This window comes from Vulpes vulpes, chromosome 1 (assembly GCF_048418805.1).
Source record: "Vulpes vulpes isolate BD-2025 chromosome 1, VulVul3, whole genome shotgun sequence".
Classification (NCBI taxonomy): Eukaryota; Metazoa; Chordata; class Mammalia; order Carnivora; family Canidae; genus Vulpes; species Vulpes vulpes.
This window is the reverse complement of record NC_132780.1, coordinates 178,824,720-178,968,898: the sequence shown is the minus strand read 5'-3', so window position 1 is coordinate 178,968,898 and position 144,179 is coordinate 178,824,720.

Here is a 144,179-nt window from a genome sequence, read left to right as displayed (position 1 = left end):
GGAATTTATACAAATACCCACATACCCTTCTTTGCAGTTGAAGTTACCCTGCTCATGCTAGGACTAGTCACATTTACAAATCTGACAACAAATGCAATATGTGCTTGACTTGAGTTTCTTATAGTTCTATTTCAATAATTCTCTCACTCATCTATTTGTTCTATTTCAATAATTCTCTCACTCATCTATTTGTACATTGTTTGCATAGCACAATACTCTGAACTAGGACTAATATGTCTGAAAATATCTTCATTCTACTTTCACAGTTAAATAATCCTGCTGGGTGTATTAGTTATTTATTACTCTGAAACAATATTACCACCAGTTTAGCAGCTTAAAACAACACACAGCTTCTGTAGGTCACAAATCTGGGCACAACCTAATTGGGTCCTCCTGAAGCTGTAATCCAGGTATCGACTGGGGCTGCAGTTTCATCTGAGGCTCAATTAGGGAAGGACTGGCTTCCAAGCTCACATAGGTTATTGGTAGAATTTGGTTTCTTACAGTTATAAGACTGACAGCTTTGGTGCCTTGCTGGCTTTTAACAAGAGACCACCCTTACTTAGCCCCAAAAACTTCTTTGTCAAGTGGGGTTTCCCCATGTGGTTGCTTGGTTTCTCAAAACTAGCAAAAAAGAAAGAGACCCCAATAAGATGGCCTTTACAATTGTGTATTACATAATCAAGCAATCATGTACACCCTGTCACTTTTATCATATTCTGTTGGTTAGAAGCAGGTCCCAGGCCCTACCCATTCTGAAGGGAAAGAGGCATCATACAAAGATCAGGAATCAGGGCAATAATGGTCACACTGAGTGTCTGTTTACTATATTATGTATAAAACTCTAGGTTAGAAATAATTTTTACTTAAAACTTTTTAGGCATTGTTCCACTCTTTAAATCTTCACTGTTGGGATGCCTGGGTGGCTCAGTGGTTGAGCATCTGCCTTTGCTTTGGTCATAATCCCAGGGTCCTGGGATTGAGTTCCACACTGAGCTCCCTGCAGGGAGCCTGCTTTTCCCCCTGCCTATGTTTCTGCCTCTCTCTCTGTGTCTCTCATGAATAAATAAATAAAATATTAAAAATAAATAAATAAATATTCAGTATTACTATTGCAATTCTGATTTCCATTTTCATGTATATGTACTGTTTCAAGACTCCCCCCTCCCCCCCCTTGAGAAAGTCCTAGGATCATCTTTTGAACCCTGCTATTTTGAAATGTTATGCTGTTTCTAGATTTGTTTTTTTTTAATTTATTATTCACTATGCTGGGCATTTGGGGAGCTCTTTTAATCCAAAGACTCCTGTCCTGTCCCTGTCATCTAGAATATATCAATGTTTTGTTCCTTTAATAATTTCTATGATTTTTTTCTATTTTTAAGTGTTCTTTTTGTCTCATGATACATTATTTTCTTTTTGAGATTAATGATATTTTTTAAGTTGTGTTTTATTTTCTGATCTCTCTATTCCTTTTCTTTCTTCTGTGCTCAATTCTTTTGTTAGTTTTGGTCTCTATGTCTTATGTTGGAGCCTGTTCTCAAATATATTTTTGGCTATCTGTTCATAATCAAGAGTAGCACACTAAAAACAAGGCTGTAAGCTCTGTGTGAACAGAGCATGTTAACTTTAGAATTTTGGGTAGGGTTCATTGGCAGGACACTTCATTCTGCCTGGTGTCACTGGGACCAGAGACTCAACACAGGATGAGGATCAGAAAGTCTGTTTTCAGCCATTCAACTGTCATGAGGTAGACTCATACACCTGCCATCATACCAGAGGTCATGGAGTCCTATGCTTTTCTGGAGTTCTGCAGGACTCTTCACCTCATTCCTCATCCTCACCATCTTCTGTAGGCACTTATGATTTAGTTTCTTCTAAGTCAGTTACCATTCCTCCCTTCATTGCCTTCCAAAATTGTGTTTCCTCTCTTATCTACTGTTTCTTCATTTGTTTGTCCTTGTGGATTGTATCTTTTGTTTTTGTTTCAATATCTGTAATTTTAGGAGTGGAACAGAGATAAATGCATATGTTCAATTAGCCATATCTTTGGTGCCTCACCTGGGAAATTATAGTAGAGACTTATTTAGTCAATTCAGACTCTCAGTATGATATTGTTAAACAAGTATGTGCTCCTGAGTGTGCACTAGAATACTCTTATTTGTGTTTGCTTTCTTACAAACACCAGCATATGAAATGTTTATCAAAAAACTATAACACCCTATTTATCACTCTGATCTGAATGATGCTCAGATTATTATAACACTCCTTGGTTCTGAGTACTTGCCAAATTATCATCTAATATGCCCAAAATTGGCACATATTGGAGCATATATGACAGGATTGCTCCACTGTCTTTTCCTGCTTCAGGACCCCTTACTTAAATAACCATGCTCTATCTGTGGTTGCTAAATAGGTTAACAACCCACCCACATCATAGAGTCTTAAACCTCCTTACTAAGTATAAGTGGTAGAAAGTTAACAAGGCAACAACATTTTGAATTTAATATTTGCAAAAAAATAACACTTATTTTATACTTGGTACAGTAGACAGAATAATGATCCCCAAAGATGCCCACATCCTAATCACCAGGACCTGTGAATATGTTATCTTATATGACAAAGGGAATTAAGGTTGCTAATCATCTGACTTTAAAATAAGGATTATCTGGATTACCTGAGTGAGCCCAATGTAATCACAAGGTTCCTTAAATGGGGGCAGAAGAAGCAGAGCCAGAGAGATGGTATCATGAGAAAGATTTGACTAGCTATTGCTGGGTTTGAAAAAGGAAGGAGACCATGAGCCAAAGAATACTGACAGCTTCTAGAACCAAAAAGGGAAGGTAAGGCCCCTACAAAGCTTCCAGATGGGAACATAGTCCTGCTGACACAATGACTTTAGCCCAGTGAGACCCATTTCAAACTTCTGACCTTTAGAACTGTAAGATAATATATTTTTATTGTTTTAAGCCACTAAGCTTGTGGTAATTTAATGCAGCAGCAATAAAAACTAATATACTTGATAAATGGGCAGGGAGCTTAAATATAAATAACATGAGAATACAAGGAAGGACAACAACTTTTCTGCCATAACAACTTAATAGTCATAACAACATTTACCACAATTCTACTCTTTTCCACATCAGAATCTCACTTACTCCTTTGCTTCTATGAATCCCTCAGCAACTGTTGCTTTAGTGTTTGCTGATTATTTCTCTTCATGTCTCATATTTATACCCACTAAGAAAAGAGCTTCCCATTAGACTGACCATGCACCACCTCAGCTTAGGCTTGTCATCTCATCCTGCAGCTTATTAACAAAGGCCTGTTGTGTCCCTTTACAGTGTTCCTGCTGGGCACTCATTCAGTATAAGTATGAACCCACTGCCTTCTGAAGGCACACAGCCATTCTTGAATAATTCTGACTACAAGAAAGTGTCTATGTGGAGTCAAAAAATGTGCAACCTAGCTATGTCTATACATTAGATCAAGTCTTACCCATTGTGACACATATGTAATCACTCTTCTAAATGTCATTCCTTCAAATGTTCAGACTGTAGTCATTTTTTAAGTAATCTTCCTGTATCCCAGTTAAAGGCTTCCAATTCTTTCCATATTTTTAAATTAGAAGGATTTGAATGTCCTTCACTATCATGTTGTTTGCTATGAACTTACTCTTTTGAGATAAATCTCTTAAAATCCATTCCTCAAAATATATATAACTGTAGTTGTCTGAGTAGAATAGAGTAATCCCATATATTCCCTCTACAAAACTCTATATTTCAAATTTTCCTGGGTGAGTCCATCTTAATATTTTACTTAATCACTCTCATGAAGTAATGCTAACAGATTCTCTATGACTCCACTCTGTAATTTTATCAAGGACAAAATTGAGGTCAAACCTTTAGAAAAAAAGGAGAAATTCTAAGAAATCAATTTTGAAGAATATAATATTGTGTGTTGTAGTAATATATTCTTGGGAAAAAGCAATCTAGAAAACTTAGAGATAATTCCATTAACAAATTTAGGAAATAATGGATATTGTATTTAATCTTTGGAAATTTACAAAGTTTATCGCATACTAAGTGCTTAGAGCAAACCTTTTTAACTCTTAAAACTCATTTAAGCCACTCACCTAGGTGGCTCAGTTGGTTAAGTGGCCAACTCTTGATTTCAGCTCAGGTCACAGTCTCAGGTTCATGGGATGGAGTCCACATTGGGCTCTGTGCTCAGTGGGGAGTCTACTTGGGATTCTCTCTTGCCCTTTCCCTCCGCCCTTCCCCCACCTCACTCTCAAATAAATAAATAAATCTTTTAAAAATAATAAAATAAAACTAATTTAATAGTTAGATCCTTTAGAGGTACTTAAAACCAATTAATATCTCAGAAATTCTGTTTCATAGAAAACTGCACAATAGTAGCGCACTCAATATCTGCATAATATATAGAGAGTAAACAGGTATTCTAAACTTTGTGTCCACCCATTTGCTGCCTCTGTTAAGATCCTACCACTTAAGCAGACACATGTCCACTGGTCACTGAAAATTATCTAATCCGGATTTTTCTTGCTTGTCAGGAGGATACTTTCTACAGCACAGTTCAGAAGGAGTACCAGAGATTTTATATACCACATCAACTATTCCTTCCTTACTCATTTACAGAAGAAAACTAAAATTTTCTAACCTAAACTCTGACCTTTACATATTTATTTTGTATTATCACTGTATGTTATGTTGTGTGGGGCTGTTAAATGAATGTGTGGAAATTATGATTTTTATAAACTCATTTTAAAGTCCGGTTCTCATATTTTCTGACAAAGAAAAGAAAAACAGAGAGAGAAGTTAACTTTTGTTTCAAATGGATGAATTTGAATTCCTTTTAAATCAAACATGTCACAACAGAAAGGGAAGACTAATTCACAGAATCCTGGAGGATTACACATAAATATTGAATGTAAGCCCGCTTTCTACACCCCTGAAATCTGAAAGTTTATTACATTCCCATCACATTCCTTTCATATATAGAAAGTATATGTTTCCTTACCTCTCAAATCCTGAGAGCCAGGATAATCTATGCACACAATATCCCTGTATATTTACGATACTGAACAGGTTAGGATGAAAAACACTGCACCCTTTACACTGTGGATGGCTGATCTTTGATCTTTACCCTCTAAGAGAGTTCTTCTGCAAATTCCTCCGAAAGTATTTCCATGACCTGCTCAGCTCCCATATCACTCTATTTTTAAACACTTTGCTGAACTCCTTCATTTTTAATAAAATGTCACTGTTTCCACTTTGGACCATTGAAGGGCCAAAAGTTCTTCCTCGGTTCTTCCTGTTCTCACAACTGATGTCACATAAAAGTAAGACAAGTTAAATGGATGAGAGCAGTAAAATTCCATGGTACTCAGAGGAATAATGCCTCAGGCAAATTGAACTCAGAGGACAGGGTTGGACATACGGTGTTTGCTAATCAGAATTGTTTGGATCAAATCATCAGGTTGTGGACCTACGGATGAGACTCTACATTTGTTAAGAAAGGAGCTTCATTTCTCTCATTCTTTTATCTCCACCACCTCATCTCTAGTCTTGAGCAGAACAGACACTTGGTAAATGTTTGTGGAACAGAATTGCCTGTGTCGTAAAAGTAATTACAGTGCTGAATGATAGAAACGTGCTGAGGATGTGACTGAGGAGTGTCAGAGATGCCTTCAGTTGAAAATCACAAAAGATACCTGATCTCTTTTTGGAAATAATAGTCACATCATCATACTAAAAATAGATTTATCACTTATTCAACAGTGTCTTAAAAGCATTTTATACAGAGTTCTAAAAATGTTTTACACATAGTTTACATTCAATCCTCCTAAAGACTCTAAAAGGTAAGTAGTATCGTTCTTGTTATCAGTTGAAAATGGTGAAATTCAAGTTAACCACACTGCACACACGGTCACAGTCCTAGAGTCGTGGAGTCAAGATGAGGTCGAGCTCTCATTGGCTCCCAAGCTGAGAACCTCCCCACAGCCCTGGGCCCATTCAGTGTTTTCTTGTAGCATCACATGTCATTTCTCTTATCCAGAATTCAGGCTGTTTCCAATAGGGCAGCACTTTTCAAATTATACTCTAAATCTTTCCATCCAACTGTATAAATGAATGTATTAAAAATGCTGGGATGGTTGTTCTGAATTACCGCTATGGAGAACTTCAGCTATTTAATAGAACTGAATACTCAGAAATGGTTCAGCAGCCCTCATGTGAGAAACGGGGTGGAGAGTTGCCTCAGAAATGAGGAAATATGCAATTTCTAGCTCAGAAAGTGCCTGTTTACCATGTGGGAATGCATGTCCTTTGCCTTCCTCACTGTATAGGTGTTAGTTGGGGATAAGAATCCCTCCCTTGGGATCCCTGGGTGGCGCAGCGGTTTGGCGCCTGCCTTTGGCCCAGGGCGCGATCCTGGAGACCCGGGATCGAATCCCACGTCGGGCTTCCGGTGCATGGAGCCTGCTTCTCCCTCTGCCTGTCTCTCTCTCTCTGACTATCATAAATAAATAAAAATTAAAAAAATTAAAAAAAAGAATCCCTTCCTCCAGTCTAGCCATTTCTATTAAGATACTGATATGCCTTTTTCCTCTAAGTAAACTATTTTATTTCATAAACCAACTTCATAAATCAGTTCCATTTAATGCCTCCATGATTCTGTAAGAACAACAAGAAAAAAGGGAGCTATTTATTTGTAAACATGTATATATTTTGTTCTAAAAGTAATCACCATATTTACATATTCATTAGAATTGCCACTCTAAATGAAATGGGGACAGTAGCTAATGGCATAATTTTAACTTTGTGGATGACCAGTTTTGCATAAGCAAAATGAGATTATTAACACAGTCTGTACAGCAAATCTAAGGAGGAAAAATAAAACAGGCATATTTCCTTAAAAAGTTTCTTTAAGAAAACAGATGAGTCATATCAAAAAGTAAATATTCAAAAAATGTAAATCAAAGCGAATATTCTAATTTGAATCCTGGTTAAAACAGCTGGTTCTTAAGGAGAAAAAAAATAGTCAAATTTCTAGAAAAATCTAGTTAATAAAAGAATAGAAATAACAATTAAACTACTAAGGGGATACAGTATATAGAGAGAATTATAAATCATGAGAGACTACTATGTCCAAAAGTTTAAAAATTGGATTACACTTAAATGTCTAGAAATAGATGTAACCAATAATTCAGGAAAAAGGAGAAACTCTGAAGAGACAAAAGAAATCAAGACTTTAGCTTTTAGAGCAGTTTTAGGTTTACAAAACTGAGAGGAAGGTACAAAGACTCCCCATAAACCCTGATGCCCCCCTCCCCGCGCACACACACACACACACACACACACACACACACACACACAGCCTGCTTCATTGTCAGGATCTCTCACCACTGTTAACTGTTGCCAAGGATGAACCTACACTGACACATCATAACCACCCAACTCCATAGCTTAGCCTAGGGCTCAGTCTTGCTATTGTACATTCTGTGGGCTTGAACAAAAGTAGAATTCATTATTAGAATATCATACAGAGTATTTTCACTGACCTAAAAATCCTCTGTGGGCTGCTTATTCATTTCTCTACTTTATAACCTTTGGAAAGCACTAATCTTTTTATTGTCTCCATAGTTTTGTCATATAGTTGAAATCCTAGCTTTTCAGACTGGCTTCCTTTACTTCATAATATAAATTTAATGTTCCTCCACGTGACGTTTTCATGGCTTGATAGCTCATTTCTTTTAGAATTGAATAAGATTTTACCATCTGGCTATACCACAGTTTATGCATTTACCTACTGAAGTACATCTTGGTTGTTTCCAAGTTTTTGGCAATTATGAATAAATCTGCTATATCCATATATCCCTACGTAAGTTTTTGTGTGGACGTACGATTTCAGCTCACCGGGGATAACATCAAGGACAGTGATTAACTAGATTGTATGGTAAAAATGTCTTTAGGTTTTTTAAGAACCTTCCAAACTGTCTTCCAAAATGGCTGCACTACTTTGCGTTCCCACCAGCAATGTAGGAAAATACCTGTTGCTCCACATCCTTGCCAGGATTTGATATTGTCAATGTTCTGGATTTGAAGCCATTCTAAAAGGTGTGAAATGTTATCTCATGGTTGTTTTAATTTGCATTTCTCTGCGAGGAAATAATGTGAAGTATCTTTGCATAAGCTTATTTGCCATCTGTACATATTCTTTAGGCATCTATTAAAGATCTTTGACCCATATTTTTTTTTAACTGTGTTGTTTGTTTTCTTAAAATTGAGTTTTAAGAATTCTTTATGTATTTTGGATAATAATCCTTTATTAGATATAACTTTTGCAAATATTTTCTCCCAGTCTGTGGCTTGTCTTCTAATTTTCTTGATATTGTATTTCACTGAGAAGAACTTTTTAATTTTAATTAAACAGAGCCTATCAATATTTCTTTCATGGATCATGTCTTTGGTATTGTAGATAAAAGGGCATCACCATACCCATGATCACCTAGGGTTTCCTGTTATCTTCTAGGACTTTTATAGTTTTGCCTTCTAAATTTAGGTCTATGATCTATGAAGGGTAGAAATCTATATCTAGATTCTTTTTTTTTCCATGTGAATGTCCAGCTATTTCAGCACTTTTTGTTTAAAAGACTATCTTCTGTCCATTTTATTGCCGTTTCTCCTTTGTCAAAAATCAGTTGACTACATTTGCTGGAATCTACATTTGGTCTCTCTATTCTGTTCGATTGATCCATTTATCTATTCTTTCACCAATATGACATTATCTTGATTAGTAGCTTGATAGTAAGTCTTGAAGTTAGGCAGTATCAGTCCTCCAATTATTGTATTTCCACTCAATACAGTGTTAGTTATTCTGGGTCTTCTGCCTCCCCATATAAACTTTAGAATTAGTTTGTGGTTGTCCATCAAAGAATTTGCTGGGGATCTTGATTGGGATTGCATTGAATCTATAGATCAACTTGGGAAGAACTGACATCTTGAAAATATTACATCTTTTTAGTTCTTTAATTTCATTTATCAGAGTTTTATAGTTTTCCTTATATAGATCGTGAACAAACTTTATTAGATTTATACCTAAGTATTTCAATTTTGAGGTGCTAATGTAAATGGTATTGTGTTTTTAAGTTCGATTTCCACTTGTTCCTTTTTGGTTATAGAAAAACAATTGACTTATGTATTAACCTTGTATCCTTGAAGTTTTCTATAATTGTTTACTAGTTCCAGGAGTTTTGGGGCATTCCTTTGGATTTTCCACATTAACGATCGTGTCATCTGTGAACAAAGGCGGTTTTATGTCTTCATTCTCAATCTATATACCTTTTATTTCCTTTTCTTGACTTGTTGTGCTGGAAAGGATTTCAAGTTCAGTGTTGAAAAGAAGTATTTAGAATCCTTGTTTTGTACCTGATCTTAGTAGGAAAGTTTGAAGTTTCTCATCACTAACTATGATGTTAGCTCTAGATTTTTTTGTAGATAAAGATGTTACCTCATTTTTATCAAGTTGAGAAAGTTCCCCTCTGTACCTACTTTACTGAGTTTTTATTCCTGGTGTTTATCATGAATGGATGCTGGATTTTGTCAAAAGCTTTTTCTGTGTTTATTTATATGAGCATTTGATTCTTCTTTTTTAATCTCTTGACCTAATGGATTACATTGATTTTTAAATGTTTCAGCAGCCTCTCATACTTGGGATAAATCCTATTTTGTTGTGATGTATAATTCTTTCTATGCTTTTTGGAATTTGATTTGCTAATATTTCGCTCAGGATTTTTTACATCTATGTTCATGACAGATATTGGTTTGTATGGTCTGTAGTTCTCTTGTAATATTTTTGTCTAGTTTTGGTATTTGGCTATTGTTGGCCTCATAGAATGAGTTAGGAAATATTCCCTCTACTTCTGCCATCTGAGAGTAGTTGTAGGCCACTGATGTAATTTCCTAAAAATAAAATATCTGGTAGAATTCACCAATGAATCCATTTGGGTTGGTTGCTTTCTGTTTGGGAAGGTTATTAATTATTGACCCAATTTTTTAAATAGATACAGGCCTATTCAGATTGTCTATTTCTTCTTCTGTGAGTTTTGGCAGACTGTGTCTCTTGAGGAACTGGTTCATTTTATTTAGGCTATCAAATTTCCATTTTCTCTCTTTTCCTGGCATATCAGTTACACTTTTTTTTTTTTACATTTTTAGTGATTGCCTTTGAGTTTCCAATATACATTTACAACTAGTGAAAGTTCATTTCACATAACAACATACCACTTGACATGTAGTTTGAGTACTTTATAAAAAAATAATTCTAATCCCTTCCTCCTATCCCTTGTATCCTTGATGTCAATTATTTCACTTATATACAAGTATATATGAGCATATATATATTGTTTGTGTGTGTGTATATATATATATATACTTAAATACAGTTAAGCATATATATCTGAAAACATTATTGCTATTTATTACTTTGAATAAATTGTTATCTGTTACATAAATTAAGATGAAGAAAAATATAAGTTTCTATTTTATTTTCACTTATTCCTATTCTAATGGTCTTCCTTTCTCTATGTAGAGTTGAGTTTCTGACCTATATTCTTTTCTTTCTTTCTAAAGAATTTAACATGTTTTGCAGGTCATGTCTGTTGGTGACAAGCTCCCACAATTTTTTAAAGATTTTATTTATTCATGAGAGACACAAAGACTGAGACAGAGACATCGACAGAGGGAGAAGCAGGCTTCTCACAGGGAGCCCGTTGCAGGACTTGATCCCATTCCCGGGATCACACTCTGAGCCAAAGGCAGACACTCAACCACTGAGCCACCCAGATGTCCCAAGTTCCCACAAAATTTTTTTGTGTATGTGTCTGATAAAATCTACTGCTCCTTCACTTTTGAAGGACCATTTCACAGGGTACAGAATCCTAGGTTGGTGGGGGGTTTTCTCTCAACACTTTAAGTATTTCACTCCATTCTCTTTTTGCTTGCTTGATTTCAGAGACAAGTTAGATGTAATTCTTATCTTTGTTCCTCTATAGGTAAAGTGGTTTTTCCTCTGGATCCTAGTAGGCTTTTTTCTCTGTATTTGAAAATGATATTCCTAGGTGTAATTTGGGGGGGCATATATCCTGCTTGGCATTGCCTTTGCTTCCTGGATCTGCAGTTTGTTGTTTGACACTAATTTGGGAAAATTCTCAGTCATTATTGTTTCAAATATGTCTTCTGGTCTTTTCTCTCTTTTTTTCTCCTTCTTGTATTTCCACTACGTATATATTACACTTTTTATACTTGTCACACAGTCCTTGGATATTTTTTTCAGTCTTTGTTCTGTTTTTCTGTTTTTGAAGATTTTACTGATATATGTTCTTCTGGCTCAGAGATTCTTTCCTCAGCTGTGTCCAGTCTACTAATAAACCCATCGAAAGTATTCTTCATTTCTGTAACAGTGTTTTTGACTTGTAGTACCTTTTTTTTGGGGGGGGGGGGGTTCTTCCTTGGGATTTCCTTCTCTCTGCTTACATTGCCCATCTGTTCTTCATGATGTCTTTGTCCATTAGAGCCCTTAGCATATTCATCATAGCTGTTTTAAATTTCTGGTCTGGTATTCCAACATCTCAGGTTTGTCTGGTTCTGAAGCCTTCCCTGTCTCTTCCAATTGTGTTTTTTGCCTTTTGTAGGCCTTGTAATTTTCTTTTTCTTCTTGTTAGCTGGACAAGAAACTGCTGTAAATAGTTCTCTAGTAATGTGGTGGATTATGGGATGGGGGAAGCATTCTATTGTCCTATGACTAGGTCTCAGTCTTTTATTGGGCCTATGGTTCTTTTTTAAAAAAAAAAAAAAAGATTTTATTTGTATATTCGGGCAGCCCTGCTGGTTCAGTGGTTTAAGCGCCACCTTCAGCCCAGGGTGTGATCCTGGAGACCCCAATCGAGTCCCATGTCAGGCTCCCTGCGTGGAGCTTGCTTCTCCCTCTGCCTGTGTCTCTGCCTCTCTCTCTCTCTCGCTGTGTCTCTCATGAATAAATAAATAAATAAATAAAATCATGAGAGAACAGCGAGAAAGAGAGAGAGGAGAGAGAGAGAGAGAGAGAGAGAGGCAGAGACACAGGCAGAGGGAGAAGCAGGCTCCACGCAGGGAGCCCAATATGGGACTCAATCCCAGGTCTCCAGGATCAGGTCCTCTGCCAAAGGCAGGCACTAAACCGCTGAGCCACCCAGGTGTCCCAGGGCCTATGGTTCTAGACTATGCACTTCACAAGTGTTTCTTGATTCTTTCTTCTTCCTCAAGTGGGACAGGATGGCCAGAGTAGGCTGGACTCGGCTATTTCCCTTCTCCAACATGGACAGTTAGAGTGGACTAGGATTGGATATTGCCCTTCCCTAAGTAAGTTTGGCTTTGACAGTATCCCAGTGGGTTAAGCTCTGGTTAACTAGTTTACAATGAAGGCAGGCCTTGTTTAAGAACAGAGTTAAGTACTCTGGCATATTTCAAGTGGTTCTTTTTCCCTCCCCCTGCCAGAAACCTCAGGGGATTTCTCCAATATTTACTCTGAGTATCTGATTGAGCTCCTGGAGGTAAAGCTCACAATATTGTGGGGGCCTCCCTATGAGGGGGTCCCCCTGGAGTTTTTAACTCAGAATTTTCTGCACTGAACTTTCAGAAATTTGTCAGGTTTTTCTTCCTTGGCACTGGTTCCTCAACAGTTTCTGCTCATGTGTCTTTGCTCTAGTAGGCCATGACTCCCATTATTCCTCTATCCGTATCTCTAGGCGTGGCGGCAGTAGTTCCTTGTGTCCCTCTCTTTGTATGAAGCCAAAGAGTTGTTGATTTTTTAAAAAAGATTTTATTTATTTATTCACGAGAGACACACACAGAGAGAGGCAAAGACATAGGCAGAGAGAGAAGCAGGTTCCATGCAGAGATCCCAATGTGGGACTCGATCCCGGGATTCCAGAATAACGCCCTGGGCCGAAGGCAGGCACTCAACTGCTGAGCCACCTAGGGATCCCTATTGATTTTTTTTTTTTTTTAAGATTTTATTTATTTAATCATGAGAGATACAGAAGGAGAGGCAGAAACATAGGCAGAGGGAGACACAGGGAGCCTTATATGAGACTCGATCCCAGGACCATGACCTGAGCCAAAGGTAGATGCTCAACCATTGAGTCACCCAGGGGCATGAGTTTTTTATTTTTTATTTTTTTAGTCTGTTCAGCTTTTGACTTCTTCTTAGGACAGAGTGAGGACATCTAAGCTCCTTATGTGCAGAACTAGAAATTGGAAGTAAGAAAACAATTTTGTCTTAAGAGAGACTAATTATAAATATTAATTTTACTGGTAAGTTCCCTCAAAGTTTAAACTAACATTTAATCTCATCACCATACAAAATTTGGCATAGTATATGAAAAAAATGGAATGCTACCAAGGTCATTTTATAAAGCCAGCATAATGTTATAACAGCCTAACAGGAATATTACAAAAAAAGATAATTATAGACCCACTTTGTGTATGGATAGATCTGAAAATTCTAAATAAATACTAGCCATAAAATTTAAACAAATGTTGATAAAACATCAAGCTCTAAAGGAAAAAAAATACTTTATCTTATGAGTGTAAGGATTATTTGATATCAGGAAAATCTATTAACATTACATTCAAATCAATCAACCAAATAAGAAAAGTCATCATCCTAATAATAAGAAAAAAAACAATAGATAATATGTAAAATTCATTCCTCTATTTTTCTTTTAAAAAAGACTCCTTAAAATTAAAATTTATGACTAGAAGGACTTTTAGTTATTTCCTAAATATCATGGCCTCACTACAAAAAATTAGCAATGGAGAAATCTACATATTAATAAGTCAAAGTTACCATCCCTGACCACACCTGCATCTCCCATTTTTCACCTCCCAAGACATGAGCTCTAGCAACAGGTTGGTGTGTATCCTTCCAGAACTCTTTAATGAAAAAATAAATGGGCTAGTATGTAAATATACATAATTATGCCTATAATATGATTCCTTTTTGTATATAAAACTTTAAATAGACAGTTCCAGAGAGACAGAAAATTATCAGATCACACACGAAATACATTATAAATAATGCCACAGCCTAAAAATGTCCTTGCGCGCTAATAGAATAAGGAGAATTGGTGACTTGAAAGGTAAACATATGTTAGATATTAAATGTTTCTATTACCAAATCTCCTTACGAAAAGTTTGTGTAAATTTAAATTCCCATGGGCAGTATATGATAAATTCCTTTGTCCTCGAAATTTACCATTCCTGGTTAGCCCCAGTCTTAGGAGCAAGAAATTACAGTATTTCAGAGTACAGCTGTACAGAGACTGCCTGGATTGGCATCCAGTCTCCACTACTTTTGAGCTGTGTGTGAACTTGAACATGTCACTTAACCTCTCTGTACCCCAGTTCCTAATATGTTATGATTATTAATGATTAAGAAATCATTCCTAAAAAGTCATAAAACTTCTTGTCATTGTGCTTTAAATATAATTTGTGGGAGAGTTTCATATACATAGAATGTTAACCCTTTGGTACACGATGTATTCTCATTTTTAAAATTCCTATCTGTAACTTGCCACATATCTTTGTTTTAGGTCCTTTACCAAGTAGCAATTTTAACATTTTTTTTATAAAGCTCTGCTTTTTTCTACATTGTTTCTAGACTTTAAGTCTTCTTAAAAAAACTTTAGCCTATCCTACATTATATGTATATAAGGCACTCATGTTTATTCTAATTCTTTTATATTTTAGTTTATCTTTAAGTCTTAAATCCATTTTGTATTATATGTGTATGATATGACATAGAAATGCCTATTTCATGATAAATTTATAGTGAATTATTTTAATATGGTTTATTCATTGATTTGGAAAGCCAACATATATATGTATACATATGAATTTTTATAAACACACACATATATTTCTAGGCTTTTTTCAGTAACACTAATATATTTGCTTTTCTTGCACCAGTGTACACTTTCAAAATTATTATAGTATTATATACACTGGATCTTCACAGGGCGAGCAAACCCTTTGAAGTGTCTCAACTATAAAGTACAATGAAGCACTTACTCTGACAAATGAGCTACAGAATCACCTTATCAGTTTATGTAAAAGACCTGGGGTTTTTATTTACAATGCATTGAATTTATATATTAAGTTATGAGGAATTGATTATCTTTGCAACTTTGAGTTCTTTCAACTAGGAATTAATATGTCTTATCACTAATTTAACTTCTTTTTTAATGGCTTGCACTAAAGTTTTGTGTCCTCTTCATAAATATCATTCATGTTTCTTATTAAGTTTATTTCTAGTTAATATATTTTTTTGCTGTCATTAATGGAATCTATTTTCCATTTTCTAAGTGGTCACTATTGGAAGATTTTAAAAACATTGATTTATGTATGCAGATAAATTCTAACCCATATCTACCTCAAATCAGTGAATATCTATCTCAAGTCAGCATAATTGGTATCAAAATACTAGATACAGTCTTAATAATATTAAAGAAAGAAAGATACCAAAGATACCAAAATGCTATCACCATTACTATTAAATTTTGTCCCTCAAGTTCCAATCAAAGCAATAAAACATGGAATGGGGGAAAAAGCAAAATTCAAATGAAAGAGTCTGGGTGAGAACCCCTCCTACATGTGAATAGGTTGATTCCTATTAGGGCTCCAAGACAAAGGTGAAGAGTGCCTGAAATATAGCCATTGTTCTGCTCAGTGCACTATATACTCTGGCGTGGGGTTGCATATGCCTTGAAAAAGAAGTGCTTTATCCATACACTAAACCAGCAATCTATGTAGAGATATCACCTAGATAAGGCCCTTATTATTTTATTTTTGCATAAAGGTTACTTATGACTAGACTAGTACAGTCCTGAAAATGAGAAAACAAATTGTCACTATTTTTGGATGATATAGAGTACCTAGAAAATCTAAGAGAATTAATTGAAAAACCATTCATTAATACAATGAGTTTAAAAATCATTGGAAACAAGATATATAGCTATTTACATTTGTATAGAGATCTATATTATAGTCAGCAAAATGTTCAAATGTATTATTTTAAAAAATAATTCACAATAGCAACCCAAAGCACAGAATTCCCAGGAATATATTTAATAAAGAACATGAGGAACTTAAGTAAATCAAATTGTATAAGGCTACTGAAAATATGAAAGAGGATGTGAGTTAATTAAAAAATAATAGCTTTCCTATATTTCTGGAAAAAAAACTGTTTGAAAAATTTAATGGGAAATGAGAGTAAAAGTAAAACAAACATAAAGGGCATTTTTGAGAGCCCAAGGCCAAATGCTGCTTTGCAGACAACTATCCATCTTCTTCTGTCCTTCTCTCCCAGTGTCTCCTGACACCCACAGTTACACATTGGAGCTGGGAAGGGTCAGGAGTTTCAGGTTTGAACAGGGCCAGGCAAAGAAAAATGTTGATGAAGATAACGGTTTCTCAGCTGGCCCCTTGAACTCAATTTGAACTCTTACATTTAGAGAAATGAGAACCAAAACTGTTTTTTATGACCAATTTCATGAACATCTGAGCAATAAATGATGGTCAGAAGTTAATCACTTTGAGACTCTGGCACAAACACAGCTGCCTATGGATCATGGTGACCATACATAGAGCACAGAGGTGGTGAGGAGACACTTTGCATTGTCTTTCTTTGCACAGGTGCCTGCTTAGCACTGGCCATCTGGAAATGCCGACAGGAATGGAAATGGCACCCTTGACAAGACCTGCTATTTCTATATCGAGTAGCTCCAGAAATGTAGGACACTTTATAACCAGAAAAGCATGACTGAAAGAAGACAGATCAAAAAAGGAAAACAATAGATTAGGGTTTCTGACCCCAGCACCATTGACATTTGGGGCTGGTAGGGGAGCAGCAGGGATTGTCTTCTGCACTGTCAAAAATTTAACAATACCAGTGGCTTCTGCACATTAGATGCCAGTAGCATGTCCACCCTCCACCCCAGCAGTGACAGCCAAAGATGTCTCAAGACATTGTCAAGTGTCCCTAGGTGAGTGAGGGTGGGTGTGATCAGAACCAACCCAGCGAAGAACCACTGATGAAGACTGATTGATTAGGAATCAGACTGAAACACTGGGATGGCTGTGTATCCCTTTGGGGATTCTCAGAAATAAATGGTGGTGGCAGTGGAAGGGGGGGGCTTGATAAATACTAACTTTGATGTATACGCATTTATGCATAGATCTACAGGCAAGCATATGGGCCTTCCAAGAATGTTCATGATGTTGTCTGGTAGGTAAGGATAAATGGATGATTTTTATTATCTTAGACATTCCTTTATATTGTTTTTTACATATTTCTACATGTTTCAGTTTTCAAAAATGAACATGCACTACATATATTCATTTAACTATGTTTTTTTAGTGCCTCCTATGTGCCAGGTAGACTAGTGAGGGTAGAGATTGGGGTTGGCAATTCCAGGCAGAGGGCGAAGTGGTAGACGGACCATAAACAATAAGCAGAGTAAATAATCAACTATGTAAGTTAGAAAGTGGTAAATTCCATTTAAGAAATGAGTTGAGGGGATCCCTGGGTGGCGCAGCAGTTTGGTGCCTGCCTTTGGCCCAGGGCGCGATCCTGGAGACCCGGGATCGAATCCCACGTCAGGCTCCCGGTGCATGGAGCCTGCTTCTCCTCTGCCTGTGTCTCTGCCTCTCTCTCTCTCTCTCTCTCTCTCTGTATGACTATCATAAATAAATAATAATAATTAAAAAAAATTAAAAAAAAAAAAAGAAATGAGTTGAGAGGCAATGTCATTAAATAAAATTCATTCTTAAAAATATAGAGTGCAGGACGCATTTGGAAGCATTCTGTCGTCTTTCACAACCACTCTGTCTTCTATTCTCCATTCCTGAGTGCCACTGACCTTTCAAACAAAATGACCTTTCTGTGGATTCAGGCAGTTGTGCTTTTTTGGCTGAGCCTCTGAGGGCTTCATGTGTTGAACGGGGCTCCTCAGTCTATGATAACAATCAGTCTCAAACAGCTCTATCAATAGCCCTTCCAGTCATTAGAACAGACACTGACATCTATTTTCTGAAACTCTTATAGTTCTCACGGCCATTTCATTACCTGAGGCCCAGATTTGCTGGAAACTCCTGCCATGAGAGCTGGAGCAAAGCTGCACAGTGCCCTTCAGGAGGTTGTGGAGCGTGGGGTCCAATCCTGGTTGGAATGGTTAACAACCCCGTGAGTTGTGGCCGCCAGCTGGTTGCAACTTAACTTGCTGTGAACCGGGGTTATTAAATGACTCATTTAAACCTGAGCCAAATACCAAATAAGTGGATAATGTATTCAAATGGTCTGGAGGAGAGGAATGGATGTTATGTTTGTTTCTATCTCGGTAATTAGGTAGATCAGGTCTTAGGTAAATAAAAGAGCTGTAGGTGCACAGGCTTCAGGAAACAACACACCCTTCTTTGCAGCACGCGTAAGAGGAAAGGCTGTAAATGCTTCATTTAACTAAAGCCTATCACACAGAATTTGATACTCTTTTCCAAGACAGCAGCAAAACACATAGGTTTAGGAAAACTTGGGTTAAACAAATTGTTTCACGATCATACTTTCACTGAGAACTGACAGAAAGGCCTCTTCAGGATCTGCCCAAAGAACATCCAACCAAAAATATTTTTAAACATTTTCTATTGATGCCAAATGAAAACCTAAAAAAATACAATAAAATAAAATTGAGGCTTAACTTCATTGTTGTCCTTGCTGAAACCATTTTTTTTTCAAGTGGTTTCAAGTGCGTTTGTAAACCTCAGAGAGGCCACGTCCAGGCTGTCAGTCTTTGAAAGTTTTGCAGTAGACAGCAAGGTCCTCACAAGCATGAAGATGTCTTGTTTCTGGTAAACTCTATTTTGGGGGGGAAAAAAAGGCCCACTGAATTTACTTTGAAGACTTTGCATCAGTCTCTGGAGGCAAACAGGGCAGCAGTCCAGAATTTTCTTGGCCGTCAGCACAAAGGAGGCTGCACATCAGTAACAAGGAGAAACGGCAAACTTCAGCAAAAACAAAGACCTGTCCCGGTTTTAAAAGAAAGACAGAAAGAAAGAAAAACAGGACATATGATCACCTTAGTCAGCTGCCAAGTATATGAAGTAGCTCCAAAAAGAGTATTCTGTTCCATTGTAAATGCGAAACTACAATTACACCTAGAAGATCTGGGGACAGAAATCCCATGGAACCGCCGAATGCTAACTGCAGATGGGCAGTGGGGTAGAGGCCTTCAGTGAAGATAGGCCTGGACTTGCAGCCAGTGGGCCGTCCTGTCATTGTCCTTCTTGAAACCAAACCATCTTCCCGTGAGCTCTGTAAGACGGGATACCACATAGCACTGAAATGAAATCCAGGGCTTCCCACATGAAAGCAGGAGGAGAGCCTCGGTGACTGTCAGATGTCTCTAAAAGGGATTTTTCAGTTTGATTTTCCTCTAATGATTTGTGTTGGCTTTAAGAAAGATCGAATGGCTGCTCCCAGCTTGCACTGGCACCTATCACAATAGGGCAGCGAGCCTGCCCCTGGGGAAAACTGCTCCCGAAACTTGTTTTGTAGCTGCGGAAAATCCATATGTTCTGGACCAGAATCAGGTTATACATAAACTCCCTAAACATATTATCCAGTCTGACAAGTAGACAATGGAAAGTCACTCTGCATTTCACATTTTTTTGTTGCAATTTCATCCTTTCCATTTTCTTGCTTTTGTTCTCAGAATGAAATTAATTTCAGTAGAGGGTAGGGTTGGGAACCAGTGGCTTACCTCAAGACTTGCTTGTTGGTTCTGCTGTAAAAAAAAAAAAAAAAAAAAAAAGGTTGCCCAGCAAGTTGGGAAGGATGCCATTATCATTTCACAACTTTGGGTAAGATGAGGCTTCTGAGAGCCATCCTTACAACCTCTGTTTATTCTTACAGACCATTTATTCATGTAAGAATGTAAATCACAGGCACATTTTCCTCTTCACAAAAGATCATTGGTGTCACTGGATATTTGATATACCCTCGAGCCTCATCTTGATTTATTCTGTGGAGAAAGCTAAAAAGGGAACCCTACCATGAGACCTATTTCTTTTTTGCATTTGTGCAACAAGAAAACCTACATATAGTGTTCTGATTATTATTACTATCACATATTATGGGACTATTATGTGAGTTAGGCAATTTCAATTTATTTTCCTAATGGAACCAAACTTTTTAGATTTATTTACACCTAAGTATCCCCATCTTATCCTATACAAAACAATCTCAAAGGGGAATTTGGCAATCTCTTGAGCACTTAAAATATCTAAAATCTGAAGTCATGACTCAGAAAAAAACAAACAAACAGGTGAGTCCATCCTTTAAAATGGGCAAGTCTAAGCAGTGTTGGAAATAACTGATCATCTTTAGTGTAATAATATAAGAAATCATTGGTAGAACTGTTGATGCAATTAAGAATGAGCATGATTAAATCACAGGAGTCTGGCTTTGCAGCAGACAGGCCGGGGGGGGCGGGGGGAATCTTAACAGAGACCTGTCACTTGCATTCTCAAGAAGGTTGCTTGGTATCCAAAGTCAAAGCCGGTCAAAAAATAGGTACCTGGCAGAGATACTGCCATTCTTCCACTCATAAAATTTTAGTACTAATGGAATGTGATATAGAAGAAGGAAAAGGGGAGCAAAAATCAGTAAAAATCTATATAATTTACCATTGTCATTCCATAATCACAATTCTTAAATTGCCCAACATAAGATATGCTTGGTCAATAAGAAGACAACTATTTTTATCCTGTAGATACTTTGTAAAGACCATTTGCATCTCTGCTCAAAGCAGTTGTGTTCACACCAACATGTACAAACTGAAGTGACTGTGCACCGGGGCCATGCTAGAAATCAGTGTCCTCTCTGTGGCATCTCACGGAGATGCGTGGCAGGTTCCTCCTAGTGGTCTGGAACAGGCCTCTCAGAACACATCTGCCTTAGCTTTTAAGCTTTTAGCTGGGCACCCAGTATGGGGTTATTATCAACTACAATAGGGACTAGAAGAGAAGGAGCACAGTTAAGAGAGGAGATATGCTTGATCTGGGGTTGCCACTGAGACATCCACAGGGACATGTCCAGTAGGCAGTTGGCACTGCAAAAGGTTGAACCATCCTGATTCTCCTTATATCACTAGAATTTCTCCTTCTGAGGCCCTCTCTCTCTGGCTCTTCGCTCATGACCCATCCCTGAAACGTACAATTCTATAGCATTAATTTTGAGCATTCCATGTACCCTATACTTCAAGTCACACCATTTACAACATAGCCTATAATTGCTGACAATCCATCTCCTTTTTTTTCATATGATTCCATTTAAACATTATTTGTATTATATTACTGCAAAGTTACTCTTTAAAAAGATTCTTCATATGAAATATTTGTCAACCACTGGAAAAACCAACAGTTAAATCATGAATCACCAGCAGAAAGGTCCTATTGTATTCAAAATGACTATTTTTTGACATTAGAGGAGCTCAGTTCTTTTGCTTTCTCTTTTTTAGCTCCCCTTCTCTTTCTTATCTATATGTCTATTTATCTATGGATAACTGATGACATGCAAATTTATTTTCACAAATACTATTATTCTATGAAATCCATCATGTGCTTTATGTTTTATTGTTAAATTGTTAAAATACTAAGTTGGGAAGACAGATACAGTTTCTTTTAGAGTGGATCCTCTTAAAATGATAAGTCAATTTAGATAGTAATGCTAGGAAATTGAAGGCAGCAAATTTGTATTAAGGTTGAATTGAAATTTTTCTTGGTTAAAACTATTTTCATTGTATAACCAAGTTTCTTATTGGGTTCCATGAATGATCTGTAATTTCAGTTCCTGGATGAGAATAGCTCAGCTTTTAAAATTAATATACAAAAAATGCAGCATAAAGCACTCTTTCTATATAATATAAGTAAATTTGAACTATAACAAAGGCTTCGTTATGTAGGCTGATTTTAGAGGATTTTTAGCTCCAGGGGACATCAGAGATTTTGACTACATTTAAGCTATGTGGCATCACTGTCCTCAAATTTAATTTACCAAGAATCATAGACCTAAAAGGAATTCATTAATTCACTTTTTCTAATTAGAGTTGGACTCTACTCCTTTGTTGTAGACATTTATATTTAATCATATGAATAGTTGATAAATACACCATTTCAAAACACTGCAGAATGAATCATTTGCTTCTTGCTTGCTCTCCCAGAATCTTACCTAATCACAGCATCATTTTCCAAATACCAAACTCCATTTAGTGTTGTATCACTGTGATATTCTCCAAGTTGCAAAAGCCCCTCTACCAAACCACACTCATGAATATTTTTCTTTGTGTCTTAGGAAACTCCAGTGCAACTGTACAAAACAGAGAAACAAGATAAAAGCCTGAAAGCTCTGCTAGTACATACCGTCAAGGTGCAAGATTCCCTTACCACTTCGTCAAGACTGGGTCCAGACCCTTTGTAAATTGTCCAGCCATTGAAACTTCTATCTGTTCCCTTGGGTCTCTACCTCTGGCTCTGTTATGTAGTTTAACACACTTTACTCTTCAAAAATTTCCCCTGACATTCAGCCCAAATGTTCTTTAGTCTCACTCACAATTAATACTCCCCAGGACTGACCTTTGTTGAAAGTACAATAAACCATCCCTTTTTCTCCTGAGTGCTAACACTCTTTACACCCTGTGATCCCTCCCCTAACTCTTAGATGTCAGTGAAAATATTAAAGTGGAATCAAGATACACATTTCAGTACAGCTCAGCTCTTTGATGATAACTGTTCTTAACCTTCAGAAACCAATTCGATCATTGATCCATTTGTTCAACAAATATTTTTTGAGCACCTACTGTGTACTCAGCATTGTGCTTAGCACTGAACCTAAGGGACATAGGCCTGTCATCTATCCTAATTTACACTCTTCAAAATACACTATTGTTATATTCCACATCACTTGAAGTAATAAGCTCAGCATGAATATGATTTTTTCCTTTGCTGACAACTTGATAATGTCTTCATATAGCAAGTATTACATCTCAAATTGAATATCTCAATGAAAACCAATTTTCATTATTTGGTACAAGACTAAGACCTTTTGACTACTTTATTCCAGAGGTTAGAAATACCTTTTGTTCTCTTGTCCAACTATAAACTGCTGCATTCTTTACTCCTAACATTTAAAGACTAATTACTGAACATAGTTTTCATTATGAGAAAACAGAAAGTCAGAGGAATTCTTTGTAAATCACCATCTTAATTTCTTTGACTGCTTTTATAATGGATGTAATTAAAGCCTTTAAAATGTGTTCTTTAAACTGAATTTCTCCAAGTGATATTAAAACACACACACACACACACACACACACACACACACACACAAAACAGTCCCCAAAACATAGAAAATGAATCCGAATAAGAGGACACAGTCCAGGCATCCTTATCAATGTATTATTTTCTCTGCTACCTTCAGATCCTTCATTTCATTAGTTGTAAATTCACCTGAGAAAAGGAGACTTTGATAACTCGCATCTGTATGCAAGAAGACCCCTTCAAAAGGAACTCCTTCAGTTTTTCTCTTGACCCCAAAGTTCCTTGTCTTCTGTGACCTGACCCTTCTCCTGTCGTTCTAGCATCACTAAAAAGGTGAGAAATCATCATTTTATTGAAACCAATTTTATTATCCCCTGCTTTCTTTTTTTTTTAAGATTTATTATTTGTTTATTTATGAAAGAGAGTGAGCGAGAGAGAAAGAGGGAGCACAAGCAGAGGGGAAAGGCAGAGGGAGACTGAGAAGCAGATACCGGCTGAACAGGGAGCCCAACTAGAGTCTCTATCCCAAGACGCTGAGATCATGACCTGAACCAAAGGCAGGCGCTTAACTGACTGAGCCACCCAGGTGCCCCTAACCCCTGCTTCCTTAAACTCTTGCCCCCTTATGATCCCTTTGGTTTGGTGGCAGTCCCCACCCACCAGCAAACCCCTTTAAAGTTTCTGCATTATCCTTACCTATTTCCCTTCCTTATTTCATCATTATCAATTTTTACAGATTTAACAGTCACTTCTCTTAATTAGGGCCACCATTCAAGTTGAGGATGTAATTATACAGGTGTGGTTCAAATATTAAGAAGGCTTGTATACAAGCAAGGAGTTTTAGCTGTCATGTGAACAAGGGAGACACAGAAGAGATTTAGACATGGAAGTGAATTTACTGCAGCTCACATTTCCTGAATTCAATGCTGAGTGTATAGATCAGGTTTTTCATAACTGGGTTCCAGTTATCCCTCCAAATATTCATAACTGTTTCTTGATGAAAGTGTTTCAAGATCAAATAAACTAGGAAATGCTAGGCTAAAAACAGATTTCTTTCTTTTTCTTATTGTGGTAAAATAAACATAACATAAAATTTACCATCTTAATCACTTTAAGTTCCAGTTCAGTGGCACTAAGTACATTCATATTGCTGTCACTGATCTTTACCAACCATTTCCATCACTTTTTCATCTTCCCAAACTGCAACTCTGTACCCATTAAATAATTATTCCCACTTCTCCCTCCTCCTAGCCTTGGCAGCCACCATTATTTTTCTGTGTCTATGAATCTGACAATTCTAAGTACCTCACATAAACAGAATTGTATGGTATTTGTTCTTTTGTGACTGGCTTATTTAAGGTCTTTAGGTTTGATTCATTTTATGGCATGGATCAGGATTTCCTTCCTTTTTAAGGCTGAATAATATTCCCTTGTATGTATTTGCCACATTTTACTTATCCGTCCATCTGTTGATGGACACTAGGTTGCTTCCACCTTTTGGCTATTATAAATAAGACTGCTATAAAGATTGGTGTGTAAATATCTGCATGAGTCTTTACTTTCTTTCTTTTTTTTTTTTTTGTTTTTTTGTATTTACCCAGAAGTGAAATTGTTGGATCTTATGATAATTCTGTTTAATTTTTTGAGGTACCACCATACTATAAACAGGTTTTTTTGATTGTAGGATCTTTCAATAAGCAAACATATATTATGGTTTTCCAGGAGGGAAGCTTACTAGGAGCACTATTTAGCCAACTTTATTTGACTATTAAGTCTTTTCAACTTGCATGTAAAAGTGCATAGAGAAATGCAGTTGGAAAAAGAAAAAAAAACACAATCTTACCAAAATATAAAGTATGTACATATAATAGTGTGTATCTTGCCATCCAGATACCCCACAAAACTTCATACCATCCTTACACAGAGATACCTTTTCATTGCTTGAAGTTTATATGCACCCAAGAGAAATCTATGTGCTGTTTGAATTTACCTAATGATGAGAGAAAGACTTTTGTTCAGAATTTGGTAATACATAAATGCAACTGAACAGAGAGATTAAAAGAGACAAATGGACACATAAGAGAAAGAAGGAAAAGAAAAGAGTAAATATTTGTAAAACACTCAGAATGTTCTGGTCACATAGTACTATATTCATGTTTATCAAATAAGTAAAGCAAAGAAAAACTGTTTGAGTTAAAAGGCCTTTTTTTTTATTTATTTTTATGTTAAAGAGAGAGGGAAGGGGAGAGCTAGAGGAAGGGCAGAGGAATAGAAAGAGAGAGAATCTTCAAGCAGACTTCCCAGTGAGCATGGAGCCTGATATGGGACTTGATCCCAGGACTCTGAGATCATGACCTGAACTGAAATCAAGAGTGACATTTAACTCACTGAGCTACCCAGGAGACCCAAGTAAAAGTATTTTTAAAGCCATAGAAATGGGAAACACATATTTTACGTTCCCAAATTGCAGGGCAGAGCAGGGCAGGGCAGAACTAGTAGCTTTACAATTCTCAAAAGGCTGCAGAAAAATGAGTAGAGTTGAGGACTGCTCCTTGCACCTCTCACTACTCAGTAGCATCGAAGCTGTTTTTGATAAATATCCACAGTGTCTGGAAAGCTAAAATATTTCATTCATGGTTCTGTAGATTTTTGCTAGTCTGCAGGAAGATTAAAATGGGGGAAGGAAATGTTGGAATTTTAATTAGGTACTTCATCCCCCTCAATATGGAAGGAATTAATGTTGCATCAGTAACAAGATTATGTATTTCTATTATAACTTGTACTGACCTAAAAGCAACCATCTGAGTTATAATTCTTTCTGTCTTCTATACACAAATTCACTTGTTTTGGTTCATTAATCAAAACCACCTGGTAATATAAAACAAATTGGACAATTAAAGAAATGCTACAAACTCGTATGCATTAAGACCAGAGCACATGCAACCTAAAGATGGTCCATCTCCTCTGCCTATGTGTTGGGGGAATCTGCTAGTGAGAATCAAATGCCATGTTCCTTATTAGCATCCATCTTGATAACACCTAATCATACAAGTAGTGTTCAATTTCTATAGCAAGATAAAGGAAATAGTGCCCAGTATCAACCTCAGAAACTGGTATATCCTAACAAAAGTGACTGTTAACATTATTTGCATTTTTCTATATACATATGCATTACCAATTTCAGAACACATATATGTCCCTGATGACTAATTATCAATAAAAGAGTCGTTTCTTTAGAAGGAACATTTGGCTACTCACTACCGAGACACACAGAAGATTCATATAATGTTATGTATAACTTCCCACATATGTTATCAATTATTTGAAGTATACTTAACAGAAAACATACTGCAAATAAAATGCCATGAATGCAAACATGTTTCTGAATAGCTACATTTGTTTTTACAAATGATGAATCCCCTTAAAATCTAGCCAAATGATGCTAAATTATCAAATGGACTGAATGGAAAGATTGACATTGTTTTCACAAAAGCAATATTCTAGGAGAGAACAAATGAATACTGTAAATTGAGTTGGTATAAATCCATGTGCAGTAGCAGGAAGACAGGCAAAGCCTGGGATCAGAGGAATCAAGATGACTAGATCTGGGACATAAATGAGAAATTGATATTGTTCCTCTAACGTTAAATCTTATTTTTCATAAAAGCCATGACATTAGGTTGTTGACTCTTAGGCTGCCATACCAACTGAGGTTACTTTTGTTTCAAGCCTCCATATCAAAATTCTTGTCCTTTGAGAAGTAGCAGAAGAACTTGTTTCTATAAGGGTCTTTTAGGTTCTATCTACAAAGATAGAGTCTTCCATTTCAAATCAGAGACCTACCTAGTCATACATGGAACATATTATATGTCCCCCTATTGAAATGGGCAAAATGACCAAATTTTCTGGTTCTTTAAGACATAGTGTTTACAAAGGTCAAGACACACTTATTGTGCTAGTAACTCTAAGCTATTTTTAATAACATATTTCAAACAATTTATTTCATTTATTTATTCATGAAATATTCATGAAGCACTTACTATGTGCCAGACACTAATCTAGGTGCTGATGTTACAGCATTGGGGGGAAAAAAAGGAAAAATCACCGTAGTCAGATTTTGGGAGAGTTGGGAGCAACACCAGACAATATACAAGATGAACTGCATGGATAAAATGTGAAATGGTGACAATAGTGAAATAAATATAATGAAATAATGAAAACTAAGTGGAAAATGACCCCCCAAAATGTGGAAAGAGTTGTAATGTTTAATAGGACAGCCAGGGAAACAGCAAGTGTTTACTCCTTGAGGTCAGAGCATGTTGGTGTGTTCAGGGACCAGCAAGAAAGTCCCAAGTGGCTGTTGCTGAAGAGAGGAACAGGTAAAGAAGCCAGAAATGTTGAGGTATAAGGAGCAAATATTCTGAAGCTATAGAAGTCTCTGCATTGTTACTCCAGCCTCCTACACATTTGTGCTTCCCAGGACCACTCATATGCAATTCAACATGAATTATGACTCTAGACTTTAGAAACCTGTGGTTCTGCTAGCCATTGGGAGAACTTCATGTTTGTGCATTTTCCAGTTGATGCAAATAAAGTTATCGTGTTTCTGTATGACTGTAGAGGCACTATGAAGAGTGTAAAATGTAAATAGAATATCACTTCTTAATCAGAAAGGTTCACAATTTACATCCTAACCTGAAATTGCCCTTATCAAGCACAGTACCTCATCCTTAGGTCATATAAAGGCTACCTTGAAGTAGCAGTTTCAATCATCTGTGCTTTCATTTAAGTCTTAATGTGATTATCAAAGTTAAATCCTTTCATTGTTATTTTACCTACATATCAATACAACCAGTTTAAATTCCCAAGTATCTTCTCTTGAAATTGGAAAATGGCTATTTCATGTGGAACACCATCAACAGGTGATTAGATTGGCCAATTTGGTCGATGGAGATAAGCAATTGAAGTTGAGACTTTCATCTAGCACAGCTGTGGAAATATCCTGTGTAAACAAGGTCACACAAGACCCATACTCTTCTGCCAATACGCATGGCCACAGTAAATTGGTCTAAGAGCCATCTCACTCTGGCCCTTTTCCAACTCAGTGATGAATCCGTTTATCAAAATCACTGGCAGGTAAATGTTGTAAGACCTTGACCAGGGTATTCCTTAAACTTTAAGAGATGGAACACTTTGTAATGTGTTTTCAAATTGAAAGTCACTTATCCTCTTAGCATCCCAAGAAGGTTTATGAACCAAATGCATGCTAAGAAATATTTTGAAAAGAACCAGTTAGGACTTAGATGGAAAGCTTCAGTGTAGTGGATTGTGGTATACTCCCAATTCTATCTAAAATAGGTTTTCAGAATTAAAAGTTAGGGTCCTATTTACTCAGGGAAAAAGAAAAGTGAAGCTAAAGTACTGGAAATGGGATGCAGTAAAACTCTAGGATTTCATCCAACTATTGCTTGGAAATGAAAATTCCCTAATGGGAATAGGCCTTTGAAATGGGACATCTGGGTTTTACTAAGTGGGTAATTAAAAGTTTGAAATCTTGCCTGGAATATGGGACAAAAGCTCAAATTACCAAGATAGGTGAGACATTCCCCACTGCCTTTATCATAGGAATGGCAGGGGTCCAGGCTCTAACAAAGCAAGGCAGAGAATGTGTGGAGCCTTAAACCACCCAAGGATAAAGGGAACTTTGGAATCTGATTTCTAGGGGATATTTGTCAGAAAACATGCTATACTTCCCGCAGCTAATGAAATATCCTGTGTTCCAAGTCCAGCATGGAATGACTAATGCTCAGCCAGGTAAATCGTCATCCTAAAACACTTTCCTGACTCATGATCAAGACTACTCTTCCCTGAATCATGGTCAAGATTTGGGCTTTCCAGGGGAACGGCCATGTACTAACTCAGAATGAATGTCATCATCTATTAGTCCATCTGGGTCACCAACTAAAGAATATAGATGAACCCTGGGTGCTCAAATTCAAGTAGAAGCATTCTGGTTGTGCTTTATTCTGACAGTAAATAAGATTATTGGGTAAAATACTGAACCTAAATGAGAATTCAATTAAATATAGACTTTGGGTTATCTTCCTAAACTAGCTTATAAAAGACTTCTCCCCATAGCACACATAAGGTTCTTAATTTTTTCTGAGATATTTTTGTTTAAACAATATTGCATAGGGCATCTATCTGGGTTGAAAGATTAGAAATAATAGACATAGAAGAATGCTCAGGAAAAATTGTTACTGTATTGTCATGTTTTAGGATGTGCTTCATAGTAATGACATTCTACACAGCAGGTTATGCCATCCAACGGGACAGCTTATAATACCATCTGACAGTTAACATTAGTATCTTTAGGGTCTCTGCATCACAATCCTCCAGGAGGCCATGAAGAATCATGGTTCAAAGCCTAAAATATTTTACTCTACACATGATTTTGTAAAATAGTGGGAAAAGTGTAATTTTATGAAATAGTAGGAAAAGTATAATATTATGGTAGAAATGTAACCATTGTACCATGCTAAGAAAATGTTTAGTCAGTAAGTGTAAATTAGGTTAATTTGGTGCCCAAAGTAAGAATTTCCTGAGGCTAAGCACTAATGCACAACATTAGTGCTTCACAATTAGAATTCAGAAAAATTCAGCATTTGTCCTAATGTTGCATATCTTCTAGGAAAAAAATATTTTAGACAATCAAGTCTATTTCAATCTTATAGTAAATTCTGACAATAGCTTATTCTTTTTTCCATATACTAAAAGGAATATATGCAGCCTAAAAGAATAGATTAGAAAACAAGGCAAGAAGGATTTCTAAATTTGATCTTGTCCATTATACTGTTTGTGTCATTGAGCAACATGATGAACCTCTCCGGATTTTAGTTCCTTTTTGTACAAGAATAATGATGCGGCTCTCTCTCTCTCTCTCTCTCTCTCTCTTTCCATTAATCTTGATTAAAAGTTGTTTAATGTTTTATAAAAAGCAATTAAATGAACAAACCGTATCACTAGGCCAAGGCCACAATAACTTCTTCAACCATCTGCATATCTTTGCCTGATGGCCTAATCCCATTTTTTTAGGCCAGGAGATCCTGGGTGTAGTTAAGTAAGACTGAACACCTCTTTCCTTGCTTTCAGATTTACTAGAAAACTCTCAACATCTCACCAGCCAGGATATGTCAATTCGGTTGGCACCTTATTGAACCATCTTTGAATTTAGGCCCTGACCAGGAGGATTTCAGTGGAGAACAAAACAATAGAAAGGTGACCTACCACCTACTTTCCAAATACTCATGCCAACTGTGGGTATATAGAGCTGAGGAAGAACATCTGGTGACTGCTGGGCCCCCTGCTCTGACAGAGGAGGAAATTGCCCAAAACTATCACCTCATCATCAATCCCAGCAGGCTTTGGTATCCTCAGCCCCTATGTCCATTATCCTGCCTCTATCACTACCAACCACTAATCTCATCACTCCATATCATTCTAGTCTTCTCTTTAGAGTCTAGTGAATCACAAAGCTTCAGGACAAGAGCAGAGAGTCTGGTAACCTTTGACTTAGAGGTGTCAGCTGGACCAAGGTGATATTCATTTTGTGTCCTCTCTGCACTAATTTTCATTCACTTACACCTACACCCACAATTGGTCTTAAACACAGAACACAGAGCAGAAAAATGAGGGAATAGGGAGCAGAAAATGAGAACCTATACTTTTGAATTTTGGTGTCATATCCTAGACACCACTTCAGATGGATATTAAGAATAAAACTTTATTGGGAACCTAGAACGAATGCTGTAAACCATCAAAGAAATCCATTTCTGGGGCACCTGGGTGCTTTCTGCCTTTGGCTCAGGGTGTGATCCTGGGGTCCTGGGATCGAGTCTCACATTAGGCTCCCCGCTAGGATCCTGCTTCCCCCTCTGCCTATGTCTCTGCCTCTCTCTGTGTGTCTTTCATAAATAAATAAATAAATAAATAAATAAATAAATAAATAAATAAAATTTCTTTAAAAAAAATTCATTCCTTTGCTTACTCTGACTTTTTGCATGAATAAATCGACATGTGGTGTTTGAATCCAGTTGTACAATTCTTGCATAATCTCTCAGATACTGGATTTCTTCAAATCCTTAATATTAAAATGGTCAATTTTGTAATAGCATAAAAATGGTGCTTTTTCTCCATTGATGGCATCAAAGATAAAAAAGAAGTTTTGTTTTTAAGAAAAGTCATTGAAACATAACTTCTTAAGATTTTACTTATTGAATCATGAGTGACACAGAGAGAGAGGCAGAGACACAGGCAGAAGGACAAGCAGGCTCCCTGCAGGGAGCCTGATGCAGAACTTGATCCCAGGACCCTGGGATCATAACCTGGCCCAAAGGCAGACTCTCAACCACTGAGCTACCCAGGTGCCTCAAAACACCCCCTTAACAGATGCTAAAACTAAACCTAACTAGACTCTGAACATGACATCTTGAAATAAATAAAGCAATATGATACATTAATAAACTTAGAAAACTCTGTAGACATAAAAATACTTTGCCCCATAAAGCTCAATGCTGAGGTCTGGACATCTTTTCACAGTTTAAAAGACTCCAGAATTGAATCACGGTATAAAATGCAAGGCAAGTACAAATAAACCTTTTAAGTGTTCTGTTTTGTTTTAAATATGAGTGATACAATCACTAAATGAAATAATCATGATTTGTCAAAGCATGAAATACAGTTCCAACACGCTTCAATAATGTAAATGAAAGTAGGATCTCTGAGATCCCCTGATCTCACTATGGAAATCCCAGTGAATCGTGGCTGCAATTACCCCTCGCCCCAATTCTGAACACAATAGAAATGCTTCCTAGGTTTACCTCATAATTTAAAGCCCTTGAGGAGATTCAGAAGAAAGGCTAGAACCCCATTCTTCCTAACTCACAAATCGGTGGATTTTGCTTTTTGTCTGCTTTTAGTCAGGAGAAATTGCAAGAGGCACGGATGCTGCTTGCAGACTGTGGAGCCAGAGAACTCTGATGCCTCTGAGACCCCTTGGGAGTACTGTCCCAGGGTTTGCCTAAGGTCAATTATTCTCTCTCATATTTCCATAAATACCAGGAAGAGGTAAACACGAAGAAAGAAAGAAAGAAAAAAAGAAAGTCACCAGCATAGGAAAAGTATGCTAATGAGGAAAAATAGATTGGAATTAGGAAAAGAAAAGTTTTAGTCTAAATATCAAGGGGGAAAAAATGACTTACTGATAATAAACCCACAGGATTAGAGTACTGAGTGATTTCTAAAAGACATAATAATCTCAAAACCATTTAAAACTAAATGTTTATGAAAAAGTACAGATACTTTTTTTTTTCTTTTAAAGATTTTATTTATTTATTCATGAGAGATACAGAGAGAGAGAGAGGCAGAGACACAGGAAGAGGGAGAAGCAGGCTCCATGCAGGGAGCCCAACACAGGACTCGATCCCAAGTCTCCAGGATCACACTCTGGACTGAAGGTGGCGCTAAACCGCTGAGCCACCTGGGGCCTGCCCAAGCACGGATGGATACTTTTAAAAGGGCCAAGGCTCCAGTAGCTCCTAGCGGAGAATGTAGCTCTTAATTATACACATAGTTTTATGACTTAGCATTTTCTGGGATCTTCTTTGACACTAAGAATCCCTAATATTTGCACAATTCTTACAATTTGCCAGTCAGTGCTCTAAGCACTTGAGATACATTAACTTATATTTTCCTCACAGTAATTACTATTATTTTGTTCATTTTTACAAATGAGAAACTGAGGTACCGAGAAGCTAAGTAATTTGCCAAAAGTCACACCAGCAACTGAACAGTGGAAGCATTCAAACTGGAATATGGCATGTGTACTCTTGTGTGGAGATGTGCAAAATCAATATCTTGGTTTAAAATATCAAGTTATATTATACAGCCAAATTCATCCTTTGGCAATTGTTATCCTTTTGCATGACCAAATGAGGCAAAATTATGAAACACTTAAAATTTATCTACTCTGCACCTTTTGCTGTTCATCTTTTGAGACCAGTCTCTCCTTAGAAAGCTCCTCCCACACTCCTTGCCAACTAGAATCTTCATTTTTTTTTAACTTTCTTCATAACAAAACCTATTAGGTGTAAAAATAATTTAATAAACAATGAAGGAAAAGTGATCATGACTTTCTAGTGTCTAGTTGGTGTTTAATGATGGTAGGCAATAATAATAGTAAGGCAGTTCTTCTTCCCGAAATATTTTATTGACTTTTGAGCATCAGAAGTTCTAAAATTCGGTGTAGATGGGCTTAAAACCTTCACAGGGCACCTGGGTGGCTCAGTGGGTTCGGCAGCTAACTCTTGATTTTAGCTGAGGTCGTGATCTCTGGGTCGTGAGATGGAGCCCCATGGCAGGCTCACACTCAGCACAGAGTTTGTTTTGGTTTCTCTCTTCCTCTCCCACCCTTCAAAAAATAAATAAAATCTTAAAAAAAAATTTACATTGGTCCTTGCAAAACTGAAAAAATAACTTTACTGTTATGTAGTACAGTTTGCAAAGCTAATCTCACTTGCCTGTGCTCAAGTCAGTTGTAATGAGAGACAGAGATGGGAAAAAGACATGGATAGTATTGAAGAAGATTAAAACAAAGGCTAATGTACCTTTTGAATGGGAGTGGGGAAGTTGAGGCAATTTCTGGGGCAGGGGGTGGAAAGAGTGAGGAAAGACATTCTACACAATGGAATTTCAACACCACAGCATTCCATGAAACCCAAGAGCCAGCTCAGCAGGGAACATCTGCCAGTTGCTTCCAAATGAAGGAGAATCATTCTTCCAATGAGAAAACAGTGATGAAGGATCATCTTGGCCTGGGAATAAAATTGAATTTTTACAGTGCCAACATTAGGCTTATTTTTAAAACATCCCCTCAACATTTGTATGTGCGGCGAGAGAATGAGGAGCAGGAAGGCAGTTCCTCAGAATTAAAAGCATATTGTAAAAATAGTTCCATTAAGCAACTAACTTAAAATACAGAAGTTTTATTTGGTTGAGCCATATAATACTGCCATTTTTGTAAACCAGGAAAAAAAAGGTCAAATAGAGGCAATTTCAACCTAAAAGAATGTCATACTAATCAATATACAGCTATAAATCTTATTACCTAATATTTGAAGTTGTGCTTGTTATAAAGTGACTTTCTAATGGTCATACAACTGGCAAATGGAAAGTTTTCTGACTAGTAAACTCTCCTTTTAATAAATCATAAGCGCTTTCCCTACAGTGTTTATTCATTCAGCAAATAGACAATATTTGAACATTTACCGTGTGCCATGCCTGGTGCTGAAGCGCATTGTTTCATATGGAAGAATCACTTGCTATTTTTTTATCCAACTGTTGACCCCCAAGAACAATCAATTGGAAAGACCTGAGTTTGTCCAGTGGGAATCAGATCAAACTTGTAGGGGGGACAAATGCTGATAAGAAATGACAAAGAGGTCGTGCAGACCTCATAATGAGATTTGTCCATTTTTTTTTCAAGAAAACACGTGATTTTCAGGGTGCCTGGGTGGCTCAGTCGTTAAGGGTCTGCCTTCAGCTCAGGTCATGATCCCAGGGTCCTGGGATTGAGCCCCACATCGGGCTCCCTGCTTAGCTGGGAGCCTGCTTCTCCCTCTCCCTGTGCCCCTCCCCCTGCTCATGCTCTCTCTCACTCTCACTCTTTTTCAAATAAATAAAATCTAAAGCAAACCAACAAAACAAAACAAAAAAGCCCAAAACACTTGTGCATTTTAGATGTCATAAGGAGCAGAGAAAGGCAGGCCAGTCTGGGCAGGCACAGCTTTCAAGAAGACCATCCAGTCCTGCCTTATAGTCACAGCATACCCTGCCTGAAGAAAACCTGTCATGGGATGGGCCAGTAAAGCTGGAGATGGAAACAATCCCCTCTAGGGTAGTGGGATGTAGGCTTTGGACCAGCAGCATCAGCATCAACCTGGGTATTCTTTTAGAAATGCACATCCTCAGGCCCAACCCCAAACCTGCTGAATTAGAAACTCTTGGGGTGCAGCCCAGCAATCTGAGTTTTCCAAGCCCCTCAAGAGATTTGCTGGCACAACAGGTTGAGGAGCACTATTTTAGGGAAAAGGAGAAATCCTGCTGGGGATTAAGAAACGTTAGAGGAGTACTGGAACCCTAAGTGTGTGTGTGGCGGGCGGGGAGGGGGGGGTGGCAAAAGAATGCTCCAGTCAGAGATACAAATCCTATTAAATTCCCCATTTGTAATATGAAAATATGAGCTTTTATTGGGCACCGGCTGAAATAGAAATGCAAATAATAGAAAAATAGAAATACAAATAACAGAACTACAGAAATACAAATAAGAAGGGAAAAATAGAAATACAAATCACAACTAACACTTCTGAGCGCTTGCTTTGTCCCCAGGGAATGGCTAAGTACTTCACACAGGTTCATTTACTCCACAAGACAACCTAATAGAGCAGTTGCTTAACAGATAAAGAAACTGGGGAGAACTAAAATAACTGAGAAGTTAAATAACTTCCCATTGTCCATGCATCGAACAGGTCATGGAACTAAATCAAAGTGAGGCAGTCTGAGTCCTCTTGGCCATCTCCCTGTAGTTCACAAGACACCCCCAATGCCTCAAGAGCTCTCATTCCCAGTATGAAAACATGCCCATTCCCCATACATTGTTCAATGAAAAGACCGTAGCTCCTACAACAAGGTGAGAGAAAGGAAGGATGTACACCCTCTCTGCTGAGCTCCCACACAAACCAAGCACTTTAACGGTTTAATTTAGGGAACAGCATCCATCAGAGAACAAAGGACGTAGCTCCACCTAGTGGGTAAATGTCTCCATTTATTTAGAAAGGCCTTTCAGTCGTGCAAAGAGCACAGTAATGAAAATAGAAGCTACTCCTGACAAATCACTACAAAGCTAGCCAGCCCAGCTAGGAGCGGAGAGTTGGTTCAAGAAGCGAGCTCAGCTGTGTTCCTCTTGGGTCATGACCCTGCTCTGTGAGCTGCCTGTGCAACAGCCCAGTTTGGAGGAACACAAGGAAGGACACGCCCAGCTAGGAATCCTGTTATCCCCCCAAACTCTCTGTAAATGCAGAGAATGCCATCCGACTTTTTCTGTGGGTCTCACTGTAAGGATAGTAAAGAAGGATTATGCGTGTAAACAGAAAATGCTAATTCTGCCGAGCTACAACAAACCCCAGTTAGGCTTCACCGAAGAGGACACCTTTCATCCTCTGCACACTCTGCTAAGAAAAGTAGAAGAATGCAGATAAAGACATGCAACGCAGGACAGTGAAGCAATTTGCCTTAGTCCGTTTTGTGACAGGAAAATTAAAGTGACAGATTTTACCAGGTTTAATCTGACTACAGATCCAGAGCTTACCAGGAAAGGGAGCCAATTGCCTCTGGCGTATGCTCCAGAAGTTGTTCAGATTCTGCAGGTAAAACTGCAACTTCCTGTTATCCCATCATCTGCCCCCAATAGATAAAATTCCAATCCGCTTTTCCAAGCCACCCACGGCAGCAGCGCTTTCCAAAGTAAAGAAACTATTTGCTGTATGGTAGTGGGGTTCTATGTTTCCTCAAGCTTAGGAGAGGCACTGGATTTAAGAACACAAGGCCAGTCGACTGAATCCAGAACTGGCCATTGAGGTGAAGAATCTCCAAAGGAAGGGTCTGCTCCACTCTGTTTGCTCAGGTATTTGGCCATGGATCATTTCATTCTTTTTTTTTGCCAGAGTACCTAGAACTGGCAATCGGTGGAACACGCAACAGGAAACCTTAACCTGGAGCAAGTGCTGTGCTTCTCACAAACCCTTCTCTCTTAATTCACGTCCTAAGCTAACGAACCCAAAGCAGGCTGTTTGGGTCAGTGTGGCAACTTCAGTAACCAGTAGTTAAGATATCCAAAATAACATGTCTCTGAGGAGAGCCAAATAGCCATTGTAATTTTCTAGTATAATTGGAGACAGTTCCTTCTTATTGGCCAGCTTCACCAGTCCAGGGAAATGAGGTCTCTTTTAGGCCTTTATAGACAAAAAAAGAACCGTCTTTTTCCGTCTCCTCCTTGGCACACATGTCTGGGTATAGTGCCCCTCCCTAGTTCTAGAGGTCCCCTCCCGTCTCTCTGAGGTCTGATACTTCTCTTCAGCAATCAGGGATACCTTTGGTGGCCAGGCGGACAGAGGCTCTGGGAGTTCAAGGAGACCTACGACTTGGTCTCTGCTCCCGAGGAGCCTAAATTTTTACCTCTGGGATTGTTCTTACCTGCTCAGCTGCTGGCTTGTCTGGCTCTGAGGACTGCGGATCATTAGTGGGGTTCCTCTGCCTCTTCTCCCGCCCCTCTGCCCCCCTCCACCACCGCAAGGGGCCCTACGGCAGCTCCGCCCTGGATTTTCCCATGGTTTCCCAGCACACTCCCAACTATCACCTCTGCCCTTGCTTTTATGCTGAGCTGAGCCAGGGCCACTGTGGGATCTTCGCTGGTGATTTTTCTTATTTGCTGTTGCATCCCCATGGCATTGGCTGCTCTCTCCTTGGTAATGGGAAAGACTGCTTCTACTTTTGTACTATTTTGCAGAAACAGGTGCCAGATGGGGGGGCAGGGACCAGTCACTGGCAAGTGTTGGTTTTCTCTTCAGTTCTGGAAAGTCAGGACACTAAGGAGCTGTCGCCGAGTCCCCCTGTTCCACGAGGGGCCCCTGCCCAGACTCAGAGAGCAGCTGCAGTGCCATCCTGACCGCAGCCCAAGGAGGCAGTATCCTCACAGCCCTGCCACCCCCACCACAGCCAGCAGCCAGCACCCAGCACCTAGCTCCTACTCCGGACACCCTTTTCAATCACAGAGTTTATGCTTAGCCTTGCACTTGCAGCTCTCCTCCCCACCTAGACAGGATTTTCTTTATCACTCTAATTTGACAAAGATGTGCCTCTTTCAAGGTCAAACCTGGGAGGGAGAGAAGGAAGAAAATTTCATTTTTCCTCTCCTCCCTTCTGAGCTACACAGTGTGTTTCTCCTGGACTCAGAAGACAGGTTGTTAATGTAATTGCAGGCTTGCCCAGGAACCAAATGGCCATTTATTTATTAATTAAAGATGTATTTATTTGACAGAGAGAATCTCAAGCAGACTTCCTGCTTACTATGGAGCCTGACATGGGGCTCAGTTCCATGACCCTAAGATCATGATATGAGCCGAAATCAAGAGTCAGCCAGCCATTCCCAGAACTGCCATTTATAACCCCACTCCTTAGGAGGAATGGCAATGCCTAGAACACGGATTCAGGCACCCGGAGAAAGTACACCTATTAGTGATTAAAGGGATAACCGCAAGGGTCACGCTGCCTTCTGATGTATAAACTTTCAAAATCAAAGTGTATGAGTTGGGGACTTCTTTTATTTAGGCACTGATTGAATGATCCTCTACACCCAGTGAAAATAAAAGATTAAAGACAGCCTGAAAGGAAACTTTGTTATAGAGGACTTCAAATGTGAGATGGGAGAAGGAGAGGCAAACTGCAGTTCCCAGGCCATAGGCAGCAGACAGCCCCATACCGGAGGTACAGAAGTTGACCTCTGACATCCCAGGTAACTACAATCTTGCCCTGTACAAGATTTGGTCCTTCCTCTGTACATCAGGATAATAGCAATTGCCAGCTTCATACCTTGCTTTAAAAGGATGCTGACTGCCTTAGATCATCGGGGGGGAAAAGCTCTAGTCTAAATTCCAAAAGAAAATTAGATACTTAAACCTTAATCTTTTTCTCTCCTACCGTAGTATGTATTATGTGGACACAGACAAAATATCTTTCAATGAATTTCAAAGTTCATTGTCCTTTGGAATAAACATCAAATTCTTTAACATGGACTTCAGGGCCCTATAGGACCCTGTACATATTACTGGCTTCTCAATCCTTGTGTTATATCCTCTTTCAGACCCTCCCAGGCACCATGTTACTTCCTGCCCCAGGGTCTTTGCACAGCCGTTCCCTCTGCCTAAAATTCACTTACTCTCTACAACTGTCCACAGCCGTCTTTCACCCAATGAAGGGTTACTCACTCATCAGTGCCCAGCTCAAATGTCACCTCCTCAAGGACTCCTTCTCCAACCCCTGACATTGATTGGACCCCACTTCCTGCCACCATATACTTTCATAGCCCCCCTTGCCTTCTAGTGCTTTTCATAAGGAAAAGTAAGTAATTAATTAGATAATGGACTGATTTGTGCCTGCCTCCCCCCTCCATGCCAGCAGAAACAATTGCAAATAAAGACAGCCAAATTCTGAAATGAAAGAAGAAAGAAACATCGGAGCCCTAAAACAAATGTGAAAGAAACCTCCCTCAGGCCACACCTTCTACAGAGAGATGATACTTCATAGAATCAAAAACACAAATTCTGGAGTCAGACTGCCTGGACTGTCATCTCAGCTCTGCCATGTAACAATTGTGTGATTTGGAGAAATTCGCACAGCCTGTCATTTTTCAGACTCCTTCTTTGTAAAAATGAACTATCTGCACCATGTAACCTCTAAGCTCTGCTATTTGTTTTTGGTTTGGGCTTTGTTTTGTTTTGTGTTTGAACTTCAGCCAGATGGTAGGCTACCTGAAGACATGACGTGCTTGGGATAAGCTTGTATGTCTTGCTGGGCCTCACAGAGTTCTCTGTCCATGGTTTAGAGTTGTGGAGCTTATTTCAGTCCTTTGAAATGTCAGTATGAATTCAATGCTCTGTATGAAGCTGATGTCTATGGGGATCTTTGAAACTGTTTTGGGGGACACCTGGGTGGCTCAGTGGTTGGGTTGCTTGCTGCCTTTGGCACAGATTGTGATCCGGGATCGGCATCGAGTCTCACATCAGGCTCCTGCAAAGAGCCCACTTCTCCCTCTGCCTATGTCTCTGCCTCTCTCTCTCTCTCTTATGAATAAATAAATAAATCCTTTTGGAAAAAATAAACTGTTTTGGCATATAACTATTACTTTTATTTTCAAAGCAGTGACTACAATATGATCTTGATACTATGGAGATAACGGATTTATTTTTGCAGAAATTATTTTTGCATCTATTATCTTTGCCTTCCCTAATGTTCCTTTTCTCTTCAAACTCAAAAATGGGAACATAGATTATCATTCTGAATAGAATATTTTCCAAAATGTTCATGGGGTATGATATAGATACAGATATATAAATATCTGTGTGTGCATACACACACGTATACCTATATCTGAAAACGTACATACACACACACACACGTGTGCATAATCTCACCTTATTTTGCCCTGACAACTTTATTTACCAGAAAGCACTATCAATCTGTTGAGAGCACCACTCAACATAATTACAATCAGAAGGATCCAAATTCTGACACTGCAATCACTCAAACTTTGGATTTCTTCCTAAGTCCTAATATTCAAGTGTCTTCATGACCAGCCACATCTACCCAAAATACACAACGTGAAGTGAAAGAAGACAGACAGTGTGAGTGCAGCTCAGATCATTATATTTCATAATTGGCTGTTCCCTGCACAATCCAGTATAGGAGGGCAGCTCAGCAACGCTGAATGTCGTTCCCACCACATATTACTGGTCTTTCCTGCTCTTAAAAGCATATAGATATGCATAAATATTTAGAATGAAATGCAAGAGCCTGCATAATTAGATCAGTGGAAAAGCAGGGAAACAGAATTGAGGTTGCTGCTCAGTACCAGGCCCAGCTGTTTCAAATTGGTGGCCATAGGACCAGTTAGGGAATGACACCATCTGATCTTCCCCATGGCTGCAAGGGGTAAATCGACCACATGACAATCCAGGATAACCTAGGGTCTCAAACATCCTCGGTCCATAAATTCTACTAGCCTGCTTGCCTCCACACTCGATGCACATCTCTCTAGATGCTTGTGGTAGTTCAAATATAAAGGCAGGAACAAAGACCGGGTAGAGATTTGCTAATGACAATTTACTTAAGTCCAGGTTTGGCACCTGACTCATTTGTCCCCTTCAATGAATGATTCCACCTGATATTTCTGCAACATAACGTTTGCTTTTATTTGTTTCAATTTAACTACCAGAGATTTTAAATGATTTTGCTTACATTTTATCCCCCAGTTCATGAGATAATTTATTACCTGATATCTACAAAGTGACTCCACTTACTATTATTATAACCATGTCATTCTTCCAAAGCTTCACCCTGGAATATTATGACAAAATACCAAGAACATAATTTTAACACACATAAAAATTATTACCATGCAGCTGTGCAAGTATTTCTTTCCTGTCCTGAGGTCCACAATCAATTCTATTTGTGCATGCTACGCAAAGAGAGTAATAATTTAACACTCCTTGATTTTTTTTTCTTTCTCCTGAAATCTATTCAGGAGGTAGTAAAAGGCCGCAAAAACCTAAGCTTTGTGCCAAATATCTGCAACAGTCTTTCTGCAAAAACTCAAATGAAATAATTAAGAAGCTGCTTAAGCAACCATTTGCCACAAACCAGATTGAGGGATTTGAAATATGTACAAATATTTTTAAATAACCCCCCAAAGGGGAAATTCGTACTAATAAGTGAGGACTACAGCAGCTCCGGCTGCCGCTCTGCATCCTGGGAGTACATATGAGTAAATACAAACACATTCCAACATTTTTCTTCTTCCCTAAGGTATCTGAAAGAAAAACTCTGATGTTAACTGCTACAGATCTGGGGCAGAGCCTTTTCTAATAAGATTTCATAATCTTCACAGCACAATACTCTCTATGTTAGAGCAATCCCACGACTCATAATTCCCCAGCAGTTAGTGTGCTAGGGTGAACTTCTGAGTCTCAGATAACATTACGGCTGTGGTTTATGCCCTGATTGATAACATAGTCAATGGAGGCAACCTGTCCCAGAGAAAGGATCCAAAAAGCTTTGCATAGTGTTTACGATACAGATAACCTCCTGGCTGACATCTGTGGAGGAAAACCTTTGATGGATGAAAGAGGCTATAAGATCCTGTGCACCCAGATAGCTCTGGTGAATTTCTCGTATATCACTCTTTAGACAATTATAGCACTTTCGTCATTTTATTTGGTCACAAAGGCTTAACTGATTTTTGTAGCAATATGTTTTGCAGAGAGTATTTGATAAATATAATGAAGTCATTTTATGCTAGATCCCAGGGGACAGGTCAGGGAAACGCTGTTAAAAAACAGTGTTTCTTTGTTATACATCATATTAGGCCCTGCACTGTTCCTGGAGCCTGAGCCTAACTGGAATGTTTAAGAGCTTCCCTGACAGATGTATCCTCTAATTCCTTGCTACTCAAAGTGTGCCCCCCGCTCCCCGACCCCAGCATCAGCATCAGCATCAGCATCAGCAGGGAATCTGTTAGAAATGCAGACTCTCGGGTCCTACCCAGATTTACTGGAGCAGAAGCTGAATGGTAACCAGATCCCCGGATGTTCCTATAGGTACTAAACTTGAGAAGCACTCCTCTATTGCATCTTAGAGCAAGTTGCAGGCACTCACTGAAGTCAGTGAGCAACAGGAGAGAAAGGGATGGGGCCACCCAGTAACCAGTTTCTTTTACCTCTCTTCCCTCTAGCATCCTTTCCATGCTATTTTGACATTGGCTAGCAGGCTAAGACCTAGATTTGAAATGGTTCGACTGGGTCACAAATTATTTGCCAGCCAGTAAATACACAGTGAGGTCATGAAAAAAAGGAAGAGAAGGCACTTTTAGAGAACCCGGTCAAAGAATATTAGGCCGAAAATCCTTAAATTCACTTACAGCTGTTTAGTGAGGGTGGTGTGGGCAGAGCAGAACTCCACATACTCCAAAGTCTGCCAGCCTTTCAAATATACCTCTAATACTCAAGCTTTAATCTACCATGATTCAATCCACTCTTAAAAGGCTTCTCCAGCCTCTTAGAGAATATCCCGACTAAAAGAATGAGTTTTTACATACAAAAGGCTAGTGTGATATATTTAAAGCAAAGAGAAACCAAAAAAAGAATAAACTATTATTTAGATTCTGAATTCGGATGCATTTATAAGTTGTAGAGAATGCAAGATCCAATAGCATGTGTGTCCTCTTTAGAGATTAATTATGACTTTGAAAGCCGCTTAACTGACTGAACGTGGAGTTTTTGAGCTGTCAAAAGAACTTCTTTAGACAATTTTAAAAGATCAATAACCAGTATAAATAGCATGCTGCCTATCAGCCTCCCCTAAAAACCAAGCGGAGTGTCACGTGCACAACGCTGGAGATCAAATTGGTCAGCCCCATGCAGGGAGTTGTTTCTGGAAAGCCCACTCACACAAAAGATAGAACCCTTTGCTGAAGAAGGAATCTTTAATCTCTAAGTAGCAGGCTTCTGGAATAGAAACTACTGAATTGTTCTATCGTTGGTAAAGGGACTATTCAACTTGACTGTTCCCTTACAATAGCAAGAAAGCCCAAAACTTACCAGGTCACGTTTTGTAGGAAATGAAAAATAACAGAATTTTATTTTATTTTACTTTATTTTATAATTTTTTATTTGATTTGATTGTTGAAGTCCTTGGGTCAATCAAGAACAGCTCAAGGGTCCTATCACTATTATGCATTCTATCAGGCCAGCTGGCGGCCAAGCTGGATACAAGCACAGTGCTTCCGTAAATGGATAGAAACGTCTAACATGAATGATAGGGCTCAAATCTTTTCAAAGCTATTATATTAACATGCAAAAGATCATTCAGCCAAGCTGTCATAGGACCACAACCAAAGATCTAAAAAAAAAAAAATGTTGTTTATTGTGTTTTTTTTCTTTCCCTCTAGCATTATCGCACTTGATGAAATTGAATAACATCTAAGATATATCTTTATAGTGTTTACACTTTACAAAAGCACAGTCACCTACTATTTTAGTTAATGCTCAGAGTATCTCTGTGATAAATGTATTAATATCCCTGTGTTATAGATGAAGAAACTCAATTCCCAGAGCTCTGCCCAACATCTCAGGGGTAACAAGTGAAAGAGATACTGTGGTTCCTTCACAGAGGGAGGTCAATGCTATGCTTAATTAAGAAGGAGATATGTTAACGGTATCTCCCTAATCCCACCAGAGGAAATTCAAATTTTGCAGGAAAATGTACAGAGGTGAATAGTAAATAAAGAATTCAAGAATTCATGCAGTGTCATTTTCCAGAGTATTATGGCTGTGAAGAGTTTTATTCTCTAATCTTAAAATGCAACGTCTCTCTCTCTCTCAAGTCATATTCATCACTCAGAATCCAATGTAAGTCCCTCCTCCTCCTTAAGCCTTGTCTGCACACCAGTCAGAAGTGAATATTCTTTCCCTCAAATTTAGATGGCAGGAATATTGGCCATACATGATCATGATATCATGCCTTGTGTGATTATTAGTCATGTCAGCCATGGGGCTTGCCTGCCTATCTTGGTTGGTCTTTTTTTTAAATATTTTATTTATTCATTCATGAGAAACACAGAGAGAGTTACCTGCCTATTTTGAGTGTAACCTTTCAAGTGCAGGAGCTATATCCTATGGGTGCAACAACGTATCCTCTTCGTGGACTCTGAAGTCAACCATATTCTAGATTCAAATCCTAGTATCTCCCCTTCACAGCCATGGAAACTTCCTTGCACTTCTCTGACACTGCTTAATATCCAAATGTCTATAATTTTCATTAAAGACCTCAGGTTATCAGAATGCCAAATAGTTTAAGTTCTAATTCAAAGCAGGGGCAGCTAACTTGCTGTCAAAAATGTATAGTCCAAGTGTGGTCCATTCCCATTCTAACCCAAAGGGCCACACTCTAGAAGTAGCCCCTGCATGTCCTTCTCTTATTGATATCTTTATCCATGACAGATCTTTCACTGGTTTACATACTAATCCTGTGCCATTATCCACCAAAAGAACCTAAGTATTCAGCATATACACATAGACTTAGGCCAGTTTGTCATGTTTTCTTATCTTTAGACAATGATAAAAATATTTGTCTTTCAGAGACACTGTGTAGATACAACTGAGATAAGTTTAAACAATTAGCCACTCATTCCATAGAGTTTACTCTCTTTCTATGAGATGACTATGTTACACCTTCCCATCTGTTCCCCAATATCCAACATCTTTTTCTCTCCTTACTCTTAGCAGATGAACTTGCTTCCCTGTTCACTAAGAAAGTAGGAGTAGCACAAAACAACTTCTGCCCACAAAACCACTACGTCTACTGCTCTAGTTGCATCTAAACACCTAGCATCTGGCTACCATCTTGTTACTCTGGTGATAGGTCTATGCTCTGATCTAATGCCAGCCCCTCCACATGATCTCCAGATCCCAATCATCTCTCACCTACACAAGCACATCACTGCAATCACCACCCCTTCCTTAATCATCAGTTTCTTCCCTCCCTATCAATTACATAAATTTGCCAAAAATTTTCCAAGTTGTAGCTTTGATTCCAGTGAATAATATTAATAAACCGTCATTGGATTCCACACCCAGCTCCATTTTTCTGCTCTCATTTACAAGAAAAATACTCAAAAGCATTATCTATACTCCTGCCTCTAACGCTTTACCTCCTCATCTTGAGGCCATTTGCTCAGCCTTTTTTACCCCAGCACTCTGAAAGATAGCTCTCTCCAAACTCTTCTGTGGTCCTCAATGCTAAATAGTTAATTCTCATTCTAATTCTCAGATATTAGAATTACCAAGAACACTTGATATAGTTGATCACTTGTCATTTCTTTTTTTTTTTCTCCCAACTTCACTGAGGTATAATTTGTAAATAAAAATTGTATATATTGAAGGTATACAATGTGATGTTTTGATGTGCATATACTTTGTGAAATGATTACCAAAATCAAGCTATTCAATGTGCCTATCATTTCACATAGTTACCTTTTTTGATGAGAACAATTAAGAGTTACTCTCTTGACTCCTAACTCTGGGAAACAAACAAGGGGTAGGGTAGTAGAAGGGGAGGTGGGGAGGATGGGGTGACTGAGTGACAGGCACTGAAGGGGGCACTTGATGAGATGAGCACTGGGTGCTATACTATATGTTGGCAAATCGAACTCCAATATACAAAAAAAAAAAAAAAAAGATATACCCTCTAGGCGTATTTCTAGTACACAATTTCAGTATCAATAATACTCACCATACTGTACAGTAGATATCCAGACTTATTTATCCTACAGAGCTGAAACTTTATATCCTTTAACCAATATTTCCCCACTTCCCACATGCCCCCATTCCTGGTAAATACCATCTCACTTTCTCCTTCTAAGGGCTCAACTTTCACTTTTCCTTTCTTGAGATGCTTCATCCACTTGGCTTCAGGGTCACCACACATTTAAGACTGTCCTTTCTACCTGACTGGCCAGTCCTTCTCCAGATCCTTGGCTGATTTTTTTCCTCTTTCCTCTGTGTTACATGTTAGGGCAGCAGGGTTCAGACCTCACAGCTCCCCTCTACCTTCATTCACTGTCCAGGTGATCTTATCATCATATCACCTCTCTTTAAGTAGACACTGATATGCTGATAAGCTCTCCTAATTAACATCTCCAGCTGGATCTACTGCCTTGAATCCAGGCTCATTTCTTCCATCTGCCTTGACATCTTCTTTTAGATGGCTAGAAAGTATCTCAAATTTAGCATGCATAAAAGTCAAACTTCTCATCATCTTTACTATCCTTATGTCAGTATACAGCAACTCTATTTTTCCAGCTGCATGGGCCAAAAGACCTTGGAGTCATCCTTGACTTGACATTTCTCTTTCTCCCACACCTCATGTCCAATTTATCAGCAAGTCCTGTTGGCTTTTACTTCAGAATCCTGCTTCTCCTGAGCTTGATCTTTCTCATCCTATCATCAATTCTATCTTAGGTTGTTGTAAAGCCTTCTGACTGGTTTCTCTGCTTCTCCCTGGCCTCCATAGAATCATTTCTCTACACAGGAAGCAAGATGATCCTATTAAAAGCTAAATATGACCTTGTCAAAGCTCTGTTCAAACAGCCTAAAATCCTATCAGTGATCCATGAGGCCCTATAATCTGACCCCATAACCCCTTTGCCCAGTTTCTCTAACCTCATGTCCCCTTATTCACCTTTCTCCAATTGCACTGGCCCTCCTGCCATTCTGGCAAGCCCAGAATATTCTTCCCTTGGCACTTTGTGCTCCCTCTTCTCTCTGCCTGAAAATGTCTTCTCTCAAATTTCTTCATGGTTTTCTTTTTCACTTTATCAACAATAGCCATTTTATTTACCTCATAACCAGGGAGGTCTCTGCTAATTCTCCCATATGAAAAACACCCCTCCACATTCTGCATCACCCTTTCCTTGTTCCCTTTATTTTATCTGACATAGGATATACTTAACACATTCATGGTTTCTGTATCTCCTCATTAAAATGTTTATCGAATGAATGAATGAATGAATGAATAGCAGGTATTCTGTAACTTTCATTCTTGCCATCATCACCCTTGTCCTTCAAAACCACACCCCAGGGCCTTGCCCAGGAGATGTACATGATGGTTCATTATTGATGGCATACATGTCATGAATGCATGGTGATAAACATAAATTTCTGCTTCCTTCTAATTGTTCCTAGATTTGTAATCCCATGGTTGATACAGAAGTCAGTGCAGAGTAAATTTCATAGCAATAAAAGACCCCCTCCCCACTTAACAGTTATAGAGGAGGAGGAGGATTATGAAGATTTTTTAAAGCAAAGAAGCACAATAGTACTCATTGAACAGCAAATGGAAATGTTTTTTTCTTCCTTTAGATAATCTATAGTAGTTACTCTGGCCTAAAAATAGTGAAACTAACCATTTGGTCCTAATAAAATTTTCTAATATGATGGCATCTTTTTAATATGGTCCTTAACAAAAATTACAGTGCACATAAAAAATAGTTAATATCTTCTCTGTTGTGCCTCCTGTTCGAACACTTCCTGCCATACAAACCCAATGTGAGAGACAATGCAAACTTTTTACCATTAATTAATAATTATTTTATTCATGATTTACTGGACCACAACCCTTTTCTAGTTGTATTATGTCATCCTCCAGATTTGCTTCATTTTCATAAAGCCCTATTAATAAATTCTTCATGATCCCAAATAACCATAACGATTAAGCACATAATAATTGTAAATTGAAAATCTATGTATGGGATTAGCTCAATTACTCATTTTGTGAATAATTCAAGTCCCCAAAGAAACTTACATTCCATTGCTGTGTTATTTATTCTGGAATTGTAAATATAGTAACACTTCATTCATGTGAGTTCCACCAAACTGGAATTTGAAGAAATGCAGACAAGGTAAAAGCTGAAGGTTATTTTTTATTATGATGCTCTTCTTAACTGGTTGAATAATTTTGTAACCAAACATAAAAGAAACAAAAATACTTGAGAATACACAGTTTTGCAGAACTCCCAGAAATATTAGGAATAAGATTTTGTTTTGTTTTTAAGGCAAAAAGCACTTAAATGTCTATTCAGTTACTTTAGCATCATTTAATAAAGTATCCAAACTAATAGCAAGATCCTTTCAACTCTGAATGAATGGTAACCTCAACTCTTTGATTTTATTATTTTAGTCTATAAGTACTTGCACTAACCACTAGGCACTAACACTGTAGCCTGTGCTACACTGTAGTTTAAAAGTAATTACCTGGGGGCCACTGGATGGCTCAGTCAGTTAAGCACTGACTGGATTTCAGCTCAGGTCATGATCTCAGGGTTGTGAAATTGAGCCTCCTTAGGCTCTGTGGTGGGCATGGAGCCTGCTCAAGATTCTCTCTCTCCCTCTTATTCTGCCCCTATCCCCCCAAATTCACCCCCCTGTAACTCTCTAGGGAAAAAAAAAAGAGAGAAAAGCAGTAATTAACTGAATTTCTATTAAAATAAATCCCATAATTCAACATGCTTGATATTTTAGACTAGCTCTTCCTCATCTAATCTGAGTAATGTTTTAGTACATAAGAATGCTGTTGTGCCCAAGAAACATTTTAAGGATTGCTAACATTTTTTTGAAAAATACATTCAGTTGCATTTACTCTTGATGAAATCTTGTTTTCGATTTAAAGCAAGCACATTTTAGTGAATTTGCTTTGGTGCATTGGAGACATCTATTTGTTTACTTAGTTAACTTTGTTAATACAAAATTAATAATATTCTATATATTCTATTATATTGTAAATATTCTATATTTCCCTGCAAGAAACATTAGCATTACATGTAATGTTAATACTTAGTGTGAGTTCAATGAGGACAGACTTTCAAAGCTGATAACTAACTTGGAAGACATTGCTTTAACCTTCCTGCGTTAAAAAAAGATGCAAAATATTCCTCCTTATTGACACTGAATATTTATTAATTCACTATTTATTGGCTTGTTTGTTCTTTTCATTATTTGAAATGCCTCAAGGAGCCATCATATCCACAGATCAAATAATTTAGGCACAAATCGTATGAATTAAAACTATCTCAGCAGACACAATGTTGGTATGTAGGAAAAAATTATATTTTGCACCTGATGGTCAACAAACTAGCAGTTTGCTTTTCCAGAAGGGAAGGGAGTTTCAGTGACAAGGGTCTTCTGAAACCTTCTGCGTCTGCTTCCCTGAGATTCAAAAATGGCCTTGTATGTTCTCTCAGAGCCTCAAGGCTTGAAAGTCATCCAAAAGCCAGGGACCAATCTAAAGTAGATTGGCTTATACCCAAATTTAATGAAACTTCCTTAGAGGAAACTGATTTCCCTCATTATCCTTTATGTAGATAATATGTGGAATTAATTCTCCTTCACTAAGTTATCATTACATCAAGCAGACAAACAGATATAATGTTATTAAAAGTAATGGAACGAGTTCATTCACTGTTAACTTTAATGGTTTGTATCCTCTCAGGTGTCCCAGAGAAATGCCTCTGTCTCACCACTTTAGCAGATTTAAGGTCAGGGCTAAGGTTACCAAATTTCATGCTCACTAGAGAAGGCTCTGCTCTCTCTCAGTCCTTACTCCCTTGGAACTCTGAATGAAGCCAGGAGGAGCAGACATAACTATTCTAAAGACTTCTTTCCAACTGTGATGGTAACAGACACAGGTATGTGTTTCTACATACTTATTTTGCAAAGTAATTGCAAAATATTTTATTCTTACAAAGAAATTATACAGAGACATAGGTGAGATATTTAACTTTAACATTTAATATAAATTTTTCCTTTCTGGGCCTTGGAAACGGTATTTCTTTTGAAATATTCAGCAATCATACTTGCATACTTATTAATATTCAGAGTGAGTAAAGGCTGGACACCTTTACATTTTAAGCATCAATCTTGTTGTTCATTTTGCTGAAATAAAACCTAATCAACCTTTCTTTGCTGCAAAAAAGCTTTTACTAAGTATCTCTTGCTGTATTAAAAAAAGAGAATTATAGAACTATAAGTGCAATGCAAGATATCACTTGCACACTGATATATATTCATACATACACACTTGCATATATTACATAAAATACATACATTGTATGTATATGTATGTATATACAATATGTAACAGGCCATCACAGAAGCATGTAGAATATGTTACAGACCACCACAGAAACATGTACCTCTAGTTCAGTTTTATTCATTCAACAAACATTTATAGAACCCCTACTATGCATTAGGCACTATATTAGCAAACAATAAGGATGTTGTGTCCTTACGAAGTTAATGATTGAAGAGAGAAGGCAAATTTATTTTATTTTTTTAAGATTTTATTGATTTATTCATGATAGACACAGAGAGAGAGAGAAAGGCAGAGACACAGGCAGAAGGAGAAGCAGGCTCCATGCAGGGAGCTGGATGTGGGATTGGATCCCAGGTCTCCAGAATCATGCCCTTGGCCAAAGGTGGCGCTAAACCCCTGAGCCACCCAGGCTGCCTGAGAAGGCAAATTTAAATATCTATAACTATAATTTAGTTAGATAACTACTCTACAAAAAAGAAATTGTTGGCCTCAAAAAAAAATAGGGAGAAAAACAAGATTTTTCAACAAAATGTAGTAACAGGGACCAAATGTATCCTCCTGTTTGAAAGAACTAAATACCACACAAAATATGTAAAACTATGGTTGTCAATTCACTGGAAGCGAAGGGAAGAGATCTCCAAGAAACATAAAATGAGGGGAGCCCTATCACTGCCCCAACTTACTTTCTGAAGAAAATTTCTAGGACATGAGGAAATCCTGGCTGAGCCCAATGAACATCCTGAATTGAGAAAACAGAGTTAGTTCAGGGAAGTCAAGATACCTGGTGTTTATAGGGCAGAATACTGAAGGAGAGAGATTCACAGAAAGAGAACTCCAAAGATCTGCAGATGGTCCCTCCTGAGTATTCAGTTAAGTAGAAAGCAGTGCATTCATGGGAGGAAACTACCTGAGGCCAGGGAAAGAACTATCCAAAAGGATTAAAGGTGACAGTACCTAGGGATCACACAGAGTCAGGACTAATGCCTACCCCTAATAACCAAAATGGAAAATCTCATGAGCTAACTAAAGAGTGGGAACAAATAAATACTGCTCTAGTCCTACATAACAAAGCTTAAAGGACAACTCAAAGGATTAAACCATCACTAAGTACTTCAACCACATTCAAGTATAAAGTTCAAGAACATTTTTTAGAAATGCAACACCCAGCAATCACAATGCCTGGCATCCATTAAAAAATTACCAACTATGCAGAGAAGAAGGAAAATACAACCTATACTGAGAAGAAAAAATGTCAACCAATCAAAACTAACCCAGATATGACATAGATGACATTTAAAAAGTTATTATAACTGAATTCTGTGTATTCAAGAGGCTAGAGGAATGATTGAACATTTAAATGGGAGATATAAAAAAGACCTAATTTGAATTTCTAGAAGTGAAAATTACAATGTCTGCTTTGTAGAATACACAGGCTGGAAATACGAGAGATGACATTTTCTCAGAAGAAAAGATAGTAAACTTGAAGACATAGTAATCAAAACCACAAAGTCAAACACACAGAGAAAAAAGACTAAAAAAAAAAAAAAAAGAAAAAGGACAGAAACTCAGGGAAATATAAGACAATTATAAATGGGACCAAGTACATTAGCAATTGGAGTTCCTGAAGAAAAGTGACAGAAAAAATATTTTTTAAAAATGTTAGCTGAAAATTTTCCAAATTTCATGAAAACTATGAACACATATATCAAAGAAGCTTAACAAAATCTAAGCACAGAATATATATAAAGAAAACTCTACATGATACATGTAAGCCAACTACTTAAAATCAATAAGGAAATATTAAAGCTGCTAGAGAAAAACATATGCAGAAGCACAAATGTATGAATGACAGCAGATTTGTTGAAAGCAATGAAAGCAAGAAGACAATAGAGAAACATCTCAATATTTTCAAAAAGTGAACCTAAAATTTTCTATTTACAAACTATTTTTCAAAAGCAAAAATAAATTAAGGATCTTTTTGAAAATTAAGACTTTATTTTTTAGAGCAGTTTTATATTTATAGTATCAAATTTTGTGCTAAAATAGTGCTTAGAAGGGAATTTGTAGAACTTAATTCTACTTTAAAGTTCTATATTCAGAAATCAGAAAACAAATAAGGGAAATTACATTCTAAGTAAAGAGAATAAAAGAAATAATAAAAAGACCAGAAATCAATGAAATGGAAAACAGAAAACTAACAGAAAAAATGAATAAAACAAAAGCTTGCTTTTTTTAGATCAATAAAATTTATAAACTTCTAGGAATAATAATAATAATAATTCTTTTTATCAAAGAAGAGGACAAAATTTACCAATATCAAAAATGAGAAAAGTACAATCAATACTGATTCTACACTTATTGAAAATATAGTAAAAGAATGTTATAAACAACCTTATGACAATAAATTTGACCTATTAGATAAAATGAATGTGTTCCTTGAAAAATACAACTACCAAAGTTCACTCAAGAATAAATAGATAAGGTAAATAGCCCAACATCTATTAGAGAAATTGGAATTGTCATTAAAAATATTCCCACAGAGAAAACTCCAGGTACACATGGCATCACTGGTGAATTATGCCAAACACTTAAAAAAATACCAATTATACGGACTCTTAAAAAAACTGAAGAGGAAGAACTATTCCACCTCACTCTATCTGACATTAATCTGAAACCAAAACCAAAGATATTACAAGAAAAAGAAAACTGCATATTTCTATACATAGATGAAAAAATTCTTTATAAAATTTAAGCAAATCAATCCAAGAACATATAAAGAAAACAATATAAAATGGTCATGTGGGCTTATCCCAGTAATGCAAATTTAGTTTTCCATTTGAAAATTGATAAATGTCATTCACCGTGTTGACAAACTAAAAAGGAGAAAAAATATAATCATCTCTATAGATTGCAAAAAGGTTCTGACAATATCCAAAATCCAACATCTATTCCTGATTTTAAATAAAATGAAATCTCTTATGAAATTGAGAAAATAAATTTCCTCAGCCCAATAAAAGGTATCTGTGAAAAACCTACAGCTAATTGCATTTTTAATTGTGAATGCTTTCCCTTTAAGATCAGGAATAAGACAATAATGTCTTTTATCACCATTTCTATTCAACATTGTAAGGAAGATCAAATCACTAGGCAAGAAAAAGAAAATATAAGCTTTCCACATTGGAAAGAAAGAATAAAACTGCCTTTATTCACAGATGACATGACATTTACCAGGAAAATCTTATGGAATCTACAAAAAAAAGCGACAGAACTAAAAAATGACTTTAACAGGTTGTAGACTACGAGACCAACATACAAAAATCAATGTCTTTCTATATACTGCTAACAACAAATGGGAGATATTAAAAAGACAACACCATGTATAATAGAAAAAAAATTGAAACGCTGACAGACAGACCTGACAAAGGATATACAGCATGTGTACACTGAAAACTATAAAATGTTGCTGAGATAAATTAAAGACTTAAATAAATGAAGCAATACACCATATCCATAACAGACAAAAGGATTTAAAGTTCATATAGAAATGTGAAGGAACTAGAATAGACAAACCAATGTGGAAAAGAAGAACATAGCTGGAGGACTGCACTACCTGACTTTAAGACATTACAAAGCTAGAGCAATCAAGATAGCACAGTACTGGCATTGAGATAGACAAATAGGTCAATGGAACAGAAATAGAGAGTACAGAAATAGATCTACACATACACCGTCAATTGATTTTCATTAAAGGGGCAAAGACAATTCAGGGGAGAAGGACGAACTATTCAACAAATGATGCCAGAACAATCAGATATCCATATATAAAAGGTGAACATTGATCCATACTCTATATTACAGACCTTAGTTTAAAATTTAAAACACACATACACACATACACAAATTTACAACACAACTTCTTAAAGACTGCATAGAAGAAAATTTTGCAACCTTGAGTTAGATTTTTTTTTAGATAAAATACAAAAAACAAAAACCTTCCATTAGAAAAGAAAAGTGATAAATTGTACTTTATTTAAATAAAAAACTTTTGCTTTTCAAAATAATGATAAGGGAATGAAACTACAAGCCACAGCAGACTGGAAATAATATTTACAAATCATAAATCTGACAAAAGACTTATATCCAGAATACACAAGCCCTCAAAACTCAATAACAACAAAAATAGCCCATTAAAAAAAAGTCTGCAAAAATATTTTAAAAAATACCTCACCAAAGAAGATATATGGATGACAAGCACATAAAAAGTGTTAAAAAGAATGTAAAGCAACTGGAACTTCTCATACACTGCCAGTGGGAATACAAAATTGGACAGCCACTATGGAAAATGACTTGGTAGTTTCTTTAAAGAGTTATACATACACTTACCACACAACTCAGCCATTTCACTTCTAAGTACCTACCAAAAGGAATAAAAACAAATGTCTCCATAAAGGCTTGTATGCAACTGTTTACAGCTGCTTTACTTGTAATTTCCAAAAATTGCAAACAATCCAAATGTCTATTACCAGGTAAATGTATTTTTAAAAATTGTGATGTATCCATAAAATGGAATACTACTCAAACATAAAAGGTAATGAACTATTAACACACACAACAATATGAACCAATCTCAAAATAATTAAGCTGAATAAAAGAAGCCAGACCAAAAAAAGAATACATACTGCATATGCATGAAATTATATAGAATTCTGGAAAATGCAAAGTAACTATGGTGACATAAAGCAGATCATTGATTGCCTAAGGATGAAGATGGGCCAGGGAAAAAGGTGGAAGAGGGTAAGGAAATTTCTGGGGATTGATATGTTCATTATCTAATTGTGGTCATAGTTTCACAAGTCTATAAATGGCCAACTTAACAAACTGTATACATAAAGCATGTGTAGTTTATTGTATATCAATTACACTTCCATGAAGCTATTTAAAAGAGAGAAAAGGGCTTTCAAAAAAGTAAGTTCAACAGTTAGGGTAAAATCTAGATCAGAAATGAATCCCAAGTTTAGACAGGAGAAATCCATTTCTGACCTTCTCCAGGACACCAAAAGAAAAAAGAAATTCAAGAAAGGACATAGTTTTCAAAATACTGAAAGAATGGATGCTATAGTACATCTAATATATACTATCAGAGCACTTTGATAAGGGATGAAAGGAATGAGATTCCAGAACAGGGAGTCAAGGACACTAAGGGGGAATGGAGCCTCAGGCAGTGTCTTCTGGGATACTCCAGTACATTTAAGGCTGAGAAGGAGCCTATAGAGAGGCAAACTGGAATCCTTGACAAAAGAAGGAAGCAACAAATGAAACAAAGTTCTAAGTTGACAGATTAGTATGGAATTTATAGTAAAAGTGGGTCAGGACACTTCAGGACAAAGAAAACACTTGTCTTCCATTGAGAAGAGAAAGAAGACTAATAGAAATCTTGGAAGTGTGTTAGGGAAGAATTTGTAAAGATACATGTCCATATAATGACAGTTCCTATCTTCTTGGTGAAAAAGAAGGTCAAGATAATTAGCTAAGTTGTATTAAAAGCTTTAGAATGGGCCTAGAAATTTAGAATAGTTGCTGTAGAAACACCTAAAGGCAAGACATTGGCAGGTCATACTGAAGGCTCAAGCAAGTCTACAAAACACAAATTACTATAAAGTTAATAAACAAAGAGATATGATTTTGTTTATTCAGAGAAAACACATGGTTAGTTTGACCAAGATTTGGAGGTTAGCCAGTGAGTACAGCCAAAGGTCAAGAAGGAACAGGACGTGGTTGCTTCTTAAAGTGTATTTGAAGTGGCTTCCTCAGTTCTGACAAATCCATCCATTCATTGAAAAAAAAAAAATGTTTACTTAGGATCCGATAGACCTGTGTTGTGGAGCATGCAAGAACAATTATCTTCAATGAAGGTTAACAGTATATAATCAGTAGGAGAATAAATACATTTATTGATTCCTATTCTTTGCTGTGGACATTAGCCTGCAATTGAATCACAGCATCTTAAAGCCAGAAGAGATTTTAAGGGTTATAAAGTTCAACACTATCACTTTATTGATGAGGAAAGAGATATAGAAAAGTCTGGGGATTTATGGAGAGGTAATCAGAGATAGAACAAAATCCTGTGGTTTCCCATTAAGTATCTTAGCTACTCACCAAGCTTATTTTTCAAACTTCTTAATCAACATTAAGGCAATATATTATACATTATACCTGGAAACCCCAAGACATATGCATTGTTTGGGGGAATGGCTTTCATTAGGGGAACTCTGCTCTAACTATGAGTTTAAAAATACGCACTAGCACTGGCCACATCACTTATCTTCAGGGAACGGAAGTAAATTTTAGACTCAAGATAACAAATTAGACATTATTTACCATGGCACACTTATTCCAGCTCTAATACTTTTCTTTTTACATTGATAACTGAAAATTCATAATTATTTTTAGATAATGCTATTTTATTAGATTTTTCCAATTTCTAACTAATTCCTAATTATAAGGTAAATGCTGTATTCAGGAGTTGGTTTGGTCTAGACATTCCGGGACTACAGCAACAAAAGAGCAGAAAGCAATTCTCAAATGGGAAATGAGATTATATATTCCTTGAATTCAAGAACCATGCCTGCTTTGTATTACTTAGCACTTAGAACAGTATCAACCACACAATAAGTACTCAAAAATATTGAATGAATTCACAAAGTGAGACAGGTGGAGACAGTTTATCCTCCGAGGAGATATGCTTGGTGTTCAAAATAAAGGCAAGGCCCACCTTGGTTCATCTAGGCACTGAGTCCTGCCGGAAGGTTTAATCTAGCAGGTATAAATACAAAGAAAAAGAAACTTCAATATCTGGTACAGTAAACAGAGCCAAAGCATCCAAGAGCAAGCGAGGTAAGAGTTTATTCTATGACTCAGTGGTTTCACTGGGTCATGAGAACTTATCCATGGCACACAGAATATCCTGTGTGTGACACAAGAAGCAAGGATAAACTAAGGAGAAAAAAAAAAAAACTGGAACAACAGGAAAAGCACTGGATTTGGAGTTAGAAACATTCGGTTTGAGTTATAACCTTGTTATTAACCAACAGGGTGGACTAAGCAATTTCTTGACCCACTGCTATTTTATACCTACTACATATTAATGTCACAAGTAACCCCAACTCCCAAAAGCAGTGAACACTTTTCACACTTTGTATAGTTCACATTCTTGCTGTCCTGCCATTTGTACACTTATTCCTCTAAGCTCTCTGCTGCTTCTCTGTTACTATTTCCTCCCTGGACACTGTTTTTCAGTTTTGGTGGTAGTAGAAAGGGGGAGGATTCTTCTCCTGGCCACCCTCCAAACATAGGCATCCTTAAGGATTCTGTACTCCACTCCCTTTCTCATTCCGTAAAATCTCCCAAATTTCAACCACATTGTTTTACATACTTTATTTCTAATTTTAGCTTAGACATCTCCCTTAAACTCAGACCCGTATGTCCAACCTCCTACTAAATATCTCCATGTACATCTCTCTCAGTCGCTTGAATCTGAGAAACAACATGGCCAGAACCAAATTTATTACTTTTGTCTTTGTTCCCTCCCTACTTGTTTTAGTTCATTCAGGCTGCTATAACAAAAATACTATGGTTGGGCAGTTGAAACAACAAACACGTACTTCTCCTAGTTCTGGAAGCTGGGAATCCCAAGATCAAAGCTCTGACAGATTCAGTTTCCAGTGAGGGTTCACTTCCTGATTCATTGTCACCTTCTTGTTGTGTCCTCAAATGACAAATGAGGAGAGATATTTCTCTGAGGAGAACAAACGTAGAGAGGGAGTCTCTTGTAAAGGCACTAATCTCATTCATAAGGGCTCCATCCTCATGACATAATCACTTCCAAAGGCCTGACCATCACATTAGGGATTTTGTTTCAACATATGGCTTTAAGGGAGCATAAAAATTCTGTCTATAATTTCATTCCAATTTCCATTCCTTCTCCTCTCTTTTCCATGCTGTCTAGTAGCACTATCTAGTTATCCAAACAGGATTGGTCCTATCCTCCTCACCCTTACATATTCAAGCTATTGTTTCATCTTTCATTTTCCATTTGTTAAATATTGTTCACATCTTTTCTTCTTTCTCCTATGTGTACTGCTACTCAGGTTAGACCAGCCTCTTGTTCTAGTGCTTTCTATAAGTACGACTTCCATCCATTCTCGACTCAGCTTCCAGGTTGATCTTTTTCAAATGCAAGTCTAATTTCAACACGTTCCTGATTAAAATTCTTTTATTCCTTATGGCTAGCTTACTATGGGTTATACTAGTTCTGGTATAATTAGCAATAATACTTCCTTTTGCTATGTATCACATATAAATCACATGTATAATATATAACCATTCTACCTTTACCTTAAAGGATAAAGTCTAAGCATATGATAATAATATACAAAATGCCTTTCATAATCTGAAACTCCTTGCCCTTTTAGATTCATATCTAGTCATCTTCCTTCTGTTCCAGTCATCTTGAATGACTCGTCAATTCTGCATATGTCTACATCTTTTGTGTTTTTGTGGAAAAAATCATGTCCACTGGAGTCACTGAATAATCTCTATTTATTCTTTAAGATTCAAAAGAAGTTTTTCTGTGATATCTTGCCTGAGCTCCATGATATCTCTAGGAAGAATAGACCACATCTTCTTTTGTGTATTTATCTATCTATCTATCTAATAAAAAAATATATGTTTTATTGAAGTTTGATTTGCTAACATATAGTATAACACCCAGTGCTCATCCCATCAAGTGCTCATCCCCTCAGTGCCCATCACCCAGTCACTCCCCTTGTTCACTTCCCAGAGTTAGGAGTCTCTCATGTTTTGTCACCCTCTTTAATTTTTCCCACTGATTTTCTCTCCCTTCCCCTATAACCCCTTTCACTATTTCTTATATTCCTCATATGAGTGAAACCATACAATGATTGTCCTTCTCCCATTGACTTATTTCACTCAGCATAATACCCTCCAGTTCCATCCACATCAAAGCAAATGGTGGGTATTCGTCACTTCTAATGGCTGAGTAATATTCCATTGTATATATATACCACTCTTCTTTATCCATTCATCTGTTGATGGACACTGAGGTTCCTTCCACAGTGTGGCTATAAACATCGGGGTGCAGGTGTCCCGGCGTTTCACTGCATCTGTATCTTTGGGGTAAATCCCCAGCACTGCAATTGCTGGGTCATAAAGTAGTCCTATTTTTCATTCTTTGAGGAACCTCCACAGTTTTCCAGAGTGGCTGCACCAGTTCACATTCCCACTAACAGTGCAACAGGGTTCCTGTTTCTCCACATCCTCTCCAACATTTGTTGCTTCCTGCCTTGTTAATTTTCACCATTCTCACTGGTGTGAGGTGGTATCTCATTGTGGTTTTGATTTGTATTTCCCTGATGGCCAGTGATGCAGAGCATTTTCTCATGTGCTTGTTGGCCATGTCTATGTCTTCTTCGGAGAAATTTCTGTTCATGTCTTCTGCCCATTTCATCACTGGATTGTTTCTTTCTTGGATGTTGAGTTTAATAAGTTCTTTATAGATCTTGGATACTAGCCCTTTATCTACTATGTCATTTGCAAATATCTTCTCCCATTCTGCAGGTTGTCTTTTAGTTTTGTTGACTGTTTCTTTTGCTGTGCAGAAGTTTCTTCTTCTTCTTTTTTTTTTTTTTAAAGATTTTATTTATTTATTCATGATAGAGAGAGAGAGGCAGAGAAACAGGCAGAGGGAGAAGCAGGCTCCATGCGGGGAGCCTGATGCCGGACTTGATCCCGGGACTCCAGGATCACGCCCTGGGCCAAAGGCAGGAGCTAAACTGCTGAGCCACCCAGGGATCCCCTGTGTAGAAGCTTCTTATCTTGATTAAGCCCCAATAGTTCATTTCTGCTTTTGTTTCCCTTGCCTTCATAGATGTATCTTGCAAGATACATAGATGTATCTTGGCCACTTGCTGTGGCCAAGTTCAAAAAGGGTGTTGCCTGTGTTCTCCTCTAGGATTTTGATGGATTCTTGTCTCACATTTAGTTCTTTCATCCATTTTGAGTTTATCTTTGTGTATGGTGGAAGAGAATGGTCTAGTTTCATTCTTCTGCACGTGGCTGTCCAATTTTCCCAGCACCATTTATTGAAGAGACTGTCCTTTTTCCAGTATATATTCTTTCCTGCTTTGTCAAATATGAGTTGACCACAGAGTTGAGTGCCCATTTCTGGGTTCTCTATGTGTCTGTTTTTGTGCCAGTACCACACTGTCTTGATGATCACAGCTTTGTAGTAGAACTTTAAATCTAGTATTATGATGCCCCCCGGCTTTGGTTTCCTTTTTCAATATTCCTCTGGTTATTCGGGGTCTTTTCTGATTCCACACAAATCTTAAGATTTTTTGTTCCAACTCTCTGAAGAAAGCCCATGGTATTTTGATAGGGATTTCACTGAATGTGCAAATTGCCTTGGGTAGCATACACATCTTCACAATATTAATTCTTCCAATCCATGAGCATGGAGTATTTTTGCCTTCCTCAGTTTCTTTCAGAAGTGTTCTGTAGTTTTTAGGGTATAGATCTTTTACCTCTTTGGTTAGGTTTATTCCTAGGTATCTTATGGCTTTGGGTGCAATTGTAAATGGCATTGATTCTTTAATTTCTCTTTCTTCAGTCTCATTGTTATTGTATAGAAATGCCACTGATTTCTGGGCATTGATTTTGTATCCTGCCACACTGCTGAATTGCTGTATGAGTTCTAACAAACTTGGGGTGCAGTCTTTTGGGTTTTCTCTGAAAAGTATCATGTCATCTGTAAAGAGGGAGAGTTTGACTTCTTATTTGCCAATTTGAATGTCTTTTTAATTCTTTTTGTTGTCTGATTACTGAGGCTAGAACTTCTAGTACTATGTTGAATAACAGTGGTGAAAGTGGACATCCCTGTCATGTTCCTGATCTTAGGGGAAAGGCTCCCAGTGTTTCCCCATTGAAGATGATATTTGCTGTGGGCTTTTTGTAGATGGCTTTTAAGATGCTGAGTAATGTCCCGTCTATCCCTACACTCTGAAGAGTTTTGATCAGGGATGGATGCTGTATCTTGTCAAATGCTTTCTTTGCATCTATTGAGAGGATTATATGGTTCTTGTTTTTTCTCTTGTTGATATGATCTATCACATTGATTATTTTACGAGTGTTGAACCAACCTTGCATCCTGGGCGTAAATTCCACTTTGTCATGGTGAATAATCTTCTTAATGTATTGTTGGATCCTATTGGCTAGTATCTTGTTGAGAATTTTTACATCTGTGTTCATCAGGGATATTGGTGTATAATTCTCCTTTTGGGTGGGGTCTTTTGTGTATTTAAAAAAAGACCTAATATATTTCTTTCTTTCTTTTAACCACATTAATCTTTATCAAATTGTGATCCCTAAGAGGTCAGGAGCTATTCTTACCTTTAGCTTCTCGACACATAGCACAGTGCCTGGCACGCAGTGCCTGGCACACAAACAGAAAGTGTTTAATAAATGTTAAAAGAACAGATTTTTGGATTAATGAACATGTCAGAAGGTTCTTGTGGATGAGAGAATGGAAATGAGCAGAATTTTAAGGGCAAGGCAGTGAGTCAATGGCAACCTATGTAGCTTTATTCCACCCCCTGTGTCTAAGCTTTAATCTCCCAATTCTAATTCCATTATGTATGGAAGTCTTTGGCTTTGAAATATTACCACCAGTAAAGCTGCCCTCTGGCACTACTGGATCGCACAACAGGAGAGCAGGGAACCAGCTGCCTGTAGGATTTTTTTTCAAATTCAATTTTCAATTAAAACAGTAGGAAATTTCCATTTAAATAATTTTTCTTTGTTAGAAGCCTGAAACCTGGAATGAGTCAATCTCAAAAACAAATAAATACCATCAATAATTTAAATTAGGCAGCTTCACTCCCACCCACATAAAGCTGCTTATTCCTCTAGGAGTTCATGGGTTCCTTTCCCAGTGGTTTACTTCATTATTTCAAAGTTCTATAGGCCTTATTCCAGGAAGACCTTTGGCTCCTTAAAAACACATCAGAGACTTTTGAAAGCTAGATTGGTCTTTGGAGATCCCTAGACCTACCCCTTCATTTTTATAGATGAAGAAGCTAAAATCTAGAAAATGTAAGTACCCCAAATCACACTTACTGTGAAGCCAGGTCTTTCATTTCTCAGCTAGTCCCCTTCAACGTCCTCACCATTTTTAGAGTCAAATAAAACCAATTCAAATGAGGCAGTATAAGTATCACACCCTAAACACTACCTAACTCCAGCATTGCTGGAAATCTTGCATTACCAGAAATGCTCTCAATGCTTCACCAGTCATTTTTCAAAAGCTAGTTTGAGAAAAAGTCACATCCTTTACCATGTATTTCTAACAAGCATCTTTGTCCTCCTCTTCTGTGCAATCCTCTCTAAAAAGAGGAACAATTTCTGTTTCTTTCCATTTACAAACAAAACTGACAACCAAGAAATGACTCAAAGAACCTTACAGTCCTTTGGCCTGTAAGGCACTGCTTTATATGAAATAATCACCATCATTCTTTTAACTTCACCACTCTGGAATCTCCCATCCTTCTCCCTCTTTAAGGTGATAATTATAGTAATGACCTCACCATCAGGTATTTCTTGGGAATTAATGATCAACTGAGGTTAATGGCCCACAGACTAGCCATGGTCCATCAGCTGCACCCAAGCTGTCATTAATCCCCAGGAAATATCCTGCTTCCCAATTGTTATTGCTTAATTTAGACTCTTTTCACTCTCATCAAGCTTTACAATATTGCTACATCTACCAAGAAGCTTTGTGTTTTATTTTATTAGTCTGTGTCCTAATGGTTCAGCAAGAGTGGCTTCCCTAACTGGTGATCAAATAAAACTAGAATGTACCTTATTAAAAGTTACCTTAAAAGCCATTAAACATCTCTAGACATTTTAATATTTATACTTCTTATATACAACTTTTAAATCAACAAAAGGGATAGGGTTCTGTGTCCTTAGGAGTACAATCCCAATTCTCCCTCCAATTTTCCCTTAGCCCTCTATTTCCTTCACCTTACAGAATAAATCCAATCACTTTATTTATTTTACAAGTTACTCTCCCTGGTTGAAAGTGGTTTTAAACTCTAAATGGTGTCATAAGTTGTCTACAACACAAAATGTTACATATCCCTTACAAGCAGTTCCCAGACAGTATACAGCCTACAGCACTGCCACTTCTTTTACTTGCTATACCTGAAATGCTTCGTTTCATTCAGAGATGCACAAAGCTTCCCTGGCCCTTTTTTTGGTTTATTTCCTTCTTCAGTTTGATTAATGGAGCTACAGCAAGGCTAAGGGAGGTAGGAGTATAAGGCATGGAGAGAGGTCTAGGGGTAGCATATAACAACCCAGAGCTCTTTCAGCACCTAAAACAATTTTAGAAAGCCAACCAGATCCCTATTGTGAGAAAAAAAAAAAAGTATTGTAAGCAAATGGTATTTAATAAAAATGATCTGTATATTGTCACATTCTCCTTTGAGTACAAAGCATAACAAAGAAAAGCTGGGGTGGGGGAGGGTATCAATGATTCTTGTTAATTCTATAATAATTCTTTTAGTGCAAGGGGAACACAATGACAAATATTAAGGATTCAAAAACAAGTATAGTAAGACATACTCATTTTCAAAAACACCCAGGAAATACAAGATTTAATCTTAAGTCTGCTAGTCATTAGTTATATGACCTTTGACAAGTTATTTCTTCTTCTGAATCTCAGCTTCCTCATCTAGAAAGTAAGGTATTAAACTAGGCAACTTCATTTCTTTTTAACAATAACATTTTATGATTCTTCGAATCCATAATCAACTGTTAGAATAATCAACTGTCGTAATAGAATTAAATTATATATGACCTGGATCTTTTCCAAAATAATTACTTTCTCCTACTCCAAGCTTATACACTTTTTATATGTTTACTCACTTATTGAATATTAGAACACATATTGTGAGGTCAGCAGTGTATGATAGAGAAGAAATACAGTGGTGTAAAGAAACAAAAACAAAGAAAAACAAAAACAAAAAAATGGTACATGGAAGTCAGTATGCAATTACTGCTCCTATAACAAGTGATTTACAGTCTAGTAACAGAAATAGAAAGTGATATTAGCAATGACAGATAGAGGTAAGTAGGAAATGAGGAGGGTGAAAAAAAAAGAATGAAATGGACTTGGAGAAGGAGGTAGTTGATAAGACTAGAAGAAGAAACTGGTCATGTATTTAAGCTTAGAGTAGCTGGCTAGTCACTGAGAGAAGGAGGGGAGGTTGGAAAGGTCAGCAAGTCTATGTCAATTTGGACCTCAGAGTTCATAGTAAGGAGTCTGAATTAAATTTTAGTGGAATGGGGAGCTATTCAAAACTTTTAATAAATGACTATTAACCAGAAAATTAATTTTTGGCCTTCACAAGGAGAATAGAAAAATAGTTTTATTCAACTGGAACACTGGGAAGAGAAAACATTTCAATTTACTGAAGTTTGAATGCAACATTTTAAAACTACACATTTAAACCTATATCTGTTAGGTAAATGGCAATGATAATTAGTTGAATTAGATCTTCTATGTCAAATTCACACTTCTACAAAGAAACTTAAATGTTTTTACCCCTAAAATGTGAAATAATTTTCACTATGTTATATTTCACAATTATTTGGAAAGGGTTCAGAATTCAGTACAAGTAGAATGGGTTTACTATGGAAAAAAGGACTTAGACTGTACAAATATTCAGCCTACAGAATGTTCAAAGACAAGAGCAAGACCCCAGAGTCATTGAGGACATTACTGAAAAAAGGAGGGGACTGTGTTTGAGCAGCCAAATCTCACCAGTGACAGCAATAAACAAGCTTACCCTGGGTTTTAGAACTGTTTGGTATGCTCCAATCTACTATGTGAGATACAATCTTCAAAGAGAATTGATAAAAAGCCTCAGCATTTGGGACTTTTAAACTCAGACCGAAGAACATATTAGGAAGGATTTTCAAGAAATCATTTCTGCACTGGGAAGAAACTGAACTCCATGACATATTTCATCCTTACACTTTTCTACTGTTCAATAAAACTTTAAAGAATGGGGGAGGGGTGTTATTCATAATTCTTTTTATCTTCACATATACAGAACTCTTTTTTCTCTCAAGAATAACTATACTAGTACAACTAATAAAAGTGAAAATATAACTTGTATTATAGCATTGGAATTTTAGATGTGCAGTGGGTAAGACAACTTCAAAGAAATAGATGCATCTTTCAATTGACTGGATCTTAAGGAATCATGAGTTTTTACTGAGACTTGAGGCAAATTATTTAGCCTTTTTGTGGTTCCGATATTTCAACTGTAAAAATGGGAGTACTAGGGGAAGTTTCTAAAAAGCATGTTTACACATTAATCAAGCTCTGATCTATGTTTATAACACATTTATAAACTTATAACATGATTATAACATAAATAAGTGATAAATGCATGCATTAATAAATACATATATGCATACTGTTCAGTCAAAACTCTTTACATAGCAAACTGGAACAAGTTTAAGTGAAAAGGGGAATGCATTCTCTTGTAATTGAAAAATGTAGAGAGTAAATTCAGGCACAGTTGGGTCTAGAAGCTCAAATGATGTTTCCTTAAGAAAACTCTGCATCGATATAGGGATTAGGGTGGAAGTGAGGTAGTGCTGACAAAGGGGGAAGACATAAATACATAATGGCCAAGAAAAAAAACAACTAAATCAACTGTACATTTAAACATAAATGCTTTAATATGGATTAAGTTCAGCTGCTAGTAACAGGGATCCAAATAAGATAGAAATTGATTTCTCTTTTGCTAAGCAATACAGATGTAAGCAATCCTAATCTGTCTTGGAAACTTCTCCGTCATTGGGTGGGAGGGGATGGTGTCAAGATACTTCCAGATTTCTGCTCTGTCATCCTTATAGTGTGGCCTTTTCCTCATTTTCCAGGATGGAGTCCTAGCCAATATACCCAAGTTCCAAGCAGCAGGAAGGAGGAAGGAAGAATGGTGGCAGTGGGACTCAACAGTTACTTTTGACAGAAATTTCTTGGAAGCAGTCACAGTAGACTAGACTTCCACTTCCTCTCTGAGCCATATTCAACTGCAAGGCATGCTGGGCTTGCAGTTTTTATTCTAGGAAGCTATGTATCACCCAAAAGTTGAAAGTCCTAAGAGGGAAAGTAGGCATATGGGAGGAGAAACTAAATCTTTGATATAGCATTTGCATATACACTAACAGTAAAACATAAGTGCCATGAGATCAGGAATTTTTGTCTGTGTTGTTTACCTAAATCCAGATTGTGAAACAGTTCTTGAAATATAGTAAGCACTCAATAAATATTTGTTTAAAGAATGAGCACATGCATACATACGTAGAAAAGCATGTAAAATGTTAGTGGTAGCACAAGTTCACCAAAACTCTTTTATACATCGCAAAAGCATAAAAACAGTTTAAAAGCAGTGTCTTCATCTTCCACCTTTCATGAAATGAATGAAAAAAAAAAAAAGAACCATGAGCTATAACATCACACAAATCTGAATTGATATCACAGGTTCCCCACTTGTTAAATTTGTGGCCTTGGGAGATTGATCTGATCTTGCTGACCTTTAAGATGTAAAATTGGGTATTTTCTAAACTTGCAAAGAATTTAATTGAGTTAAAGCTTGTGAAAACACAGATTATAGTATCTGAACACATAATAAATTATCAATAATGGTCACTTTTCTTCTGTTTTCAATTAAATTCTGTATTGCCATAGAAAATTTGGCCAATTACCCAGTTGTCTCCAAGATAACTTTTGAAAGAATCTGCGCTTCTGAATGTTCTCCTTGGATAGGGTTGTTTGATGCCCATAGTATGTAAAAGAAGGCACTAGAAATCTGAGGTCTACAAATTTTTAGGCCAAATCTCACTTTGGTAGATTGTTATGTGCAAATGTATTAACATTAAAGTCATCAAAAGGAGCCCAAATAATGAACAAAGCCCTTAAAAAAGAATGTTAAATACTGGTCTCTGTCAATCATAGGCATATTTTTGTTTTTACATATGTATATATGTGTACATATATATACATGTTTTTACATATATATATGTAAAAACAAAAATAAACATAAAATAAAGCATTTATTTGATTATGTTTTCTAGCTTGTAATAGTTTGGTAGTCTAGTACAAAAATCTAAGCTGAAGACCTGAAAATAACAGAGCTATGGAGGTCACATAATACATATATGATACAATGTGACCTGGTTCCTTAAAAATACAAACACAGAATAAAACATGAACAAAAAAAGCTGACCTAACTTTCAAAAATCATTACATTTTTGTTTGCTTTAATTGATATAATTCTAAAAAGAAAAAAAGAGATAACTGAGTATAGTAAATGAAGCCTGTAAAGATACATTTTATCTTTAAGGAATTGTCTCAAGGAGGATTCATGACTAAAGATAACCACAAAAGGTTGAATTTACTGGAAAAAAAAAAAAAGAATTTTGAATTAGGTCAAGCATTCCTTCAAAGCAGTAGATACACTTAAAAATATCCAACCTGTCAACTGAAAATCAAGTAACAGTGTTTTCACTGTCACCATGAAGTGTACTAAAAAGAGCCAAGAAAAAAGTGCCATGAAAACTATAAATTGCTTTTAGGATTTATATTTTCCTATCCTTCTAAAAGTAGCATTTAATAAAATAATCTGGTTCTTACTCCAATTCAATCATAATAAAACAGAGACTTTCTGGCCCAATTTGCTATTATTCTTCACTGAGTTTTAAGCACCTTTCATGCTGAGAACCAGGGACTTATTATCAGAGAAGATACTGACACATAAGCCCAGCAAGTATTATGAATTTTTGAGGGAAAGCAGCAATGACCTCTCTCTTAAGCCACTTGTGTGGACAGCATTTGAAATGTTATCATTCCCTGGGAATTTGCTTGGTCTGAGTTTGTAAAGCTTTCGTTGTGGTTTTGTTTCTGGATCAAGAAGAGCAGAGAGGAAGCTGGCACTTGCCGAGCGCTTACTCCTCTACACACTTTACAAACATTATAACATTTGATCCTGGCACGCCTGGCGACATATAACACGCCCTGGCAACCTGGGCAGACTGGTGTTAGTGTTCCCATTTTATATTTGGGAAGTTGATATCCCAAAGGCAATACGACTTGTTAAAGATAATCCATCTAAGAGTGGAAGAACCTGACTCAAGCAGAGTTTGAGTCTGTTGGCTCCACAGCCCTGTCTTTTCAATAAAGTGGCTAAACAAGGCAACTTCCCCAGTGTAGAAAGCTAAGGACAGCTAGGAAAAAGATATACTCTGCCAGAAAGAACTGAAAGGCCCTTTTGTCGGGTACGTAATTATTTTAGTGAGTAGCCCAATGCAGTGAGCAAGGCGAAGCAAAGGATTTGCAAAAAGTTTAACTTAACTAGTGAGGCAAAATTTCAGTCTGTCACAAATTCTCTCATGTATCCACAGCCACCACAGATACCAAACCCAAACTGATTCCAGTGATATTTCATTGATCAGATATTTACAGTTTACTTCAAATATGCAACTAAAGCAATGACAAGGATTTGATTTCATTTGAACAGGTGCCTTCTTTTCTGCAGTCAGAATCGTAGTAAACACAGTGCTAACAGTAATATCTTCCACTTGTTGAGAGCTTCCTAGGCATTATGCTAAGGGCATTTTCAACATCATATTAATTAATCTTCAACAAACTTTTCAAACGAGAAGTGTTATTTCTCCCTCTAAAAGGCATCGGCAATATGGTCTAAGAGTTTAAACAAACCAGCAGAGGCCCCACAGCTGGTGACTGGCAGTGAGGAGACTGGAAATCCTGTCTGCCCAAATTCATGCGCATTGATGCTCTGTGTGTCCATCACTGTTGGATCCCCTCTGTGCCTTCTCACCACCCACCCCCCCCCTTTTCCCAAGGATGAGCTTACTCAAGCTTCAGACTGGGCACCACAGAAATTATGGCCTGGAAATCTTCTCTAATTTGTACTCTATTTTCTAGAAGTTACACCAAAAATATTTTTTTTCTTCTTTCAACATCTCTTTTTATTAAAATCAGTTTTTCTCCTTTTACCACTTTTCTGGGCCCTACATAATCTAAAAAATGTTCTTGAGATTTTAAAAGGTTTGCTAAGGGGGATCCCTGGATGGCTCAGCGGTTTGGCGCCTCCCTTTGGCCCAGGGCACGATCCTGGGGTCCCGGGATCGAGTCCCGCATTGGGCTCCCGGCATGGAGCCTGCTTCTCCCTCTGCCTGTGTCTTTGCCTCTCTCTCTCTCTCTCTCTCTGTCTATCATGAATAAATAAATAAAATCTTTAAGAAAATAAAATAAAATAAAAGGTTTGCTAAACCCAACGGTAGGAAGCTTCATTCCCAGTCTCTCTTTAAGCAATCTGTTTCAGAAACAAAATTGTGAGGAGAGACAAAAATCTTTTCCTATTTGCTTTCTTCATTTATCTCCTTAGGAATATTTTCCAATTCCTTTGTTAGAGGAGTGTCTTAGTACCTTTCCTCTTTTATTACATTAGCAGTTTCTCATTTATTTTCAGCCTTTTCTTGTTATCAGCATTTTTTTCCTATCTTAAAAGCAGAGTTATGAATTTTCTGTCCCTTTAGACTTTGTAGGAGATAGTAAAAATGTAACTCCATGGAGACTTTCACCTCACTCAATTTTTCACTCAGCTTGCATGTGTGAATCAAATCATTCCAGTGTTAATTGATTGGAAATACTGGTTTACCAGTTCACAACTAGAAATAAAATTTGGTGTTTTTGACCTTGTCCCTCAAGACACATATCACCAAATCCTTGCTGTGAATTCTATTTCTTAGAGAAGGTAAAAATGGAAGCAGCCATATGAATGAATTTTGTGGGTGTGTCACTTCAATGGATGGGTGCCCAAAATGTGGGATGCATTTGTCTTTTTTTCACAGAAGCTCTGGACACTCTTGTCCTGTGATATGAATCTCTAAATTAATGAAAGAAGCTGGCTTCTAAATGTTCCACTAGGTGATCTCCTTCTCACTTTCATAGTATCTCTATTTAGACATCAGCGGGAGTATCTGCTAATGTCCCACAACACTTTAAAATCAGAATATTGTGTGACTTTGAAAATCAACTGACAAATTTTAAAGCACATCGTTGGGTAGAGAAAATATAATCTCTGATGTTGATGGAAAATTTCCCTGCTTATCCTGCCAGTCATCCTGAGGACTTGAATCACTCACAGGAAGATTTCCTTTTAACTGCTGAGAATATCCTAATTTGGGTTTAAAGGGGTTTCTAAATTACTTGTATTTCCTATTCACATGTGGAGAGTAAATACTCTATAGAAACTTGAGATTTGCTTGTAAAATTAAAATGAAGAAAGCACTGTTTCAATGGTATGACTTCCTTAATTATTTTTTTTAACCAAGTGAAATAGAAGCTCATCGGTTATATCTCAGGCTCTCCTGTGAGACTAAAAACACTTAGCAGCCAAAGTAAAAAACTGTCTTAGGTGGGAGGTTTCCAGTCACATCTTTGAGATAAATCAACCAGAAAGCCTCAAGAAACAAGACTGGGGTATTAGCTTATTGGTTTGGAATCATCTGGCCGCAGGTCTTAATATATAGCTTCTAGAAAGTCAAATACGGACAGCAGGTAGTTTCAGTTGTGGCAGATCCCAGCTGGAAAAGAAGGAAGCTTCTGTTGTTGTCACGGATAAACTGAAATTTCTGTCACCCTTGCCAGCTTCAAAATCCACATCAAATCCTTGCTATATAGAACATTCGTGTGTTTAGGATTACTGTAGGAAGATCAGAGCCCTAAATATTCACTAAGTGGATTCCAATAGATGATCTGATATTATGACTTCAGAGTGCCAAAACAGAGGGGAAAAAAATCAAATCTATCTGCTTTTTTCTCCCCTGAAGAGCCTCCATTTTTCAGGACCTGAGACAGTAATAACAGGAGTAACAAGTGCTTTAAAAAATAAAAATAAAAGGGCAATTAGCAGACCTTAAAACTCATTTACAGGGCTCTGGGGGATTTTTTGCTTATCCATGTGTCCCCACATTTTCTAGTCTTTAAGGAGTACATTTTCCCCAAATGTAATATTCCCAAGTAATTGTTCAAAATCCCTTCCTGTATGACTTCAAAGTCTAATATTTTTGCCAAATCCTCCTCTCCACTGACATGTGGATATATGTCTTACATATCAATAAACAATTAGTGAAATAGAAAGGCATAGTGCTCTGTACATAGGAATGGATACAACAAACACTTCTGCAAAAAATAATTAAAAGCAGAGTTTAAAACCTATGTCATTCTCACTGTGTTGCTAAAATCGCTCTCCACATCACCCTTAAGTGGGATGACTTGTTCCTCCATGCTTCTAGGAGGCAGTGTCCAGTTCTGTTACATACAGTACTTACAACAGTAAAGTATGGGGGTTTAAGCTTATGTCTTTCTCCCTTCCTATAAGACCCTACAAAGCACACACTAGGCTTCATAGCCTTGACACCTAGCACAATTCCTGACATATCAACAATGCTCAATAAAATTTATTATTTATTTACTATAAATTTATTTTACATATATTTTATTTATTTACTATAAAATTTACTATAAAATTTACTATTTTATATTTATATTATAAATTTATTTTACATATGTTTTATATTTGAAGGGAAATACTAAGAAGTTAAACTTCTAACAACTGACATAACAACTATAAAGTCTTTATTTATGATAGACAAGTCATCTCAAATTTGATTTGCTGATAGACTAAAATATAAATCTCTCCCCCTTAATAGATTCTTAGAGGATAAGTTTGTGTCAGTGACTCTGGTTTTTCACATTCATGGGGGGTGTCAGAACAACATGAATGATTACACATATTGATCACTTATTACATACTAAGTAAAAAAGAATGAAAGAAAGATACTCATCTAAGCCATTTATCAACTGTGCAAGGTAAATGTTAAATATGAGAGAAAATAAACTGGAAAAAATAAAAGGATTTACTGTACAAATTAGACATTTTCATTTAACTGAGATTCTTAGTAATATATTTTAAAAAACAAAAATTATCACATTATTTGTTGTTATTTATCTCCATCCATTTTACATTCTTCATTTTAGATTTTTTTAAAGACAGAAGCAAAATGTTTATTCACAAAATTACATTAAATATCCTGCCTCATCTCCTATATAGTCACAAATTAGTTCACGTCCTGTCTCTCTCCACCTGAACATAAATCCTTGAAGGTCATTGTTCTTCAAATGTCTTAGATAGAGCCTCAAAACCTTTACTTCAGACCAAATCTTACCATAATCATTAAAAACAAAAAACTGGGGCAGCCTGGGTGGCTGTTTAGCACCTCCTTCAGCTCAAGATGTGATCCTGGAGACCCAGGATCAAGTCCCACGTCGGGCTCGCTGCGTGTAGCCTGCTTCTCCCTCTGCCTGTGTCTCTGCCTCTCTCTCTCTCTCTCTCTCTCTTTCTATGTGTGTGTCTTCCATAAATAAATAAAAATAAAATCTTAAAAAAAATTGCTCACATCTCCACTTCCCAGGGCTGCTGCTAGGGCTCATTGTGGAGTTGAGAGCTGTTGCCCTAAAGACCAAATTGATTCCTAATAAGAAATGAAGCTTTCAGGATATCTTCCAGTAAATAAACATCAAGCCCAGTGTCATAGACATTTATACCTAAAGCAAACAACCAGGAAAAGTTTATTCACTCTAATTAGTTTATTTAAATAACTCCTATACTTCCATGATGATGAAAATAGACATTGCTTCCCCTGTGTCTATAAAAGGTAAAAATGAGAAAATTAAGCAGTGATTGAAAATTAATGTGTTCAATTATTCTTCTAATTTTGACTCTTCTAATTTTGTTTGGTTCCCTGGGATTGTCACTGAAATATAGTCACACTGCGCCAAAAGTACACAAAAACTCAATGTCAAGATACATAAATAGTAACTCTATAGCAAGTAATAATGTATGATTTGTATTTCACTTTATAGCTTACAAATTTATTTCACCTGATATTTAATCCTTTACCAATCCTTAGCAGCAAGCATCCCTATTTTGCAGAAAAAGAAACTAAGACTCTTCAGCGTGGCTGACATAAAACAGCCAGTTACAGGAGACTCAGGATGAAATTTTTTATTCCCAGAAAGACAAGTGCTTTTCTACTATATATGTCAAAGAATAGTTTTCAAAAGGGTAAAATCATGACCCTCCAGCAAATAGGAAACAAACATATGTCAAAGGTTTAATATACTTCATTAATTCATGAAGTCAACAGTAAGATGCTAAAACCAGTCCAAAGATCATTGTTGTGCCCAAGATTGCGAATCCAAGAAACCATCAAGGAGCCAACGCCGATGCAAGCACACAAGGGTTTATTAGCAAGCTTGAGCTTGGGTCCAAGCATACCTGACATAGCGGAGCAGGGACTTGGACCCCGAGGTGGGTTCCAGCTGGGTTTTTATGGGCTGGTCTAGAGGACCTCCAGAAGGGGTGGGGGAATTTCTCAAGCTCTTAGTTCCTCATTCCGATATGGAACTTTCCATTAAGGGGGTGCTCTGCAGTTTTTCTTGGAACTGACTAGGGCTAGAGGCTGCAGTTGTTACTTATCTAGGGGCCAGGGGTGGGGGACATTTTCTGAATTTCTTGGGTGCCACATCATTTAAGAAGCTAGGTATATAGAGGCTATTTAACAAATTTCCAAGTTAGATACAAAACTGGCTAATGTCTGACATGGTCAAAACTCAAAATTTGTGGGGTTATCTTTTTCATCACAACAAAGACATTTACATCTCTTCCAGACAAAAATCTACAAGTTAACTATTGCTGAAATATGCTTTTAAAATAGCCCCCAAAATAAAAGGTCATGCTCACCTCTGTTCAGAAAGAACACCCTATATTTTCTTTTGCTTATTCTACATTTCAAATAACTTTTCTGACATTATTTTATAGCTGCTTTACCGTAGACAGAAGAAAACTTAAAGACACATTACTGTGAATTTTCAAATAATGGGAAATTGGCTATGAAATGTTGAGAAATTATAGTACAGAGCAAACTTGGCCTGAAGGCATTAGGAATAGTAGCTATTAATTTTCAGTGAGGGAATCAAGAGTGTCTGCCTAAAAGGAAGAATTGCAAATAATGCTAGGCTTGGAAAATAACAGCTACAGCCATAAACCAAAAGTTTGTCTTTATGAATCCATTTTCATTTACTATTTCCCAGGTTTCCTGCTTTGTGCTGAGCAAAGACAGTGCTCAGATAAAATTTAAAAAAAAAAAAGTTTTAAAAGAGAAAGTTCTTGCCTTCCCCCAGGTGCTCCCTGTACAGAGGGGAAGCTCATTCTTCAGCAATAACCAGGTTGTAAGAGGCAAGCCCCCGTGCAAGCACAGGTGGAGGACTCCATTTGGGAAAAGAGATGAAGAGGTGAGAAAAGCCTTCCTGGTGCAAGTGACCAGCCCTTGAGAGGTGGTTTGAAGGAAATACAAAAGTTCTCCGGGAGAAGGAAGGGGAGTCCTCTGGGGACTAACCCTAACCCTAACCCTAACCCTAACCCTAACCCCTAACCCTAACCCTAACCCTAACTCCTAACCCTAACCCCTAACCCTAACCCTAAACCTAACCCTAACCCTAACCCCTAACCCCTAACCCTAACCCTAACCCCTAACCCCTAACCCCTAACCCTAGCCCTAACCTCAGACTGTTCCGTGTCAGAAAGCAAGAAGCAAGGGTGAAGTAGCAATAAGAAATGAAGTTGGGGAGCCAGCAGGAGGGAGATAAGTTAGGGGTTTCTCTACTCTGCTGAGAAGATTCCTTCATTTTGTAGGCAAAGGAGGCTATTGTAGGATTTTAAGTTGAGGAATAGAATGGTTTGCCTGAGTCTCTGGGGGTAGGATGAAGAATGGATTTAAATGGGAAGGGAGCAGATATAGGGAGACCGGTTAGGAGACTCATGTGGTCATAAGATAAACGGGTGATGACGGAGGTCAGAAAAGTGGTCAAGACTGTGATAACACATTGGGGAGAGATGTCGTTTCCTGAGGACGCTCTCCCCTGACCAGCTCCCTTGCAGCTCACTGTTTTCCTCCTTGACAACAGAGGGCAGGGTTTATCAGCTGCCTGGGATGGCTTAGCTGGAGGAGAACTGTCACCAAGTCCCCTGGGACCAAAGGAAGGAAGCAGCAGGGCTTCCTCCATCTCCCTGGACAGCCTCTAACGGCCCTGCCAGCCAGCCAGGCCGCACCTGCTTCCCTGCCACTCCTCTCCTCCTGTCCCACTCCCTGCCCGGAAGCCACATAGGTCTATTTCTTTTCATCATTTCCTAGTTTTCACACTCTGAGCTCCATCAGTGACTTTGGAAAAGAAGCATTTGTTCATAAAGAGCCACATATTTGAAGACAATTCAGCGATTTCCTCACAATTACCCATTCCTTTCTCAGGGCCAAAAAAAAAAGTGTAATTGGCTTTGAAACCCCAATGAAACTCCCAAGAACTTGCCAGGTACTTCATTTGTAAAGTGAGGGAGGCAGAGAGAAGTACTGCTTTAGACTCCTAAGAAAAGAAATGGAAATCTCTTATCTCCGCCCAACTCCATCAGCTCTCTCTGCTTTAGTTCTTCTCTGAAGTTTTTGTCTTGACACCCCCAAGATAAAGGGAAATAAATGTTAGCCTGATTGTTGTTTGTTCTTTTTTCTTTTCTTTTATTTTCTTTCTTTCTTTTTTTTTTTTTTTTTTTTTTGTCTTTTCAAGGTACTTATCCAACTCAACAATATACTCACTTGTCTCTTGACACTTGGAGTTGAGGTGTAGGGAAATGAAAGCACACAAGACTCAGTTGAAATACAGAAACATCCCATGGGTGCTGAGAACCTCAAAGATGCTTTCTAATTTTGTATCCTTCAAGTCTTGAGACCTTTAATTAAGAAAGGATATAAATATAACAAATGTAGAAGAATTCCCTGAAGCTTAAGATAGGGACCCCAAGATTATGCCAGGGATAAAATCTGTGCCTTGAAAATTCTTGATTGACTCCACTAATGAGAGCCTGAGATTTCTTCCTCATAACCCCATGCTTGTCTCCCGATTAATTTCCTTCCAGTACTTAATCTTCAGTGCATGACACTTTAACCACTAAGCTTATTATTCTAAAAATAGTATCCTAGCTACACCATCTTAGCAAATATATACATGAAGATCACATTTCTACAAGATTTCCTTAGGTGTTTAAATGTTAATCAGGCTTGTACAAAATGTAATAAACAACCATGCTAACAGAGATAAGTAGTTTTTCATCCAGCCAACTCCTGTGTGTGAAAGGACGTTCACATATTTTCCTACTCTGGACCTTCACTGGAATTGATAGATGTTCTTTTATGGGAACAAAGAGAAAAGTCACTGTTTCCATCTGAGAGCAATAGTGTATCTCTATCTACACAAACAGATCAAGGTAGCTTATTCTACACCACCTTGGGCTGTGCCTTGTCAGTGAATTTTTATGACAACTTCTAAGATAAAAATAAATTATGGAGGATTTTATCGAGACTCTAGGTTAAGAAATTCATTATGCCAAGGGAACAAGGCAAGAGCCAGGCATTGAGACAAAATCAGAAGGAACAATTTAGGTTTGGTAATAAGGTGAGATTTATGTTTCAATCCTTTTCTCTCTCTTGGCAGTGTTAGGTGAATGGATACACAGGAAGACATTTCAGTTCACATAAAACCTTTACTAGGAGAATGAGACGTCATAACACCTCACTGTAGTCTATTGAAAGCACAGTACTTGAAGAGGTGAATGTGGTTGCCTCTGTATCAGAGTCTCCTAAAACTATAATGTGATGCCTGCTATTACCACCTGCTGGAAATACTGCCCTGCTTCCCCAGGCACACTGCTCCCTCCTTCACAAGCCTAAGATACAAGTGGCTGGAATTTAAAATGAGCTTGGCTCCTTGCCAGAATGCCCAGGCATATGTAATCAATAGGAAAAACACGCCGACCTTGGATGTTTCCTTCAGCAGTCTTCTAAGTGGAGGTTCTTTTTTTTTTTTAATTTTTATTTATTTATGATAGTCACAGAGAGATAGAGAGAGAGGCAGAGACACAGGCAGAGGGAGAAGCAGGCTCCATGCACCGGGAGCCCGACGTGGGATTCGATCCCGGGCCTCCAGGATCACACCCTGGGCCAAAGGCAGGCGCCAAACCGCTGCGCCACCCAGGGATCCCCTAAGTGGAGGTTCTTACCTCACTCTCTTCACCCTAAAACCTCATAAGTTACACATATAATTTTTGAGGCAGCATTGTTAAATAAATTTCTCAAAAAAAAAAAAAATCAAATCTCAGTGGCTTCTTACAACATACCCTAAAACTTTTTCTCTTCCTCAACATTGTCGCTTTTTAACCCCAGTGGTTCAAGTATGAAACAGAAATCATTTGGTAGTCACTTCAGAAGTCTGGGAAAGTAAACACAGGTGAGTGATACTGTGCTGTCAATATTTTTAAATGCCCATTCTAAATAGGTTCCAGAGTAAGCTATTTACACTCTCTTGTGTACTGTGCAAGGACCCTTGAAATTGCAATGCTTAATTATGTGAAAGCTATTTTAAGATGGTCAGAAAATATCACAGTCCTCTGCTTTTAGCCTCTAACTATTATAAAATAGAGCAAAAAGATGGAACATGTGTAAATTGAAAACTTGGTTGTATATCGCGTAACACAATACGTTTGTTTTTATGTATCAGTAATGCAAAAAGTTCATCATGTCATCTCTGGACCTCTAGGTCACTCTTCATCCATTCGAGTCTCTGTTCCCAACTCTGAGTTTTACTCTCTCTCTTTCTCCAACTCCAGCATTATTTTATAAGCAAGATCAAATAAGCACATGATAGCTCATTCAGTAACTTGGCTTCTTGCTTGCTTGTCATCTCAACCTCCAAGGACATTCTTTTTCACTTGCATGCAGCCATCCACTTTATGCCCATGTTATAGACACTGACTCCTCCACTTCTGGAGTGATAGTTTTAGACGTCCTACTCTCTTACCACAACTTTGCAACTTTCCAGAATTCTTAAGCATCATACAAATAAACTGTTCTCCAGGATCTCCAAACAGCAGGTCAATCTTCTCTCTGCCTTTAATAATCCCCTAAAGGTTTCATTTTCCTATCCAGGTTACTTTGCCACCCCAAAAGGCTGTAGACCATATCATCAATTTCCTTTTCCTAATGCCTTTCTGTATGCCCACCTGGCAAAATCCAGAAAATCCAGTGTCTGCCAAACTGTGCAGGTTGTTGCCAACATTGAATAATAGTCACTAATCTCCCTATGGTTCAGATATTACACTATATTTCTCTGGTTGGCACTCTCTCCAATTCTCCACCATACTTATTTCAAACATTCTGAAACTGAGCAGACAGCACTTGCTTGAGATACAGATATGGGGGTGATTGGCATATAGATGGTAAGTGAAGCCATGAGAGTGGATGCAACTGGCAGAGAGAATGTGAGGAGAGAAGAAAACAGGCCTAGAAAAGAATCCTGAGTAACTAACACTAGTAATGTGGCAGATGTTCCAAAAAAGGGAAAAGTTATTTTCAAAAGAGACTAACAAGGAATGGCCAAAAACGGAGGCAGGAAAAAAAGAAGCATGGTGAATCTCTTCACCAAGTGAAGAGATTATTTCAAGAAGGAGGGTCAGTAAAAATGTCAAATATTACTGATTGGGCAAATAAATACTAAGGACTTGCCCTCAAGGCTTAAACAGAGATGTTACTGATGACTGTGGAGAAGGAAGTTTTAGTGGGAAAATGGGTGCAGATGCCAGATTTCATCAGGTTTAAGTGTAAAAAGGAGGTTAGGAATTAGGGAAGAGTGTAATCATTTCAGACAAGAAGTTTGGCCAGGAAGGTAGTGGGAGGAAAAAACGGGCTTGAGACAGATGCTGGATAGTATTAAAAACCTACTTTTTAAGTATTTAAGAGTGACTGGAAAGTCTACAAAAACTGTCTGAGATTTCATCCAAAGACAGAGGAAGAAATAGTCCACACAGCTGAAGTGGAGAGTGTAATGGTGAGAAAGATGTAATTGTTTCCTGCATGTGTCAATAAAGTTCCGCGTGTTCAAAAAGGCTTTACACTTTAAATCCTTCAGTCATGTCATTTCTTTTGCTGTTAGCATTTGCTCAAATTCTTTACTGTGGATTTAAGCCCCTTGCCAACCTGATGCCTTCCTGGCTCTCCCCTAGGAAGTCACCACGCTTCCCCCCACCCAACTCCTTGCTCCAGCCACACAGAACACCTTTTAGTTCTCTGAATGTTTGTCCTGCTTTCTCTCACCCCCATGGCTTTGGTGTGATATGAAGTTTCTTCCATCTGCCAGAAACTGTATCTCCATCATTGCCTGGCCAACACACAAACTGCCTCTCGTTTTACAATTGCTTCCTTGAAGGAAGCTTTTCCTGTTCTGCAAACAACATCAAGGGTCCTGCCTCTGTACTCCCAGAGCATCCTGCACTTCCTTATCAAAGCTTCTTTCACATAGTCCCCTACAGCTATGTCTGTCTCTTTCACTGTACATTTAAACTCCATGAGAACAGAGATCATATCTGTCTTATAGCCATCCTACCTCCAGAAAGGGGTGCACTGCCTGACATGTAGTTGCTCAATAAAAACATGTTCCTAAATAACAAATTGTCATTTTAAGGAAAAGCCCAATGAAAACATTCATTTAATCACACAAGAACTTTATTCAATACTATTTGAGATTCTTGAAGAGTACTTTATCTATTGGTACTGTGGTTTAAAACATTTTCAATGACTTCTAATCCTTCTTACATTAATCTTTTTAGAACACATTTCATATTCTAAAATATGGATAATTTATTTGTTCATCGTGCTTGCTATCAGAACTCCTTCTCTAGAATGTAAGCTCTATGAAGGCAGAGACCTTTTTCTGTTCACTCATTGATCCTTGCCATATAACTATGTGCTGTAACATAAATAAATAAAGGAGTGAATGAAGTATATGAGTAGTGTCTCTACATGTTCTTTTCAGTAATTAGGAATTTTATATTATTTTTACCCCATACACATCTGAAAAATGTGTAAAATAACTGATATATTCAAGCATACTGCAACCTAACTCATTTACATTTCAAATGAATAGAGTCCACCCAAAAGTAGCAGAGCTAATTAATTCCTCCAGTAATTATATTTGAGGATATTACAATTTTTGGACAATAGATTAAGCATTAATTTTTTCAGTAGGTAAAGTGGGCACCCATATATTACATTGTTTTTATTTCTCTAACAACAAAAAAGAACTTTCATCTGCAGAGTCAAAACTGTTCTTGCAACTGTTCTCATGTAGGAATTTATGGCAACACACCTCGTATAAAGTACATGGAGTCTTACAATGGATAATATCAAAACATTACATTTTTTTTTACCAAGGGCATAAATAAAATGGGCTAGAGGACAGGTCTCACGTCAACAGAAGGCATTCCATTTTTTCACAACTCAGCAAAGGCATTTTTGTAAACGTCTGATAAAATCGAGTCCAGACACTCTGCTTTAGATAGTCTAACAATGCAGAGAAAGATGATCTTTGTTGATTTAAATAAGAATAAAGGCAAATTAACATTCTATTGGAGAAGTTTAAGAGACACATTTAAACACGTAGGTGCCTTACACTTCTTAAAAATAATTTTATCATATTGTTCAAACTTTGGAAATAAAATAATATACACACAAATCACCTGAAATCCTGCCACTCCAAGAGGACTTCTTGTGGTAACACACTTCCACATCAACTCAATAGACACACACACACACACACACACACACACACACACACACACACAGAGTCAGCTACATGTAAAATGAAATTATACCTCTCCTTCAAGATTATTATTTACCATATATTTATTTCATTACATGTATTATATATTTTCACTGAAACAAGATTATAACATGCACATATATAGTGTGTATATATACAAGTGTATAACATGCAGATATAAAGTGTCGTATCTGCTTTTCTCCCTAATTATAAACAAATGGTGACCACCATCTACTTTAGGCCAGAGAACATGTGCTTTTAGGCAGAGAATACATATATATAGTTTTTCACATTTCCTTACTAGTAATTCATTGTGACCTCAAAATTTGACACTATACAGTATAGAACAATATAATCTGACCCTGAAGATATTTTAGATTCATTTAATCCACCTATCCCCTCCCTTCAAAGGCATAGAGGAACATCAGTGAGTCTTTGCTCTTACTTGTGTTTTCAGCACAGTATACCACTGGGCCATCCAAAATATACCCCTAACTAAATAAGTTAATCTGTTAACTAAGGGACACTGGGTGGCTCAGTGGTTGAGCTTCTGCCTTTGGCTCAGGTCGTCATTCCCAGGTCCTGAGATTGAATCTTACATCAGTCTCCCTGTGGGGAGCCTGCTTCTGCGTCTGCTATGTCTCTACCTCTCTGTGTCTCTCATGAATAAATAAATAAAATCTTTTTTAAAAAAATGCCTAACTTTAAAAAGTAAAATATGCCCTCAGAGAATACTAATCTTAGGGAATTTCCTTGAGATAATTATGCAGTTTTACCTACCCAATATCCTTTATATATTCAGTTTCTTTTTGTTCCTATGCTAGCAAAGTGTGGTGGAAATTTTGAAAACATAGCTCTAACTTGGTACAAAAACATTATGTGAGTTTACAATCATTTTTAAATTTCAAAATCATTATCCAAGAGCATATAGTAAGTAGACCCAGTTCTCTGAATTGTTTACCCTTTATCTCAAAAAAAAAAAAAAAAAAAAAAGAAAGTCTTAAAAGTACAGAAAAGTACAGCAGTAGAGGTGCCTGGGTGGCTTGTCAGTTAAGCATCTGCCTTTGGCTCAGGTCATGATCCCTGGGTCCTGGGATTGAGCCCCACATCAGTCTCTCTGCTCAGTGGGGAACCTGCTTCTCCCTCTCCTTCTGCCTGCCACCCCTCCTGCTTGTGCTCTCTCTATGTATCAAAGGAGTAACTAATCTTAAAAAAAAAAATAAAGCATGGCAGTAAGATGCTACCTGCTTGATATAATTTGGAATCATGTCTTCTGAACCATATCTGCCTGTTTTGATTTTAGCAGTAGTATTTGGGGACATATTTAGAAATACACATATACCATATATATAAGTAATATATAATAAAATATATAGAGAGAAATATATATGTATTATACAATATAATATTAAACTTTTCAAGTTCTATAATCTGGCCACATAGATGACTTTTATCTGTCTTATCAATGGATAACGATTTGATGAGCACTGAAACATCCTTAAGCTAGTCTGATAATTTTATCAATAAAATGGCTCAGGAAACATTCGTGGTCAATGTAACCATTTTTTATATAGAAGATTTTTTTGAGAAACCCAGCCTGGCAATTTAGGCTATTGAGGGAAACAGGTAGCATATATTCCTAAACAATGTTTAATAAAACGATTGGTCTATCTATCAGAGATAGTAAAGTATAGTTTTATAAATGAGATTGACTATGATTTATATGAAATTTGAAGAAATTAATTTGAGTCAATGGGAGGAGTGAAGATCAGTGCTTGTGTTAGCTTGGGTGCCTATCATAACAAAATACCATAGACTGGGTGGTTTAAATAACAGAAATTTATTGTCTCACAGTTTTAGAAGCAAAAATGTAAGATCAGGGTGCCAGCCTCATCAGTTTCTGGTGTGATCTCTCTCTTCCTGGCTTATAGAAGGGTGCCTTCTTGCTGTGTCTCCACATGCCTTTCCTTAGTGCACTCAATTTTTCTTAAGATTGAAAACACATAGAGAAATGAACTTGATAAAGCTCTGGAGTAGAACGTGAATTCTGTGCATATAGATATCATCAAGGGCCAAAGCAATGTGAGGAAACACAACTTATTGCTTGAGAACAGAAGCAATTTTGTTTACCTCCAAAGAGAGGAGAAAAGAAAGAGGGAATGGCAGGAATGGCTGGAGACTATAGGGGAGTGGGGAGTCAGAAAATTCCCATGATTTAAGAGAGTGGCTATCGTGGGCAGAATAATGTGTGTGCCACCCTTTCAACCACTGAGATATAGATACAGATATCCATTCCCCCTCACCTTCAAATTTGGATTGGCCTGCAGTTATCTGATAGATAGACTATGACAAAAATGACACAACAGTTGTAGCCTTAGATTTCAGGAAAGGTTGTTGGCTTCCACCTGGTTCTATTGAAATTTTCTCTCTTGGAAGACTCCCTCTTAGAACCTCATCATCAATGCTGTGAAAAGCTCAAGCAACATGACAGCCACTTATAGATGGTCCAGTTGACAGCCTGGGTTAAAATCCTAGCCAACAGCCCAGCATTAACTGTCTGCCATGTGAGTGACCCACCTTGGATGTCCAGTCCACATGGAACTTTAGAGAACTGCACCTCAGCTGACTCTACTTGCAACCACATGCAAGTAGACCATGCAAGACCCTCCTAGCTGACCCCAGTCAACCCACGGAACCGAGAAATAATAATAAATCTTGTCAGCCACTAAGTTTTGAGGTGATCAATAGGAAGAGGTGCTTAGTGTTCACTTTTTTAAAATATAGATTTATTTATTTTAGAGAGAGAGTGTGTGTGTGAGCAGGGTCGGGGACAGAGGGAAAGAATCTTAAGCAGACTTCTCACTGAGCATGGAGTCAGACACGAGGCTTGATCCCAGGACCCTGAAATCACAACCTAAGCCACAGTCAAGAATTGGATACTTAGCTACTGAAACACTCAGGTGCCCTGATTAGGGTTCACTTTGAGGTTGTTGATATTGCTACAATGAAACTCTCACCTGTTTCCCCACAAATAAATGTTTAGGAATATCTTCTATCTGTATGTGCGTGTGTGCTCGTGTGTGTGTTTGGCATGAGGAAGATGGTTAATGAAAACATGGAAATTATGGAAGGGGCTGAATTTCACATCCAGGATAAAAGTAAACATAAAAACATACATGGAAATAGAGAGTAGTGGTAATCATGAAAACAAACTCACTGGGGAATTTTCTGAAAACATGCAGTTATTTAACTTCTGGAGGCTGTAGTACTGGGGGGCCTCGACCATTCTTAAACATCAGGGAAATATCAGCTGACATAAGATTCATCCATTTCTTTCAATAAGGGACAATCAAAACTAAATTTCATCTCTCTACAATTCTATCTTACTCATCTATGTATCTTCAGGGCCTAAAACCATGCCATCACATAATAGGTGCCCATAAATGTTTATTGATTGTTTGGCACAGAGATAAGAAAGAAGATAACATAAATGACTTCATTCCTTATGTCTTAATAAACTGACAATAAAATTTGAGGTACTCCCACTCAATCTTTTCCTTCATATGCAAGAACATCACCTCTTTAAGAACGAGACTATACGATAGAATAACAGCAGGAAATGTGATTTACTAACAATCTGTCATAAAGATAAAGAATAGGGAGACTTATGATTAGATAGTCAATATATTGGCACCACAGTTCAAAGTATTCACCTATATCTGTTTTCTTCTAAATTTATTCATAAAACTGCCATTTGTCCTAAAAGAATGCAGTGATAAAGCAATTTGAGAGGGTGTTCTAATATTTGGTTGAAACAAATACCCTACAGAAATAGTATATTCAGAATGATTTTAGATTAGGAATTAATAGAATCACACTGATATTAAAAGTGCCCAGAATTAGCAGCATAGAAACTAATTGTTATTTCTGTGGACATACACATGCACACATATGTATTACTTATCCTTTTCTCTGTCCAAAACAGATTTGGGACATTGACAGCATCATTTCATCAGTAATAAAATATAAGACAAAAAAATAAGAAGAATCAAATATACTACCTATCAAATAATGAGCATATTTTGGGCCTTAACCTCATATTTGCTCCAGTTTCCTGACCTAACAGTCAAGAGAAGATGATATAGATCTCATTATCAGAAAGGGCTTTGAGGATATACTCAAAGTCTCACAAATTGATTCCAAATAGCTAAGGGATTGTTGCATAATGTATTTGATGCAATCTATATATTATGGATTTGTAAGAAGGTGAATCTATACTGAAATGAATAGGTTCACAGTGAATGGTTCATTCAACACAGAGACTTTAGTGTAGACTCAAGATAAATAGACATGAGAAATGCTCTTCATATGGCAAATCTGAATTAGCAAAATATTTGACACAGAGATATGTGTTAAGAATTTTGGCACACTGGTGAGTCTAATAACAAGAGGCTCCATACTCAATTGAACAAGCTTTGTTAAGGACATTGATAATCTGCTTATAAAATTTAAAAATCATATAAAATCAGAATATTAGTTACTGTGTTAGATAAAATAATCAAGATTAATAAGAAAAAATATTTTAGCATATTGTGCTAATGGGCTATTTTTGTTTGAAGAACTTACTGATGGCCATAGAAGTGTCCCCTACTCAAATGCAGAGGCCAAAAGAAGAATAAGGAGAATTGGGATCCACATGGGACCATCTGCTCCTCCAACCAACATAAAGTAAGAATTCACTAGGTCCCAAGAATGTATCTGACTCAACAAATATACCTAAATGCAATTAGACAGAAGAAAGAAAAGATATAGAGGAAGATACAAAGGAGGAGTCTACCTGGATAGGAAAAACAAAACAAAACAGAAACAAAAACAGTTCAAGAGAGAAGGTAAAATCTGGATTTGTGCTTTAAAAAGCACAAAGACTACATCTACTAATAACTGCAAGCTAAATGATGTCTTACTGCTGAACAAGCAGAACAAAAATTATCCCCTCCAATGAAAGGAGGCCTAAAGAGGATGATCAGAGGTGGCCCTAGAGGAGTGACAAGGGCATTCCTCTTCCTATAGTATCTCTTATTTTTCTTTCTTGGCCCCTTAACATGGTAAATAAGTCTATGATTTTAAAAAATATATATAGATAATCATTTCCAGGAAGGACTCCATCAGTGTGTCTGGGGACAATGGGTCTTACTTACTGAAGCCATTTCTCAACATCTACATTGTTCTTTCATCCTCCAGTGGATGGCAAAATGGGTAGTCTGGCTGTGGTGATGGATCAAATGTCAACAGAGACAAATTTTTAAAGGATTAACATAAATCAAAAAAAAAAGGATTAACATAAATCCAAGAGAGAATGAACAGAGTACTGAAAGGTCACAAGCACATTTTACCTGAACAATATTTGAGGCAACTAAAGATGTTAAGCCTATGGAAAAAAAGGTACACAGAGACCAAAAAATCGTACAATATTTGGTAAATTGTCAGGTGGAAGGCAGAATAGATGTGTTCTATAAGAGGGTCAAACTAGGTCTTCCAGATAAAGCTTATAAGAAAATAAATTTTGACTTTGTGTAATATAACGATGTTGTAGTGATTTAATCATTCACTCATAAGATACACCATAGTTTCTGGCATTATAGGAACTGCTGGGATATAACAATACTGAAGACAAAACTGCCCTAACATTCTAATGGGAGAAACAAACAAATTTATAAACAAATATAAGCACTTATTATTATTATAAAGAATGTGATCAAGGGGCAAATGAGTGGTGCAGTCAGTTAAGTGCCTGACTCCTGATTTTGGCTCAGATGGTGATCTCAGTGTCATGAGATCAAGCCCTGCTTTGGGTTCTGCACTCAGCTTGGAGTCTTCCTGAGATTCTCTCTCCTTCTCCCTCTGCCTCTCCCGCTCATGCTTGCTCTCTCTCTCTCTCAAATAAATAAATAAATCTTAAAAAAAAAAAAAAAAGATAAAAGAATGTGATCAAGTTGTTGTGTGAATCTGTAATGAAAAAGGCCTTTCTTCATTAGGAGGGCCAGCGAGGTTTTCACTAAGAAGAGGATAGAATCAGTCAGCCATGTAGAGAGTTAAGAGAAGACTGACAAAAGGCCAGAAGCATAAATAGCTTGGCTTATCCAAGGCACAGAGAGAAGGCCCATGTAGCTCAAGTGGAGTGCCCTGGGTGAGAATGGTAAGATACGGTCAGAGAGGAAGGCAGGAGCCAGATCCTGCAGAACCTTGTGGGCTATGATGAGGAGTTTGGATTTTATCCCAAGAGCATTGGGATTGGCTCTGATGAGATTCAAGCAGAGGGCTGAAATAATCGGAATGTGTAACATTCCGAAAAGAATAACAAGACCAGCAGGAGAATTGGAGAACATAAATAATTGTAAATGACTTTCTTGTCTAAACATAAAAGGAAAAGAATGAATGAAGATAAGAGTCAGTAGGAAACAGTAGAGAAATATGGCAGCTATCCTCAAAAATAATTGAGCTAATTCCTACCTGGTGGAATTTATAGGGGCTCTGTGATATGGAGACAAAAGAAAGAACCAGGGAAAGCAATAAGTGATCATTGCAGGGCACATGAAGGAGGGTCAAGAAACAGGAAATTTTCTGGGGCAAATAAGAAAATATTTTCTTTCAGGTCTATCATTGAGGTATGTTGGTATGAGAGGCTCAGCTTTGGGGAAAGAGCAAACTTCTGTTCATCTCAAAGAAGAAACAGCCAACACGGCTTGGGAAGGGATAGCTCTCCATATGGTTAGCAAAGGAAACATTGGGAGTCTGAGCAGTGAACCAGAATATCCTAATGATTCATGCCTGTCCAAATAAGAAATAAAACAGTGAGTGTTGCTGCCTCTGAGGCCAAGTTGATTGTAGGAGGTGGGAGTGGTATGTTATGGACTTTGTGTCTCCCCTAAATTCACATGTTAAAGCCCTAACTCCCAAAGTGATGCCATTTTGAGATGAGGACTTTGTGAGGGAATTAGGTTAGAGAAGTTCTTAAGAGTAGGGCCCTCATGATGGGATAGTGCTCTTATAAGAAGAGACACCAGAGAGCTTGCTCTCTTGCTCTCTCCCTCCAGGGTCACACAAAGAAGCTATGTAAGTTGTGAAAAGGCAGCCATATGCAACCCAAGGGCAGAGCTCTCACCAGAAATCAACCCTGCCAACATCCTAATATCAGACTATCAGGCTCCAGAAGTGTGGGAAAATAAATTTCTGTTGTTTAAACCATTCAGTTTATGGTATTTTGTTATGGCCACTCGAACAGATTAATAGAGGGTATTTGTTCCAAAAAAAGGATTGCAATGCATTAAAACTTGTCTTTTGCAGCAGAGTACATGAAAATTGGGTGCCCATTCAATCAGCTTCTAAAAGAAAATCCTAAAGCAAAAAATCAGGCTAATGATAAGTTGATTACGCTAATTTGCAAAATATTAGCTGCCTCTTTTTGCAGAAGGCTTATGCTCTCTCACCTATTTAATGTCAGACTTGGCCTTGTGACAAATTCTGGCAAATAAAACATGATCAGAAATTATATGTATCATTTTTAGGTAGAAATTTTAAGATTGTGGGCATGTTCATCTTTCAATCTCTGTCATAAGACCAGCAGAATTCCAGAGAGCTGTAGACAACCTACAATGGACATGCAGTTGAACAGGAAATAAACCTTTGCTGATGTCAAGTCACTGAGATTCGGGATCATTTATTACTATAGGATAAATTATAATATTGTGACTTATACACCATTCATCTGGGTAATAAATCTGAAAAGGTGAGAGATGTACTTATACATAGAGATAGGGCATCATTGCTTCTCTCAGGGCCATCATTTGGTCCTCACAGTCTTTGATTTCTTTGTGCAATTGATGGATAATTATAACTTATTTTGGAAGCAGAATGTGGTTTCTGAAGCATATTATTTTACCAGAAGTCTCAATATTGATGTTGGTCACAGTGTTGATAAAAGTTAAGAATAAATATTTTTCCTGAACAGAGTAATCTAGGCTAGCAGAGTAGAGATAAAATGAACTGGATGGAATTTGTTGCAGTAGAAACATCAATGAAAAAGCATAAAGGGGGCAAGCTATCCTCAGAAAACAATAGGGTTCACATATTGTAGCCTCAAAGAATTCCAAGAAATACTCCTTAAATTTCTAGTATGGGCAAAGGGTGATAAGAGGAGAGCCCAAAATACTTTGATTTCATGTGTCTTCCTGTAGGACTTATGCAAATGAGCATAATTCTTGTATAACTCCTGATGATCCAGAAGGTAGACTAAGAGTCAATATGAGTGGCCTGAAGCCTCCTCCATACTGATGATGTTAGAATATCAACACACCAGAGTAGGTATGAGAAGTAGAAACTACTAATGATGATATCCTACCTGTGAGTTATAGTGAATTTATACATATAAATTATTTTGTAGCATGTTAGAGTAATGGATCATATTAGCAGCAGTACCTCTCATCTATCTGGTTGATGTGCTCTGTTTTAGGCATCAGTCTGTAAAGTGACAGGCTGAGGATAAGGATATGTAACCTAAGGATCTGGATAGTTACCTCCCCCATGTGAGAACTGCAATTGCCTCAGTATCCCCTGCTCCATTCTGTACAAGCGTATACACTGAGGTAGGTTGAGTTATTGTCTCCATTTTACAGATGAGGGGACTGATAACCTCTTAAGCTTATCTTCTACCTTAGGCTAGCTGCCTCTGGTCTATAACAACTTTTGAAGGGATTCTCAGGAGTGAAACCCTCTCATGTAACTTGTACTCTGGATGCTTACAGAAGATATCTGTACTTTGGGAACCCTTACAGTGATAAGTCCCAGAAAACCAGAGTTCCAGAGAATGATACCCAATGACCCTTAAAGAAAAGCAAGCATCCAGGCTGCTAAACTCAAGTTGGGCTGTGGTAATGAAACAAGATAGGAAAAGACTTACTTCCTAGTTGTATGATAAATAAAACTAAGGAAGATGATCAAGGAGGTGATATCCACAGACAATTTTTTTTTAAAAGAGGGGCAAAGATTTTACTTGGTAAAACACAAATGTCAAAGTAAAATCACCTTTATGACTCTCTCTAAATAAATTCCTGCTGGAAATTCTAACCTTGGCTTTTGTCTTTCCTCCGAATCAGCTTTTCGGGGAGTGGAAGTAGGGAAGATCATCCTTCAATAACATACTGAAATGATCTCTTAGGGAAGGTGAAACCCAGTGGGAACTTCTTGTGTAGAAATTCTCTACAAAATTTTAAAGGTTCTTTCACTATGATTTCCTAAGGGCTATGTTCCATAAAAAACAAAACTTTGTTTTGTTTTGTTTTGCTGTATCTTTCTAAATTTTATCTGCTAATAAATATTTGTCAAATGAAAATTAATTCACTAATGTTGAAGAGTGAGATTATTTCAGTGAAGAAGCAGACTATTTCTTTATTTTGGGGGTAAGAGAGGAGGCCTAGATTACTTTATTCAGGTCTCTTGGAAAGATGAGTTTTTATTTCCTCAGCAAGACACTGCTTACCCTGGGTAATAGATCAAAGGATTGTCAGCGAGCTTCTCAAAATCCCTCCCCTACAGACACATACATCGGAGATTCACTCTTATCAGCCATTTCTCCCTATTCTTAACATCATGATCTCAAGGCTTTGGGAGGAAAAATTAAAGTATCACTCTCTTCTATAAGTTCCTTTCAAAATGCTTAGGGACCAGTGACAGAAGAAAACATCTCTGATAATAGTTCCCTTGGAACTTCTTTCTGACCTAAGTTGCTCTCTTAATAGAGAGCATACCACCAATAAGTATCTGCATCCCGTATCTCCCATCTTTAAGATAGTCTATGGAGGCCCATCAACCACCTTAGGTAGCAGGTTAGGTCTTGATGGAGTCTCCAGGGAGCCACCTGGAAAGAAAAATAAATCTAGCGTGCCCTGTATGGGACTAAAAAATTATTGAACACAATGAAATTGGTTAAGATATGTGACACAATACTCTGGGGTATATACATCTTTAGAAAACCATGTAAGAAATAAAATGAACTAAGGATTATATTATTAATAGCTACTGTAAAACAATAAATTAATGGACTGGAAACCCAGTATCTCAAATTAATTAAAAAAATGTGCCAGTAAGGGTATACTAGGAAAACACATAAAATGTAGACAGTACTATCTTTATATGAATGAATCATAAAGCAAAGAGCACCGCTGAGCTTTCTAGTTTACTTATATTAATTTCAGATATTAGCAATTACAACTTGTGCTTTCAAATTCCATAAAAATGCAAAGCTACCATGAAATAGAATTAAGAGGGAGCTTTAGAAATTCATTAAACTGAACTTCAGTAGCAGCATCATTTTTTTGGCTAATACAGGAATATATGTCTGTGCATACACTATTTATGATACCATTTGAGACTTACATAAAATATAAGTTGAGAGAATGCGTTGCCTTCAATAATTTACAAAGGTAGAAAATAACAGCAAAGGGAATTGAGAACAAACCTCGCCTTTTCTAGTACTGTAATATACAGATATTGCATCTGTGGCTTCCAATTCAGATTCTTAATTTGAGCCCAGACAAGCTTTGCACTGTGAAGAGATTAAAGGGATATCTGAGAGAAGCATAGATGCCATTTCTGTTTTGCAATCATGTTTGCAAACATGTTAATCAAATCTGGGTGCTTGCTAACTTGATAATTAAATTTACAAATGATTGGAAATATTTGCTACAGAAAGATTTAAAGTCATTCTTGAAATCCTAATGACAGCTCTAGCAATATGTGTATGCCTCTTGAGGGCCCACTGAGGATAGATAGTATTAAAAATATAATTGGTTTTAAAGCACATTAGATTAAATTTTTTTCCTATGATTCATTCTCCCTTCTTTGTATTCACCTTTCAGGTCATTTCCTGCTTTCTGAATAAGGTATCCATAATTCAAATGAACTACCATATGAATTTGCTTATTTTCGTTAAATCCAGCTAGTTCTAAAATGTCCCATTTCCATTTAAAATGTTGTGTTTTAAAATGAAAAGATTAAACTTTCAAATTAAGTAATACTTAGAAAAAGCCGTCAACAGTATTTGAAATCTGACAAAGGCACATTGTTAAAAAAACAGAGCAGAAAGCAATTGGGAAGTTAGTTGATGTCACTATAAACTAAAAAAAAAAAAAGAAGAAGAAGAAGAAGAAAGAAAAGAAAGAAAAACTTAATTTACTAGGTCCACTTTTAGCTCTTCCATACAGTTTCTTACCAGATCTGACATATTACATTTACATGACGAATAAAAGCATTCTGGTTGAATCAGAATTTTTTAAATGATACATGAACTTTAAGCTGCATTAAATGAGTTTCTAACAGAATTTCCAGCACCCTGTTGTTGGAAAAAAATGCCAACTTCCCAATTTTTGGTGGCTGCAACTAGCAACACCACATGGAGTATTCTTCCGAATGCACACATTAAAATGGGGTCAAGGGTCTTAGGAATAAATTGGTTGGCAAACAATATCAATGGTGCCCCAGTCTGACCTTGTATAAAACTGTTTGCATAACAGAGTTGAAGAACAGCAACATGGTTAATCTGTGCGTGTTTATTTCTAGCCATCCAGAGACCTTAAGGGTCAATATGATTTACTAACATTCACTAAAGGTTATTAAAATTGTTGTACAAAGTTGATGGAAGAGTGTTATTGCTTTTGTAATAAAAAATGACTTTCATGGAACAGTTTACACATAATTTTTTATTAGATTTTACTTCCCGTCCTCCTCCTCACCCCTTCAGAGTTTCACGGTTGATAACAGTTGATTATTTGTGCTGTCTAGTGGCATTCTTTATTTTTTTATTTGTATGATACCATGGATGTGAATGGTATTTTCTAGGACTTAAATTATAAATGAGGTAGCTCTCTGCCTCAGATAGCTCCAAGGCTCCTGCCTTCACAAAGGATACCAGGAGGAAAGCAGTTGATTTGCCCTCAGAATAACATGATCATGGTAACTTTCCAAATTAAGAGATTTGAATGATGCTGGAACTTTCATAGTTCTCCAGATTACTCCAGGCAGCCAAAGAGATGCTGTTTGAAAATGCATCAACTGAATTGCTAACCTTTTTTCCCCCTGAAAATAGAACCATTGCTTTAGAAAAATTCCATTGCCACCAGCAGACCTAGACAGGACAGCAAAAGTGAGCAGCACAGAAATCTAGCAAAGACTATGTGCAGTTCTAAAAAGAGGAGGGAAAAAAATGGAAGAGAGGGGGCAGAAGGCAACAGATTATCACCATCACAAAATATTAAACACAGCGTCAGGCAAAGTACAACATAGCTATGGTTCTTGCCTCCTGGGAATTTAACATCCAAGATGTCACTTGAGGGAAAACCCAGGTAAAAAGAGAAAAAAAGTTATTCAAGAGCAAATTCATAAAGAGAAAGACATGTGGAAAAAAACATAAAAGTAGCAACTAGTAAAACAGAAAAGATGGTTTTTCAAAAGTTAGCTCAATTATAACATTGTTATGGAATATGACTATAAGATTATGATCATATGTATCTTGTATATTCAATATAATGCAGTCTCATTACCACAGCATGTTTTATTTTCCATTGCTTCATACTGAAGCATGAGTCAAAAAAAAGTATACAATTTAAACTGTATTTGGTCTTTGGGAAAATAACAGGGCCACATGATTTTATTTCAACACTTAGCAAGCATTAGTAGGAACTCAATATATTTTTTTTTTAGTAAATGAAAGACTCCAAAATTAATATTTTTTATGATTTACTGTATGGAATTCTAGACGTATTTTTCACTTCAGGTACGTTTTAGTAGTTCACATTCTCCCTCAGTCAATGCATAATACTTTAGATACAAAGAAATAATCCATCATGTTTCTATCAGTAAAATTCAGTGCAAAATCTCAAAATACATAGCTTGTAATTAGAAAGTAATTTTAAATTTTAATTTATATTTCAGTTTTTTCTTCTTTAGGAAAAAGAACAAGAAACTGTAATGAGATTTAGATGAGGCTAACGTTTATTGAAACTAAATATGTGCTATATAAGTGCTTCCACAGTAAAATCAAAACCTATGGAATTTTTAACTTGTCACCATGACAGGCAGCCAAGAGAACTATAATTATGTATCAGAAAGAAGAAAAAGCTAAGAGAACAACAATATCAAGGATTTCTCTCATGCCCACTTAAGGGAAAAAAAAAATATCCATATATCTGGGAAATGCTAATAAGAAAATAAGCAAAATATTTAAGTAGGATTATAATTTAAAAATAAGGGTATCAAGTTAGTTTTCTTCCATTCTTCTCTAGGAACTCATCTTAAAACAGCAAGGGGAAGAAGAGAGGAGAATAGAAACAGTCTCCAATAAAACTCAGTTGCTTGTAATTCCATGTCACAAAATGGGAGGCTCTTACAAAAGTGATGATGATCAAAGAAAAGTGTGGGAAAATCAAGAGAAAGTATGTTTGTGGCTACAGACACCAGAAAAAAGCTAACCAAGTACACATCTAAGAGAGTGGCATACCCTAAAGTTTAAAATAAAGCAAACAAACGAAAAACAATAATTTATTTGCAACAATGGACCAGATTTGGGGGACTACAGGCAGTGCTTTACTTGATCCCATTTGGCACAAAGTCTTGAGAAAGTGAAGAGTGGAGTTAGTTAGCTTAACCTGTGGGGATATATCTGGGGGTAATAGTGGTAGAAAAGGAAAGATTCAGCAATGGGAATAGACCTGGAGTGAATATCAAATCTCTTCCCTTTATCTCTCTTTCTCTTTCTTTTTCCTTCCCTACTATGCACTATTTCTCTCCTTCACACACATGCACAGATTCATAGGCAGAATTCCTGCTAACCCCAGCCCCTTCCCAACATGAACTTCCTATAAGAGATGGTCAACGTAAAACATAAGTAATTAAAAAGGAACCAACAAAGGGCCTACGCAACAATGCCACAAAGAAAAAATTAGGAGCAGCTCAAAAATTAAGGGTAGCTCAGCAGTTTAGCGCTGCCTTCAGCCCAGGGCCTGATCCTGGAGACCCGGGATCGAGTCCTGTTGGGCTCCCCGTGTGGAGCCTGCTTCTCCCTCTGCCTGCCTCTCTCCCTCTCTCCTCTCTGTGTATTCTCATGAATAAATAAATAAAATCTTTAAAAAAAATTAGGAGAGCACTAGGGCTATGAATAGCAAATGGAAAATGCCCACAAACACACACACACACACACACACACACACACACACACACACACACAAAACACAGCAACCAGCAAATGAAAACTATATCACCCTGAATTTTCAAAGTTTAATGAAACAGTTTGCTTTATAAAAGAGCACAAAGAAGAAAATAGGTAATTAGAGAAAAAAATGTTAATACACCTATTGGGAGGTGGGAGCAATGAACAAATATAGTGTGAACAATTATAACAATGGATATCTGACAGTAGGAAACACAAGGGAAACACAGAATTGGTGGAAACACTGTAAGGAAAATAAGAGGGCATGACTGAGATAGACAAAGTAAAATGAAAACAAAGAGACCAAGGGAATCTGGAACAAAAATTGTAGATATAGAAGATGGGCAAAGAGCATTAAGACACAAGTAAATGATGTTGGTGAATAAGAGAACCAAAATAGCATAGCAGAAAACTATTTAAAGATATAGTTCAAGAAACTTTTCAGAAATACAAAGGATCAGAACCTATAAAATATAAGGGCATATTATACCTCAAGAAAATAAAAACTGATATAGATCAACTGAAAGACACATCTTAATAAAGTTACTGGATTTCAAAGATGAGAAAATTCTTTGTCAGGAAAAAATCATGTAAGAAACAATAAACAAATAAATACATAGATAAAAAAAACACAAAAACAAAAAATCTGACTTGTAACAGATCTATTTTATTTAAATATTTTATCTACTTATTCACAAGAGACAGAGAAAAATCCAGAGACATAGGCAGAGGGAGGAGTAGGCTCTCTAAGGGGAGCCCAATGCCAGACTCAATTCCATGACCCCAGAAGCATGCCCTAAGCCAAAGGTTGAGCCAAAGTGGCTCAACCACTTAGCCACCCAGATAACAGATTTCTTTCTCCATATTAATACTGACAGTGACTAATTCCTGCAAATACTCAGAAAAAAATTTCTGCAAAATACTCAAAAAATGTTTGGCTGATAATTATACATCTAGGCAAATAGTTTTTTCAAGTGAAATGTAAAGACACAAGCATTTACAAATGTGCTTTTGAAAACAGAATTAAATAGAAAACAAATTTCAGCCAAGTGATGAATGGAAAAACTGTGTCAAAATGTCTGGTAGTGAACATTGAACCATTTAAGAGTAAGACTAGATCAAACAAACATGAAGATTATGGTTCAAGAAGAGAATTAAAATATAATATATGCTGACAGAGCAGAAACGAGAAGAGGAAGGTAGAAGTAGCACGTTCAGGACCAGGGGAAGTCAAGATATTTTAGCTGATAAATCAAATAATAGAGCTTAAGTTTATTTGAAGTTATGAAGGTAAACATAGAAAAAGAAAGAAAAGAACAGAAATCTGTCATTATTGAGAAAGCAACAAACCTAAGGCAGGACATATATACTTCATTAAAAATCTAAATGAGATATAGTTAGTTATTAAAATACATTCTCAGATCAGACTAGAAAGCAAATCTCAATTACATGATACATTTGAGAATAAATACCCAAAACAAAGTGACTCAAAAAAAAATGATAAAACTAATAAATTCCAGAACTGACTGCAAACACACACACACAGAATAGATTGATACATCACTACATACCTACTTAAAAAAAAAAAGTGAGGAAACACAAACAAAAAATGGGGGGAAATTTTACAAAAATAACCTCAGAGAAAAGAAATGAAAAGAATCTTACAATATCTAGTTGCTTAGTTGTTATAAATAAACTTAAGACCCAGAGTAAACTAGATCATTTACTGGAAGATACAAATTAGGAAAATAGTACAAAACAGAAAGTATCTGCTAGAAATAGAAAACATCAGTGAAGCTCAAAACATTCTCAATGTACGGCGTTCAGATAGATTCACAAAAAAGATCAGAGAAACAGATAATTATAATGTGATATAAAATTATCCAGGGGGATCCCTGGGTGGCGCAGCGGTTTAGCGCCTGCCTTTGGCCCAGGGCACGATCCTGGAGACCCGGGATTGAATCCCACGTCGGGCTCCCGGTGCATGGAGCCTGCTTCTCCCTCTGCCTGTGTCTCTGCCTCTTCTCTCTCTCTCTCTCTCTCTCTCTCTCTCTGTGACTATCGTACATAAATAAAAATTTAAAAATAATAATAATAAAATTATCCAGGGCATGAAAAAACAATGGAAACTTCTAAAATGATTTTAGAAGAAAATAAAGAATATTTCAAATCAATCTCACTTCTGAGTGTGGATGCAAAAATGCTAAATAAAATCTGAACAAATTGGGGGCATCCCTGGGTGGCTCACGGTTTGGCACCTGCCTTTGGCCCAGGATGTGATCCTGGAGTCTCGAGATCTAGACCCGCATCAGCATCAGGCTCCCTGCATGGAGCCTGCTTCTACCTCTGCCTGTGTCTCTGCCTCTCTCTCTCTCTCTCTCTCTCTGTGTATAACATGAATAAATAAGTAAAATCTTTTTTAAAAAAATCTGAACAAAAAAAAAGATCTGAACAAAAAAAAAGATCTGAACAAATTAAACAACAGGAGATAAAAAATAATTCCCATGACAAGATATGGTGTATTTTATTTATTTTTTAATTTTTATTTAAATTCTAGTTTGTTAACATACAGTGCAGTACCTGCTTCAGAAGTAGAACTCAGTGATGGCTGAATAATATTCCATTGTGTATATATATATATATATATATATATATATATATATATATATACTACCTCTTCTTTATTCATTCATCAGTTGATGGACATTTGGGCTCTCTTCATAATTTGGCTAGTGTTGATAATGCTGCTATGAACATTCAGGTGCATGTACCCCTTCGAAACTGTATTTTTATATCATTTGAGTAGATACCTAATAGTGCAATTGCTGGATTATAGGATAATTCTGTTTTTAACTTTTGGGGGAACTTTGATACTGTTCTCCAGAATGGCTGCACCAATTTACATTCCCACCAACAGTGCAAGAAGGTTCCCTTTATAGAAGTACAAGGAAGTTTAGTGTTAAATTTATTTTCCATAATAAAAGATATAAAATGAAAACTTACATTATTATCTTTATGAAAGCCTCAGAGTCCATGTAAAATTCAACATTTAATCTTGATAAGAGCAAAGCCTTAATAAAGTAGTAGTAACTATATTTTTCCTTATATTATAATAAGTATCTTACTATGATAATGTGTATATCAGATGTGACCTAAAAGCAAATATCATGTTTTGTAGGGATATATTTAAGTCAGTATTTAAACATTAAAGCCAGAAATACAGCAACACCTTTCATTTCCACTATTATTTAATACTGGTCTGGAGTTACTAGACAAAGCAATTAGATAATATAAATATATAAGAAGAATAAGAATTATAAAAGGATATATCAAATTATAATTCTAAAAATTATAATTGTTTATATTAATAATTATTTAAAATTATTTAATTATTATACTTAAAGATATTTTTAATTTGAGTAATTCAAGAAAATCAACTCTGTAAAATATAAAATAATTCAATGAGGGGGTGGCAAAAGAAATAGTAATTGTCAGAATATTACCTTGGTATTTAAAACAATCATTTACAAAATATAATAGAAGAAAAGAATCTGTTTTAATAAGAGTTAAAAAGATAAAATTTACAAAGAGGTTACTAATTGCATTCCTCCTTATTCATTCTCCTCTTCTACTTTGAATAACAGAACTTCCTGAATTTTAGTTGTATGTATGCTGCCCACTTGGGCACTCCATGTTCAATCTTTTTTTTTTTTTTTTTTGTAGCTAAGTAAGCTATATGCCTATTGAAAGGGGAGGGGCAAATAAAAGCAAACAAAATAGTATGGGCAACTTCCGAATAATCTCCTTAAATATACTAGCATTTTGTTTCCCCTCCCAATTATCTTGAAGGTGGATTAATGCCAGGAAAGTGACATTTGCCACTAGAACAAAAGTAACACCTTTTAGGATAGTGGAGCAAGAACGAAAGGAGAAATCTGGGTCTCTGAATGATCAGTTGAGCACCAAATAACTTATCTCTGAAATGTTACATTAAAATAAACTTATCTTATTATGAATGCTAGTTGTTTTGTTAGTTTGTTTGAGTAGCTGAGTCCATACGAGAACTAACATCCCCCCAAAAAAGGTGAAAGTTGTACATGATCCATATGGAGAATCTTTTAAAATATCCTTGAACAGTGACACCTGGGTGGCTCAGTGGTTGAGCATCTGCCTTTGGCTCAGGTGCTGATCCCAGGGTCCTGGGATCAAGTCCTGCATCAGGCTCCCCACAGGGAGCCTGCTTCTCCCTCTGCCTATGTCTCTGCCTCTCTCTGTGTCTCTCATGAATAAATAAATAAAATCTGAAAAAAAAGAAGGTATAAGAACATCATGAATATCTAAATGAAAAATAGCAAATATAGCTAATACTTTAATTCATTCATATCATAGACAAAGGCTAATTTTCTACTAAAAAATTAATTCCTATAAATCAATTAGAAAAAGATCAACAGGGATGCCTGGGTGGCTCAGTGGTTGGGCATCTGCCTTTGGCTCAGGGCATGATCCCAGGGTCCTGGGATGGAGTCCCACATCCGGCTCCCCATAGGGCACCTTCTTCTCCCTCTGCCTATGTCTCTGCCTCTCTCTGTGTGTCTCTCATAAATAAATAAATAAAATCTTTAAAAAAAAAAGAAAAAAAAAGAGAAAGACCAACAACCCTTTAGGGAAAACATAAATAAATATTCATTTTAGAAAAAAAAGAAAATACAAACCACTCAAATCTATGAAAATGTGCTGTCCTCAACAAAAACAAAACAAAACAAAACAAAACAAAACAAAACAAAATAAAAATTGCAATGAATTATAGCTGATTCCAAGTCTGAAGTAAAAAATATATAAGATGTATTTGGGATATCTGGTTATGCCAGAAAGCAATGTAACTATCAAGTATTAAATGGGCCATATCAGAGGCGCATAGGAGACAATATGAAAGGACTACTTTTAACTAATATGCAACAACTTGAGCTTGAAAGAGCATAGTGAATGCAAATAATTAAATCACTTGAAATATATAAATTCAAGAGTTCTTATTGATAGCCCCTTCAGTGAAAGAAAAGGAGAAAGAGAACCTGAAAATTTAAACAAAACCACTAGAAATAACTAGAGCCCCAAATTTTTACTCTGAAAATAGGCAGTTAAAAAGGAAATAATTCATTCTGCCTTTCTTCTATGAAGTATACTTGAGGGAAATTAATTAGCCCTAATTGGTGGGGAAAAGTTATTCTTTAATGAAGAATTCCAACTAAAAGTTGTGAAAAAAGAGGTAGAATTTTTTTTTAACCACCTTTCTGCAAACCCTCATAAAAAGAGCAATTCAAGCAATGATCAAATTAATGAAGCCACTTGGTAAAATGAAAATGAAGAACTTTAAAATGAAGGGATCAAGTTGTGACCACCTAAATCTAATGGTCATTAGTCCGATATCACAGAAAGTGACAAAAGCAGGTATTGAATGCCTACTGTCTGGATGCAAAATGAAACGGTAATACATATACAGTATGCCCAACATGTTGAGTTCAAATCTAATCAAGTGTCCAATATCCATTTTTCTCACAGTGGCTAGATGAGCAAGTTAAATCACATCACAAGGAAACAAACGCACATCTAAAATGTAGGACTCTGCAAAGGATAATCAATGTGGTTTCTATCCACCAATGTCAGTGGGTCAAAAGAAAAGGATATTGTTCTAATTTGAAGGGAAGTTAGCAGGCATAAAAACCAAATGTCACAAGTGGACCTTGTATAGATCTTGATTCAAACAAACCAGTTATAAAAGAAGAATCTTTTCTTGCATTTGGAGAAATTTCTTGCATTATGATTATGGCATTGTGGTTATATAACAAAATGTCCACATGTTTTAGAGATGCTTATTGAAGTATAAAGATGAAATAAAAATGATACCTGGATCTTTTTTTTAAATGCTTCAGAAATAAAAAAGAAAAAAAAAACAGCACTGAAATAAATGTGACAAAATCCTGATAATTGTAGAATTTGACTGATGGTTAAATGAAGGTTCATTTTTTTTCTATATCTGTGTATCATGAGATCATTTTTTTTTTATAAAGGACACATGTTGCATTTCTGTCCTCATTTATTTTTTTTTAATTTTTATTTTTTATTATTTATGATAGTCACAGAGAGAGAGAGAGAGGCAGAGACACAGGCAGAGGGAGAAGCAGGCTCCATGCACCGGGAGCCCGACGTGGGATTCGATCCCGGGTTTCCAGGATCGCGCCCTGGGCCAAAGGCAGGCGCCAAACCGCTGCGCCACCCAGGGATCCCTCATGAGATCATTTTTTAATCTATCAGTTTGAATTTAAACCTATGTAAGAAAAAAGTTGCTCTGATAAAATGCTAGAGGGATTTAAACTGAAAAATCCTAAGTGGAGAATATGGCAACATTTATCAAAATTTAAAATGCACATATCTAGCATTTATTTTCTTAAGTGTATATTTTATAGATATATTCTAATATATACAAATATGTATTGGAGCATTGTTTGTAATAGCAAGTGATTAAAAACTACCTTAAAATCCATAACTAAAGACTAGTCAAACTATCATCCAGGCAAACAGCAAAACATTCTGCAGTCTTTGAAAAAGAAGACAACCAGGTCAAACAAAAAAATATATAAGATAATATAAATACTAAATATTTATAAAGCTATTAAAATCGTTTTGAAGTCATTTTAAGTACATAGATGAACTTTGCAGAAGTAAGGAAATCCCCAAGGCTAGAACAAGGCAGAAGGGTTCAGGGAAGTAAGTTGAAGACATTGGATGCCCTGTGGCACCTACCAATCCTGTTTGACCTAGAACATGGTTTCTTAGCATCTGATTAGCAACTAGTGACATTAAGAGCCAGATAACTCTGTGTTGGAAGTGTCCCGTACCCTGTAGGACATTTAGAAAAAAAAAAAAAAAAAAAAAAAAAAAAAAGAAGCATTCCTGCCCTCTACACACTAGAGGCCACTGGTACCTTTCCCCCAGCTCTAATAACCAAAAACGTTTCCAGACTTTGCCAAATGTCCCCGGTGGGGGGAAAGTCACCTCTGGCTGAAACTACTGATCTAGATCTACTGATCTGACAAGTACTGAGGGTGCCATGGAAGAGAAAAGTAAGAAAATAAACCTGGAAACCATAGAAAGGAGGAATAAATATAAACTAATCAGCAGAGAGAGGCATTAAGGAAAGTTATCCATTCTTATCTGTATTAATTCTGTTTATAAGGTCCCAAATAAATGAAATTCAGGTTAATATTGTAATTAAAAGCAGACATATTTTGGTAGTAACAACTAACAAGTAAAAACACCTTCAAAAAGCAACCAAAAATGAAGTTTTCATTTTTCCGCAGATAAAGTTCCATTAAACAGAAGTTCTCAGAAAATAAACAAACAGGGATGTCTGGGTGGCTCAATGGTTGTGCGTCTGTCTGCCTTTAGCTCATGGTGTGATCCCAGAGTCCAAGGATCAAGTCCTGTGTTGGCTCCCTGCATCAAGCCTACTTCTCCCTCTGCCTATGTCTCTGCCTTTCTCTCTTTCTGTGTCTCTATTTATTTATGAATAAATAAATAAAATATTTTAAAAAGGAAGAAAATAACAAATACATAATTACACAAGTCCATAAAGCCAAGTACAAAAGATATATAAATATAACAATAATCAAATATAAACCATAGTATATCAATATATTTTAAAAACTAAGAGAGAATTGAAAACATAATTATATAATAATTGCCAAAAAATCACTGGAAAGATTTATTGAAGAACTAAATTAAACTTCTAAAAATTAGAAATTTTATTGAAATTAGAAACTTATATGAGATAATGGGAGATGGCACGGAAATGAACAATTATAGTACACTGGAAGCTAGAGAAGATAAAATTATACTCAATGCTGCACAGAGAGATTGAGTTGGAAAACATGAAATACAGCTTCAGACTCATAAAAGATAAAATGAGAATGTCTAATACACATCCATCAAAATTTTAGAGGGAAGCAATAGAAAGAATGAAAGCTAAGTAATATTTGAAGAGATAATGGCTGAAATTTTTCCATAATGAACAAAAGACACCAATCCTCAGACCCATGAGGATTAATTAATTAAAATAATAAAAATAACTAAAATAACTAATAATAGTTATAAAAAATATATAATATATATAAAAAATAACTAAAAATAGTTATTAATTAAATAACAAATTTCAAGCAGAGATAGTTGAAAGGATAGATATTCTGAGATGTCATAATAACAATAACAATAATAATAATAGCTACCATATTGAATGCTTAAGTCTGTTCCAGATATTATACTAATCATATTTAACAGATTACCTTAATAGATATCTTTTTAAAAAGAGGATGGCATATGGAACTGCCTTATAGCTTAAAGATCATAAACTGAAAAAAATATTTAAAAAAATTTTTTTTTATTTATTATTTATGATAGTCACAGAGAGAGAGAGAGAGAGAGGCAGAGACACAGGCAGAGGGAGAAGCAGGCTCCATGCACCGGGAGCCCGACGTGGGATTCGATCCCGGGTCTCCAGGATTGCGCCCTGGGCCAAAGGCAGGCGCCAAACTGCTGCGCCACCCAGGGATTCCCTGAAAAAGAATTTAAGAGAAAACCAAAATCAAATGTATGGATAATGTTTGGTACCTAATTCAAGCAAACCAACTATCATTATCATATTATTTAATCTCTTTATGTGGCAAGATTTGAACCCAAACTTAACTATACATACTTCACCCCAGAGTTCTGAAATAAACTATGTAAATATCTAAGTTTGCTATTGTTGTGTACTTTCTTTTCTTAAAGTAATTTGATTTTAAAAGGATTCTTCACAAGCACTAGCTCAAAAAGATATAAACACCTCTATGTTTATGTTTATTACAGCATTACATTATTTACAATAGCAAAGGTATAAAAGCAACCCAAGCATCCATATAAATATATATATTTATATTTATACCAATGGATATATATATATGTCAATGGATACACACACGCACACACAATGAAATACTAGTCATAAAAAGAATGAGATCTTGCCATTTGTGACAATATGGACAGACCTAGAGGACAGTACTATACTCAATGAGTAAGTCAGACAGAGAAAGATAAATATCACGATTTACTTATATGTGGAATCTAAAACGCAAATGAACAAACAAGCACAATGTGATATAGGCCTATATCAGAGAACAAACTAATGATTGCCAGAGGGAAGAAAATGGGGGATGGATAAAATGGGTGAAGGGGACTGGGAGATATAGGCTTTCAGCTATAGAATGAGTAAGTCATGAAGATAAAAAATACAGCATAGTGAATATAGTGAATCGTATTACAGTATGGTGACAAATGGCAGCTACAATAGTAGTGAGCATAGAATAAGGTATAGAGTTATCAAATCAGTATGTTTTACACCAGAAACTATGTAACATTGTGTGTCAACTATATGTCAATAAAAAAAGGTATTTGTAGCTTCTACTGGAAAAAAGGGGGAAGGAGTTTAGTGATAACAAGGGACCAATTAAGGATGGTATAAACAAACAATATTATGATTAAAAAAATTGTCAACAAATAATCAAACCAATGATAGCAGACATAGTCAATGATTCCTAATATGCAAGAAGTTACCTCATAGAGTGTAATGCACTTTGTGGTTCTATCAGAGGTTTTCTTAGCAAAATGACAAGAAATATGTTTCGCAAGTTATCACTTAAAACTAGGATATTAACCAATATGCATAAAAAGACTAAATGTAACTCACCAGTACATCACATTAATTCCTAATTTATAAATGACATTCTGTAGAGAAGAAATTTTTACTTATAGCTTTGCTACAGAGAACGGGCAAATCTCTTTATGAATCACCTGTCTAGTTCTCATTCTTCAATCAAGAGAATTAAAATAAATTCCAAACTGAGCTCCGTGAAGGTCTTTATGTTCAGGGACACTAGGGGGTAGGCAAGGAAGTAGAGAAGAACCAATGCCTGCCATCAATGGACATTGAAGGCAAGTCTTTCATAAAGGTGGGACTAGCATAAGAATAGCTCTAGGGAATAAGGATGTTTCAAAGTAGTAATAATTAGATGCAATGAGTGAATCTAAGAACTCAGCTCTGAACTAAGAAAGATAGTATCTCTCTCATATGACTTTTGTGCTAGATATTAAGTAGGTTGCCCTAAGATAGCCTAAGTTGGACTGATCTAAATATTACTCCCATCCCCCATGAAGTTTGCCTTGTTACTATTTCCTGTGCTGAATCTAAAGTCTTATTACACATGGGCTGTCTCTTGACACCAAAGTTAAAGGGGAAAAAAAAGATTCTAATAAATCTAACTTCTTTCCAAACTTTTTTGGATAAATAAAGAGCCAAACTAGATGTTTTATTCAGAGTACATCTGGATAAAGCAAAGTAACTTGAGTCACAATAATTTCTTTTGCTAACTTTTTGTTCCTCTTTCCTCAAGCTAAACCCTTCCATTTGCATATCTTGTAAAGATAAAGCCTCTTTATCCTTCTATTCAACAATCTAGATAGATAGAAATATTGAAAAAAAATATTCAATCTGATTACCCTAGAGGCAAATCTGGTAGAAGAAATTCAGGTCTGAAAGAGGAGAAAGAGGTCTTGAAATGAAGGCAGACAACTTGGTGAATTTCTTTCACCAAGGAAATTGCATGTTTGACTCAGAAAAAGAGAATCAAGGGCAGAGAAATAGTAAATAGGATTTTCTTTATTAAAAGAAAGTCAAGAACAAAAAGCATAGATGTTGTTAATATTCCTCATTTTGTAGATGCAAACAAGGGGGCTGAAGAGCATAACTCCACCTTCCAATACAGACCAGAAAAGTAAATGCACTCTCTGCTGTTGGAGATACAAAAATTACTAGGGATCAGAAAGGCAAAAAAAAAAAAAAAAAAGAAACTCCCAGAGGCCAAGAAACTGGAATCAGCAATTGATTTGTAACAGATTCCAGGAGAACTGAAAGAAGCAGTTTACTCAGTAATAAAGGAGAAATAAGATTAGGTTAAGTTGTCAATTTTAGAAGAAAAAGATTATATAGAAAAGTTAGATTTTAAATCTTATTTATTTTCAATATGACAGGCTCCTGATTTATGCTTTAGCTTCTTTATAGTCATCTTTTAAAATCAAGAACAATTAAAGGCATATTCATTATATATGGAATTTCTGAATATTCTAAATAAAATTATCATTATTTAGAAAATATCATTTTGCACCCAGGAGAGCAGAGAAGCAGGAGGAAAGGAAACTGGTGTGCAATGCTTACCTTCTGCATATTGTGTGAGGTACCAGCACACGTGATGCTTCATTCATATGACCATTGCAACAGCCCCAGTTGTCAAATGTCCTGTCACTCTTGAAGAAGCTGAAAGAAAGAAGTTGAAGGATTGATTGAGATTATTTTACAATAAGCAGTTGAAATGTAATTCAAACCCAGATTATCTAGATATCTTTCCATGACTGACTCTTGTTAATTTGTCTTTAACAAATAAACTTAATAATGAAAATGAATGGAATAGTCACAAACATGTGAGAAGTCAATGTTAATCAAAAAGAAATGGTTTGGTGGTACCTATTTCAAGTAGTTTTCTCTCTGGTTAAAATGATAAGTCAACTTTGACTGCTACTCCCCTCACTATCCCAAGTTCACATAGCTTGTTTCTTATCATAGACAGAAAATAATCCTTTTTGAAAATTACTCATTCATTTTGTCAACAAATATTTACTGAGCACCTATTGCACAACTGTGCTGTGCATTAGGACAACGACTATGAATGAAGACAGATGTCATCATGTATATCTTACAGTCTAGCTGGAGCTCACTTAAAGATATATTTTTCCATGTTTCAGATAAAAATAATTAAATATTGGTGGCTACTTCATCCCCATAAACCAATAGTGTTTTTCCTCTTCATTTTCTAGTAATAGTACTATAACTTCCCAGAGGTACAAAGGGAACTGAATGAAAGAAAATCAGATATTGTGATTTTTTTAGTATGGGCAGTTACCTTACCATCAAAAGACTATCTAACACAAATAACAGCGAATAACAAAATCAAATTTGATTATAAGAAAGCTTTCTTAAATTTTTCAAATTGGTTATATTACCAACAGGGTGTGTCTTCTGAAGGAATTAGCAGTGATTCTTAACTTTGAATTTGGGATATTTTGTGTTTCAAAAGTACAGTATTAACAAATGACTATTTTATTGATTCATGTAAGGAAAATGTCACTGAACTTATACTATCATCTTAGTTGCACATACACACACAAAGAGACTTTGGCAAGTACTGATACAACTGTGTAGGAGGGAGATTAATGCAGAGCAAATTGGAGAGTAATTAATCAAGCTGCATAAGAAAGTGAAAAGAAGAAACAAAGATGCAAGGTTTGACAGGAAAATTCTAAGCTCTTTGTATTTGGCACCAGTCAAAAAAAAAAAAAAAGAGAGGCATAATAGGGCTGAAAAGTTCATGAATATGCTCCAATTAATCTGTATGTGCACTGAAATGCTTTTTAGTTTGGTTCATTTAAATCTGAAATTCCCTTCCCCATTGATGTCAGCTAGTTAGCCAAGATGGTGCATTACTGTTATGATCACTGCAGCGCACATAATTTAGATTTATCTCTTTGGGGACTCGGCTCCACCCCCTGCTAGCTAATATGCTCACCATGTTTAATGATGCAAAAAATTTCCCTGAGTACAGGTTATTTATCTTTATCAGGGGCTGCGTTTGGCTGGCTGTCTGTTATCAGCCAGAATATTTGTTCCTAAATGGTCGGTTCTCATCCATATTCCAGGGCAATCCTGAGGCCCATATTATCACTCAGATTTGCAATAAAAGTATTTTAGTTCTTCAGATACACCTTAGTAATACTGATTTATGAGTTTGAAACAGCTGAAATTATGATTCAGTCTGTGAACCCTGAAATCATTGTCATGAAATACAAAATCAATCTAAAATCTGAGAAAGGATTTTCTTTGGCGAGTTTGGGGAATACAACACAGGAATACAAATATGTAATAAGGAAAATAGTTATAAATAGTAACAATGTTGCCAAAAGAAAAAATGAGGGATAGACTAGCAGGTCCAAAGAAATAGAAGAGTCAACAACCAGTGACCATCATCACCATCCCTCCAAAATTAAATGAAGAAAATGAAATCAAGGTCTTTGACCTGATAGCAAACACAGGGAGTGGGCACTTTCCTTTGTACCCAAACTAAAGATGCACAAAATCAAGGGGAATATTGGTAGTTCTGAGAATATAATATTTTTAAATGGCAGGAAGCCTCTAGGAAAATAGAAGACTTTGAAGTACAAGAGCATTTGAGGGCTTTGGGGAATGGTTGGAAGGGGCAATTTTTTAATTGAATATTTTTTCTTTTCAAATTACTTGGGTGGATCAGTGCCCACCATGTCCCATGCAAAGTAGATCCACAGCAATGTCAACAGCCTCACCTGGGCTAGATGGTATGGCAATATCAGGTTGGAACTCTATCTGGCTAAGGTAGGAGGTAGATAACATCCAACATTCACAGGAAGACATTCAGCCCTCACTCCCTTCATATCATGACTTCTAGGTCATGCAAGTAAATAACAGTGTCCATAGGAATGTTCAAGGAAATTCCCTGAGGCCCAGAGAAGTTTACTGGGATGTGGCAAAATGGAGGGTTATCTAGACCTACTTTAAAGGCAGAGGCACTCTGTCCAAGCCAGGACCCACCTACCCCCTATTTCTAAATTCACAAGTAGAAGAGCATGCAAAGGTTTGGTCTTTAGCATTCCTCATCCCCACCCTCAAAGGAAAATACATATAGTCAGCCAAAGTTACTGCTCATCTCTAGAGACAATGAACTTTTGGGAAAAAAAAAATAGCCATGGAGAAAGCCCAATCATTATCAAACACACACACACACACACACACACACACACACACACTTAATTGACAAACTGTATTAGATGAAACTGAATTAATAATCTAAAATAGAAAGGAATGTCAAATTAATAAGAGATGTTTTCAAAAAGATAAGGGATAATAGTAATTACATGAAGAATGAAAAGCAATTATAAAGAAAAGCCAATAGGAAACACTAGAAATGAAAACTATAACAACTGATAGACAGAACTTACTAAATAGGTTGGAGAAGGAAAGTTACACTCAAAGAATGAAGAGTTAGCAATAAGACAGGTCAAAGAACACTCACAGAAGCCATCAAAAGGAAGTAAAAATAAAAAAGAAATTTTAAAAAATTAAAAAGTATAAAAGAGAAGAAAGTATCAACATCCATATAACAGCAGTGTTTTAATGAAAAGAATTATGTGGAGGAAAGGAAATATTTGAAGAAATAACAATTGTCAATTCTCCACAATTAAAGGAAAATAAAAGATCTCAAATGAAATCACTGAGGATAGCAAACCAAAATAAATAGAAAAAGCTAAGAAATATTCTGACTACAATAGAGTAAAATTTAATAATTTCAAATATAGGGAAAAATATAAAAAGCTTCCTGAAAGAACAGAAGAGCTTAAAAGAAAAAATGAGAAAAACTTTTGCTTCTAACAGGAATACTGAGTACAAAAAACAATATTTTAATAATTAAGGAATAGCACTTTGAACCTAGAATTTAATGTTTTGCCAAGCTTTTATTTAAAATTGAAAATTAAAGCTATCTTCAGCCATATAAGGCCTCAGAAAATTTGCCCTTAAAATGTTTTTGAAAACTTTTTTGATAGAAATACTTGGTCAAAAATGCAGGATACCTGGGTGTTTCAGTGGTTGAATGTCTGCCTTCAGCTCAGATCATGATCCCAGGATCATGGGATCAAGTCCCTCATCAGGCTCCCTGTGGGGAGCCTGCTTCTCCCTCTCCCTATATCTCTGCCTTTCTCTCTGTGTCTCTCATGAATGGGTAAGTAAATACAAATCTTTAAAAAAATGAAATAAATGCAAGTAGCACAAGAGATGCAAGAGGTAAGTATGAGTGGATAATATAGCAATTTTTCTTATTATTTCAGTAAGGATAATACCTCCCTCCAAAGGAATTAAAATGCTAATCAAAGATCTTCAAAATCTTCAAAGTCAGATGGCATTATAAAACCATTCTTCCATACTGTCGATAATCTCTGTGTTATACCAGTTGATCCAGGCAGAAGACAGATAAAAAACTTTGAAAAGGTTAATATAAGCTTAATTTCAAAATTGTGTAGGCAATATAATAAAGGAAATAGTAGTCTTATTTATCTTACATGATAGAACAAAAACTCTGAATTGAATATTAGCTTAGTCAAAAATATGCATTAAAATTATACATCATGCTCAGGTATGGCTTATTCTAAGAATTCAAGGATGGTTTGCTATCAGCAAACATAAAAATATAATTTCTCATATGAACGAACTAAAAGATGAAAAATATTCACATGATTATGTCAATAAATTAAGAATAAGTATCAAACTATATCCAAATATATTTATGATACACTAGGAATAGAAAGGAACTTATTTAACTTGAAAAAAAACCACCTGCCAAAATTTATAGCAAATATTATATAAAATAGAGAAATTTAAATTTCTCCTTTTACATTAAAACAAGACAAATATTTTAAATATCAATTTTTTTCAATTCCTAAATGTGGTTAGGGAGACAAAATTATCATTTTCAGGTAATCTGATCATCTACTGAGAAGAGTTCTATAAAAGCAATAGTTACCAGATAAAATTCAGTAAAATTCACCATCATTCCTTTATATCAACATAACCAAATAGAAAAATTAGACATTATTCACAATTAAACAAAATCATTAAATATAGAGGAATTATCCCAATGAAAATGTCCATGACCAAAAAAAAAAAAAAAAAAAAAAAGTCCATGACCTTTAGAATGAAACTTTTAAGACGTAAAAGACCCAAAGAAAAAGACAAATATATTCATATATTCATGAATGGAATGAAAATTCCACCTGAATTAACCTATAAACATAATACTAATTAAACTATAAAGGGAATTTCTAAGAAAACTAACATATTATTAAAATGTATATGGAAAAATAAAGACTCATGAAGAGCTGAGTCAGTTCTAAAAAAAAAAGAGAGAGAAAAAATGAAGAGTTCATCTAATAAGAGATCAAGAAATGCTACAGAATTTGGGGAGCCCGGGTGGCTCAGCAGTTTAGCGCTGCCTTCAGCCCAGGATGTGGTCCTGGAGACCTGATATCGAGTCCCATGTCAGGCTCCCTGCATGGAATGGAGCCTGCTTCTCCCTCTGCCTGTCTCTGTGTCTCTCATGAATAAGTAAATTAAATCTTTAAACAAACAAACAAAAAAATTCTACAGAATTCTAGGAATAGTTTTTAAAATAATAATATTGTAAAACTAAGGCAGGTTTACACAAAGAGAAGAAATTGAACACACTAGAAAGTGTGGAAATAGATCCATCTAAGTATGGAAAGTAAATGGTAGCATCACAAATTAGGGGGTGGTGATTTAGTAGATGGAGGTAAAAAAATACCTGACTCAATATGGAGAAAAATAATCTGGCATTCTTTCTCACTCCATATATAATGAAACATCTGGTGGATTAAATAAGTAAATAAAGGCGAAGGTTAAAACTCTAAAGAAGGTTAAAGATAAAACTTTTTTAAAAAAATATTTATTTATTTATGATAGACATAGAGAGAGAGGGAGAGGCGCAGAGACACAGGAGGAGGGAGAAGCAAGCTCCATGCTAGGAGCCCAACGTGGGACTCGATCCCGGGACTCCAGGATCACCCTCTGGGCCAAAGGCAGGTGCTAAACCGCTGAGCCACCCTGGGATCCCCAAAGATCAAACTTCTAAAAGCAGAAAGACAGGACACTTATTCGGTGATCTTCTCCAACAGAAACTTAGTAGTATCTCATAAAATGGAATCTGTATGGTAACTACCTTATAACTCAAATATATTTCAGAGAGAGAGATTGTCTGTTACCAAGTAATTTATTGGAACAAGGAATTGGGAGTCAACAAAGATGACGATTATTAAGGGAAAAAGGTGAGGAATGTATGGTAGTTGCATATGATGGAATATAAAATGAACATTTTTACAAGGTTTCTGATACCTCAGCTCATTTAATATATCCTTCCTATATTTGAGGGACTCTCACTATCTGAGTCCTGTCTCCCCAAGTTAGAAGTCAGAAATTTTTCTCAGCATCCTTTTCAGTTAGATTCAGGTATGTGACCTAGTTCCTAGGAAGGAGCTGCACATGCATAAGACTATCATTCAAAGAAGAATGAAATGTAGAAAAGGGCATTCAGAATCAATCCTTGTAAGGATGGTAGAGTGTCATGGAGACATATGCAATTTCAGAAGCAATATTGACAGAGACCCAAAAGGCAGCATATCATGCCCACAGCTGTGAGCTGTGCTACCCATGTAAGTTGCCAGGGTAATGCTTCCACAAGCCAAGAGATGTTTGCCAGCAAACCACGGAAGCTAAGATTGAGGAGGCGTTGAACAGATGTTTTCCTCACAGCCTTCAGAAGGAACCAACCTTGTTGACAACTTATCTTAGACTTCTAGCTTCCAGAACTGTGAGAAAATACATTTATGTTGTTTAAACCACCCAGTTTACAGTACTTTGTTACAGCAGCCCTAACAGAGAAATACATAAGGAGACTAAAACTCCACCCCAGCCACATTGTACTTTCACCTCCTTCTCTAGTCGAGAGTGCTACTAGGTCACGCCCACTCACTTTAATTATTCAATACATGGGAAAGCCAGTTGATTTCAATCTCTTATGAACACAATCTTGTCATCCTTGCTTATTTCCACCCAACTCCGAAGTCTAGTATTGCAGAATTCTTAGAAATTCCAGACACATTTTATGCCTTGAAGCCTAGATGCAGTGTTCACAGAGAGGTATGATCTTTGGGTATGTTTCAGAAGGAGTAAAGGAGATGATAATGTTGGTACATCATGGGAATGATGAAGGGCAAATCTGTATATGCCTATGAGCATATTTGTCTATCTATCAAAGCACACTATGAGTATAATTAGGCTGAGGAGACTGGGTAATTTCAGCAAAATCTTGGAATGGTTTTATAGCCATTTTGGATTTTTTTAATTTTTGTTAATTATGCATACTTTTGATTTTTAGACCAATTTTTGTCATTTTTGCCTTTTCAAATTATTTGGTAACATTTTAGCATTATTAATATTTTGTTTCTGTCATTAAATGAAATGTTCAGAAACAAACTGATCACAAATGAATGTTTCCAATCACTAAATAAATATTTTTGAATACTAAGCTAATTTTTCTTCCCCCAAATTTATCAGTTTTTAGCAATGTTACATACTAAGATTTATTTTTCAGCCAATCATTATTTATTCAAATATTTAGCCATGCTTCTACATCTCCTTTAAATATCAGCAGCTACCATAAAGCTTTCTTCATTTAAAAATATACCAGGGCAGCCCGGGTGGCTCAGCAGTTTAGTGCCGCCTTTGGCCCAGGGTCTGATCCTAGAGACCCAGAATGGAGTCCCATGTCGGGCTCCCTGCATGGAGTCTGCTTCTCCCTCTGCCTGTCTTTGCCTCTCTCTGTGTGTGTCTCTCATGAATAAATGAACAAAATCTTTTAAAAAGTAAAAAATAAATATATACCAGGAGGATGAAGAAATGGTTAAGGTTAATGGTAAAGATAGCATTAAGCTTTTAGGTTTTATTTTATATTGGAATGTGAACAAATAGTGAGCCATAACTGTCAAGATCATCTTCATTAATCACAGGCATTACGCTAACATTAATCCTAAACAACCATTTCAGAATTAGAAAGTGCTTTCTGCTTATTTCAACTAACCACTTTACAAAGGTCAGTGGTTGATTACTGTCAATGTAAAAACAATGATAGAGTGATTCTTCCTGTTTGATCTTCGAATGAGTAAGCTAAATGTCAACTACCAACCAAGTTTTTAAGTTACCAAATAGTAGTTATAAATACCCTGTTTTTATCTTATCTTCACTTATGCAATTTAATAAACTAATAAACTGCTTCCAAATTTACTGGCACCTGGATGTGGGGCTGAGCCATGTACGTGCAAAGTAAGGAATGAATATGTGCCATAATCGGTTTCAATACACCAGTTTTTCAAATCAGCCTAAATGGTTCTGGGTGAAATCTAAGTAATAGTTTGCCCAAATTTGACAAGCTTAATATGACAAAATGAAAACTAAAAGTCAGTATAAAATTCTGTGCCTCTTAGTTAAGTGAATGACATGCAAATTATAACGAAACCCTGGATATCCTGAATCTATTATTATGTAGTCAAAATTTCAGGCATAATAGTCTTGTGGGCCTGGAAGTAGAGCAAGGATTCAATGATTCAGTGAGCCTGAAGATAAAAAGATAATCACCTTAAAGTGACTCTTGGATGCTTCCCTGGGAAATGAACAACTGGAGCATCATCTACAATGATTAGAAAAGTTAAAAGAGAGGAACACTTGAAAGACAAAGACTTTATTCGAGTTTCTGACCTCTTAAGAAATTTGTAATGTATTCAGTTGGACATATTCATTAGTAGAATATGGACTTAGATCAACAAGAAAATGTAGAAATCTGAAATTTAAAATGGCCATTTTCCAAACAGAGATACTGGAGGAAAATAAGGACACTTCAAAGATCATTTCTTAAAACAGGGCCCAAACATTCTAAAAGAGGTGAGTAATGACGAGACAATGACTGTCACCTTAGGCTACCATTAAGGACCCCCAAAGAACGACATCCAACTCTAGCAACACTAGCAGAGGAGAACTCTCAACACTTGCTTTGAAAGGAACTTCTATCTATTTGGGGAAAAATAATATACAGCAGCATTTTCAAAATGTGCAGAGGTGGAAAAATAAAAAGTTCAGCTAAAATGTTTAGACCATTGTGGGAATAGGCTCACTTTAATATGCTTTTCAATTCTGAACACATTGGCAGTGCTCAAAACACATTACAAAAGTAATAACATGATAATGGAGTTGGGAATCCTGTAAAGGTTACATAGAATTCAATTTATAAATCAAAATGCCTAAAAATCAAACTTGGGCCAACTGCCTCAGGTATTGAATTTTCACTACATTGAATAAGACGAGGATCTCATAACCATGAAAATAAACTGACCAATATGCCCAGGGCCTAATTTTAAACTATTTAGACTCTTAGTTATTCTTTGTCATTTCTTAAAAAAAAAAAAAATCCTGTAATATTCATTGAAATCTAAGTTTGGAGGCTAGAGAATCTGAGTAGTTAATAATAATCAAAAATTTCTGAATGTGGGTATTCAGAAAATAGGAGGGCCTATATAGAGAGGGATGGTCCTTGTCGAAGTAGGTAATCCCAATATAATTATCAGTGGTGGAATGAAACAAAAACAAAAATAAACTAAGAAAAATCCCTGAACGTTTTAGTTTTAAAACCAGTCGAATTATTTTATTTAATTCATTTTAAATATCTCAAATATTAGTCTTGTGGAGAGAGATTTGTTGCCTTCAACAGCATATAGTTTAGGAGGTTGTAAGGGCCAAATCCGGGGTGTTGAGGCTGGTAGATGAAGAAACAACAGGTCATATGAGCAATTTGAAGTAAAACATTCTCCAAATTAAATGAACAGGAGAGTTGAAAATAACTTTACTAATTAAGGACAAGGAAAAAACACTGGTCTCACCCCTAGGAAAGGATTGTTCCACTTTGTAACAATCTTTTCTCCCTCTTTTCTCCCTCTTTCAATGGATAGACAGACAGGGAAACTGAGGCAGAGATAGCTCTTTACATTCTGCAAAGGAGTTAGAAAAGAGAAGGTACACAAATTTAAAGTTTAGGACAAGGTGCTAGAAAAACTTAATCTAGATTTTTGTAGTGATCCTGGGATGTGTGGACTCAAATATAAAGATTTCTCAAATAGAAGGAAATTCAAGGAGAAATATAAACAATGTTTCTGGAATGTGTTCAGGTTTTAGAGTACTTGTTCATGGCAGAAAATCATCCATCCATTTAATCTAACTATGTGCAATTAAGGCACTTTTATTGCCAAATTTATAACATGTGAGTAATCTAGAATAAATATTATAGGCACTATTGTCAATAGAAATAAAATGTTGAGCTAAAATGCATGACTATTTCATGATTCTCATCGTATTCATTTGATATGAGCTTGTAAATTGTGTTGTTTCCTAAGACAACCAGATTAAGTAAAAATAGTTGTCAAAAGTTTAAGGAAAGGGGACGCCTGGGTGGCTCAGTGGTTGAGCATCTGCCTTTGGCTCAGGTCCTGATCCTGGGGTCCTGGGATCAAGTCCTGCATCAAGCTCAAGTCCCACATCAGGCTCCTTGTGGGGAACCTGCTTCTCCCTCTATGTCTCTGTCTCTCTCTGTGTGTCTCTCATGAATAAATGAATAAAATACTAAAGAAAAATTTAAGGAAAGATGTACATATTTTGAGAACACATTCCGGCCCTACACTCAGCACTTTCCACGTAGTAACTCATTTAATCCTCTCAATAAGTCTAGGAGATAGATCTTAGTATTATCCTCATTTTATAGAGGAGGTAAGAAAGGAAATAAATACAAATTCAGAAAACTATACTTATGAAAATAATGTTTTCAGAAATACAGTAAAGATGACTGTCATTTAGTTAAGCCATATAACATTTATAGTTTGGTTTGTAGAATAGTAACGCATAATTTAAGAATTACTGGTATAAACAATAATTGATCATGTTTACCCAGAAAGCTATCAAATAAGTAGTTGTCACATTTACCTATATTTTTTTTATTTTGAAAGTTTTGCACTCGATTTGAAAAGAGAGCTTTAACTTTTACATTTAAAAAACACTAACCACCAAAGCCATTGCTTTTTATCTCACAGTCTTAGGCTTTGTCATTCGAGCCGAGGTTTCACTCAAGCTCAAGGATCACCTTGTCCTCAGTGAAGCCAAAGTAGCTCAGAAGAAATAAATAACCTCTAGAATATGTATCAAACTAAAAAGTTTCAAAATATTATAACAAGTCAGATTTTAAAATACATTTATTCTCAAGAGAGCTCAGATAGGTAAATTTCATGCTCATAGGATGCTAATAAGATACATAGCAAAGTCCATGGAAAATAGCAAGTCAAGACATTTTGAAAGTAAAATTCAGAGAGAAAAGGTTGTCCAGGATATCCAGATTATATCTGGCATAGTGCTTTGTACATTTAAATCACTTAAATATTTATTACATTAAATACATGCATGAATAAAGGAGAATGAGAACCGAGTCCCCTTTTCTAGGAGAGAAAAGTACAAGTAAAAGTCACTCTTAGAAACTACTCTTTCTCACCAAAATATCTTTATTATGTCTGGAGAACAAGATGCCTAATGTCAACAACAACCAAAATCACAGTATCAAAAATAACCAAAAGACCTGCTCATCTGGGAACCAGGCTTGGATAGTGCACGTAGAAAGAATGATCAAGAGTTCTAGTTTGATGCTGTTGGAATTATGTACATTTAGTACATAAGACTAATTGCTTCAGTCACTGGCCAACCTGGTTCTGATTATTTCTCTAGGATTAAATAAGAAAATCAGATCTTTTTGTTGCAAGCTTATGTACCATCCCATAACTAATATCTCTGAGATGTATTATCAGTTAGGATGCTAACCTAGTCAAATAGCAGGAACTTTCACTTTCTAAAAGTAATTCCAATAGAAACTAAAAAAGTGTTATGACAACTCATTCAATTCTCTGAAGAAATAATCATAGATAGTTTTGGAAATTTTTCATCTTTATGTGACTTATCTTGGGCATGTACAATTATATTAGATTTGTTTATGATATTATGATTTGAAAGAAAGTATGAGTAAATAGATGATGAAACATGAAGATTATGCCTTTTACCTGTCCCCTTACATATTTTGTATTCTTTAAATTTTCTTTATTGACTATATTTAAATTTTACAATAAAACATTAATATATAAACTGGATGTATGTCTAGATAGATACATTGGTAGGTATATCTCAGAAGGAAAGAAATTTTTAACAGTTGGCATCTCTCCCAGAAGAGTTTTTAGATTCTATACACAGCACTATCAGTATAAATCTTTCGATCATGTACTCAAGATTTGTGTCTATTCTTTATTTAAATTGTCATATGTGGATGACTCTTATTATAAATATTATAAAACTTACTTTCAACATTAACTGAAAAAAATGACACAAAAATATGTATTAGTGAAAGTTCAAATGCCTTCTTCCTTCACTCAAATGCATTCACTATCTTGCCCACCACACGGTGGCACATATCTCACTTTCAGTTCTCCTGCATGGAGTGTAAAGTAAAAAAAAGAAAAAGAAAAGAAAAGAAAAGAGAAAAGAAAAGAAAAGAAAAGAAAAGAAAAGAAAAGAAAAGAAAAGAAAAGAAAAGAAAAGAAAAGAAAAGAAAGAAAAGAAAAGAGAAAAGAAAAGAAAAGAAAAGAAAAGAAAAGAAAAGAAAAGAAAAGAAAAGAAAAGAAAAGAAAAAAAGAAACAAAGTAAGAGAGAAGGATTATAAAAGAAAGGATTTGATACTGTAATCTTGGAATTTTCAACTCTCTCTCTATATATATATACACATAAACATATAGTATAGACTATTTGTATAGAATATATGCCTATAGTCTATAGACATATAAACTATATACATATAGCATATATATGAAGTATATAAATAAAAAATATATACACATTTTAAAGATTTTATTTATTTATTTTATTTTAGAGAGAGAGAGAGAGAGAGAACAGGGAGATGGCAGAGGGAGAAGAAAATCTGAAGCTGACTTTGCGCTGATCATGGAGCCCGACACAAGGCTTGATCTCACAACACTGAGATCATGACCTGAGCTGAAACCAAGAGTCGGTGCTTAATTCAACTGAGCCATACAGGTGAATATATATATATATATATATGCACCTGGATGTTATATATATTTATATATGGTCCCAGGAAACTTGGTATTAGGTGTGTGTGTGTGTATATATATATATATATATATATATATATATAGTATATATATTAGGTATATATATATACACACACACACATATAGAGAGAGAGAGTTTTTATATATATATAATGTGTGTGTGTGTGTATATATATATATATATATATGCTCTCTATATAAAGTATAGAACTGATCTAGATTTTTAAAAATTTGAAAATATTACCCTGGTCAGAAAATATGTTATTAAGTTTCAAGAAAAGAAACTGGGATAGCATTAGCTTTATTGAAAATGTTTTATTTTTTTTTACAAACTCAGATTGCTTGCCTACTGCCTAGATTTTGAAATATTATGCCATTTACCCTTTTAATTTTATTCTTTCCATTTTATACTTCTCCGGTCTGTTTTTACTTGCCTTCTTTAATCTGTTATTTTGAGGTTTTGATGTAAATGCCAACAAATTACAACTCACGAGGTGAACTTGGAGATCCTCTGTCACATTCTATACCTAGGGAAGTTAAGTTGCTTAAGGTCATATAACTAGCTAATATTAAATATGGGATTAAAATTCAGGTTTTCCAGCTATAAACACCTTTAGAATACTACAAGATTAAGTTTCCTTATATCATTTTGACTCCTAGAATACACACACACACACACACACACACACGTATATATATATATAAAATGTATGACATTAGCTCAATGATTGAAAGTAGTCTCTGAAGATATTATTTCATAAACACTGTTATGTTTTGACTTATATAAAGCTAGCATTTTTTTATTAAAGTCGGTGATTTTTAAAATAAGTCCTAATACCGAGTTTCCTGGGACCAATTTTTCCTTTATACTCGGAGGCTGTACTATGGAACATATTAAAGAGGCACATTTTGGTAAACTATTCACTCTGCTTTTTTTCCTCCTATGACAATTTCTGGTTTATTTCATTTAAGGATAGAAGTTACATTTTGAGAGATCATGCATACATCCACCCCAAAACAAAGTTTAAATCCTTTGTCTTTAATCAAGGTCAAAGCATAAAGCTTTAAAGTGATACAAATTTTATTAAATGATGGTTAATTTGAAAATACTTATTTTAAATCAGGAAGGTTTTACAGAGAGAACATTAATGGCCATTAGTGTCATGCATTTGAATGCTTTTGTCTGAGTTAAAATTTCACTAACCATAGCTTTACTGTTTTTCTCACTAAGAGATTGGAGATAGAAGCAATTATTCAACAAACTCAAAAGAAAGTTCAATGGGGTGTTTAAGAGGAAATATACTGTAAACAAGACAATTTTGTTACAAAATTTTATGAGTTGAGTCATTCAACAAACATTGTTGGTAGTGTTTTGTCTCCCTACTCAGAACTGGGTTGGTGTTGTGTAGTAGCAGGCAGGGATGTACAAACAGAGCTGCAAGAAAATATAAATGGCAGAAACAGAAGTATGGAGAAGACAGTGCTGTGTTCTTCACATCTTGATAAAAATGAGTTGGCATTTGCCATGTGCACTCCAGGAAAAGGATACTCTAGGTCCAAAAGTGCATATACGATACCACAAAGGAGTGAAGCAATTTTGGGTTCCCGATCTAGGGAGAATTTCAGAGCACCTGGAATACAGGGATTGAGAATGGCAGTGTTAGGAGATGAGAATTATGGTCCACAAAGGAGTATGGTTTATATTATAGGTAAGAGAGGAGAGCCTGAGGAGGTGTGCTCTAGCCGATGACAAAAGAATAAAAATGTGCCAGTTAAGAATAATTTGGTTTCTTTTGGCCTAAAAATGCTAGACATTTGAACGAATTCAAAGTTTAAACTCCCTGTCAGAGCTAATTCTCCTCTTTAGAGCAGAGTCTCTTCTCTGCTTTCTCAGTTCTGGGTTTGCCTCTGATAGCAGGACATTGGAGCTTTTCAAGGAGACAGGAAGACAGGTCTCCAGTGAGCATGCTTTCTTCTGAGACCTTGTCAACCTTCATCGAGATGCTTGTACTGATGTACATTGAAGTATAGCAACTTTTGGGGTCTTTGGGGGTATCATGCCACTGACTACTTCACCCCAACTCACACTGCACCTAATTTACCTGTGTCCTTGAAGCTTTCACATACCCCTACTGAGGCAGATGGGAACTTTTTGGTGTCTTGCAACCACACTCTGACCATGGATGGGTATATTGGTCTAGATATTTTCCTCCAGCATCCCTGTTGATAGCAGGCCAATGTTGGACAGAGATATTCTTCAAGAGACTTGCAGTCTTTCCAAGCATACACAGGAAGGCATGGACTAGCTCTAGCTCTCTATGATTCCTCAAAATCTATGTGGGTTGTTCTAGAATTTTCGCATCCTAATAGTTGTGACCCTAAGATAGGAACTTGGACATTCACATCTCAGTTCCTGCCCCTCTCTTCTCTCCAGGTGACTTTCCCAGCAGTGTAATATGAAATGTAGAGTCAATAAGCCAATGTCACAAGGTGGCTTATCTTCTTTTTCTCAGTAAAATAGAATGGATAGTCATTCATTTAAGTGAATTATGAGGTCCAACTAAGAGTAAAAAAGCAATCTATGCTTGCAGGTAGGTAAAATTCTTTTTTTAATTAAATATTATATTTATTCATTCATGAGAGACACACAGAGAGAGGCAGAGACACACACAGAGGGAAAAGCAGGCTCCTTTCAAAGAGCCTGAGTAGGATTCGATCCCAGGGCCTTAGGATCACAACCTGGGCCAAAGGCAGACACTCAGGCACTGAGCAGGTAAAATTCTATGATGCTATTTGGTCTGGATAGACCAAAAAGTATGTAAAGGCCAAATGTATAAAGAGATATTTCTGAATCTAGAAAACCTTTTCATTTCTTAACAAAGTGAAACTCAAATAAAAAAAAAATCTCATTGAAGATGAAAAAGTCTAATGATTTAAGAACTCGTAAATACTCTCTGAATTACAGGAAGATACTAGTAAGTAGTTAGCCAGGAAGGGAGTGATAGCATTAGAGATGTGAGCTGTTAAAAAAAGCATCAGAGATGGGGATCCCTGGGTGGCGCAGCGGTTTGGCGCCTGCCTTTGGCCCAGGGCGCGATCCTGGAGACCCGGGATCGAATCCCAGGTCGGGCTCCCGGTGCATGGAGCCTGCTTCTCCCTCTGCCTGTGTCTCTGCCTCTCTCTCTCTCTCTCCCCCCACCCCGTGTGACTATCATAAAAATAAAAAAATAATAATAAAAAAAAAAGCATCAAAAGCATCAGAGATGATGAGCCCAAACTAAGACATGCACAGCAGAGTTGAGGAGAAAGGAAAAATCTAGGTGATACCTAGAAGGAATTGACAGGTATTGGTGATCAACCAGATGTGGAAATGCAGGGCAAAAGGAACACTGAGGATTAGCTGAAGTTTTCTATTTTGAACAACCTTATGAGTAACAATACCCCCAGTCTTAACAAGGGATACAGAACTGATGGATGGATTAGGGATAAAGAAGTAAAATAGTTGAGGTGGTTGAGGGTGGAGCTTGACACTTAAAGACCAATAAATATATGTTGCATGAATGAACAAGTGTATCACAGAGATGTGCAACACATAGTCACCATACCAATGTGAAAGTTGGCTTCTCTCTCTTCTCCAAGTAAAAAATAATGCAAACCCTTCATTTAAGTGAATTATGGGGCTACTCGAAAATGAAACAGTAATCTATGTCAACCAAAAAGGCAATAAAAAATTACTTTATGCAGATATTTCCAAAAGCTAGAACATGGACTATTAAATGCAAATTACTTGTCTACTGAATCCTAAAATTTACTTAAGAAAGGTTTCATAAAGAGTTATCAAAAATAAAACTAAATAATAGACTTTCTTTTCATCTATCATTCATATTAATAATTCACCCCAAAAGCCTTAAAAACAACCCTTATAATTTAAAGCAATTCATTATAACCTGCCAACAAACTTAGAATAAAAGCCTAAAACCTAACAGTGAAAGTGGGAATGAGTTAATACTAAGTAGGAAACCAAAACAAATTAACAATAAGCTTCTGTTTATTCCCTTTTTTTTTTAAATATAGGGCTAATATGACAGGAACTTGAAGCAAGAGAGTTAAGATGAAAACAGTAATATCACACAGGGAAAAAAAAATCCACAATATTTCTCTCTTGCCCATCAGCTTAGTCCCATCATTCATTTCATATCCCCAGGACTCATTAATGAATGAAATGGAGATACCCAAAGGATACAGTGAAATTCTTCAGCAGAAATTAAAGAGAGAAAATGACAAGTTATGGAGCCCACATTCTTTTAAGTAGTACGTCAGGGTTCCTGGAGCTACACTGGATGCAGCTCGCCTGCCTAATTTTAGAAAATGCTTTAAGAAAGTCACAGGTTAAAAATCAAGTTTCAAATTCATGTGTTATTCTCCTCCATTACCAACAATAAGGAAGGGCTAAGTATGTCTGATATATTCTCACAAAATTACGGATGAAGAAATTAGGAGAAGTGTGAATATGGACTATAATTGATTCTAATATCTATCACACCTTAAAAGACTATGGTTCTTTTCAAAGGTAGCTATCTTGTAGCTTGTGTTGAGGAAAGCCTTAGGAGAGGGAAATTAGAATCAAGGGACTGTGAGTAACAAAACTGGCCTGCTCTAGTGAAGATAGGGCTGAGAGGGGCTACTCAGATTGTTGCCTGGTAAGCCAGGAAGACACTGTAGTAGTTTTCTAAATCTGTCATAGCAAATTACTACAAATTGGGTGGCTTAAAACAATAAAAATATATTCAATTTCAGTTCTGGGGGCCAGAAGTCTGAAATCAATATGTCAGCAGGGCTGCTTCCCTTTGAAGGCCCTGAGGGAGTATCCTTTCCATGCCTCACCTCTAGCTTCTGGTGGCTGTCAGGAATCTCTGTTGTTCTTTGGTTTCTAAATACACCACTCCAATCTCTGCTCTCTTTTCACATCATCTTCTCTTCATTCCTTTTCTGTCTCTTACAAGGACACTCTCATTGAACTTAGAGTCCACTCTAATCTCAATCCTTACCTTAATTATATCTGCAAAGATACTATTTCTGAAATTCTAGATGAATGCACATTTTAGGGGGACACTATTCAACCCACAAGTGATGCTTACCAGAAAGAAAAGAGAAAGCCAAGACAAGAAACTTAAAGAACCAATAAAAATACTATTAATAATTTAGAGTTGGCAAATTATCACTAACAAAATATGTAAACACCAGGACTTCCACATCAAACCCCCTCGACAAGTAGAAGTAGAAGTAGTCGAAGTACAAGTAGAAAAAGAAGAAGTAGAAGTAGAAATAGAAGTAGAAGTAGAGGCAGAGGAAAAGTTAGAGGGAGAGGCAGAAGTAGAGGTAGAAGTAAGAGTAGTAGAAGTAGAAAAAGCATACGTTAAATCGAAAGCTGGAACTTAGTGGACTTAAATCCTGATGAAATGATGCAGAGACAAAAGTCTGAAGGGAAAAATATCATAACTAGTTCAAACTGAGTAAGTGTACAGACTAGGAAAAAGAATTTTTTTTTCAAATTTCGCTGGTAGACTTCAGACTATTTCTTTATGCAAATAAGCAAATTAGTTGATATTGAAATTATAATTTGTTTCACTATTAAACATATGCACACACTATTTAACCAGGTATTACTAGTTTTTTTTTTTTCATTTCTAAACCTTCTCATACCTAAATCATTCTGTGTGGTATCTTTAGGTTCTACAAATTAATAGGTATCAGCTACTATCCCTAAAAGAAAACTTGTGAAACTTCTCAGATCCAGGTGGAATCTTACTAAAACTACAATTATGCTAGACTATTATTTTGTGTACTTAACTTGAGATTTCCAGTTACTTGAGGATACCGTAATTTATAACCTTAATGTCCTTTCAAAGATGCAGTCATTCAACTAATAATGAATGAATACTTACTTTCTATGAGATACAGTTCTAGAAAGTAGAGATATATACCAGTGACCAAGATAAGTGAATCCTCTGTGCTCAAAGTGTTTACTATCGAAATAGAACAAACATGTAAGCAAATAAAGAAATCATCTAGGTAATGGAAAATGCTATAAGGAAATATGACAGGGTAATGGAAGAGCAAATGTATTGTGCAAAGATCTGGAGAGAAAACATTACAGACACAGAGCACAAGTGCAAGTCCTAACGGGGGAGACAGCTGATGAGCTCTGCATGGCAAATCCCCCACAGAGAAGACTAAAGGCATGCAGGCAAGTCTGTCATCAAATTCAGAGAAATCAATCTATTCAGAAGTGGTTTCATACAGGAGCTCGGTTGGTATCATGAATTCCCAAGAGAAAGAAAGAGATGCCCTGGTCCATAGGCTCATTCAGGTTAGAAGAAGTCAAAACCACTAAAAACATTAAAATGACTCAAACTTCAAGTCTTGCAAGTGTTGCTGTGTTCTGGCGCTTGGTGAAAAGACATATAACTTCCTGGAAGAAAGTGCTTCTGTGATTCAGGTCGAGTTGTGTAACAAAGAATCCCCAAATACAATGAATTAAATTAGACTCTTTCTCAGTAACAGCCCAGAGGTGAACATTTCAGAGTAAATGGGAGAATTGTACCATACTAATACATGACTTCCAACTTTGGGTATGAGGTGACAGTTCTAGTTATCACTACTTCCCAGACAAGAAGAAGGAGTGGGGGATGGAAAGCAACTAGAATAACACAGAAATAAAACAAATCTCTCTCAATGCCATCGCATCCAAAAAAGTAGTCATATGAAGTCATATGATCAACATCAAGGTGCAAGAGGCTGGGAAATGTAATTTCTGCTAGATGAATTTTTGTCAGGATCAAATAGATATTGGAGGGCATTAACTGTTTCTGATACAATTTAGGAAAGGAAATTTTGTAAAAGAGATTATAGCCATGACTAGAGGTAGAGATATAAGTGGGCTATCCCAGCTCCTAACAAATGGCTTGTTCATCCAAGAGATAGGGAGGATGAGAATGAGAACACTAATAAGTAATTACCACCAAATGCGACTAAAGTGGATCACTGAGACATTGCTGGGCAGTTACCCACAATGAAGTACAAGAAAGGCCTATTCCTATATTGTAAGGAATCCCCTAGCCCAAGAGTAGAACTCAGCAGAGCTGTGTTTCTAAGCATCCAACACATTGTTATTAGAAGAGACTAACTGTGGTTATTATTTTTATTAGTTATCATGCCCTCCAGACTGAGGAGAATATTCTGGGGAATATCATTGATATCAATTAAAATTGTCATAACGGGGGACATCTGGGGGGCTCAATGGTTGAGCATCTGCCTTCGACTCAGGGCATGATCCTGGAATTCTGCGATCGAGTCACTCATCGGGCTCTGTGAGGAGAGCTTGCTTCTCCCTCTGCCTGTGTCCCTGCCTTTCTCTGTGTGTCTCTCATGAATAAATAAATAAAATCTTTTTTTTAAATTGTCATAACTGTACATATATACAAATACTCTTTTCTATGTGAATATAGTTAGTTCCTGAGTATAGATTACTGGCACTTGGATATTGGTTTAAGATAGAGAGGATGCTAAATAAGCCAAATCTATTTGTTTCAAGTTTTACATAGGAGATATCAGATAACAAGAAATATCAATAATCGTGTTATTAGATACCATATTACAAGTTCTACTGTTTTCATATTCGATAGTTTTTCACCATGTAAGTTTCTTTACTAGCATAATTTTTATCGTATTTTCGATTTTAGTATTTTCTATTAACTTTCTCCAGTTAGTTCCCATTCTTAAGTAAAATTACCCTTTTCCCATTAATCCATTGCTCTAAACTGTCAAGAAGGAATTTGTTTCCCTGAAAATTCTTGCACTTAGACATATGACTTACAAACTGCCTAAAGATGATCAATACAATTTCTTCCTCTTTGTGATTATTATCAAGCATTTATAAAGCAACCAATTTATATTATATATTTGTACACATTTTGTAAACCTGTGGCATACTCCTTGAAAAATATATCTTCTCTTAAGTCATTTGATTAGTAGAGGAGATTCAAAATGACATAGAAGCCAACTGCTGCCTCCACCTTAGCACTCTAAGGACTGGTCCCAGAAAGAAGCAATGCAGGTGAGGTAAGTGGATAGAGGTCAGTTTTTCAAGTTATATATAATTATCCCTAGGATCTGAGAGTGGCCTTATATAGGGCTTAGGTAAGAATTTAATGTAATTTAATATGAAAATACTAAAAAATTGAAATGGCTCTCTATATTAGCTATCAGAGTATGACCATGACCCCAGTGATTGAGATAAGGAGATGCAAAAGGAGGAAGCTCTATAACTGGCTGGGCCAGCCAGTCTCTCTCTTTTCTCCATCCTGTACTTTACTTCTCCAACTTACCCATGTACCCATTAGTTTCCCTAACAGATAAAGTAGGAATTTCTCGTATCCTAATTCCTCCTAGTTAGTTAGTCTTAACTAACATGAGCTATACCTAAGTTGCACTATCTAAACCATTTTATAACCATTTAAAACTCTTTATATTTATTCATTTAAAAATATACAACGAGCCCCCACTACACACCAAACTTTTTTTTCAGGCAACAATGAAAAGGCAGGGAAGGTGTCTTTTTTGATAGAATTTCCATTTTAATGGTTTGCCTCTCTGAATTATCTGTACTATAGCCTTAACCTGAAGGGCTAACTCTTGGCTTCCACATGGATTCCCAAATGTCAGTTGATATTTTTCCACTCCAGCACAAGAACTCATTTTGATAACAGGACCTATATGTTTGAGTTCCCAAGCCAAGTCCCATACTTCATAAGATAATCCCCTAGCTTTCATCTCCACTCTAAGGTTGTACTCTAATAAATCTATTTTCCTGTTCTTTCCTACAGCTTGAATCCCACCTAACTCTTGCCAATTTCCTGAGTTAAAACCCAAAAACATTTTATTAACACTAAACACTCCAAAGTTTGGGACTGGGTACCCATCTAGTCTTTGATTATCACATTACTAGGTCCCTAATGTTATACTTAAATTACCAGTCGGGACCCCCTGATACCTCATGAGTTGTGAATGCTGACTACTTTCTTGATCATCCGTAGAGATTGTTAAGTCCTCATGGACTTTATGCCTTGCCTATTTGGTTGAACATCCTCCATTTCCTGTATTGGGACAAACATTTCTGTCCCCACCCTAGCATCTGTTATTAATTCATACATATCAGTGTTATCAAGAAGAAAATTGTGGACAAAACCATAACTACAGAAACCCCTTCACCTATCTCCCAAATCCTTCAAGGACATAGACTATGCACTATTTGTAAATTGTCATCCCAGATTTGTCACGGCATAATGGAATGTTAAGTCTCAATTGTGACTGATCTAAACATCAAAAATTTCTCTGGACCTTAGCTCTGTTGTAATTGAAATCATCCTGGAAACACCATACTCAAAATGAATGTGTTGCTACACTGGTCTAAAAGCCATTTAAAGCAGTATTTGGATAGGGTAACTGGGTGACAGGCATTAAGGAGGGCACATGATGAGAGGAGTACTAGGTGTTATGTTATATGTTGGCAAATTGAATTTAAATTTTTTAAAAAAGTAGTATTTGGTCATGAGTTAGCATTTTATTTAAATCCAACATGTTAGAAAAACACCACACATCAAAAAAATTTACGTTAAACCAAAACATTTTAAATTATATTATCCCTTGCTCTGTGTTTTCATCTGTAAGTGCATTGCTAACTGATGCCATAACTTATTTCAGCTCTTTCTTTAGTAAAGTGTAACATATCCATCATGCTGAAACACTTAAGTTACAGGCAGTTTACTCACATTAGATCTCATTAGCAATTACACTAGTGTTCAAAATACATTACCTCATTTGTCTCATAGCCCATATAGTTTTTTACATAATGAATTAGACCAATTAGTCGCACATGACAGAAGGAAATCTTAAATAACACTGTCCTTACTTTAAGACAAGCTTGACTGAAGTGCAATGAAAGAAACTATAAAATTAATTTGTTTCGTAAAATGGATAGCAAAAAGAATTAGATAACCAAACTTCAAGCTAAATGTTTGTGGTATGGGTTAGGCATCAGAGAGAAAAAAAAAAAAAAAAAAGCAGCAAAGGAAAAGACAATGCCTTACTCAGTTTGTTTTTTACAAGACATAAATTCATTATTTGCATAGCTAAGAGCCATGTTTAAATGTCCAAAGTAACTTGCTTATAGACTTTTCTATTGAAACCATTATTGTCCTTTGGGAAAAACCTTGCTGATTGTAATCAGCAGAGAAATTTACAGCTATTGCACTGATCGATAGCTAGAGATTTCTGGAAGCACAAAGTTATTTTTCTATCCACATGTTCATTTTACCAACATGGAGTTGTTTCCTAGTGTCCCTGATACTTCCTTCAAATGACTCTTTTCAACATCAAATCCAATTTCCTATCCACTGTTAGTATCTCTTTCTTCAAACTTCAGACAGAATCATAAAACACAGAGAGTTGATAAGTGTTACCTAACTAAGGGTGCATTTTAACCGGACTAGGCAACTCCTAAAGACACTCCCAGCATGCCATCTATGTACTCCATGACCCTATAAGGAAACTGTGCCTTGTTACTCATCAGTAATTATCTGTCTTCTTTGTAGATCATAATTACTTTTCTCATTGTTCGATCAAGGACTATCTTGCAATAAAATGACTATGGACTGGTTAACTAGTTGGAAGTGCCCCCAGTCTTCCATTTAGGGACATAATAAATTGTATCACCCAAGGAGTCAACAGAAGATACAAATCTGGTAGCAAATCAGTTCCTAAAAATATGCCCAGGAACCTAGAGGCAAAATTTGACCCAATCATTCCTCTTTAATCAAGGTGACTCTTAATACAGTATGTCTTTTTTAATGTCATAGTAGTTAAAGATAATTTAGAACTGTAGGGGAAAGTGAAATAAGGATTCTAGGTCAATAGGGAAAGAGGTTTTTGGAGAACTTTCACATTACAAGAATGAATTTTCCTTCTCCTTCTAAACCAAGTATCCTTTTCAAAGGATGTATGCATTAGAGAAAATAAATCACCAAGACAGTAGAATTAAAGTCTTTTGAACATGTCTGATTGGAAAGCTCATTTTCCTCTTCCTACCATTTCTCCTGCTTTTACAAAAATATTTCACACACAAAACATTATCTACCAGATTTCACTAACACAATGCGCCTTATGTTCAAATTACATCTTTTAAACTGGCACCGTTTTTTAAAAATTAGGCTTTTGAAAATGCTCATCTCTGGCAGTTTGGAAAATATTGACTCCAGTATTTGTCATTCAGAGTTGAACCTAGAGAGTCAAAAACTTTTCAAGTTACCTTTTTTTTCTCAACTCCCACATTTCCACAAAAGTTCTCATTATACCTGGTGGGCAACTCAGGGAATCTTGTGCAGCTGAGTTAGGACAGAATAGAAATGCTAATTCAAAATTTGCATCCTTAAGAGACCTTCAATATTGCCTTAAAAGCTCAAGAATGACCCAATTTTACCAAATGAAAAATGCAGTATGTCCTCTACACAGGTGGTTGGAAACTCATTTCAAATTTGTCTTTATTAATGAACTCCTGATATTTAGCTCTTTGCTAGTCACATTTGGAAATCCCTGGAATTATATGAAATAGACCTTTTCTCAAAGACTTTGTATTCTATGTAGGGAAGCAATTTATGCATGCAAACAAATAAAAAACTATATCAGAAATTATAAACTAAGGTGACAACAGACACTATTAGGGAAAGAAAAGATTAAATTGAGACAAAGAAGATGAGGGAAATGGCACTGAGTATATCCTTAATGTGAGAAACATGGGGAAGGATTTGGCTATTTGGATATGGTTCAGGGATCCCATATGTTCTCTCAAGAGAATTTTTAACTTTGCCTAATTGATCTCCAAGCAGAACTCAGTCCTTCTCATGTTTAAGAGACTCCTTGGCACAAAGGGGCATGTGGCTCCCATCTGCCCTCAATAAGCAACTCACACTATGTGGCCCAGTCTTCACACAAGGAGGCTCTCCAGAAGAAGAAGACAGAGGAAGCCTTCTGCCAGCCAGAATCCAATGGTCATTAAAAATAATAAATCAGAATTACTACCCTCAAACTTTTTCTAATATTTATCCCATTAATTTTTTTAAACTATAAAGTCCCATTGGCTTCCTTGCTTCCTCTGATAGCAGTCAAAAACAAAATAATGCAGACAAGTCCCTAATGATTGCTCCAATATTTGGCATCCCTATTCAGTATCTCAGCATTACCTTGTATGCTTGGACAGGCCAGGCCAGAAAATTCATTTAAAGTTCTGTGATGTATTAGGATGTTGACAGTGTTAGTATCCTCTCCTTTCACTTCCAAGACCAATGGATTTGCAGTGATAGATCTATGTTATTTGGGTTTTATTATCATGAATCTCAATCTCCACAGACATCTTCTTCAGTCTTTCATGGAACTTAATCATTAAAATTCTCTCCCATGTGTAGCTTCATACCCTCAGGAAGCCTTGTATCTCCACCCTAATCTAAACAAGAATAACAGCAATAACATTGGACATTTACTGCATAATTATTATATGCTAATCTCTGCACCATGAAATATATATGTAATAGCTCATTTAATCCTCAAAATCATGCTGCCAACTCACTCTTCCACCCCTATTTTATGGATAGGAACCAAGGCTCATAGAGTTGAAATGACTTACTGAAGGCCACGTTTGAGGGTGAAAACCAAGTCTCTTTCATTCTTTCTGTCACACAAGAGTACCTGTTTTATATCTGTCAGCCCCATAAGACACTTTAAGGAAGAATGTTGCTTCTGCTTCTTCAAAATCATAAAATCCTAAAGCTGCAAGACACCTTAAAGATTAGCCCAAAATTCATAGTTTTTAAAAATGTCCTTAGTATCAAGCAGTTTCTTACCAGCAGAGCAGAATTAGAAGCTATAACCTAATTTCAAATCTAGGTGGTTATTCTTTTCCTGTTAACCTCACAGTAGCTGCTATTGACTGTAAATTTTTTTTTTCTTCCTGAATTACTTAGCATAGTAAAGATGTTACAAAGATATTGTAACAAATAAATTGCAAAATTGCCATAGGCTCAATATATTCATAGTTCATGTCAGTCTAGTGTTTGTGAATAGCGAGTGGCTTTTCTTCATAGGGTGACTAAAGAACCAAGGCTCTTTGGATGTCATGGTCTCATCTTCCTCTGAGATCTTAGCATCCTCTGCTTCTAGCCAGTGGAAAAGGAAATGAGATGGACAAGACATCCTGGCACATTCAAGTGAAATGTCAAGTGACAAGTGACATTTACTTTTGCTTACGTTCCATTGGTAAAAATTAGAAACATGGCTGTCCCTGGATGCAAAAGTATCCCTGAAATGTATTCCCTGTTGGGTATCTGCTTCCAAGCAAAAACACCATTCCCTCAGAGGGAGATCATAACTTTTGGTGGAAAGTTCACCATCCCTGCTACATGCTTCCTAAATAACAAACTTCAGTTTCAAACAGCCACTGGTGAGTCAAAGTTAGAAAACTTTCCTAAACTTCAAAACTTGAGTATCATAGATTATATTATTTTTCCCAATGCTTTGCTCCCCACCTTAAAAGAACCATACATCCATGTTCTTTGTCATGAATCCATATGAATTGTTTCACATTATGGACAAAGAATACATCCCCACCCTTTGATGTTGGGCATGATAAAATGATTTGCTTTGGCCAATGAATGTAGGTGAAATGATAGATGCCAGTTTTGTGGTAAGACCTTAAGAAAATTTATTATCTGTTCATACTCTTGTTTCTCTACCATCCCGTGTGAGGACATGCCATAAGCTGTAACTCTTCCCAGAAGATGGAGTTAAGTGGAGCAGTCCTGAATCCAACCTGCAACCTAAAACCAAGCTCAGCTGATTTCAGCCAACCCTACAAAATCCAGAGGGAAAAAAAATAGTGTTTGTTTTATAAGCCATAAAAATTCAAGGTTTTGTTTGATATACATTATTACCCCAGCAATAGTTGACTAATACAATGAGATTTGATCATTCTATAAGTAATTAACCATCAGTCTTCTACTAAGGACTCTGTGGGCAAAGTCTAGATTATAAGGAAACCAAAGACCTGACCAAAAAAAAAAAAAAATAGTGTTTTCCATTTATCTTGCCAAGAGTCTTTCATTCTTTTTAACCGTTCCAGAAAAAATACTTTACTATCTTTTTTTTTTATTAGGGGAAAGCTTATCTAATTATTATAAGATAAGCTGTAACAATATAGAATTTTTGCTTTTACTTCTCATAGAAACATTTTCACATGCATAAAGATTAGATCTATAGCCATGTATTTACCTAATCTAACTGATTCAAAGAATAATAAAACTTCTATTGTCTCCCCCAAAGCCAAATGGTTGCATCCCAGCATAGACTCTAGTTTACAGCTGAAGATGACAGGTGGCCTGGAGCATTATCTTCAAAGGTAATTGTGTATCAAAAGAGATGAAGGCCTGAATTTGACAACTTTAAGTTGTAGATATGAGGGAACTATCTGGCCCCTGCAGAGATCTTATTACCATATCAAAAGGTTGGAGTTAGGACTCTGGCCCATTACTTGTCCAAGGACTTCCTTCTAGGAGGAGAGGAGACAGTTGCCTGTTTACCCTCCATCCTCACTTACAGAGGGTCTGGCTACTCACAAAGGACATTTGACCTGGTTTTCATCATTATGCCTGATAAGGGATAAGGCTTGATGCAAGAGAGGCTGATACACTTATTATTTGCTGTGAAGTAATTCATAAGAAATCTGTCTCTGATCCCTAGAATTTCATATGTACATTCAGGATAAAATTAATAAAGATGAAAATTAAAAACCAAACTAAACTAAAGAAAGTGACCTTGCCAATTTTATAAATTTTAATTTCTTTAAGGTCCTCTCATTTGGTATTATTTTCTGGGCAACTAATCCTAAGTACCTGCCCTATTTTTGTCTGAAGAACTTTAAATAGGAAATAAATATAGCCTGGACATGAACTGAATCTCATATCACAACAGCCAGCAAAGAATTTAAGCAACCTGCCAGCAACCACTGCATAAGCTTGTAAGCAGACCCTCCAGCCCCAATCAAGCCATCAGATGACTGCACCCCCAAGGTTACCTGTAATCTTATAAAAGGTCCTGAGTCAGAACTACCCAGCTAAGCCACTCTAGGATTCCTAACCCTCTTGTGTGAAGTAATGCACACTCATTGTTTTTAACTGCTAGGTTTTGGGGGTAATATCTAGTTTTACAGACTAGATACCTAATACACACATGCAAAATATTTTTGTGGAGAATGTAGCATAGTCAGACTTCAATAAATGTTAACTTTCTACTAGTCAATAGGACTTTGCTACTTATCCCCTAATCAGGATGTTTTTACCCCTGAGAAGAGAAGAAGAGAAGAGAAGAAGAACCCTCTTCTCCACCTTCAATGTACCTTCTCAGAAGTCCCTGAAAGAAAAAAAAAAAAAAGTATATCAGAGGCAATATTTTAAAAGGTGATGACTCAGAATATTCCAAACTAACAAAAGAGACCACACCACAGATCCGAGAAGACCAGGAAATTCCAAGCAGGCTAAGTAAAAGTGGTATTTATATCTATACATATCACAGCAAGACTACAGAAGGCTGAAGCCAAATAGAAAGTCTCAAAAGCATCCAGAGAATAAAAGAAACTTCTAAAATGTGATAATTTAACTGCTGACTTGTTCTGAAGGAACAGTGGAAACCATAAGAGAGAATGGATTGATATGTCTTCTGTCCATGCAGAATTCGACATCAATTGAAAATATCTTTTAAGAATACAAGTAAAATCAGACATTTTCAGACAAGCAAAATACAGAGAGAGTAAACTACCAGCACATTAAAACTAAAGGAAATTCCAGTGGGTGTGCTTCAGGTACTAGGAAATTGAGCTTAGATGTAGGTCCTGAGAAAGAAGGAGTGAAAAGGAAAAAAGTTGTAATATTTAGGAAACACTTTTAAAAATGACTGTAAATAAATGTCTTCTGTGGATAAAAGAAAATTAAATATACAACAGTTATATATAATTTAGGAGGGAGTAAATGAAATTAAAGTAGTCAGTTGCTTTGTTTTATCCACAGTTGAATTTAGACATTGAGAAGTCAAGAAGGGATATCAGAATTTCCAGAATAATCACTAAAAAAAAGAAACAGTGCATAAATTTTGAAATACTATTAGTGGAAATGGAAATATAAAGAATCAGTTCAAAGAAGTCAAGAAAGTATACAATACATTCAATGATTATGATAATGGAGAACACAAAATAAAATGTTGGATTTAAACTCTCTCTATACACAGTTATATGAAATCCAAATGCATTAACTGTTCTAGTTAAAAAACTGTGGTTTTCAGATTGGGGGAAAATACTGCAATCCAACCATATGCTCTTTTCTTTTCTTTTTTTTTTTTTAGGATTTTATTTATTTATTCATGAGAGACACAGAGAGAGAGAGGCAGAGACACAGGCAGAGGGAGAAGCAGGCTCCATGTAGGGAGCCTGATGTGGGACTCAATCCTGGGTCTCCGGGATCACGCCCTGGGCCAAAGGCAGGCACTAAACCGCTGAGCCCCCCAGGGATCCCCTATATGCTCTTTATAATAGACAAATCTAAAACATAAAATCCAGAAAATTTGAAAATAGAAGGATGGAAAAATTATACACCATAAATACCATGCAAAAAGAAAACCTTGTTAGCTACATAAATATTTTACAATAGACATCAAGGCAAAAGCCTTTGTTAGAGATAGAAAGGCCCAATGTATATGGATTTAAAAAACCATATTAAAGATACAACAATTTCTACCTTGTGTGTACCTAATAATATGTTTACCAAAATATATAAAGTAAAATAAAGAATTTCAGTGAAAAATAGCCAATTCCACAGTCATGGTGGGAGATTATAACATTCCTTTCAATAACTGATAAGATAGAAAAAAAGAAAAAACTTAATCTAATGGGTATGTTTAGAACATTGTACCTACCCACTGCATTATGCACATCCTTTTTAAGCACATATGGAACACTTACAAAACTTGAGCATAAACTGGGTCATAGGGCTAAATCCCATCAGTTTTTAAAGGATTTTAATAATAAATAGTATGTTCTCTGGTCAAAGTAGAATTATGCTAGAACAAAAAACTAAGACCTATATATGTGAAAATATATTTTTCTTTTTTTTTTTTTTTTTAAATTTATGATAGTCACAGAGAGAGAGAGAGAGGCAGAGACACAGGCAGAGGAAGAAGCAGGCTCCATGCACCGGGAGCCTGATGTGGGATTCGATCCCGGGTCTCCAGGATCGCGCCCTGGGGCAAAGGCAGGCGCTAAACCGCTGCGCCACCCAGGGATCCCTGAAAATATATTGAAATAAATAAACTTCTGATTATCTCATAAGCTAAAAAAGAAATCACAACATAATTTAGGACGTATTTTAAATTGAATGATAATATATTACATATCAAACTTGTGGCAAAGTTAAAGCAGTACTTAAAAGAATTGTTTATTACATGTGTTTATTAATTTTTAAAATGTTTCAAAATTAATATAGTAAACATCCATATAAGAAGTTAAAAGAGGGATCCCTGGGTGGCGCAGCGGTTTGGCGCCTGCCTTTGGCCCAGGGCGCAATCCTGGAGACCCGGGATCGAATCCCACATCAGGCTCCCGGTGCATGGAGCCTGCTTCTCCCTCTGCCTATGTCTCTGCCTCTCTCTCTCTCTCTGTGACTATCATAAATAAATTTTAAAAATTTAAAAAAATATTTTAAAGAAGTTAAAAGAAATCCAACAAAAGTAGAATGGAGATAAAGACATAAGAAAAGATGAAAATTAATAAAATAGACAAACAGATATATAATAGGTAAGATAAATCTAAAAGTTGGTTGTTTAAAAATATTAAAGAAAGCATGGGGATCCCTGGGTGGCGCAGCGGTTTGGCGCCTGCCTTTGGCCCAGGGCGTGATCCTGGAGACCCGGGATCGAATCCCACATCGGGCTCCCGGTGCATGGAGCCTGCTTCTCCCTCTGCCTGTGTCTCTGCCTCTCTCTCTATCTCTCTGTGACTATCATAAATAAATAAAAATTAAAAAAAAAAAAAGAAAGAAAGCATGAATAGCCATTATCAGGAATGAAAAAGGAGACACCCCTTCATATCCTGAAAATTTCTTTTAAAAAAACTATTATAAATAGTTTTATTCAATAGTTTTGAAAATTAAGGTGGAACGGGTAATTACATGGAAAAACGATTTTGCAAAATAGATAAGAAAAAAACAGAAAATATCAATAGTTATACATTGAATCAGTACTCAAAAAACTTTCCACAAAGACAACTTTAAGCCATGGTTACTTCTCTGGTAATCTCTACCAGGTATTCAAACAGCAATAATTCTAATACTGCCCAAATTCATCCAGAAAATAGAAAGTGGGGAATGAAACACTTTTTCAACTCATTTAATGAGACTACCATAATCTTGATAACAAAGCCTTCATGGATAGTACAAGAAAAAAATTTACAAGCCAAACTCACTCATGAACATAGATCCAAACATCCTAATAATACAATAGTAGAAAATAAAACCCAGCCTATATAACATAGGTGAAATAGATGATACATTGTGACTGAGTCAAACTTATTCAAATAACCTAAGTTTGATTTAACATTTGAAAACCAATTAAAGTAATTTAAACTAACAAATGAAAGGTGAAAAATCATAATATGACCATCTCAATATATATGCAGAAAAAAAATTGACAAAATTTTAAAATATTTGCAATTCTATTTTTAAAATTTAAGTGACTAGGAATCAATCTTTAAGAAAAAAAACAGATATAACTTTATTGGGACATATTGAAGAAGACCTAAATGTATCAGGAAATAAATCATCTTTAGAGGTTGCAAAAAATCAGTATTATAAAAACGATCATTATCCCCAAATTGATCTTTAGATCCAGTGTGATCCCAATTAAAACTTCATCCACTTAAAAAAATTATTTGAATATAGTAAGCACACAGTGTTATGTTAGTTTCAAGTGTAAAGTACAGTGATTCCATTCTCTTTGCATTATGCTGCGCTCACCAGAATCATTCTGACCATCCATCACCATACAACACTACTACAATATCATTGAAATTTCAGCCATTTTTTAAAGTTTTCTTTGTCAGACAGGAGAAATAACTATTAAAATTAATAGCTGAGAGTCAAGACAACTGAGCAAGAAAAACAAATTTGGAAAACTTATCCAACTAATTATAAAAATTCATTATAAACACAGTGTAACACTGGCACAAATAGAGAATAATAGGTAAATGAAACATGATAAAAAGCCCAGAAGCACGTATATGGACACTTGCTTTATAAGAAGAATATTAGCCGTAAGGACTGTGGGTAGAACAGACTTTTAAATAAATAGCATTGGAACAATTTGATGTCCCTATGGGAGAAAACTAAATTAGACCATGAAGTCAGGCCATACATATAAATCAATTCCAGATGGATTAATAAGGTTCTAAACATTAAGTAAAAGACTATTAAGATTTTATATAATAGAGCAGAATATCTGCATGACTTCAGGGTAGGGAAAAATTACCTAAGCAAGTCACAAATGCACTACCAAAAAGGACAAAACTGGCAAATTTACTACATTAAACTAAGAACTTCTGTTCATCAGAAGACATTACAAAGAGAGTGAATAGTTAATACAGAATGGAAGAAAACACTCACAAACAACAGGACTCCTATTTTAAATACACACACAATTTTGAAATGGGCAAAAGACTAAAAGATACCTTAAAAAGAGAGAGAGAGAGATCCAAATGGCTAATAAATATATAAAAAAGAGCTTGTAGCCTGGGAAACACAAGCTAAAACAACCACAATTAACTAATACTATATGCTCACAGACTTCTAGGTATTTTATTCTAGAGAAATTCTGGCTCATGTCCAAAAATGTTCATAGGAACATTATTCTCAGGAATTCCAAAAATAAAATACCTATGATAGCAATAGAGTGGATAAATAATTATGGAATGCAGTATTAGAAACTACTTGAAAGCAGTAAAAATAAATAAGCTAGGGCTACATACAACAAGGGTCAATCATATAAATATAAAGTTGACTAAAGGAGGAAGACACAGTATGATTCAGATTCAATTATTTAATAAAGTCCAAATATACTTAAAAGTAAATACAGCTTAAGCTACATTTACTTTTATAGGTGCATACATACTTTCACTTACTTTGATTTATACACACATATGTGATTTTAAAAAAAATACAAAGAAAAACACAGGAATAATTATCAGACAATTCAAAGTGAATAGTCTTTACCTTTAAGGGAAAACAAAGAGCTCTTAATAATAATTAAGAAATGCATAGGGGACATTTTTGGTCTTGTTTGTGTTCTATTTATTGACCTTGGCCATAGAAATATGCATGTTCACTTTCTATTATTTATTAAACCATTAATTTATGGTTTATATATTTCTCTGAATATTTACTGTACAAGAAAATGGTTTGAAAACTTAGATGAAAAAAAAACTGTTCTGGGCTTATTTGGTTTTTTCCCCAGTGTATATCAATCCTAAAAGCCATTCTATTATTCTTTGAAATTTCCATATGGGATAGCATATATGTAATATATAACATGCTAGTGGATTTTTACAGAGACAAGAAAGGAGATTAAAGTAATGATTGTATCAACAGATTCATCCAGGCACTAAAAATGTATTTGTAAAACCCCATATACTCTTTGGATAAGTAATCATGATTTTGCAGCATTTTAAGTTTCCTCTGAGGTAATTCGGTGATGTGGAACTGAATCATTAGCCAGTTCTTCAATGTGTAACTTCTCTTACCTGTGAAGAGAGGCAGAAAATGAAGTGTTTGGAGTAGAACAGAAAATTCTCGTTAGCTGAATGCTGAGAGAATGACACAAGTGGCTATTTCTGAGATTCAAATATCTCTTAAAGAAGTCTCGAGGGATGTGGCAGTCCCTACTTCTCGCAAGGTTGATGACTATTACCTGGAGATCTTTAATAAGCACAGCTGGTGAGCAATGGGACATAGAAGTGTAAAGAGGCACAGAGATAATTACAAGAACAGATATGCTTAGGGACATTCCTCTCCCGCCCCTGTTTAAAACCATCTTTTCATCACACTTCTAACTACCTTTTCTGTTAACACATATTGACCTCTCACTAAATGCTGACCTTTCTTTCACCTGTGCTTTCAGCAGTCAAGATGATGATGAAGAACTGAGGAAGAGAGGGATGTCAAATAGCATCAACCAAAGATTTCTGATTCCAACAAATACAGAGTCACAGGAACCACATTTACTCTGTTAAACAACTGGAAAACAGGACAAGATGTGTGAAACAATGGTTTCACACAGAAGTCTGCAGGGAGTGTAAGACTGTGACCCCTAAGAGAAATGAAACCAATAAGGTGAGCCCTGCCATGTCCCCTGCTTACTGCCTAGAAAGTGTCCAGGCCACAGTGCAGAGAGGAAGGATACAGAATTCAGTTGTCACATTGAATTGTAAAGACAGAGATTACGGTTTGGAAAGGCCAAGGCAACTAGCACATGCAGGGCAAAGCAGCAAGGAGGAGAAGGCTGGACAAAACAAAGTGCTGCAAATCTGCAGAAGGGTTACTCCAAGGCTTTGGCCAAACACTGCTCTGTACATGTATGGGAGAACCTACCTGAGGCCAGGGAAGGATATATATTAAAAAAAAAAAGAGTAATTAAAATAATATGTAGGGTCACCTGGGTGGCTCAGCAGTTGACCATCTGCCTTCTGCTCAGGGCATGATCCTGGGATCCAGGACTGGGTCCCACATCAGGCTCCCTGTGAAGAGCCTGCTTCTCCCTCTGCCTGTGTCTCTGCCTCTCTCTCTGTGTGTCTCTCATGAATGAATAAATAAAATTTTAAAAAAATAATAATATGTAGAACTTACACAAGGTTAGGAATAGTTCTTGTTGTTACCTACCAGAGTTTTAAGACATGGGGCATTGGGTAAATGCTTAGAAAGTATTTCCTTAGTAATGGAGCTAAATAAGCACAGGACCAAAGGCTGCTCAGGATCTGTCCTATAACAACTTAAAAAAAAAAGCCTCAGAATGATCCAACTGAACCAAGTAACTTATCTGCACACCAGAACAAACACCATCACCATTTAGAGGAATTAATAAAATCCAACAACCAATAGTGTAAAATTCACAATGTATGTCATCAATCAAAATTCACACTGTCTGGCATCTAAAGAATAGTAATACTATTTGCATATTACTCTACATGCAAAGAAGCAGGAGAAATATGATCCATTACCAGAAAAGAAAACAATTAATAAAAACAGACACAGAAATCACAAAGATGATAAAACTAGCAGACATAGATGTCAAAACTACTGTTATAAATACACTTGAAATGTTAGAGAGAGGAAAACATAAATATGATGAGAACAATAAATGATATTTTTAAAGGACACTAAAATTTCTAAAGATATAAAATGCAGTATCTGACATGAAAAATATACAGGATGGAGTTAGTGGCAGATCAGATCCTGCAGTAGAAAATATCAATGAACTTGAAAGCATACAATGGAAACTCTTTGAAGATGAAGTTATAAAAAGAAGACAAAAAAAACTTTAAAAATGAACACAGCATAAGGACATTTGGGACAAATATCAATCAGTCAAAAGTGTGAAATGGAAGCTACAGGAGGCAGAAAATATTTGAAGAACTAATAGCTGAAAATTTCTTGAATTTGATGAAATCTCTAAGTCCACTGATCTAAGAACCTTAACAAACCTCAAGCATAGTCAGTCTAAGGATTTAAATGGAAAATCAACTGAAGAAAGATGAACATTTATTTAACATGGGGACTAAGAAATTTGTAAGAATTATGTGAAGTCAGGTATATGAAAGGAAAAAGATCAGATTTGCCTCAATGTATAACAAAACAATACAGCAATGTCTACATGGTAAAATATTCCTCCAAAAAATGAGATTAATAAGCTGCAGAAGATCATTCTAATTGTTATGACACAGAAAAAATATCCTTAATGAATAAAGTATTTGTCTTCACTTGTGTTTTATAGAATCAGATCCTGAGACAAAAATCTATGTGGAAATATTCCAAAAATCTATGGAAATAATTTCTTAGGAAGAGTTCTCAGGAGAAAAAAATGGCAGAAGAGTGAGGCAGGAGGACAGGAAGCCCGGCAAAGGTAAAAACATCCAGCAAATACCCGTAGAAGGTAACCTTATCTCATTCATGCAGGGGACTCTGGCCACAGTGCAGGTCACACTTCAGGGTTATCCCCCACAATGATAAAGGAAGCTGCACTAGTTATATCCACGCACTTGTTAGCCAGCCATTGGTTAAGGATACCACCTCCTACTCCCTCCTACATACCCAAGCCTCCTAGCACACAAGAAAAACTATTTCTGGAAGCCTGGATGCAGTCCATCTGTAAAGGCATACATGCTTTGGTTGTTGGGAGTAAAAGCATACTCAAAGCCAGTGTCTACAAAAATGGGAAATAAATCTAAGGGTATGCTGGTAGGGCATCAATGATTTCTGCTACAGTGTTTTTTAAGCTAACTGAAAAATGACAGGATTCTTCTAGGAAAACAAGCAATACACAAAAACAAATGGAAATAATCAATAAGTCTAACAAAAGATAGTGATCCTGGGGATCCCTGGGTGGTGCAGCGGTTTGGCGCCTGCCTTCGGCCCAAGGCGCAATCCTGGAGACCCGGGATCGAATCCCACGTCGGGCTCCCGGTGCATGGAGCCTGCTTCTCCCTCTGCCTGTGTCTGCCTCTCTCTCTCTCTCTCTCTCCCTCTGTGTGTGTGTGTGTGTGTGTGTGTGTGACTATCATAAATAAATAAAAATTTTTTAAAAACCTAGAATGTTATAACCTTTAAAAAAAAAGATA